This window comes from Uloborus diversus, chromosome 8 (genome assembly GCF_026930045.1).
Source record: "Uloborus diversus isolate 005 chromosome 8, Udiv.v.3.1, whole genome shotgun sequence".
Taxonomy (NCBI): domain Eukaryota; kingdom Metazoa; phylum Arthropoda; class Arachnida; order Araneae; family Uloboridae; genus Uloborus; species Uloborus diversus.
In genome coordinates this window covers 99,618,913-99,740,808 of record NC_072738.1, presented here as the reverse complement: position 1 = coordinate 99,740,808, position 121,896 = coordinate 99,618,913, and the positions used below count along the sequence as shown (strand labels likewise).

The window sequence follows — 121,896 nt, the reverse complement described above, 5'->3', positions numbered from 1 at the left end:
ATTTTGCCTTATTTAATTGTTTCAATTTTTTCCTAATCTTGTTCGTTCTCCCAGTAAAAATATGCATATTTCTGCCTGGAAAATGTCAAAATAAATGTAGAAATATGCTGAAAAAATTAAAAGACATAGTTTCTTTTATTTATTTATTTATTTATTTATTTTTGAACAGTGTAAATGCTTTAAAGTGTAATGTAATTATTAAGGAAGGATTTTCAGTATTGATCGTGAAGTTTAGTTTTTGATTTCGACAATAGATGGCGCCGCCTATTCAAGCCTTTAACATCATGGATGTAGTTTACATACAGCTAATTCCCACTCGACGCTAAGCTTGTCATTTTGTGTTGTCTGTTTGTATCTGCTGCTTTTCTCTTGTGCCGGTGTTTTGTTTTAGCACTTGTGAATGCGCGTAAAAATGAACATTGAAGCTGTTTTGAAACAATTATCATTGATATAACACAATTCCCAGTTGGAAGAGGAACAACAAGTAAAGGTGAGAGAAAATAATATAAAATATCTCCATTATTTATCAGCAGGTAATTTGTTTGCTTACTTCGTACTTGATTTCTAACGTAATTTTCTCTTTCAAAAGCCGAATGTTTTTTTAATGATATTTAATTTTACGTATGTCTTTTAGTGTATATGATTGCACTGAAATTTTTAGTTGTGTTTGATCTGAGTGTAGATGATTCAATAAATATTATGAATTGCAATTTGTACTTAATTCGTACAGATTGCTTATAATTTGCTGACAGTAATATTTACCTGCGTCTTCATTGTTACCTGCCTTCATTCAGGTTTAATTTTAAAGCAGTGGAATTCCTTCAGACACTTGATTTAAAAAGAAAAAAAAATACATCGGTCTTCTCCACATGCAGTTTCAAAGAATAGGCCCATCAGAAGAAAATTTCCAGTTAAGTTCGAGTTTTAGGAAAAGTTTTCTTCATGATAAGACTATAAAGCAAAGCTGTTCAGGGTGTATGGAGAACCTTCTGGTTTCTTTTGAAAAAAAAAAAGCATATATCCTTTGCTTTTTAATGAATTTCATGTTTTATATTTATTCTAATCAGTTGAGTCATTTCAATTTTTTAGGGAGGTTAAGGGGTAGGATGCATTCAATAAATGTTTTTTGAAGAACAACAGAAACCAGGCCTACAAATATGCATATATTCATTAGGTTTCAAAGTTAGGGGGGGGGGGTAATTGCCCCTCCTGACACCTCTAATTGATGGGCCTGATTCGAATGAATTTAAAAAATAACATTGTAAAAAAGTTACCCAATAATATCTGATAGTTATAATATTTTTGCGTAGGTTCTCACTATTTATTTTTCAAAAAAATTATTTTAGAAGTTTGTCATAGTTTCTAGCAGAGCTGTGGAGTCGGAGGAAAAATGACCGACTCCAGGAATTTAGAGCCTTTGACTCTGACTCCTTTGCCCCAAAATTAGTCTGACTCTGATTTCAACTCCACAAGTACTGGCCGAGTTGCAAACTTTGATCGAAAATGACTCTGACTCTTGAAATTTTAAACTTTTGACTCTGACTCCTTTACCCTTAAAATCAGTTTGACTCTGACTCAACAACCCTGGTTTATAGATGTGTGATACACCTGACCTTGCTATATGAGTAAAGTGACCAGGCATCCCAATTTTGGCGGGACTCTCTCTGGTTGAATGCCCTGCTAAAGTGGCCCATTCCCCCCTTTAACTCCCACTTTTCTGTCTAAGCTTCACTGAACAGGAGAAAATATAAGTAAACTAGAATTTACAGCACTTTTGTACGCATTCATTGTTAAATTTAAAATATCTTCTTTTATTCAAAGTAAACTTTTCGTTTTAAATCGAGGAATTTTTATGTTTGGGACAGGCAATGAAAATTCTTCCAACCCTATATATGACTAACGCCTTTGTAGGTATAAATTAGCTGTAAGCTTCTGTTATTGCCACCATATTGAGTTACTTTTAAACTTGAGTTCTTTATTTGGTATATTTGAATTGTATCTCATTTATTAGTTGTGTTCTTGTTTCAAAATTTAAGAATAATTGTCATGATTTCATAAAATCTGTATATAGCAAAGAAGAGGGGGAGGGGTAATTGAAGATTATTTTCTTAGGAGATCTGAATATCTTCAATTGGATTATTATTGAGTATTTAGGAAAAAAGACATTGCCTCTCTCCCCCTTGTCAGTGATATGTCCTGAATTTTAGTTTTAAAATTCTGGAAACATTAAATATGGGATGTATTTTCAGAAGAATAAAATATTCCAGTTTAGCCCAATATCCAAATTTTAAATTCTAAGTTACCCTGTGTACAGTTTCAGCATATATACCCTCTTATTTTTAAATTTATATATGTTATATGTTCTGTTATATTTACGACTTACAAAAGTGCTTTGAAGCAGATGACGAACATTTTATATATTTTCTCAAGAACAAACAGTGTTAAGTATTTAAAAACCTTCTTTTTTCCTGAACTCAAATTTAACTTTAAACATTTTCTTCTAAATGAGTTATTTCTTTTGTTTCTAAAGGGAGGAGAAGAGTCAAAATATGTGAGACTTGCTCAAAAACAATGCTTTTCCTTATAATAATACACAGGGATTCCCACCCCCAGGAGCAAGGGCGCCCCCCCCCCAAAAAAAAGAAAAAAAAACCTCACTAAACAGTACCCCCTAAAAAATTTAATGCCACAGGCTGCATCATGACCCCCCCCCTCCCCCCATAGTAGGAACCCTTGTTATACTTATTACATGTTCAGATCTACTCAAAGTACTTCAATAGTTCTTAGGGAGACGAACAAATGTTTCCTAAAACTCTTGGGTAATCAACAGTGCTGGTTTTAAACATGGAGAAAACCCAAGATGCATTTTTCTTTGTTAAAAAGTTAGAAACCCGAAACACTTGTCTGCAATATGGTTTATGAGATCCCTTATAGTCTCAAGCCTATTAATAGGTAAAATTTTAGAAATGTTTCGTAATGGGGCCTATGTTGTTTTTGCCTGGGGGCCTAAAAAAAAAAAATAACAATTCATGCGTCTCAAAATATTTGATGTTTTTTTTTTTTCACAAACTAGATAGTTTCAGCTAAATGCATATTCAAATTTGTATTTTTTTCATTTCTTCGTATTGTGGCACCCTTTTTCCAAATGAGCAATATTTATAATGTAAGTGATTGTGTGCAAATAATGATACTTGAATCAATGGTTCCTATCCTCCAACAGCAACGGCACATGTGCCCCTTAATGCAACAAAAAACAAACAAAAAAGAGAAATATACAATTAAAAACATTCCCCCACCCTAAAAATTTCAATACCTCATCATTTCCGTGACCTCTCCCCCTGTTTGAGGAGTCGGGGGAGGGGCTTGAACAAGACATAATTATAATTTATTGTTCAAGCAGGGTGAATTGTGTGTGTTGTATTTTTATCAGTATATTCAAGTCATGAATCTAGTATTGGTGAATACTTCGAAATCTATTTTTCCAAGAAGAATTAACCACTCACCCAACATGACTTATCCAAGCATTACCGCTCAATTTTTCAATGATTGTCCTTCAAATGACAGTTACATTGTCCGAATTTCCTGTTTTATTATGCAACTGTTGCAAATGCATCCAAATGCTTTCAACATTAATCTTTTGTATGAATTACACAAGAATTTTGCATCTTGTCGTATATTATTTTGAATTTTATTGTGGTAAAGAATCTAATTTTTTATTGTTATTAATTTGTTAATATTATTTTCAGATTTTAATTGTTTTTATTTAACCTGCATCTAAAACTCACATTAGTTTACTGAATAGTGATGTGTTAAAACTTACCAAAGTTTTGAAAATAAAGAATTATAGTTAATGTATAAACTTTTCATGCTGTGTATAATTATTAAGGCGTATATAATTACTTTCGTTTTCCCTTCTTCTATAACGTTTTGTTGAGATTTATGTGTAATATCTTTTTCTAAACATACTTTAAATAGAGAAGTGAGAACTTTTTTAATTTGGTTATGTTTTTACTATTATTATTATTATTTTCATGTAGTGATTAATTTGTTGAACTTTTATAATATCGTAGTTTATATTTAAATTTAGAGTTTGTTAGGGAAGTTACTTTTAGGAAGGATAGTCTACATTAAAGTACTGAATGCATGTATTTTAATCTCAAGAATGGAGAACTTTTCTTTTTCTTGTAACTCACTTCATTTTCATTATAAAATGAAAAAACATCGTTCTTTCTAGGAGCCATTTTTCCCCCTCTGCAAATTTACAGGGAATAAGCTTATGCTGCATGTATCCGAAAATAGAAAAGTATGTAACCCCCTCCCCCCGCCCCTTTCCCGAAAGACATCCCAACGTGTGGGAGGAGGAGGAGGAAAATCTCAAGTAACCGAGAATGAAAGTCCAACAATTTCTGAATGGTAAAATATGAGTATGCACACATACCTACATCTGATAAGAGGAATTAAGAATTTAAAACGAAGATTTCGATTGCATTATTATAGCCGTAATTTCTGAATCGTCGGACACAATTTGACCCAAATGAGTTTTTTTCTTTTTTTTTTTGGGGGGGGGGGTAGGTCACAGTGACCTCTCCCATTGATGCACCCCTAATCCAACATGCCGGCCAAAATCTTGAAAATAGAATTCAGAAATTTTGATTTTAAAATTCAGAAGAAAACAGAAAAACTCGAAAAATGGTGAGTCAGTGAGTTACAAATGATAAAGTAATTATCCTAAATAATCCTTCACAGATAATTGATTTTAGACCTCTTTGGTCATTTGTAATCAAATTTATCTTTTTCCGGGACGTGAATTAAACCGGCCGAGACACCGGGAATTTGTCTGAAAACCGGGACGTCTGGCAAGCCTAGATAAAAGTAGCACAACTTTATGCAACAAAATAAAAATTTCGGTTTTTTAAAAACTCTCCCTTTATACTTCACAAGAATTCTATTATTAATTATTGCAATGCAGAAAGAGCACTTTCAACAACTTCACAAAAAGGTAGCTTTGAGCTTCTTCAGAATTATTGAATGATGCAATAAGTTGTGTGCAATATTACCTTGTGTGTGTGTGTATAGAATGAAGAGTAGAAACTTATTTTATAACCCAGGAGGTTCTGAAACTCGATGCTGCAGTAGGAAGTGAGGGATGCAGGATGCAGAGTAGTTGTTAATAAAATAAGCAAATTTATTTCCAGGCTGAAATGAAGCAAGCAGGGATTTGGGGATTTTGGCCTTTTCAAAATTTTTAAAGAATATAGGTTTTCGAGAGTTTCCCTGTTTAAGTCATCAGTTTAAAGGCTGTTTTCATTTTATACCTGTTCCCCCTGTGACATAATATAATAGATGGATTTACCAAACAATTCTGAAGTCAGACGTCAGAGCGACAGCTGAGAGACTATTTACGAAGGTTCGCTGCTCCTCCTAATTTGACTCTTTTCTTATCACATATCTTCCGTCAAGAAATTCCATCTTTTAGCCATTGCGTGTATGGAATTGCAACCCCCTATAAACTTTCTTTTCTTTTAAGTTTGTTATTTCATGCCGATTTGTCGTGTGGTTTAGTGAACCCAAAAAAACTGGTTTCGCCACTTCGAGCTGCGCAATATTTTCTGTGTTCGAGACGCCGCCGTCCCATCTCGTTTTTGGAATTCGAAGGCGACGCTGTTGTGTCTTCGTTAATTTGCGTCGTACGAGAAGCCAGGTGCTCCAGACCATGCTGGAAATTAAGTTCATCAGCCGAGCCTCGGCCGAGCTGAGTTGTTATTATTTTTCCATGCTCATTACGAAGTTCTTTTTCTCGAAGGAAAACACACGCAATTATTCAAATGCAAAGGATAAGTACAAGAAGTTTTTAAGTGGTGTAACAATAGTGAGGTATCGTAAAGCAGGTATTTCAAAGTTTCTGGGGGGGGGGGGGGAGAGTAATACTCAATGCGTTTTACTAGAAAAAATTGTTTTAAAAACCTTGAAAATTAATTAAACATTTTATTTGTTTACAAACAGAAGATGGCAACACATATACATTTTAAATCATTGATGATCACTTTCCAACAATTAAATTCACAAGAATTGCGCATGGCGACAATCTATTATGATTCAACTTTCTTATTGTTGCATACTAGTTATAGTTATTTTTATTCGCACAAAAAATGGTAAAAATCAGTCCCCTTTGGAGCGATTGACGCCAAAATTAAATTCGCGCCTGTTTCCATGTAGATTCACATTTATTCCAAATTTCATCTGAAACAGGGGTTTCCAACATGTGGGTCGCGACCCCCAAGGCGGTGGCGAAGCATTTCTTAGGAGGTTGCGACATTATCCCTACATTTAAAAGCATATCAGTTCAGAATTTAAAAATTGAAATACATAGTGGAAAAAATAAGGTAGCATCAATACTTGATTGCAATGGCAAACCCAAGAGTTGCGCTATAGGGCTGCAGCGCCTCCCCCCCTCTCATAATAGAGTACCTGATCCCCCAATGCCCTCTTATATTATCTTAAACTTTGCTTTTAGGAGTTCAATCCCTACATCTTTTCGTGAAAGAGTCCCGAATTTACCTCCCTACAAAATCGTGCAAAATTTTGTCCTGTTTTTAGGACGTAATTTTTTAAATGTTTCGGGGGGAAACCCCATCTTATCTCCAAACTTAATCAAACATAGGCCAAGAAATTGGTTTTTAGGATTTTAATTTCGAAAAAAAATCCAAGGGAGTGTCTGCTATCCCCCTTCACATACTCGTAGTTAAAGATAGCATAAAATTTCGTTTTTAGGACTTAAAATTAAAAAAAATCCGGTTGAGGATCCCCAATTATTTCTTCTTGTCATTAAAGATAACTTCTGTTCTGCTTTTTGGACTTAATTTTCGAAAAGATTGATTGAGAGTACGCCCAATCCTCTCCCCTCCTCCCCCATTTTGTCTCAAATTTTGTTTTTGGAACTTCAATTCCGAAAAAGTTCCGAGGCAGAGACTTCAAATCCAAAACTCTTTCCTAACGTTTGCATAGATGGCCTATAACTGCGTTTTTAGAATCTAAAACTAAAAAAAATTCCCATGAAAAGTCGCCCGAAAACCCCTCTCTTCCCTTAACTCCAAAGATGGTCTGCAATTGATTTTATTTAGAACATAATTTTCATTTTCTAAAAACTAAAGGGCATTCCCGATTCTCCTCCCTCCTCCCCTATCGTTGAAACCGTCTAGAACTTCATTTTTAAGACTTCAATTTCTAAGGCGAAGTCTCGTAGCTTGAATCATTCATAAAAGTCCCTGAACATCTCCTCCTCTGAACACCACCAGAGATCATGTACACTAAAATTTTAGAACTACAATTTCGAACATTTTCTGGGGAAGGACCTTCGCGAATGTCATACTTACGTCTGTCGATTCATACTGTTAATTCTGTTTCTCTCGTTAAGCTTCAATGAAAGTTGGAGACCCTAATACTATGTATGCAATTCTAAAATAATTTTATCAAAAATATTTATTTTACAAGCCGTTTTTATACATTTGATGTTTTCACTTTGAGGATTGCAATCTCTTTGCATCCGCCAAGGACGATACAAGGGAGGAGCGATGGGGGCCATCGCCCCCATGAGCCGCCTCGCCTTGAGCTGAGAAACAGGAAATTTCTTCCTGCATATTTTCAATGCTGAAGTTTCAAAACCGTAATTTTACATAATATTCGATGGTGTTAGAAGAAAGGGAGCTCTTTCCAGGAATTCTTCCGGAATTGAAGTCTTTAAAACGCAATCGTAGCACATCTCTTATTACTCTGGGGATAGGGACAGGAACTTTCTACAGGAATATTTTCGAAATTGAAGTTCCCAAATCTCAATTTTAGACGATAGATGATATTATGAATAGGTAAACGAGGGGTTCAATGCACTCCTTCGAAAATTTTTAGAAATTGAAGTTCTAAAGAGTAAAGACTGAAAAACAATCGCCCCCTCCTTGAACATTTTCTGGATCCGCTATGGGAATCCGATTTTTCGAATTTTCGATGTTTAGTATGCTTTGTTAAGAGGTAAATAAAATATTTTTTATTTTTGTAAAAATCACGGACATTATAAGTTTTAAACGGAATTCTATGATCTTTAACAATGTCTTGGTTCAAAGAGTTAAATGCTGAACCCCTGCCTGAATTTCTTTGTTACAATTATTTTAAATACTATACATATAACATTTCTAGTATAATTTAACATAATGTAGAATGGTAAATAAATATTGATACTTGAGGGGTGCCCATCTCCCAGAAAGCGATGCCGCCCTCCCATACCCCAATACTCAAAAAACACTCAAGAATGATATTCTCAACAGAAAAGAAGGAAAACACTCAATTTTAAGTGTCATTGATGCAAGTTTGCACCCATCTCAAAAATCAAAAATTTTGCTTTTACATTTTTTTTTTTTTTTTTGCAAAATTTTATATTTTACAAAGTTAATTGATTTTTCACAAAAAAAAAAAAAAAACCGGACCCTGTAAAAAATCCTGGACAGTCCCCTGACTTCTGATCAGAACTTTTCATATATATTTCGAGTGCATCGTTATATTTGAGTTAAGTGATAATCAAAAACTTATTTTATCGAATTCAGAAATTTTATTCTGCACTCTCTTGCTTACGTTATGAGAACAGCCAAAAATAGGCAACCTGTGTCATTGATATGTTAATATTGTTTAGTCCAGTCAATGAGTGCTCAAAACAGGGGTGTAGCGTGCATGGAATATGCGATAATTTTTGACTTCAGAATATTGTTAGGGATAGTTAGTAAGTAAACATACTAAAAGTCCCCGACCCTGGGGGGGGGGGAGCTAAAGGTGGGAGGGAGGGGCAAGAAAATTTTGGGTTTTTCGAGAAATGTCCAAAACGGTGGAAAAAATGCGTTTAAAATAAAAATTCAAGCTAAATAAACTTACTATGAAACTGTTTCTACACATATTTGTCAAATTTCCAATAATTTTCCGGGTATATGTTATGAAAAATCGATGATTTTCGGAAAAATTCTCTCTTTTTGTCAAACATTTGCTCCTAATGCCTCCCAGGATCAATATTCATGAAAATTATTAATGACAAGGTTGTAGAGCTTTAAATTTCCTTCAATTTAATATGCTACTTTGTTATATTTTATTCAACCAATCAAAAGTTACAGAATTTCAAACACGCACTTTCATGGCAAAAAATGGAACACTTGCCATTCAAAAATTTCAAACTGACTCGAAAAGATCACGCACTTCCTCTTTCTTCAATGAATTCGACAATCCTGATGGACAATAAAGAAGTATTTGTGGATTACTACAACACAAATGATGTTTAAGGATTGGGGGGGGGGGTCGTAAAATTGTGACTTTGTGACAAGGGGAGGGAAAGAGTAAGAAGTGTGACATCAAGCATTTTTAAATACGAATATTATAAAAATTAATTTATGAAAAGTACTTTGTGACAATTGGGGAGGGGGTAAAAATGTTGAGAAAAAGTGTAACATCATTTATAGACAGCCCCTTACCAAGATTTGCAGAACTACGTATATGCAGTATGAATTAGCTCCATAACCCATTGACCCTGGGGGGAGGGGAGTTAAAGGTGGGAAGGGGAACCCAAATTTTGTGATTTTCGATTATATCTCTTAAAAGGCAGGAAAAATGTGTTCCGAATAAAAGTAAAAGTTAACTAAATTTATTGTGAAATTGTTTTTATACATATATGTCACATTTCCAGTGGTACGCGTGTAGGTACGCGTTCTTGAAAACCAATACTTTTCGGAAAAAAAAAATCTGCTTTTTGTCGCTGAGCGTCTGTGCCAAGCAGGCGCTCCAGGGATCTTGTGCAGCAATCATGTGACATTTACTCTGACAGTTTTATGTGTCTTGAAAATCCACCGGCTGAACACTTAAGCTGCAGATTCAAACCTGATACCAAAGAAATACGAAGCCTATTCCCAATCACAGCGACACCCAGCTGACAAGCAATCAAAAACTATGAAGTTCTAGCATGTACTCAATTCGTTACTCTTATTGAAATCAATATGTGACGCTATAGCTGGATAATGAAAAATTTTAATAGAAATAAGGTAAATGTAGCTGACCAGCAGCACCTTTTTGTAATTATAGTTTTTAATACATTATTACTAATCATATTTTGAAAGTGTTTATATGGAATATGGACTGACAGTAATTAGAAAATGAAAATATCATTAAGGTGACATCTTGATTCTATTCTGAGGCGGAAGGGTCATATCACCAGCAGTGGAAAAGTTGTTCTTAGAAATTAGTAATGTATTGATGTCATCGTCGTCCCCTTCGTCCTGGATAAATATATTGATTCCGTTGTTGCAACTGCCCTTGCAGAGCAAGCTTGCGACAGAGTAGTCTAATGATGATTTTCTACAAGTGATCTACTGGTCACTTGAAGAAAAGCAATCTGTCAAAATCATCTTCAAGATTCCGTCAGGAGCAACATCCGATTCCGAGAGTTTCAGCACGAGTTGGTCATTCCTCCTTTCCTAAACCCCCAATCCAGTACTTCACCATTATGTTCCTAGCTTCAGGTTAACTTAGTGATACGGCAGAGTTAGAGATCAGTCTTTACGTTAGCAGCTACTTTGATAAATGATCTGTAACGGAACTCATTGAGGGACTTTTCTGTCGCTGGAGCACCGTACCTTGAGAGATACATATGACCCCAGCTGCCTCAATGGATTCAGGGGAAGAAGAACCGTTGATATATACCTTAGATACATGTTGTATGATTTTAGATTTCTGGCAGAATGTTGTGATCAGTTGGGGATTTGGCTAACAAGAGGACAACCAGGAGTACTTCCTCTCAAATGATAGTTACCGAAGAATTTTGCCATCTGATCCGTCTTCGCAATATCAACGTCAACATCACCTAAAGCTCGGAGCGTATTTGTCTCATTTTTCAACAGCTTCGTCATTAGCGGATTTGTCAGCTGACTGATATTATGAAAGTTTAATAGAAACCTTCTTGTGTAACCGTCGTTTCAATTTTCTAACTGACGTTGATGTACATACGGTTTATACGGTCGTCTCTTTTTGCCTAACAGTTTTGTAGACTATAGGTATCCTCAGTAACAACAAAATTCAAATTTAATTAAATCAATGTCGTTATTAATTTCCATAAACAGTGTATAGTACTGACTTTCTGCACGTCTTCAGTTCACCTATTCATACTGCATACAAGTAATTTTGCAAATCTTCGCCCGATTTCTTGGTAAAGGGCTGTCAATAAATAATATCACACTTTTTTTCGACATTTTCAACCCTCTACCTCCCCCCTCCCTTCCTTTTGTCACAAAATTCGTTTTACAAGCTACTTTTCAAAAATATATTCGTATTAAAAAATGCTTGATGTCACACTTCTTATTTTTTTCCTTCCCCCTTGTCACAAAGTCGCAATTTCACCCCCCCCCCCCCATACCTTAAACATCATTTGTATTGTAGTAATCCACAAAAACTTCTTTATTGTCCATATGGATTGTCGAATTCATTGAAGAAAGAGGAAGTGCGCGATTCTTTCGAGTCAGTTTGAAATTTGTGAATGGCAAGTGTTCCATTTTTTTGCCATGAAAGTGCGTGTTTGAAATTCTGTACCTTTTGATTGGTGGAATAAAATATAACAAAATAGCATATCAATTTGAAGGAAATTTAAAGCTCTACAACTTTGTCAATGACAATTTTCATGAATACTGATCCTGAGAGGCACTAGGAGCAAATGTTTGACAAAAAGAGAGAATTTTTCCGAAAATCATCGATTTTTCATTACATATGCTAGGAAAATTACTGGAAATTTGACAAATATGTGTGGAAATAATTTCATAGTAAGTTTATTTAGCTTGATTTTGTATTTTAAACGCGTTTTTTCCACCGTTTTCGACATTTTCTCAAAAAACCCAAAATTTTCTTCCCCCTCCCTCCCACCTTTAGCTCACCCCCAGGGTCAGGGACTTTTAGTATGTTTACTTACTAACTACCCCTAACCACGTTCCGAAGTCAAAAATTATCGCATATTCCATGCACGCTACAATGTGTTCATTGACTGGACTATGTTACCAGATCTGCGGAGTAGCAGTCGGATTGATTTTGGGGTATAGGAGTCAGGGGCTGGAGTCGAATGTAATGGTAATTGATACGTAATTGGGGGATCTCAAATTGCAGAAGTCGGTCGTTTTTCCTCCCACTCTGCAGCCCTGATTGTAACCATGTTATTTCGTTTCAAATAAACTCCTTGAATAAACGCAGGGGTTCCCACGAGGGGAAGGGGGAGGGGGGCATGGCGCAGACTGCGCCATTGAAATATTCAGGGGGTACTTTCAGACAGTTTTTGATCTGATTTGGAGGAGGGGTACGCTATTGGCCTGGGGGGGAGGCAGGGGCGCCCTTAATGTTTAAACGAAATATGAAGGACTTAGCCCAGGACTTCCTAAAGTGGTTGCCGCGAGACCCTGGGGTGCCACAAAGAGAGGTTGGGGTGCCGTGAGAAAATTTTAGTTCTTCAAAGGGTGCCTCAACCAGAAAAGTATAGGAATCCCTGAGCCTACATTTGTCAAAATATTTATGTTGCCTCAAAAGAAAGAAAAAAAGCGACACACACAGGTGACTGAGATAAAATAAAAAATCTCAGAATATCAAATGACAGGTATCGTAGAAAAGACTAGTTCATGAAAAACAAATGCACAGATAATACTAGTAGAAATGTAACAAGACATCACTTATTAAAAGAATGGATATAAATTTGGATGGGGCGTGTCCCCGTCAATTCCTGTAATGATGGTTTGAGTTGAATAATGAATTTCGCAGCTCGAATTCCCACTGCGTTGTGTTCGTCTTATTGGTGCGTTATATATGTTTCGATCACTGAAAACTTTGGAAAAATGGAAATATATATTTTAATGGGGGATTAAATATGTATAAACTTTTCAAGATCATTGCGATGCTCTTTGCACTTAGTAGTGTATGTGCATTGAGTTTCAGTTTCTCTAAGTTATTTTATTGGACTTCAATAACTTCCTTTCGGAATGCATCGTTTATTATTATTACAGCGGCTAAAATTTTCGACAATGTGCAATAGCAATTCATCCTATTTCAAGTTTTTTCCCCCCTCCATGCTTACGTTTACCGTTCAGTCGTCAACGTATAATTTTTGCATTGATTTTAGAGCGAATTTTTACGGTAACTCTTTTTGTGATAAATACCGTTTTACGGAGAGATTTTTTTGGAATCGCTTCGTTTTTCTTTCCGCTCTCTCCGTTTGTTCTTTTTTAATGTGGATGCAAGTATTTTTTTTAGCATCTCTCATTTGAGTGTGCTTGCCTCTACCGAACACTAGACTATTTTCGGATATTACCTCATATATATAGTGAGATGCCCCCCCCCCCCTCCCGTCCTATCCTACTGCATAAGAAAGAATTGCATCAGCTCACTTTCTTCGAAAGCAAACAAAAAGATTGTAAAAGATACTTTTTTTCCAAATTTGTTGGCAAGGAAAGTTAAATGGAATTCTAATAAATGGCTCACCATTGAGCGGGAAAAGAAAATAGAAATAAGAACTTTATAACACGCAAATTATAACTCTGCGGTAGAGAATTCATAGTTTTATATCTATATATGCATAAAAAAAAGTCAAACGAATTGGGAAATTCTGTCTGTGGCGGGGCTGTGTCCAAGAGATCCCATAGCACCTACAGCATTGAAATTTCGTGAAAAATTTCTTCAGGCCCCTGGAGTTTGCACTTTTTTTTAAAATTTCGACTTAATTTTTTAAGCTAATATTTCGTATAAATTGCCTATTGAAAGTATGAAATATTTTCACCCCTTTTAACACCCTATATCATTCAAAAGAACTTTCTTTTCTGCATCAGATTGTGCTTGTTTCTGTTTTCTCAATAACTTTGGACAACAGATATAAATGTTTCTAATTTAGCTAAAGTCATGGTCATGAGCTCAAAGTCCAAGCTCGGAGCTAAAAAGCAAAATATAACTAGAGACCACGAATTTGAACGCGACTTTTGAAACATACAAAAGAAAAAAAAAACGTACGTTTTTCTATGTTTATTAGGTCCTTAAGCTGTGAAATTTGGTACAAGTTAATTTGGGCCCTTGGGGGTGCTCTTTAACGCGTGTTTTTTTTTTTTTTTTTTTTTTTTTTAATAATTTTGTTATACATACTTTTATTAAGTTCTTTTTCTCTGGGTTGGAGTGGAATTTTAATATTTTTCTAAATTTAATGAGATTTTTATTGAAACTATTTTCTACGGGAAGCGAAGCACGATTTTTATTTTGTTCTAATTGTAACATATATTTTAATGTAATTCTGCTTAATAGGCGCTTTAAATCTTCTCAAACCAAATAAGATTGCAAAACAATCTTCGGGGGTAGATGAGCGGCAACGAGCGGAGGGAAGAGCCTTTCATAAAACTTCTTTACCTAAAACATAATGTTTACAAGGAACAATTTTTGTGCAAGATGAAATCCTCCCATAGACATAAAATTATTGAGGTGCCGACGCCGCGTTTTATCATCAGAAAATCTCTCGAATAAACCTTGTAATTTTACCAGATGAGTTTCTAGATGTGATTTCTTTGATATCACTTAGGTGCTACCCTACAATTTAAATGTATAAGAAAATGAAACCACGTGATGTGCTGCAGAAAGGAGGTGGAAAATCACGTTTCGTAAATTATATGATTCTTCAATAAAGTAATACTCCGTTGCTGGTATTGTTTGCAATATCCGAGTCCGTACTTTAAGGATTAGATTGCAGATCTGTATGAGTTTCCTACAAATTCAGCATCGGGAGATAAAAACTGAACCACTATTTACTCGCGAGACGGTTTCTAAAATTATTGTTATTAAACAGGCGTCCAACCACTTTGGCTTGCATCTGTGGTTATTTTAACTTTATGAGCTTCAATTTTAGCAGGTCTGTGGCTCTCTCGATTTGCAATCTTGAAAACTTACAAAGGATTCGGGTCGCAAAAAAGTTGAGAGGCAGTATCTTCGAGTGTTGTTGAACTACCAGTTTTAGCATCATTACCATGGGCTGATCCAGGGAGGGGGCCATATGGGCTATGGTCCTCTCCGAGGAAATTTCAAGAATAGTTAAAATCCCCCTTTTTTTTTTGAGCAAAAATGCAAAAAATTTCCCTAAACAATGAGATGGGGCCATGGCCACCCTGAGAAAGTTTCAAAAATAGTTGAAAACTTTTTTTAGAGCTAAATATTTAAAAAAAAATCCTTATTATTCCTCGAAGTCTAACAAAAATATAAAAACAAAGCCGGGGAGCCATAAAACCACACTGAGGAAGTTACAGGTATAGGTTTTTAAACACTCTTTCCTAGCTTAAATTGAAAAAAAAAAAAAAAAAAAAAAAACTTCATTGTAATTCATGTGAAGTCTAACAAGAATGGAAACAATGTCAGAGGGAGGGCATGGCCACCCCACGAAAATTTCAAAAATATCACGTGTATACCAAATATTTGGATTCCTTTAGCATAATGGGCTCGTCTTGTTAGATGTGTTTACTTCCGCCATGGGGGAAAGAAAAGGAATATATGTTAATAAGTGTCCGATAAAAAGTTATACATTTAATGATTGCGCATTAAGTTAAAGTTAGATTTAAGTTTTAACCTGACTTTATTTCAGTGCTATGTAATTATTCTTCATACCCTTTTTAATATGGGACCCTCCAAACCACTCCTTACCAAAGATCGTCTACAAACTCCATTTTAAAAAATAACGTGTTAAAGTTTCCAGTGAAAGGTCCGCCACCTCTCATTTTCGCCTACATCGTTCAAGAACGGCTTAAATTTGTTTTAAGTGCTTGAGTTTCTAAATGTTTCCGGGGTAGAACTCCTCCCTCCCTAACATCATTGAAAGTCTTCAAGAATTACGTTTCTGGAGCTTCCAATTTCGAAAAATTGCTGGTCCTCTAAAAGTTACTCACGAATCATGGTTTGTCTACATTTGCAATTTAAAGAGTTCAATTTTGAAAAAGTTTAGGAGTGAACCTCAGAATCTCTTCAACCCCTAACCAAAGATAGTATAGAATGCGTTTTTAAATCTATAAATTAGTAAAATTTCCTGGGGTGGGCCTTTTAATCTCTCCTCCCCTTAACATCACCAAAAAAAAAACCGTCTAAAACAGCCTTAAAGCTATAATTTCCGGTGGGGGGGGGGAGCGCTCCAAACCTCTTCCTCCCTACCATTACCAAAGATAATTAGAATGCATCTTTAAGACTGCAAATTAGAAGAATTTCTTGGTGAGGGCCCTCTAATTTCTCTTCCACATATCATTACGAAAAGATCGTATTAAACTGCGTTTTTGGCTCTACAATGGCAAAAAAAAAAAAAAAAAAAACGCCGGAAAAACCCCGAAACTCCCTCTCTTTAACATTGTTGGAGATAATGTTTGCATTTTTAAGATTTCAATTTCGTAAAAAGGGGCCGGGGGGGGGGAGGGTCGCAACTGAGCCATTAATATTACGAAAGACAGTTAAAATGCATGTCTAAGATTACAAATCAGAAAAATTTTCTTAGATGGACCCTCAAATCTCTCATTCCTCTAACATCATCAAAAATCGTCTAAAACTGCATTCTTACAGCTACTATTTCTAAAAATAGACAGGGGAGCGCCACCGAACCTCTTCTCCCCTAACATTACCAAAGATCGTCTAAAATGCGTTTTTAAGACTACAAATTCTAAAATTTTCGGTTTGGGGGGGGGGATGACCGTCGGACCTCCTTTACTTCGGAGTTCATAATATACTTACGGTTGGTTCATATCGGCTTCCTTTTAAATCAGAAGTTCTATACAGTCGCCTCAGATCACATTAGTGATTACAGGAATATCACTTTGAGGCGACGATATATGCACACGTTTGTTAAGAAAAGATGAAAATTGTTGGGAAGGTTACAGCCTTTATGTTAAACTTGCGTCGCCTAGTGAAAATTCCTTAAAAAATGCTCTAGTTAAAGGTGGGTTATATTAATATTTTTAAAATTAAATTTTTTTCCAAAACATCGTATTTTTCTAAATGGCCCCCTCCGAGAATTCTGTCTGGATCCGCCCCAGATCATTTCATTGTTGAAGAGAGAGCCTCAACGCGGGTTATTATACCGGAAAATGTTACCGAGCCCTGGTATTAGATCTCATTATCTGAAACTAGTTTTGGATATCTCCCTGGATTGTTTGCTTTCTTGTTATTAGAGTGAAACTGATATGGACTACTCGGCTATAGGATGTGGGGTTAAGCCCCGTAGAACTCTTGGTATGAAACCTTATTGCCAATCCTAGTGTGAATATAGTATGTATATTTATCTGGTACTCCCCCCACCCCTCGTGCAACCAGATTAACTCAAATAGATTAAGCTATTTATTGCACCAAAAAGCGCAGCAGAAATTTTTAGAACACAATTGGTCTGGTCACTTCTTTTGCACGCGTAAGTAGTGTAGTTCGAAAAATCAGAAATTTTAGTAACGTTGATCTAATACAATAAGTAGTGTTGACCTGAAAACTAGGGTTTCATCTAGTAGTATTGATCTAAAAATCAGTTAAGTAGCGCAAATCTAAAACTAAGGAGTGTAGGTATAAAATAATAGTTTAAAAAACTAAAAAAACACGCTTAAGTAGCAAAATGAACTAAAAAGGTAAAAATAATCTTTGGATGACAAGTTTATAAAATAAGTGACCAAACACTTAATTTTACTGTAATAGAAAAAAAAGCGTGGGGGGCTGCCTATTTACATTTTTGCATGGATAACAAGTGGAAGAAATTTAGGACAACTGATAAGAAGCCCCCCCCCCCCCACGCTTTTTTTCTATTAAATTAAAATTAAGTGTTTGGTCACTTACTTTATATACTTGTCATCCAAAGATTGTTTTTTATTTTTTAGTTCATTTTGCTACTAAAGCGTGTTTTTTAGTTTTTTAAACTATTATTTTATTTTTTTTACTTTTTAGTTCAGATAATTTGATTGTAGAATATTGCATTATCATCGTGTCTGAGGTTGCATTCCAAATTTTAAAAGAATCCGATAACAAAAAGTGGACGAAAATTGAATTGCAAGATTATAAATTTAATTTCGTTGTAGACGGGATTTAGAACGCACGTCCAATGATTCCCGGAGGTGAACGTCAGGGAAGCCCCGCGCCTTAGACCGCTCTCTACGAACGCTCATAAAGTGGTGGAATGTACTAACAGTAATAAGCCACTAGCTTTTAATCCAAAAGAGAGTCACTCACAAACATACAAGTGAAGCTAATAAAAGCGTGTTAAAAATTAGGTTTCAACTAGTCAGCTTTCGGTGACCTTGGAAGGTTCAATGTTATTGGAAGGGAGAGGCGATGAAAGAAACAATATTGTCCACAAAAACAGATTTTGGAATTAAAAACGTTTGCATTTATCTACCTTCAGTTAATCATTACCGAAAATAATTGTCTTTTGATAGTGTGAAAGTCGGCGGATTATCTCTAGTTTACTGCATCCTCTTTATATATAATAGCCGATGATCAAGTAACCCGCGTGTTTCAACAATGAAACTCGCGCCACGGCGTGACAATTTGATAATATGTTTTGGTAATGTTTAACATGCAGGGAAAGGCTTTATCGTGACAAGGCTGAACTCGATCTGGTAACTTAACTGTTTTACTGGTACGACTGTCATTTCACGGGGATGAAGAAACGAAAAAAGGATCAACAGTAATCGCTACCTACTGGAGTTTAGGGTAAATTCACTGGAGTTAGGATTACAATTTCAACTATCAAAATATCACCGAACAGGCAATGGCTTCGTTCAAATGTAGAAGCAATTTTCACCCGTCATATCTTGCCGGGCGACTTTTTAATTACGTAATATTCAGTTAATTTACAATTATCAATAATATTTAATTAATTATAGTATAGATTCAGGAGGAATGGAATGGTGGTAGGAATGGGACAGCTGCTTTTATGTGCCGAAAATAAAATGAAAGATTATTTCTAGCTTGTCCAGTAGATGCTTTTAGACCCTTGGTTTTTAACTTGTTACATCTGCTGGGGGGACGAGCTAGAAATAATTTTTCATTTTATTTCGGCATAAATGTAGCTGTCACATTCCTCCTGACTCCCTCCTTACTTAAAATTAGAGAGAACGTTCATCCGATTTGTTAAATAGTGTAAATGTATTATACCATTGTAATATGAAACGGATGTAGTCTGTGATTTCTTCTGCCTCTGGTTCAATAATAATATACTTTTCTATCTGTTTTTCTTTTCCTCTCTACGGTTTGTGAGACACAGTACCTTGTTGAGCTCATTATAACGGAGAAAAAAAAAACACTCCCAATTTGTAAAAAAAAATTTTTGCAAAATAAATTTATTCAAAATTACTATTATGTATCGTATTATGTTTTTCGTCCGCAACTCTAGACTTTTCAAGCGAGGTTTCGGGGGTTTCTCGGCCCCCCAGCCTCAAGTTGGCAGTGCCCCAACTCGAGCCCCCGAACCTGTTTCAGATCCGGTTCGGTACCGTTTTACATCACGAAGGTTAAACTTGCGCACCCACTGTCACAATTTTAGCATAACTTCATCGAATGCCGCTTGTGTTAATGCAAGGAATTACATATTTTATACTCAATCGAATTCAAATTCGTTCGTGTTATTCATTGAAATTTCTTTCGCTATGTATGAAAAATGGAAAAGATTTTTAAATCAGGCTGTAAATTTTAAGAAAAATGAACTTCTGCCGTATTGTTTAGCAATGTATCAGTAGGTACCTACCTCTTCTAAGCGGATCGTCACTAGTCTTATTTTGCACTCTTTGAAATGCAAATAATATACAGTAGAACCTCTCAAAAGGGACTGGACCTTTAGTCTCTTAAATAGAGATGTCTCTTGTTCGGAGGTATATGAATTGATGAATGTTGGTGTATTTAGTAAAATATTGTAACGCACATAAGCAATAAACCTTTGAGATTAAGTATTAAGAATGCTTTCTAAGTAAAACTTAAGAGTTATTCAAACTGAAAAAAATAATTATTTTAAAAATTAAAATTCGATCAAAAATTTAGCAGAATTAAAGTTACTAATTTATATAAAATAATTTTGAAGTAATTTGTTTCATGCAGTTGCTTTATGTCATATAATTTACAATGGAGTGCAATGTGCTCTAAATAATATAGTGTGATCACATTTTAATTTTTCTGTCAAAAGCTTTTGGACCGTCTATTATCGGTCGGAGCTGAACCTATATGAAATTCAATTCATATGCATTTATATATTAATTACTGCATTTTTCTCTGCAACTATCCCTTAGTTAGAGTGTCCTTTAATCAGAGGACGTAACTTAACGGACCCTTAAAGGACTACTGTAATACTATGACTATTTTTCTGTTCTTTAAATTATTTACGTCTATATAAACTTATCGATGAAATATAAAAAATGTTTTTTGAATCTAATCATCACAACACTCAAAAATTGTATTTAGGTGAAATCTAAAACACCCAATAAAATTTAAATTAGGAGCTAAGAGAAGAAGAAATATAGGCGGAAAAGTTAAAGCAATTCATTCAAAGCTGTATATCTCCGATTTCTTCTTCCAAATTTTTAATGAAAATTTTATTGTCTGTTTTAGAACTAGCAATTTAAACAAAGACAAATTTGTACTAATATGGAAAAAAAACTATTATAGAAAATGAATTTTTTTGCGTATTAAGCTTGTAGGATAATAGTTGTTGTTTAATAACTTACTTTGATACAAAAAGATAAATAAATAAAAATAACTTACTTTGAATATCTTTTTTCTTTCTTTCAAAGGCATAAAGTATTTCAAGAAATGCCGAAAATATATCAAATTAAATTCGTTATCCATCTCATAGAGCACAAAATAAGCAGAATAGGTCCGTTAAGAACTTAATCGAATGAGAAAATGTATGTTTGAACTTTTGTCATTTGTTCTTTTTCAGATACAGGGTGCATGTTGCACAATCGGGGTTGATCAAAGATTCTTTTTTTTTTTTCATTATACTTCTTTTGAATGATGTCTTGCCGTTCTGTCTCGTTAAAAATATCTTGATTGTGAAAGAGCAATGAATAGTACCGATTGCGTAATTTAGAAGTTCACAATCGAAAAATTAATCTAGTGTGTGGAAATAAACACTTCTTGGAAATTCCAGAATTGTTTTCTGAAATCGGGCTTTTTGAATAGATATTAAATGAAGTAACCTCCGAACGTTTACATATGGTACAAAAAAAATATATTAAATGCAAATATTGAAAAGAATGAGTAAAAAAGCTTGTTTGATGCATGAATAAGTGAGAGTAAATTTCATGAAAGGTGAGGATTTTTGACTTCAGTGCCATTACAATGGCGGGGGAGGAGGGAGGGTAGCTCAGAGAAAAAATGCTAGGGGTTTTCTGTCGTAGCAGATATGTAACCAGGATATCATCTTTATATAAGAAATAGATTTTTCTTGTTGTATCCTCTCTCACTTGCTGTGGGGGGTGGTCGGCACACCCAGCAAATATTTTAGGGGTACTCAAGCACCGCATTCCCGGAGTCGGTGCCCCTTGCTAACTGCACTTCACTGCCACAGGTTGCAAACATATGCATTTACGGGATCATTAACCATCGAGTTCACTTAGCGGAGGGTATACTGTAAATGTGACCGCGATCGGTCGAAAATTGAACCACCAAAACTATTTCGAAAGTGTAACTTACACAAATCAATCTTCAAAATATCCTTCTGTAGGTTACAATAGCTTCAGTCTCCACCCTCGTCTTTTTTTTTTTTTTTTTTTTATTATTTTAGTTTTTTACATTCTCTTTATTATTAAGTGATTGCTTTAAGCCTTATTCTTATTTGGATTTTATGTAAAGTCCACATAGGTTTGGGAAACTTTTGAAGAAAAAACATTGCTCAAAATTTATGGCTTCCACCTTGATGTAAGTTATCCTCTTCAATTTTGAACACAAATACGACTATCTATTGAATTCAATATTAATTATTTTATGATTGAATATGCAAATGAATAAATTTGTAAAGCATAATAATTTTCTTTGAACCTCGAAGAAAAGCTTTCAAAAGTATCCGGACTCCGGACCCCATTTAAAATTACTTGTCGTCCCCTGGTATTGTGCAAATCAGATTTCATCGCTTTGTATAGTGAGTATCATAACTGAAACTTGTCATCAGAAAAGTTTCTAGACATTAAGCGTCTATTTGCAATACTACCCTGTCCTTTCCTGCAGCAATACATTGTTGATTTTACAATGTTAATTACATGTAAGAATTAAGTTGAATGAATTCGACTGAATTTTCGAGATATCTTTCATCGATAACTGAAGATGGTAATTACTCGTTACTTAAGATGGGGAAAAGTTTGTAGATTTATTACAAATTTATCTTTCTTTAAAAATTAATTAGTAAATTGCATCTGCATAAACGTTTAGTGCTAAGACTTAGTGCTTTTAATTTTTTATGAAATTAACATCTATGGTATGGTCGATGGATCATTTGGACTTTTTTTCTTTTCTTGTTCCTTCTTTTTTTTTTTTTTTTTTATTTATTTAAATTTATTTATTTATTTTTACCACTGGAATTGACTTCTGAAGATTTTAGGCTGATATATATTTAATTTTAATTCATATATAGATGACACTTAGTATGACATTAATACATTTAAATGCCTTCAAGTTTTGAATTCCCTTGAAATTTAGTAAAAAATCAAGAAAACATTGCTTTTGACTTTTACAAGACAACATGACGTCTTGGAAGGACAGAAAAGCATTGAAATGTGACATTGTTTTTCAGTTGCGCAGCCTTTAAAAACTTGGCTTGAGTAAATGGTTAAAACTTTTCAAAGTCAAAATAAGTGATATCAGAATGTTTTTCTAAGTCGTAAAAAAATCAAAATAAATTATTACCTCGCATTTCATGTGCGAATTTCTTTTCATTATTTTTAATTCGTTGTTGTGAGCGTTTTTTACGGTTGACGCGAACAACGCTACAGGTGCATCACTCAATTTTGTGAGCCAATGGGTTAATGATGTTTCATCTTCAGAGGTGCTGCGAAGTGACATACCTTCCAGCATGTGGGAGGCTACAAGCTGATGTGATATAAACAATGACCTTCGTTTTCATGTCCTCCCCCCCCCCACGGAAAAGTCACATTAGTTTTCCTGTTATGTATTCATGGCCTAAATTATTTAACAATCTTCATTATTTTCTCTTTTTTTTTCATATTAATCTTACGTTTCATGTTTCATGAGGGTAGTTGTAAGAAACTCTTTTTGAAGAATATAAGAATATCCAAGAGCAGTGACCGTGGAACCTGTAGTACGCGGACCACTTGTGATCTACAGGTTGAGAATCACTGCATTTGGATTTTTAGTTCTTCAAAATGGATTTCTCTTTTTTTTTGCAATTTTCGTGTGGTCCGTGAACAGCTAGTGAAAATTCATCATCCGACTCCCAGTAACAAACACCGACAATTCTGATGATACCCAGTAATAGATTTGAGGAAAGAATAAGTAATGGACGGAATTCCCTTTTTCTCTTCAAAATGAGCAAAAGTTCTTTAGTCTAAAACCTTCTTAAATTCAAATGAAGATGAAACGCCGGCATACCTCATGGTGGCTTGTTTCATAACCTTCCTCTACTGCCTTGTAAATACCAATTGGCTCATAAAATTCACTCTGATAACAATAGATGGTTGCACCGTATTCATGGTTCGCAGCAACATCAGTTTTACCCGCCTAAAATTCTTATTATTAAAATCCAAACTTACGACTGTCTGTTACTGGACCCTTGTCTGCTATTGGTGCCGTTATCTTAATTTTTGTGAAAATATTATTTCTGTTATGTCCGCTTAGTATTCCGAAGGGTACCAAGATGTCTTCACTAGTGAAAAGGTTGATAACCTCTGCCTAAGTAGACGATCTGGAAGTATTTTAATGAATACTAATTAGTAACTAATGTTTCGAAAATAAAACTATACACGAAACTGAGAATATTTTAGATTTAATGAAAAATCTCTTTGGTTCATCTTTCAAAAATTAAAAATTCTCAGAAAGAAAAAGACATGAACAGTATTAGTCCCGTTGAATGAGGAAAAATAAATATCCTGATTTGAAAGAAAGGATTTTTTTTTTCATTTGCTGGTACAGTAAAACCTGTAAAATTGACCACTTTTGTAAGTTGACCACCTGTCTATGTTGACCGCTTTTGTCAGGAACGGAATTTATCCTATCTTATATAATGAAGGAAAACCTCTGTAACTTGACCACCTCTCTATCTTGACCACTAATGTACACCAAATTTGATTTGAAGTATTGTAAAAAGCCTTTTGTAAGTTGACCACTTGGTTTATTTTTTAAAACTTAATGTAGCAAATTGTTTTATTATTATTTATTTTGCAGCTTTCCAAGAATATTTTCGATGCCAGACTAGCATTTTACCAACTAACTAAAACAGCAGCATAACTAAACCTCCTTGTAAGTTTAACCCACATGGGAAAACTACTAAGAACTCTTTTATTCTCCAAACTTGTTTTTCTTTTCTTCTTTTTGAGATTGCTTTTTGTACTCTCTGTTCAATGTGTCAGTAGAAAAGTACAAAGTATTTTTTTCCAGTTGCAATATTTTGTGGTAACACTGGAATTGTGCTAAAGAGTAAAGTTACTTGCATTGCAGTATTTCTGGTGCAAGGGATTAAGTGATAGGACATTTTTATTTTCAACTTCCTTTTTAACTATGTGTGTCCGTCTTGTTCTTTGTGTTATAGTAAAACTATAACACAAAGAACAACAAGCTGGACTTCAAAATGGATGGAATGAAAAAAAAAGTTAGTTGAACTTGAGAATGATAAAAAGTATAAAATGTTAAAATTAATTGAAATGGGAGAAATCCAGAGAAAATTAGCTGACACATATGGAAATTCTAAAACTAGTGTCTAATAAGTCGCCAAACTTCAATAAGGAGTTATTTTGTTGAACAATAGATCATCATGGTTAAAATGTATATGAGAGAAAAATAAAGCGAAAAATTTGTTATTTTTGATTAGTTATGAATTTTTGGGAATTATTAATATCAAATAAGTAACTTTTCATAAAAAATAAGGGGTTTTTTTGATCAATTTGAATGAAATTTTAAATTTGCATGACACATTATACGTCATTCTGGGAAAATAATCTATAAAAATATTTGAATAACATTTTAAATTTTTGTTTCAAAGTAATGTTAAACAATGAAACTGAGTTGAGCAGAAAGAGTAAGTATCAATTAGTCAAAAAATGAATGCATGGTGCAAGAAATGACAAAAAAAAAAAAAAAAAAACCTTTATAAGTTGACCACCTGTCTAAGTTGACCACCAAAGTACTGCACCGCAAGTGATCAACTCACACAGGTTTCACTGTATCTCTCTTGGTGCCCCTCCCCTGTCAGCGCATTAAATTCCCATAAACCATTACAAATTTTCAGCAGTCAGCTAGCTATGTGAAACAGTGTCTCGCTTCCTGACAAAAGGTCCCTTGGGAAAGTTCCGACTTTTATTGACAAGTGGCAGTGCCCCCAAAAATCATTTGCCACTGCCAGAGTGATATGTATGTATGTGTGTGTGGGGAGGGTGGACCGTTCGATCGCTTAGTGTCGTCTGCTTCACTTATTACTCATCCCTCTAATGCTTACTTCTGACTCACATGAAGTCGTTGTTCGTTCTTTCTCGTTACTATGTTGTCACTACTGATGATGATCGCAATTAAGTTACTTTAATGCTAGAACCCCTTGAAAGGACAGGCCGACTTATCCGACATTTTGGTTCCAAGACAGCTTTGGATCCAACCTTGTTTCTAGTATTTATAACTACAGTATTATATATGCTGGTTGCTGTTACGTGAAACAATTGATGATAAATTAAAGTTGAGTAAAATGCCACTTAAGGTAAATGTAGAAAGGTAACTTAGTTCGTAAATTCAACAAAAATGTATCGGAAAATATTTACTGCAATAAACCTCATTTTCACACCTTGTTTATTTTGAATTATGTATTATTTTAATCTTCTTCATTTACAGAATAAAATAAGCAAACATCAATCAGGCAACACATCCAAAACTTGGGCACCAATTTTCTGCAACGAGGCTTTTATATAAATACTAACTTTTTGCCAACCGACAATTTTGGAACCAAAATGGCGGATAAGTCAGCTCCCCTTATATAGCGGCCTTACTTTGGGTAGTTCGAGGCTATATGTACGTATAAAGAAAGAAAAAGACTTGTCAATATTAGTGCATACAGCAATTTTGGCCTTTATGTTATTTAAAAAAGATTAATGGCTTCGCGTCTGATTGCTTTCCCTCACTCACCAACTCGCGTTTGATTCATTTCGAGAACTATTGATTGTATTGACAGAGTATTCGGTACTTGATGGTGCTTGTTTACATTTTTGCTCGCTAATTAGTCAATTTTTTTTTTTTTTTTTTTTTTTTTTTTTTGATGCCTGTTGTTGCGTTATATGGTTACTTGAAATTCAATCGATACAAATTAAGCTTCTTCCCAAAAAGAGAAATACAAGGATAAAATCAAGAGCTATAAAAGCACTCAGAAGTAAACTTCTAAGGAATATTTTTAGAGAAATTATGGGGCTTGTCTCAAATGCATTTTTCAGCGCCTAACTCGTATCTTTTAGTTTGTCAATTTTCTAAAATTTAGTGCCTTTTTCAAGCTCCTAGCTGCAGATATTAGTTTTCACCATGCTCCCCCCCTCCCCGCATCGCATTAGGTAGGCAGAATAAGTGCACACGAGTTCATCGAAGCTTAACCACAGACCATCCCTTCCAGGGAGCTTTTCGAACATGCTTTTTCCCCATAAAAAAAGTCAGAATTTAGAATAGAGATATTTCTTTAAAGTAGTATTTTTCTTTAAAATACTACACGAAAATTTAGGAATGTCAACAGAACTTTCGGAATATTTTACCCGAGCCTTTTATTTGTATTGTTTAATTTTATTTTACGTATTTATTTATTTATTGATTTTTATTATTATTATTATTTATTTATTTTTGTGGATTTTAGTTTGTAGGAGTAGTAAGAATACATTTTATTAGTTATCAGGGAATTTTCAGTCGTTTAGTAAGCTGTCGTATTTCTCGTAAATTTAAAGCGTACGGATATCATTTAAATGCGCAGTGATGTGCTTCATTCCAACTGATTATCAAATGTGAGAGTCAATTAGGCTTCCTGTTCAACAGAGCGTTCATGTGTAACCTTTTTAGCAACTTCTCAGCCACCGCTCCTGTATGATTTATGTGTTGAAAGCCCTTTTATTGCATTCTAGTCTTTTGTTAGAATGCTTCACAAACGTATAAGCTCGGAATTACTTCTCTGCCTGGTCTTTTTAATATCGTCATGTACATTTGGGAACATTTAATGAAATAGTATGATAAAAAAGGAACTCCAGTTTTTTTTTTTTTTTTTTTTTTTTCTCTCCGTCGTCATTCATGATTAATGCCAGTGGTTTTAGGCAGACAAAAACTTCGAACGATTTTTTGCAATTTTTTGGCTTGTTGCCATCCGGATAAGTTGAAAATGTGAATTTGATGACATTCGATTTTGACACCAGCACGCAAGGGGAAAATATTGCTCTGGTATGAATTAGATTTAAGTTTATCTTTTAAGCTTCATAAGTCACAATTTTTGGAAGGAAAAAAAATGTAAAAAATACTTCTTACTTGATAAATTGTCGCTTCATTATTGATTTAGTTGTAATTAAGAGAAAAGAGTTTTGGGTTTATTTGCGCCTATTTAGAGATGAAAAATACTATCATCTTCAGTGATAGTTCCTTCAGTCAAACTCGCTAATAGCGAGTGTGAAGGGACTGCGATATTTGCTCGTTCCAACCGAGTGCTCGTAAAAAGCAAGTTCGCGAAAAAACAATCATAAAAAGTCATTATAGTTGCTTTTTCTTCTTCATTTTAATTACTGTATAGTACCAAATAAATCGGTTATACTTTGCTTTGAATTGTCGGAATGTCTATTTCTTATGTCATTGTTTTTGAGGTATATACATATACACACATGTAATATTTTTTAATGTTTCTTTAATCCTTAAATTTAAAAAAAAAAATTGTTGTCATCGCTTGTTTTCAGAATTTATGACTTATCACTTACTTTTTGGTTGACTTTGGAATGTTAAAGTAAATTTACCAAAAAAAAAAAAGATAAGCTGAGCTGGAAAGTCAATAGAAATTTTACAAATCACAAAAACATTGCTCGCTTTAAGCGGGTTTTGCTCGTTAAAAGCAAGTTATGTTCCCATAGACTTAATATTGTAATAACCAAGTGTTTCTGATTTCCTCGCAAAATCCGAGTTCTCGTTAAATCATGGCTTCTTATAAGCGAGTTCGACTGTATCGTATATTTAACAAAATTAAAATCGTACATAAATTACAGAAAGAAGAAAAAAAAGATTAATGCTGGATTGCCTAATGTCGCGAGTAATATTTCATCGTGTCAGCTAATGTTGTTGCGTTAGGCCCTCATGATTACCTATTCTCCTCACGTCATATCTGTCTCTTGGTTTTACTCTATAACTGTTTTGTACTATCCTACAAATCTTCGCCTTAATTTTAAGAGGGTGCGGGATACATTTTGAAAAAAAAAAAAAAATTAAACATTTTAGAGTTTTGAAATTTTTTGCTCTGGTTCTCCATCTATTAAATAAGCAAAATCAAACCATAAATATTAAAAATATATATATATATTTAAATTTAATTATTGTTATTTTTTTTAATGGGGTCGCTTTAAATCGCTAAAACTCAAAATATTCTTGGTCAATTTTGAAATTTTTTTCGTAAATCTAAACACAAATACTTAAGATCTAATTTTTTTTTTCGGCAATTAAAAAAATATGAATTCAATAAAAAATAAATATTTGAATGAAAATTTTGAAAAATTCTAAGATATTTTTTTGTCAAAAAATCACATCTTTTTAATTTTTTTTTTTTTTTTTTTTTTTTTTTTTTTTCACATTTCTCCGAATAAAATTCAAGTAAACTGTTTAAATGGCATATGCTCCATATTTCATTACTTTATCTTTATCAGTTCTTGACTTATACGAGTTAGAAGGTAAAGAATCGGGAAACATTGCATCATGGGGAAAAACGCTTTTAAAGTTAAGAATAATATTAATTAAATGCAAGCAACAAAAATAATTATATCTTTCGCTCTAATTAAGATAAAAACATTCAAACGGCATTTTAAGCAAAAAAAAAAAAAAAGACTGAATTTTTTTAAAAAATGATTTTATAAAAATGCAAAATGTGAGGATTTTTGTGTCCCTAGCACCCTTAAACCAACTCCGGATTGTGATCGTTGGAAAGCTACTAGATATCTGCCTCTTGGCATGCCGATAGTGGGGAAAAACGTGGCTAAAACCGTCCTGGCAAAATACATTTTTGGCAGTAGTATTTGCCTAAGTGCTAGAAATAATAGTTACGGAGTTCAGATGAAGCTAGTTTAATTTTTAGTAATTTTAACTCTAATCTAATTATTTTAAACATTTTAATCTTAAAATATTCAATACCTCGCTTAAACGGTAATCTAAATGTTTATTTTTTGCTGTTTTAGTAAAATGCTATTAATTAATGCCATGAATGCTGAACATAAGAAAGAAGAGAGCAATTAACAATAAAATAACTCACTGACTTTTGATTTAAACTATTAAACAACAGTCATAACTGTTAAATGAGCAATTCTTAAGTTAATTTGTAACAGAGAAGTTATACCAATTTGGCTATGTTTTCAGAGAAATAGAAATTTTTAGAGTAAAACTCTGATTAATTTGCAATATAAATGTGAAAAAAAAAAGTAAAACTCATATTAACTAGATTTTTTGTATAAATTGGCATGCAAAATAGTTCGATCTCATTCAAATTCAATTAAATTCTCTATATCAGAACTTTTTTTTTTTTTTTTTTTTTTGAATTTTGCGTTACAAAGTTAGAATTTGCGTTTGAAGCATTTCCAACCATTTGGCTAGCCCCCAAAAAAAATTACTGCTCAGAATACCATTTTAGTGCACTCGTGAGCCTATAGCGGTGAACTAGCGGAGTGAGCTCGGATCACAAAGAGCTATAGCGAACAGAGAGCAGCAGCCCCCTAGTATAATTTGAATGATAGTTGTCTGTTGTACTCCCCCCCCCCCCAACTCTAATTTTTTTTATGATTGATTTATGTTGTTTTATTAAAGAATACTCAGTGGAATACAATGGGTTTTTTAAATTCCGAATCCAATAAAGAGTCGCTACCATTCCATTTAAATAATTAATCCTCAAGTGATTTCCCTATCGTATCGTTAAACGATAAAATTATAACTAGAAAAAAAAATAAACTAACGATTTTTTTTTACTTGAATTTTAGGATGTGAAAGCTCTTAGGAATGAATTAATTTATTGACTTTTGTGTGAAATAGAAACATGTAACATAATTGAAAAATTATCTTTTGTTTGATTAGTTATTTTCTGCTGGCACATTTTTGTTTGATGTCCACTTAAATTTGATTGATTATAGTTCTAAACGATTTAACTCAATGCTATGATTACTGAGAAAATCATCAAACTTGATAAATTATCCAATTGAATTGTGACATTAATGAAGACAAAATGAGGAATTGTTAGAACATGCTTGAGTTTCTATGACATTGATTGCAGAGTTCACTAAGTTAATTTTCCTCTCTCCGTAATTCTTCATTTCTTTATAAATTATTCCAATTTATTCTGCTCTGTATCATTGTGAGATTCAATCACTAAAAGAATTGTGTTTTAATTCGCCCAAAAATTTGCAGAAAAGTTTCTTGAAGTGTAGTACAAAAAAAAAAAAAAAAAAAAATATGTTGGGGGGAAAATACTCTTGTACCTCCTTTGAGAGATATTTTTTCTGTTCCCAATTTCTTTGATTAGAATAATGTATTGATTTCTAAAAGAAAAAGGGACATTCAGAGAGAAAAATTGGCTATGAACGGATAAGTATTGAATGTAGTGGTGTTTTATATTCAGTTTTTATCGAAATATTAACTGGTGAAAAGTGGCATTAGAAGCGTATGCAGAAGAAGAATGATCAAAAAATAAAAACAAAGTTGAATAGTAAAAATTAAAAAATATCGTCGTATAATTGCACAAAGTTGCAGATTACTGCAGACACGTGTTTCAGGGTTGCAAGGAACCCCTTTTTCAAAAAAAAAAAAACACCAGAAAATGAAACAAAACTGAAAAATTTCGGTAAAAAGAAAAATAAAGATAAATTGAAGAAAGGGGGAAATGTCAACCGCATTACAAAAACGAAAACAAGTTGAAATAAACTAAGCAAGATAGATAAAATTGAATCTAAAAAATAATTTTAAAAAATGAAAAAATATGCAAAATAAATGAAAATGGATGGGGAAAAGAACAAAATTATAAAAAAAGAAGTCAGACAGTAGAAAAATACGGAATAGCTTTAAGATCGTTCTGATGGATGGCATTTTTGAATAATTTGATGAAAATTAGAATCAAGTGTGATTCTAATCCAACGATGTTGGGCAATACTAGGCTTATTTAATTGGTGCTTTTTCACATAACTTTGATGCTCTTTCAAGCGAAATTTTAAAGCACGCCTAGTGCGTCCAATATAGCAAGATTGCAACTGCAATTAATTCTAGTAACTCCTCAACAATTAAGAGAATGAATGGAATCTTTAAGAGAAAAAAACGAAAGTTTATTAATAGGAGAGAACAACCCCTGGAATTAGAAACGTTTTAGTATCTTTAACAACCTGGTAGCTTACAGATGGAAAGAATAACAAAACAACCAAATTCTTCCCGATGAAAATTCGGTTAAGAACATTAGTTTAGGATTTATTAGAAGGTTTTCTGAAAATGGAATCAATCAAATTGAGCGGATAGTCTCTATCACAGTTTTAAGATTGTTAAATTCCGCTTTAATAGGCTCCGGTGAAGAACAAATATTGATAGCACCATAAACATGAGTATTAAAAGCAGAATATTTTTGACTGGTAGGATGAGATGATAGTCTATGAGGAGCCTAAAAAAACAGCAAAAGGTTTTGCGTTAAACATTAGTTTCAAAACCAAAGTCAGTACGAGATACGAGAATATCAAGAAAGACAAAGCAATTATCCTGTTATTTCTCACCAGAAGATTGAATATGAGGATCAATGGAGTTTAAATAGATAAAACATAATCTTCTGAAATGCTTGCCGAAAACTACTGATGACCGTTTTACCTCCGACATTCCACTGCTGACACCGACAGGTATTGCACGGCCCTTGAGACCGACAGCTAGTGTACGGCCCTTGAGAAATTTTCTATACAAAACTTTAAAAATTACACGCATTGTAAAGCACACACCATCCGATGGAGAACTTCAAAAAATAAAAAAAACCTCAAGTTACTAAACTTTGCATTGCCTTTTTTTTTTTACATTTCAATAGGGGAAAAAAATTAAATTTCTACAATTTATCATATTTGGTATCTATACATAAAGCATTCTCAGTATAGACCTTTAAAAGTTTATGTATGTTAATTTTTTAGCTAAATGTATACACTGTACATGCTTGCATCAACTTATTTACGTCTAAGGAAGTGAGAACTCTGTATAAAGGTAAAAATTTCCAGTTCCTTGAGTGTCCCTCAATTAGAGACACTTCTGTACTAGTTTTTCAAGATTAATAATTTTACAACTTATGCAAATTTTCACGAACTGAAAAAATATGTACGTATTATAATGCATTTTGCTTTTTTATCAAAATGAGAAAAAAAAACAAATATTTTTGTCAACACAATTTTTTTCCTCCATAATAATTTTAAACCGAACTTGATTTCTTAGTTTTGTAAGAAACCTTCTGGTTGAAAAGTACTCGACTTTTAATATGTGTGCTTCCTTTTCTTGAGGAAGAGAGATCAAATACCGGGACTATTGATGTAAAATACCCGGATATTTATTTTTAGGGGTAAATACCCAGGGTATATACCCGGGTAAATACCCAAAATGGGTATTTATTTCAAAAAATTATATTCAATTAAAATACTTTTCTGCATGTATTCCACTATGTATATATATATATATAACCAATCATATACAAAATAATAAATTTTTGCCCAAAAATTGTATTTTGATCACATATTTAAAGAATTATTGTGTGAAGCAACTTAGTAATCTAATATGATATTACATTAAATGTGTTGGTCACACAAAACGTTGATAGCCAAATTTCAGATATAAAAAGCCATTCTACGAAAAGTAAAAAGCTTAACTGGTTACAAAAAAAAAAAAAAAAACATCAATTTTTTAATATCTTAGTCTTTTATAACTTTTATAATCCAGTAATATGTCCCTTCGTGACATCAAAATGTAATGAAAAAATGTTGCTCAATTTATTATTACTATTTATTTACCTATATCTTTTTCAGAAATTTCCCCCAAACCTAGTTCAAGTGTTCAGGCGTATTCAGCATGTCTGTATATATATATATATATATATATATATATATATATACACACACACACTAAGAAACATTAACATAATCTGCATTTTAAACCTGGACAATTCAAACAATTCAAGTTAAATTGAATCAAGCTTCACTACTCAGTTCAACAGGCGCCACAGGCAGCACTTTGATACTGGTAGACAATAAATTTAATAGCAAAAAAAATTTGATAGCAATATAAAATTAAAAAAAAAAAAAAAACGTAAAATTGAATAAAAATCCCAAAACACCCTGGCGCCTCATCAGGGGGCTACTCCTTTAGGGTAGGGAAAAACCATGAGATGTTTCGTGAGTGCTGCATGCGAAATGCTAAAAAAAAGCACTAGTACCCCGACATCTCACAAGTCAAGCAAAGGGGATACCGGAAGTCAAAAATATAAGCATGACAGAAATTAAATATTTAAAACATTTCCAAACAAAAAATAAAAGCATCACAGTTATTAATTAGAACTCATTCAAACAACAAGAAAAGACAAATGAACTCAATTTGCAAGAGGAAAAACCTGGGAAGAACATAAACATGAAGAACACAATAAAGAACATAAAGAACACAACTTTTATAAGCTTGTAAATGAGATTTTCGTCGAGATGAACTGGATATTTACATATCCAGTTCATCTGTTAAAAAAAATTATAATACATAAATTTTTATATTTTTAATCTTTCATTTTACGGTTTATATTTAAAAAAAAAAAAATCATCACCTTTTGGTACCACCTATTTTTTTTTGCAAAATGCGCTATCACTAGGGGGATTTACCCTGCCTTCGGTTAAATACCCAAAAAAAAATTACCTTCCCACCCTACATCACTAATTGCGTGTATTAAAAATAGTTTTAATAAATTTTTATCACAAATTACCGGGGAGCAAATGCAAATAAGCAAGGCAACAGAAAACAATATTTTGATTTTTTTTTTTTTTTTTGCTTATTAGTGTGAAAACTGTTTCTATATTTGCCACATTATCACTTAAACACAGGGGTGATTGTGTTCCGGTATTTTACCGGATTTCCGGTTTTTTCATCTTGATTTCCGGTATCTTCCTCTTCGAAAATACCAGAACTCCTATATTTTCAGAAAAACCCACTTTTGTAAAATTTAGGTTGATGTTTAATGAAAAGCCGAAAGTCCAAATTGAAGACGTTTGGTTTGGTATAAAGCTTAAGATACCGTCATATTTTGCAATCTCTATGGTAATTGTTGAAGAACAGCTGGTTTGGGAGATGGAATAAAGGCTAGATAAGAAGAGGAAGGAGGGTTACTTGATATTTTCCCCCTTAATATTTTCTTTTCAAGATGTCTAATAGCGTTTCTCTGTTGCATATCTTAATATGCAGATGATGTAACTAGGAGTGCCCATTCCCTCCGACTGCGATGGCACCCCACAATTTTACCAAGCCCCTTTTTTCCTCAAAAGGATTCAGATACAGTGGAGGAAAGATAACCTTCTTTGAAAAATTTTAAGAAATGAGAAAAATTAAAAGAATTTAATACCCTCCATGCACATGGACGTATTAAGTCCAATTAAAACTTCGAGTTTTAGCCCCAGCAAATAATAATGTATATAAATAATGTGTACATACACGTAATGTGTATATCAAAACACTTTTTCTTCTTGGAAAAAAAGTTCAGGTATTTTTTCATGGAGTCACAATCACCCGTGTAAACAGCAATAAAATAAATAAATAAGATCATTATCTTAATAACTTTTCAGTTTATTTTTCCAAATATCCCTCATGCTTCTTTTTTTTCCCCCCCATTTTGGATGTGACTAACCTAGATTGTGATTCTTAAATCCTCAAGAGTTCATCATTGAATTGCTTATACTTCTCCAATTATGACATTGAAAAGAAAGATTCTTTGGTTAACGATATGTTTCTTTCATAATTTCATCAAGTCTGTCAATAAAAATATTATAAACTGTGTAATACATATGTATCAGTTTTACCAATTATTTCATACTTAGATTTTTTTTTTTTTTTTTTTCATTTTTAATTTCCCGTTCACTTTCTGCATTTTTTTTTTTTTTTTTTTTTTTTTTGTAAAATACCCAGTTTTTGGGTATTTACCCAGGCCTTGGGTAAATACCCAAAAAATATTTACCTACCCGCTGGGTATTTACCCGATCCACATTACTAACCGGGACAGATATTTTGAACTGGTTATCTAGAAAAGTTGAGTATAACTTTCTCTGTTACTAGCTATCGAATAAAATCAGAACTAGTCCATGGGAACAATAATGTTGCAAAAATGAAGTGTAAAAAATAGTATAAAAACACTTTTTTGGGCCATATTACAGCATTTATTCGTCGTGAAAATTTTTGCTGCCTCGTTTAACAGCTTTCTTTCTTTCCACCGCCCCCTTCCTCCTCATAAAACGAAAAATTACAAAAGATCAAATTTTACCCATTTTTTAAATGATGTAAAAATTTGTTTGTTAGATGTAGATCTACAGATACATAGAAATCATGATGAATGATTTGTCGATATAATTTCGGGTAAACATAGGTAAATAGGAGTTATACAATTTTGAAGCAAGTTGGGGAGCGAAATTCAATTTTTTAAATATCATTGCTTGCAAAAGGTGTGCTCTAACTAAAAGTGAAATAATATCTTGATGATTCAAGTCGTTTCATAGTTAAAATATTAACTCTTAGGAGTTATAGAGAGGGTGTATTATCTTTGACATATGGTATTTATTTTAAAGGGTGTTTTTTTTTAGAGGTATATAACTTTAGGTTCAAATAAAACACCGTTGAATGATATAAATCACCATGAATTTGGCTTTATTCGAAAGATGATTCTTTGCCATTTTTATTTATATGTGATTTCTGATATATGGCCACTTCGGCTGCCTTGGAGAACGTCTAATCAGGAAGTCCAATTTTCTATCACTTTTTGCAGCAAGGGGGGCCACATATCACTCACATACGTGAGTGATATGTGGCGAATGTTCTTGTCCAAGGCGTCAATCGTCTGTGGCTTATCGGTGTAGACCTGAGACTTCATACAGCCCCACAAAAAATATTCCAGCGTAGTTAAATCGCATGATCTCGCAGGTCAATTCACGGGTCCATTAAGCGAAATTATTCGTTCACCAAAAGTTTCTTTCAATAAATCAATTGTGACACGCGCTGTGTGGCGTGTTGCACCGTCCTGTTGTCTATTTATGATGAAATGGCAAACCAAACTAAACACAAAACAAGTGACAACTATCAAAATGGCCCACAGATCAAACAGTGTTCCCGACTTAAAGTTCTTTACCTCTAAAAAAACACCCTTTATAAATTTTTGATGACATTTTATTTTTTTGTAATTCATCACTGCATTAAGCTGTAAATTACCGCCCATAAGCTAGGGCTTGGGGAGAACTACATGCAATATACCTACAGCCGGTTTTCACATCCAGTTACGAGTTTCTTCCTTATTATGGACACATCAGTCTGGAATAGTGAATAACTGCGACATTGGTTATGAAAAGGCCCTTTTTGTGTCGCTTTAATTTTTTTTTAGTGTCGCTTCAAATAGCTCGGTAGATGTCGGGAACTAAACTTCATACACATCTTTCTTAAACTCAAATTGTGTGAAAATGCAGCCTTAGGTTTCTTTGAAGATAAGTATTTCCGCTTGAACTAGCCTACTAAGTTTCCGTTCGGTGTCTCGAACCTATACCTTTCGAATTCAATCTGTTTTAAGTAATTTGTGGATCTCGAAACTGATGCACGAGAGCGTGACTGGAGCGGAAGTGGCTAAAGTCACGGAAGCTGTGAAATTTGACCCCGGCAGGTGGCTTTCTAACCTATCGTGGTGTTCTTGTTTTCAGGTACTCATATACACTCACAACAGGCGGCATCGTGTTCTTTAACTTGGATATCGTAGCCAAGCATGTACTCAATGCATAAATACTCCATTACCTTGTAGCAGTGACATTAAGGGAAGAAGAAAGAAATTGGATTTTTTGACATGTTGAATTCAAATAATGTTTTTCGCATTCAAGATGATGTGTGTGTGTATGTATGTCGACGCGTGTGTGTATATGTGCAGACGTGAGGGGGGGGGGGTGAGCATGTGTTTGTATGTGATAGGTGTATATGTATGTGTGTAGACGTGTGTGTGTGTAGACAGGCGTGTGCACAGAAATTTTGGGGCAATTCACAAATGATTTTTACGCCCTCCCCCCCCCATATTGTTTACCCTTTACGTCCCTACATATATTTCACCCCTCATTTTCAAAATCTCAGGCCTTGTTCAGATTCAGGCTCGGGTCAACAGGTATCCCTTCTCCCCCCTCCCCCGCCGTGCACGCCCCTCTGTGTGTGTATGTGTATGTGGACGCATGTATGAACATACAGGCTTGTGTGAACATACACTGCAGGAGTGGTCCTGCTCGTGGAGGCCGGTGGACTACAGTTCGCAGAGTTAAATTTTATGTTTAAGTTAAGCCTTGAAAAAACGCAAACGATTCGTAATCGTGGCGACGAAAAGGTGTTCTCTTAATAAATGTTAAAATAACGAGCTGAACTTACTCTCGTTGTCATGGTAATCTGAAAAATCAGAGCAACATCAACGTTGGTTAAGTGAGGATAATAAGCAATTCGTGATTGCTCAATAATGTAGTTTCAGTTTAGTCAAGTCTGCAAGTGCAGTTGAAAATAAGAAACGTTTCTGCTGACGGGGAAAAAGTAAGTATTTGTCCCAGATGGGGAGTTGTATAGGAGTATAATAGGGGTTCGTTGGCTCTTGGCGATTTGCTTGCTTTCTACATTGGCAAAAGCGGGAAAATATCGTTTACTTTGCCACCATGTTTGCTCCTCATTTTCCATTTTACTAGAACTTTTAATAACTTGATGTCTTTGTTTAGCAGATTATTTTACATTTTTAATGGAGCTTTCAATATTATTTAACTTTGTTGGAGTACGGATTATTTGGGTTTTAATGGAACATTTACTTCTATTTAGCAGCGTGTTTTCTTTATTTAGCTGGTTATTTTGCTCTTTAATGGGGCATTTATGTAACTGAGTGACCTAGTTTATTAAGCCCTTTTTTTTTTAAAGGGAACTTTTAAACTTGTTTAATGTAAAAGTGATTTAAAATGACAAAACAATGTGTTAAATCTTCAAATAAGTAGTTTCCATCTAATTATGACCAAAAACGGTGGCAGTTGTAGTATGCCTCCAACTAGGCTATGTTCATTTTTCAACAACGGTAATTTCAGCTTTTCGCCAGTATACTCCAAATTCTACCATACATTTAAGTCGCAGATGCAGCCTCTGTAATAAGCTAAGTCTGTACCCATTCACTCTCCATTTTGGTCTTCAATATGACGAAAGGGGAGATGAACGAAAGGCATGCGCTGCTGCATGTAGGCGCGGGCCTAACGAGAGGCCATGTCAGCCTAGTCGGAAACGAGAAGCCCGGGCCTAAAGGGGGGGGGGCACACTGACGCAAAAAAAAGAAGAAAAAAAGGAGGGGGGTTGGCTCCCCGAATAAGAGAAAACGTAAAGTTAAATAAAATTTTACTATTTTGGTATTAATTGTTGTAGCGCTAAAAATAGAGAAAATTGTTTTCTAGGAAGCAGTTTTGATTTTTTTTTCTTTTCCCCCTTTTTTCTTCTTACTCGCTTTTCTTTTCTTTTTCTTTTTTTGGGGGGGACGGGAGGAGGCCCGGCGACATAACTGACAAGGGGGCTCTCTGCGGCTCTTTTTTTACATGAATTTTGATGACGTCACTATTTTGTCATGTTAAAGACAAGGGGAAAGTGAACATGCATGAGTTTAGACTTAGCAATAAAATGAAAGGATGCTTTTTAGGCACTGCCCGCTGGATCACTATGAAAAGTTGGTATCCTTATATGTAAAGCATTAGAATAAAATTGCCTTATGTTCGAGATCTGCATGTTTAAGCAAGCAGTTGTTACCAACTGAAGCATACAAGCATTGACTAGACCTTTCAGATGCACTTAAGATAGATATTATCAAAAGAAAATTTTATTATTTTGGTTTAAATGAGCTGAAACAGCATTACAACTCTGCCCAAAAGTATTTTTTGCAAAATCTTTAAAACTCCAGAATGCGGAAAGACGAACGGTATGAGTTTAAGACATGCGAGTTTGCGTTGTTGAAGAGGACCATTGCATATTTTGGCAACTGAATCATTTATTTCCCCAGCTATTGTTTTTGCTCCCAGTTTAAAGAATAATTAGTTAAAAAATTTTTCTTCACAGGTTTCAAAACATGATAGTTACAAAAAAAAAAAAAAAAATTGAAAAGGAAGGGAAGAATCAGTTATCAATATAATTAAAATCTATGCGCGCCTGTCTATGTCTAACCCTATCTCCTCCGGACTGCCGACGCTTTCCAGGTCAATACTGGTACCGGTACCGATTGGATAACAGGATATCCGAAGGAAGCTATTCCGCTCAGTCTCACTCCTCTATACTTTAACCGGCCGGAGATATAAATTGAAAACTATACCATTAAAATCCTTCAATGTATATACCGGTGATGTCAAATTTTGTGATACATTGCCAAGTTACAGGCAGCAGGGAACGGAGCTCCCGAGGTACAACGCCGAATGCAGGATTTAGCCCAGGCACCGCAGACAGTGAGGAGGAGGCGAAGCCCCCGAACTACACCACCTTTGGCGACGTACACCATCCCGCCGGTGATCGAGACGCCGTAGGCGATGAGGTAGAAGGCGCAGGAGAGGGGAGGCGTTCTCGAGCGAAGCGAGGAGGGTGCGGGGCCCCAAGTCTTAATATTATTTTGTGTTCCTGATCTCTCCTAATTTTGGTGCATGTGACACTTTTATTGGGACTTTTCTTGTAATCCCTACAAGCACTAACGATTAACGCAGCCCGAATTCACCTTCTGGGGGGAGGAGGTTTCGTAACAGTCTTTACATTAGCATGTGTTAATTACTGTAATAGAATTGGCAGTAGTGTTAAAATCAAGTGTTCTAGGCGGGTTTGACCCCTAAACCTTCCCCATGCTGCGTCCTTGCTTGGAAGAAAAAGGAATGAATTTCACGTAATATTATGTTATGTTTTAAGTCCTGATTAATAGCATAAAACACACCTCTCTTTAGTGTTTCTAAATATTTTCGATCGGTAATAACCACGCCTATCTTACTCGCAGGGTAACTATACCTTCCTTTACTATCCTAATACTCCCGTGTCTTTATCTAGTCATCAACTCGCCAATAAAAAGGGGAGCATATTCAATCCTAGAGAGTATCAATCCACCAGGGCGCCTATCTTTTAAGGGAGGTCACTTCCCATAGCAACCGCCTGGCTCGCCGCCAGTCCCTGTTCTGGAGAAGTGCATCAGATACGGTTAACTTTTGCGACGGATCACCGAGGATATCAGTCCGCCACTCAATTAGCAGCGATTGGAAGAGGACTTATTTAACGTGGACGGACAATAGAGTGATTTAGAACGCCAACGCGACGGGTAATTTAGACAAATGAGATGACAAAGGAAGCGCCCTTTCGGTTCAAAACAAGGCTGGGCCTTGGAGGTGTTCAATTCGACTTAATTCATGTCATGGTTTTGAGCGTCAACTTTTAAATTGTGTGACTTTTTACTGTTATGTTTATCGAAACAAGGGAAACATTACGAATACAAGAGCATGAATTAAATTGGTCTTGTAGCAAGATTATTTTTAGAAGCTTTTATTATATGTACTCTGATCTGGTGTCAGTGTGTTTGGGATAAGGTTTTTAATCGTAAGCTAAAAACAAAAATTGAATAAAGTTGATGCGTAAAATCTAGTAATCATTAATTATGTTACAATATATATATATATATATATATATATATATATATATATATATATATATATATATATATATATATATATATATATATATATATATACTAGCTGACCCAGCCACGCGTTGCTGTGGCAAAGAAGTTGGATTAAAATAAACTTGAACTCATTATTTTGATAGAATCAAATAAATATTTTTAATAGAGCTTAAAATAGTATAGCCGATTTTATAACATATGAGATTGATAATGGGCGTTATTCAATGTAAAAACGATTCCTAAATGTTCCTGGAAAATTATGGGCAGCTGATGTGGCCAATTTCTGCCAGTATCATGTCAAGCCAAAACCCGGAAAGTTTTCCGATAAAAGTTAATAACCTTCCTAAAATCATCTCGGAAGCCTCTTGAAAAATTCGAAGATCTTCCCGTTTGAAGTTAGTCGTGTTTCTGGATCTTTAGTGTAAACTTAGGAAGGGATACAAAAAAAAAAAGCTTAGCACCTTTCTGATTTATTAAGGAACTTCTATAAACAATAATGCAAACATAGCCAAAGCTTAGCCAGAACTGCAAGCAGTTATCGAAAATTTTTACTCAGTAACGTTTCGGATTTTTTTTTTTTTTTTTTTTTTTTTTTTTAACCGTGCAGGCTGAAGAAAGTACTTATTGAATGCAATAAGTACTAACTAAATTTTCTATGGAAAAAGCACTATACTTACGCTTAGTAAATTTTGTAAGTATAACTTCCGCAAAAAAAAAAAAAAAAAAAAAAAAAAAAAAAAACTTGAAAGTGATAGTAAATATCGAAACTGATTGTAAAATAACCGAATGTAGAAACTAAGCGTAAACCACCATACACTTTTAGATTCTACACTACATTTTATTCACATTAGCTTTCTCTATAGTTTGTAATCAATAACTTCTTTACAAAATACACTAACTAAATTAAAAACGTATAAAAATTAACTTTTTTCAATGAAGTAGTTAACATTGACTTCGAACTATTGTTTCTATTATTTGAAAACTGAAAACTGTCTAAGCACTAAGTTGTGCACAATGTTCTTGATCAACCAGTCTTTTGCTAATACGAAAAGTATGATAACTTTCCACGTGTGAGTAGGCAATATTTCGTTGCCCATAAGAGAAATATTTATGTTTCAAGTACAAACCGAAAGAAGACATTTTTCGTTCTTTAAATCTATTTATGGTCTTTGCAAAAGCTAAACGAATCAAAAATTGAAGCCTTTCAAATGTGTTTGAAAATTATGACGCTAATAATGGATTACGTGGCAACACAAACATTTCTCCTTTAAACTCTTCCGACAAATATTGTTGACTTTTAATGTAGAAACGTGTACCGTTGCGTAATTTAGGTGGGTTTAAATCGCGAAAAAGAATAAATTGTTGAGCCAATTTTCAACCGGAAATCGTGCAGACGCATTCCTGGTGTATCCAGGGAATTTAAAAATTCACTTGGAGTGTTTACTGCTTTGTTTTCATCGGCAACTGTATAGGCTTGTTCAGCATCAATGGGGAGCTTTTTTTTAAAGCCGTCAGTAATGGCTCATTATTCGCAATAATTGTAGCTAAAACAGAGTCATTGCTCTTTTGTTATACGTTGCAAATCAGTGTTAACTAAGCCGGTGGCCCAACTATCAAGTGACGGCATATCATAATAACCAAGTGGCAAATTTGAAATTGAAACGCAAAAACCTTCAGTTAAAACTAAAGCTTCATATTCATCTCTGGTGTAAAATCTGGATTTGGACATTTGTGTGTTTATTAAACTTTATGAAATACGTCTTCAAACGTGAAAGTAATATAGTTTCTCCTTAAAAAATAATGATTGTGTTGGATAGTATGTCGTCAAAATTATTTTAAACAGTTGACGAATACTGTTTCTCCTTATGTCAAACCTGCATTAGAAAGTGTCAACTCCCAATGACTTTGTGCGACCAATAAATACAATTTGCGACATGCATCAGGATATGTATTTGACAGTCGACAATTGACGATCCACAAATATTCGTGTCTGTTCGGGAATGTTTACCGAAAATAAAACTGCTACAAAACCAGCGCGATTACAGAGGCAATTATGATTTTTAAAAAATTAAATTTATCTGGAAATAGACTCTCAATTAGTTCACTTTTCGTCTCAACGGCAGTGCAGAAATTGTCTGGCTATTTGTTGTACTGTATATTTTGATACAGTTCAATTTCACCGCTTCCAATACTCAGCAATTGCATAGAAAATACTTGTGCGATTGGATTATTTTGCGTTTATACTCGCATGTTCATGGCCAATCGCATTATCTCGTCATTACGCTATAAAAAACGTTTTTTTTAAACTTGCGTTGATTTCATCGGAATAACTGGTAATGTCTGCCAAAAGTCCCCAGACAGTATTCAGACAATTTCGCCTAAAAGTTTATCGTTGCCATTCAAATCTTGCATAATCCTATGATGTGCTTCGAATGAATGCTTTTACTCATGAGCCATAGTACACATATCCCAAATTATAATTTCACTATCTTGCAACACTACAGACATACCACGTCTTTTTTTTCTTTATTGTACACATTGCGTTTTGTTTGTTATGAATATCTAATAGGTAACTTTAAAGCTGAATGTGCTGTTCGTGTACCATCTAAAAAAAGTAGCAGTAATGCCTGACACTGCAATTGTCACTGCAATTTTCTGTTGCGAATGTATCTTTGCAAGAATTAATGATATTAAAAATTTCCTGGGGAACAAAATAAAGAAAATAATTGTTTTCCGCTAAAATTCATTAACTTTCCTGAAATAAACCTGGAATTTTTTTGAAGAATTCAGTAGTCTTCTTGGTTAAAAAGGCAGTTATGATTCTGGCACCTGCAGAGAAGCCTAACGCAGGATTAATATAATAGCCTGGAACCTTCCTGCTTTTCTAAGAAAGCTCTCAAAGCATTAATACACGCATTGCCAACGCGAAGACAGACTCTCAAGTAATTAACTCGAATGTAGTCCCTCTGCAACTCTTGCAAAGCTTTGTGATCCAGATAACTTTTCGCACTCATTGGGTGTTGAGTCAAGCCGGACAAACCGCAATCACTCCGAAACCGATATACCAATTAAATACGTTTAGTTAATCTTGATACTGGTGGAGAAAAATACTTTTCACAACGGTGTGAAATCTGCAATTTGTAGCAATTCAAGGAAACGTTTTGAAAAATATAGTTGATTTTCTCAGGAAGTAAATAATAACCTGTAATATCCCGAAACGTTATATGGAAATTCTAAGCAACATCTCTGAGTTTTTTTATCATGGTGTTTTTAGCAGTAAGTCATACGATGTTAGAGTTATATCGATTAATTAACTTACACCGCCATCTATTAAGAATTTTTAGAACTAAACAATTAATTCACACTATTATTGCATAATTAATATGAAATTTGCAGTAAAAAATTATAAAAACTATCCTATCTTTTAAGTTGGACCAAATGACACATAGATATGAAATTTGAGAAAAATCGGTTGAGTAGTTTCGGAGTTTACCCCGAACAAACATCGTGACACGAGATTTATATATATATATATATATATATATATATATATATATATATATATATATATATATATATATATATATATATATATATATATATATATATATATATATACCATTTATGTTGATAATTAATAAAAGTTTTGAAAGATTTCTCTTTAGCGAACATGATATTCAACGTCTTTTAGCTCTAAAGATCCATCTAGATTACATTTGTTGAAATTATGACATACTTTTTTTTTCTTAATTATTATACTGAAGGGGGGGGGCGATGGCGTACAAACAATACGTTTATTGGAGAGAATCTGTGTGGAAGGCTTCAGTGTGCTTTGAGACACTAAACATTCAAACAAGCAAAATACCATTTTTTTTTTTGTATGATTTTATGATAAATGAAAATTAAATTTATTTCCTGAAAATAAAATCAAACTTATTTCGCATTAAATTTTTTTAATGAGAGGGAAAAAGTGGAGGCGCCGGGTATCGATCCCGGTACCTCTCGCATGCTAAGCGAGCGCTCTACCATCTGAGCTACGCCCCCTGTATACCTTGCTGTATACCAAACATTTAAATAGAACATCAGAGAGTGAGAAAATAAGGTCATCCCTTATGCCTCGGGAGCAGGTGTGTCCATATCATTGTTGGCTCTTGATCTTGATCCTCCAAGTCGTAAATAAAGTAATGAAGTGTTTCACCTCGGAAATCTACCACAAGAAAAATTGAGCGGTACATTAAAAAAATGCTGTAAATTCTTCTGTTCCATCCCTAATGTTTTTATAATTTCCGATCTTTGAACCAGCATTTTAGTCTCTCAGCAGAGCTAAAGTAGACGAGCATGATAGTTGCTGGCCTGATTTTGGCATTACGTATTTCGAGTAACTGCTCAAGTTTTTGTTACGGACTGGTCCATAATCATGTCACACTTTTTGATCCCCTCCCCCTTTGACATTAAGTATCACACTTCACCATACCCTCTCCCTCCCCCTTTTTTTTGTCACATGTTACGCTATTTTTTATGACCTATTCTTTAAAAAAAATGCGTGACTGTCACATTCCTTGCTGCTCCCTTTCTGTCTCTCACCTTGTCACAATTTCACAAACCGCCTCCCCCCTAAAAACGTGACATCATTTATGAAAATCCCCTTAAGTTTTTTTTCCTCATTTATTTATTTATTTTTATTTTGTTTATTTATTTATTTTATTTATTTATTTATTTACTTTTTGACAAAGAGGAAGAGAACAAAGTGATCTTCGGGGGGAGGGGGGTCATGGCGCGTGACGCAGACTGCGCCATTAAAATTTTCAGAGAGCTCAATCCAATTGCTTGGATGTGCGTGTGTGTCTTTGCGTGTATGTTTGCACTTGAGTCCCGAAGTTTTAAACATTGTCTCTGTTTTTACGGTGAAATCTCGTTACAACGAAATATCCGTTTCAACGAAATAAATGTTGAGTCCCGTTTCAATCGCTGTTATATATATTGTTTGAATTCCATTGCAACGAAAATCCCGTAACAACAACTAAAATTTTCGACCCCTTGAAGTTCGATGTAACGAGGTTTCACTGACATATGAGTATTAAGGCCCATTAGGTATCACATACTGTCTAGTATCAACTTTATTAGTTGCGTCCTTTTTAGCCAATCTCAGAAGATGAAAATGCTCTCTAAAACATAAAAATCAAATGCTTGAAACCAAATTGGATGACATTAAAACCACTTCATTTTATTGCCATGATATCCAATACAATGCAGCTGTAAATCTTAGTACGTTGTGGTGTAAAGGTACGGCACAGTTCAAGAAGTTTGCATTATCCTCGAAAATATGGCGAAGATAATGGCGTTTGTGAAAAGAGTAGTAGATATATTTTATTTTTCCTCGCATGCATTTTCATTTCACTTTTTAAGTTCTTTCTTTTGTTCTTAAAGTTCTTTCTATCGGAATTAATTATGAAGAGTTCTTGTATCAGCTTTTTCTTATTTGTATGCACAGTGGCGGCGACCCCCCTCCCCCCCCCACTAATTATGGTTCATTTATTTATTTATTTATTTCTGATTAAGGAACCCTGACTAGAAATTATTTATTAAAAAAAAACACAGAAATTTCAAAATTTTCAGAACATAATTATCTGTTTTACTTTGTATATCTGTGTACGAAACATTATTTAGCATAAGAAGTAATTTTTAATTTATGTATTCATTGTTGAGGCATTAGTAAATCAATTGTTTTACTTAAAAACAAGCCATACTTGAAATATACCGCCAGCTCAGTCAATTTCAGCCGAGAACTGCAGTTTCGTGCTTATTAGCACTCATCAGCCCGGCACAGGAGTGACTGAGCTGGAGGTACTTTTGTTTGGCACTTTTGGCTTCCTTTAGAGGTTTTCCACCTCCAGCTGAATCTCTCCTATGCCGGGTTGATGAGTGCTAATAAGCAAGAAACTGCAGTCCTCGGCTGGAATTGACTGAGCTGGCGGTGTATTTCATGTACTATTTCTGCCTTAGGCTTTGGCTATAGGGCGGTAACTTACTGAATAAGCCATACTTGTTCAATGACATTATTCCAAGTGTTTGACATCTCAAAATACTTTAGGATAAATAATGTAAGTCTAATTCATAGCTAAGTGTTTCTTCGGGGAAATTTATTGTGTACAAAATGTATCAAAATCTTAATAAAAACGTGTGTTATAAGTTGCTAGATTTACATCAATTACCACTCATGTGCTCTCAAAACCAGCCCTGGCAAAATTTTGTACTTCTCTCCCTCTCTCTTTTTCACTTTTTTCTCCTTTTTTTTGGCGGGGGGGGGGGGGTGCCGCTAAAAGTCCTATGGCTTTTAGTTGTCGTTCTTTTTTTTTCTTTGCCCCTTCCGCCCCCCTTTTTCAGTTCCAGTCGCCGCCTATGTGTATGCAGACTGGTAGAACGGGAGTTGTATTTGTTTGTTGTGCAAGGAAGACCATCTCTTGCTCCAAGAGATGGTACTAGTCTCAGATGCGAGTTTCTTCTACTATTTGTACTAGTCATCTCTTAAGTTTTTAAATTTGGCAGCCTTAATTTATTTTTAATTTTGTTTTCTTACACCTCTTGGCTTCCACGTGCTTCCAATGATGATGCGTGATGACAACTAGATATGAGGCAGTGAGAAGCAAAGGGACATATAATCAGGACTTAATTTGCATGGGAGCTTACGGGAGCTCAGTTCTTGCAAGTTTTTTCAGTTTTAAGTATTTCTTTTATATTTTAGATGGAAATTAAGCTATTTACGCATAAAAAAATCTGAAGACGCTCCTACAGTTCTTCTGTTAGAAAATAAGCCCCTAATAATAAGAGCACGTTTTAAAATTTAGAGTAATATATTTATAGTTCAAAGCCTAGGTAGCATTTCATTGAAAAGTGTTTCGAAATCATGCTGTATAGCAGCACCAACCAGGACTATTAGTACCAGCCCATACCTTAAAACATAGAAGTTCTCCTACCATTTCAATTCAATTTATTTCAATCATGGTAATATTTTTTACAAAAATGCATTTCACAGATAAAATAAAAGAAAAGAAATTACAAAAAGAAGCATAGTTCACACTATCTATTTGAAAATCCCTGATTGAGTAGGTAGGAGTAAAGGCTATAACAATAGTCTGACTTGCTCCCGCCACTCATTTGTGTACTGGCTATCCCCAAATTTTTAATTTTAGCACTTACATTCCTTTGCTTCTCACTGCCTCATATTCATTCCACTTTTTTCTTTTCGTAAGAGAGTTTTAATATGAAAATAAATAGCCTGCTATCTACGCGTGATTAACGTAATTAAAACTTGTTTCGTACACGTTGAGTCAACCCAGCATCTATTGCAATTAAAAAGTAATTATAGCCACCCCTCTGTCGTCAATCCATCATAAAAATGATTCATCAAAAGCCTCTTTTTAAACTTTTTCTTCCTTTCTATTTACTACTAATTTTCTTTCTTGTAGTGCAGGAGATATTTCTCATTCTACGAGCTAATCTGTCCTGCTCTAAGAAGATCATGGTGGAATAAAAGCTTATGTGCATACAGTGAGCAATTTTTCTCTTTCACTCTCCAAATATTAGGATTTTTTTTAATCAAATTGTTCCAGATTATATACATATATATATATAAAAAAAACATGATAAATTTTATCTATAATTAACATTATCTTTCATTTTGCACCGCTTTAAAAGCAAACCTCTCACATGTGTGTACATGTGTAAATTTAACCCAAAATGAAATTTATATGTACAGTGCTGGTAAAAAAAAAAAAAAAAAAAAAAAATTGCATCACCTTCGCATTTTCACAATAATGGGATTATGTGAGAAGTTTTGTCGACCGATTAACGATGAATGTATGTGAAATTCTGCAAAACCTATGAAATAAACATTTAACAGCAGGAATCCGATAATTGTTTATGTAGATCGGGGCTGTTTCCGGGCCAAGGCAAACTGCTGACCCCATGCTCATTTTTGCATTTCTGAACCTATGTGTGAGTTTAGAGGAAAAAAAATACGTAACCCCATGTCAATTTAAGTCTAATAACAGGATAAAGGTTTTTAAATTGTTACTTACCAGTTTTGCCCTATGGCACGCAGCAGAATCATCCTGGAAAATGACGTTTGGAACTGAAGTAAAGTGATCCCGGGTAGTAGGAAGCAATTTCTCCTCCAAAATGCCAATATACACCTGAGCGTTTACTGTTCCTTGCACAAAGCGAAGCCCACCAACTCCTTGATCAGAAATACATCCCCAAATCATCTGGGATACGGGATGCTTGATTGTGTTGAATGCAGTCGGGATGATATTTCTCTCTTTTGCGGCGCAGATGATGCAATTTTTTTTTACCACCACTGTACTCATTATCGAATTTTCTTATTACACGAAGAGGAGAATCATGTAGAAAAAAAATGGACTCATCGGCATGCCAAGTTTCATAGATATGATGTGGCTGAATTTTTTCTGGGTACATATACATCTTGTAACATTGCGTACGGTTGTGTGTGTACTTATATAAAATGGCGATAAGATGTTCTGCTGAAGGAATTACGCATTGAAATGAATTTTAATTACTAATTAAAAATGAATGTTTTGTAGTTTAGTTCTTTGGCGAAAAAAGCGAACGAATTAGTTTCATTACTAAAGTGGAAGATAAAAGCTACTCGCGATTTCAATAAATTATAGGAGGCGCTGCAATCTCTGGCTAATGGCGGCTGAAAAGGGTAAAACAAACAAATACCGAATCTTATGACCTGTTTTTAAGCTTAATGAATGGCAGTTATTTTTCATCGTGTTGACGGGTTTTCTTTTCTATTCTTTTGAAATCACATTGCACCACAAACTGTCTGAAGCCTATGTTTTACCGCAAGGGAAAAACATGGAACGGAATGTTTTACCTCTTTCGGTTGTTTCTTAAATCCCTGCAAGGTAGCAAGTTTATTCAAACTCTAGAATTGCGAAGGGGGTAGTATTGATGTTACAAGCTATTTAAAATAATTTGAGTATCGTTAATTCAAGAAAAGTAGAAAAGGATCTTCCATATACATTGGATAGATACTCTTTATTCTGAATACTCATGGGACCGAACAAAAGTGTTCAGATTATGAGGGTGTTCATTATAGAGGGAAACTGGATCATCCATGTGAAAATACTTCCAGGTGATTCTCAGCCGCATTTTACTTGAATACTACACTTAATACAATGGTTGGATTCCTGAAATGAAGTTCAGTGGCAGAAATTTCAGGCTCATATTGCTCGGTTGAATGACTTTATGTAATTCAGTAATATCCGGAAAAATAATTTTTCTCTTCTTCCTGTCTCCATCTTCTCTTCCCCTTAATGCGCTTCAATCATTGTGATAAAATTGTAAATGTAGTTCAGGCTTTCCAATTTGATTCCAAGGAATTCCCGAGTGCCGATTATGAACACGTTTAGTATATAGATAGGTAATAATTGGAAAGGGTTAAAAATAGCGTTCATAATACTGGGGTGTTCATACTATAGGGTGTTTGGTGTTGAGTGGTCATGGTCATCCTATATTAAGTCGAAGGAGTTTCGCCGGGACCATCAAAATGTGTTCAGATTCAGAATATCGGGGTGTATTCAGACCGAGAGAGTGTTTAAACAACATTCATCTTTGTTTTTTGCCGTTTCTTTTAATTCGTTAAACCGACTTGTTTAATGTTAACGCATTTCGCTAAAGAACTAAATATTCCTTCCCCTGTAATTAGAAACCTATTACTGTCTGCAGTTTCTTTAGAGAGACACCTCAACTCAACTTCGCATGATATCTTATCACGTAGTCCAGTTAATGACCCGTATGAAGACAATAAAATTATTTCATTTTTGGTGTTCCTCTCTTCGGTGCATCTTTTTTTGTTATTTCGTTCCTGCGAGAGCTCTTCCGTTTACAAGAAATGCCTGGCTCGCGTGATGTAACGTCTCGCGTGTGCCTATTCCACCATTTATGTTAAATTGATGTCTTCAGCCCTGCAGGCGTTTTATAATGGGGCGTTGGCGTTCCGAAAGGATTTATCTTCTTCCTCGAAGAAGGCCTCTTTTCGTCAGGTGCATTTTTATGGTCTTCAATACCCCGGCAGGTGGACTGCGATACCTGTCAAGGAGTTATGATTGAAAGTATTTGTTGGTGTAGGTTGAACCGTGTGGAATAACTTGGGAATTTTATAACTCGTGTCTTAAAAAACCTCTTGGTCTCCTATACACTTGGTAATAAGAGACTTTGAGTCGATGAATTTTTATCTTTCAAGGTAAATCTAAGTACTTTTGATAGAGATACACAGAATAAGTATTTTCACTTATCTGGATTGATGACTTTCTAATGATCATGAATTGCTCTAAAAGCTGAAATTATATTTTTCAGCTAACTCTCGTTTGAGCGTGTCAGAATTTCGTGACTAATTTCGGAAATTCAACTTATGAGGGAATTATTTTGCCTTGATTAAGACGGCAATCAATGTTTTGTACAGAACATCTGTCTTTTAGGCGGAATTAATTTAGGTTTAATAGTTATAGGTGACCTTGCGCGTGAAATCGTTCTGAACATTTCAAGCATGATTTCAAAATGTTTCCTGCTGTAGTACAGTCTTGTTCTGAAAAGTTGGACTTCGACCAACTGAAGCATAAACAGATGCCATTTGTTAAAATTGGGATGAGAAAAGCCGGATTACTTTTCCAATAACGTATTGGCGTTGTACCACTCTAAAAATTTCTCCTCCTCCAACCCAAACATAATTGACATCGTCCAAGGTCATGCATCATTTTACCTGAGCTAAACTGCATTTTAGATGTATGGAATTAACCTTAAGGGCTGTCTATAAATGATGTCACACTTTGAGGGTGAGTCCTGAAATTGTGACAGTTGGTGACAAGGGTAACACCAAGGTAACAACAAGCGTGGCATCACGCACTTTTTGTGAATATGCGTATGTAAAACAGCGTGGCAAGGGGATGGGGTAAAGTAAAGTGTGACACTTTGTCATAAGGGGAGGGAAGGGTCAAAAACGGTGGGAAAAGTGTGATATTCATGGACAGACACTTAACAAAACTATCGAAAAATCTGAACCTGTGTGCTAAAAATGCAAAGGAAAAAAAAAGTGCCCAGTCTCAGAGACGGATGTTCCTCAATCGGCGGGGAGAGAGGGAGGGGGTAAACTGGCTGAATGGTGAACTGCATTTTAGGTCATCAGTTTCACTCTGGAAAAATAAGCAACATTTTTGAAATTTGTATATTCTTCATCATTGCTCTTATTTGATGTGTGCTAACAAGAAAAAAATTTAATTTGTTGTAATGTCAAAATGATAGACATACATTCTTTTCAACTTTTAACGCTTTATACTAAGTCTTTTAAAATTATTTTAATGAGTAATATATTATGCAGATTAAGTGCAAATTAGTAAAGACCAAATTTTATCCCAGCAATTGTGGATTCAACTTGGAACCATCAGGCCCGACGAGAGGCCATGATAGCCTAGTCGGAAACCTGGGCTGGCCCCTGAGGGGACCCAAATTGAAGTCTAAGTAGTATAAATTTTATAAGTTTTATGAGAGGTGGAAGACCCGGCAACTACAGTGATAAGGGGCCCGCTTTAGCTTTCTTTTCCCCGGAAACCAATAGGTCTAACGTTCTAATTCCGGTATTGCAATTGTAGAAGTATTTTTCTAGTTCCTACTACTGTAAAAATACTTATTTACGCGAGCCCGTAATCGCGAAAATTTAAGCCACGCAAAATATTTTAAGCGGAGACTTTTTCAACTTTCGGTCCTCTGCGTAAAAAATTCGCGCAATCTTCAGCTCCTGAAATCACCTATACCTTCATTTTCGAGAAAATTACAGCCCACGAAAATAAGTGCTTTTAGTTTTAAGTATGTAATTGCGACTCAACAGAATCCTCCAGGAAGGCAAAATGTCCCTAAGTTTTCAAAATCGAAACTGAAAAGTTCGGTTTGGCGCAGAATAACAAGTTGATGCTTTTGGGGAAACAGTTGTACGTACTCAGGGGCGCGCACAGAAATTTTAGGGCCCGTCACAAATGTATTTTACGGGCTCCTCTCCATATTGTTTACCTCTATATTTCACCCCACGTTAAAAAAAAATTGGGCCCCCTTGAGGTTCGGGGGCGGGTCAACAGGTGTTCCTTCTCCCCCCCCACCCTGTGCACGCCCCTGTATGTACAGGCCAGGGTTCGTACGGATCATGGAAATCCTGGAAAGTCATGGAAAAAAAATAAACGAATTTCAGACCTGGAAAAGTCATGGAAAATTAATACTTTCATTAAAAGTCATGGAAATTTATTTCAAGTCATGGAAAAATGTCTTGGGTAGTAAGAAAATAACAATAGCTAATGAAGCGCTAAAAATATTGAGTGATTTAGTAATATTGCATGTAAATTGAACGATCTCAAAAACAAATCCGATTTTTGGAATCCAATTTCATCTGCTTCTGTAACAGCCGCTCGCCTATTTTCATAATGTGATTTTACTACTGAGGCATCACTAATTTTGAATTCACCATCATTTTCAGCACTTCTTATATTTTATATTTTGTAGTAGTAGAAATGCACGTTCTTGATTTTGCCACGCTCCTTCAAAAAGTGCAATTAAATTGCATGCGAGTTCATTTCAACACCTTGTAAAAATTCATTAATAATTTCATCAGAGTTTATCTCAATATGTTGAAGGCTTTAGAAATTGAAGACTTTAGTCAGGCAATAGGACATGAAAATAGGGGAATTATAATATTCTAAAACAGTGATGCCCAATATACAGCTCGCAAAACTGATTATTGTGTGGCCAGCTGAAATATCTGGTTTAGAAAAATGAATTTACTGAAAAACGTGGCTTTATTTTAATGAACAAATATACGGTCAAGTTACATGGGTGAGTTGTGCACTATTAACACCAAAGGGCAATATTTTTATGAAGTGAATTTATTATTGGAAACTTAGTAATAATGACTCACTCAATTTTTCTTCCATTATTACTACTCTGCCTTGTTTATTAAATATGTTTTAGACACTTAAACAGTGTATATTACATTTCACTATATTTTTACTTTACTTGGATTTATATGCTAAATACAAACAAGAATAATTGATTAGTTTCTGCTATGTGCACTTATTTTTTTTTTCATTCACAAGTAAGTGCTCCAATGAGGTAGTGGCATTCACTAAAAAGTTTTTCTAAAGCCTATTTCCGAAAATAGGCAAGTTTGACATTAAATAGTACTATTCTCTTCGTGTAATAAGGTCATGAAAAATTTTTTGAAGTCATGAAAAAGTCTTGGAAAAGTCATGGAATTTTTTTATCCAAATTGAGTATGAACCCTGACAGGCGTACCTCGTATAACACGGTTAATTCGTTCCGTGTAGTATCGAAACCATGTTATATGAGAATTTTTCAAAAATAACTTTTGAACTTATTTTTACACTAATTAATCATGTACATAATAAACTTCATGTCAATATGTATCGTGTTGTATCTATACCATGTTTTGTGCTACATCGAAACCGTTTTATACGAGACGTCTTAGAAATAATGTAAATCAAGGGATGTGTACTGTGTACCGTGTTATACCGAAACCAAGTTTCACAAAAACAAAATAAAAATTTATTAACATTAACAAAATGTATTAAACAAAAATGAAATTCCCTCTTTTTTAAAGATAACATTCGTGTTATATCAAAACCATGAAGTATTAAATTCAAGTTTCATACCGTTTGATATCGAAACCGTGTTATAATAATCGCAAATTTGGTACCGTGCAATATCGAAATCGTGTTGTACAAGTATACCGTTTTATATGAGGGACGCCTGTACTGATTTCCGAATTATGTTTATTATTCTTTGGCAAAAGTTATATTCTAAGACATCGTCGTTTAACACGTGATTTACTTACTGGCAGTGCGATCGTACTCTGCTGCGGAATCCAAATTTTTACATTAGAAATTTTACTTAAATGAAAACAGTACAAGAATTAATAATTTAGTTAGCCATTCAAACTCACATGAAAAGCCTGCAGAATTTTTTATTTAGTTTGGATCAGATCCGTTGTCTTGACAAGGCATCTTTGGCATTCGTAACACCATTCCACCTTTTCTTCAAGTTTTAAACCCCTAAAATTCCGGGCTTGCCTTCACTGTAAAAACTCTTTCCCGTGGTTTTGTGTGTGTGGGGGGGAGGAGAGTAAACCGTGACAGGTCTTTTATGGTTTGTCATGGTTTGAATGTTCCATTGGATGAAGGTAAGTGGGAGGAAGGAAAACCAAAAAAACAAACCCAAAATAACACACAATTAACCAATGACAAATTTTTTTTCCTACAAAGGAAATAAATTTTGTCATTGTTAAATTGTGTGTTATTTTGGGTTGTCTTAATTATATATGTAACTGTTTTGTTTATCAGTGGCGTCACTCCGGGGGAGGGGGGCGGTCCGCCTCGGGTGTCACCCGTTTATTAGATGACACCCTAGGTGGAATTGCAAGTTTTGGAAAAAAAAATGAATCTAAAATGCATTTTTAAGACTAAAAATTTGAAAATTCTCCGCGGGTTAACCCCCCGACCCCCCCCCCCCTTTTTTTTTTTTTTTTTTAACATTAGTTCACGTAAAATTTCGGTATAACACAAATAAAGTTGTTACTAAAAATTGCATGAATTTCATGTTTACATATTTTTTTCCCTTTGTGTCTGTTAGGGGGGGGGGGGCGTGACACCACAAATTACCGCCCCGGGTGTCACCCATGCCAGGTACGCCACTGTGTTTATTCAATTGTTCTAAATAAAGACACATCTTTGGAGGAACCATTTCCCAGGTTTTTTTTATGAATAATTCAATCAGAAGAATTTGACATTGCTTTAATATGCTGATCACCTTATTCAGGGTGGCGACAGATCAGGGAGATCAGGGAAAAGTCAGGGAACTTTATTAATCAGGGAAAAGTCAGGGAAATATCAGGAAATTTTGAAAAAATAACAAAAAATCAGGAAAAATTGATTTTATGAAGAAATTTTTTTTTTTTTTTTTTTTGCTTTACAAAATTAAGTATTCTAATTCCTACGCATTTTCTGCCCATTACCTGTTCAAAAAAAAAAAAAGTAAAATTAATGAGGTGCGATTATACACTGCTGCATATTTGTGCATCTTTTTTCCTCAACGTCAAAGTATTGAATCTTACTTATTAACCACAGGATGAACTTCCTAAGATTGCTTCTGTGTCTGTTTGGTTGTTTATTTTACCTAGCTTGAAATTTCCTTTTACGCTTTCAATGCTACGTAAAATAAACAACCATACAGGCAAAGAGGAAGCCTTCATTAATGCCTTAGCTCCTTTGCCTTTATTCCATTGTCTCGAAGTAATTAGCGTACTGTAATCACGATTTCAAGAAGAAATCTTTGGTTTTTGAATTAATACTATTAAAACTTAAAAGTTATTACTTCTTTGCATTTTTAATTTAATTGCTAAAATTGAACTTTCAATTTAAAAAACTTTGTTTTTTGCCGTTATATATTGTTTGTTGTCACCACAGATTATAAAGGTTTTCTTTTCTTCAGACTTGAGTGATTCTTTAATTTTATAACCAAGTTGTATTCTTCTTTTATATATTTTGAAATTAACTAATTGCTTTTTTTTTTTTTTTTTTTGTTCTTTTTTTTTCTTGCATTTCAAAGCTGTTTGTTACAAAAGCAATCTAAGATTTTTTTTCATTGCATACTGAAATCATTTGAAATAGAGTTAACTTGTGTACTTAAGTAAATATCTTTAATTTTTTATTGTTAAAATGCTGCATTCATTCATTATAACCTATATTCTTGATTAGAGAAAAGCTCCTTATGAATGGATGTCAAATGGTTTCATCTGTTTTGCATAAATATGTCAATTAGTTATATAAGAATAACTACATTACTTCTAGTCTTTCACTATTACTTGTTATTCTTGCAACAATTATTGTACTGTTTGAAAACTTAGTTCAAAATAATTTTAATTACTTTTTAGCTCTAAGTTTCTTAAAATTCTTATGCTAAGTGGTTTCTGGAAGTAAAGTATTTTTTTCTTTTTTTTTAATTTCTATAATTTTTCCATGTAGAAAAATTTAATGTGCTGTTTTGTAGAAGGTTTTTTCCCTAAAAAAATCTATTTGATATATTTTTTTTTTTACCATTTTATTAAAAAAGTAGCATTTTTTTTAAATATATCTTTAGTTCAACAACTTTACATAACTTAAAACGTTTAAAATACTGCGTTTTATACAAACATACAAACAATGGATTTCAAGTAGAGCAAAGAAAGAAAACCATTATCATTGGTAACGTAAATCAGGGAAATTTGATGAACTTAATCAGGGAAATCAGGGAAAAGTCTGGGAACTTTTTTTCACAGTTCCTGTCGCCACCCTGTTATTAAATGAATTATGTTAGAACAAATGTGTGTTCAAAACTTTTTTTTTCCTTTTCTTTCTTTCTCTCTCCCCCCCCCCCCCCCCTTTTTTTATTGAATATAGAAAAATCATTCAAAGTTTAATTTAAAAAAAAAATAGTTTAATGGTAACTTAGGATAAACACTTTAAAGTAACATATTTTTGGTATGTTTCATTTGATTTGTCTTAATTTTAAAATTATGAAATCTTTAAATCTGGAAAAGATTCGTAATCCTGAAACAAAGGGATTCGCTGCAGACTGAATGTGAATTTTTTAAAAGTGGATAGGCAGCATTAGTAAAAGTTGGGGAATGTTGGTGCTGATTTTTTTTTTTTTTTTTTTTCGTTGTCACAGAACGAAAAGATATCCTGTAGCAATGCTTGTGTGTGTGCGCGCCTCAAAACAAAAACGGGAAGGAAAATTGAATTTTAATTTTTTTTTTTTTTTTCATTTTATTTTAGTTTACCATGACAGACATCCGCAATATTTCAATGGATACTTCCCTTCCAATAACAGAAAGCGGAGTGGTGATCAGTGATTTCGATTCTCATTACGGCACAGGGAAAAGAAGACCAAAAGAAATAAATCGTTCTAAAACAGTACCTTGTAGAGTTCGTATGTTGGATGGCACAGATTTTGAATGCGATATCAACGTAAGTAGCCGTATTTAAACTTATTTTTGCTAATGAAAATTAGTATTTCCTTAGTTATCTGCAAATTTGTTTTAAAATATATGTATTAATGTAATCCATCTTCTGTTAAGTGGGAAATATTTTTTATCTCTTTAAAGACCATAATGTTTGTAGTAGAGTGTGAGAATTTTTTATACAACTGTAATATTTAAATCCAACTTTATTTACCATGCGATGTTATTTACCAAACGATGTGTGTTTGTATGTACGTCATCCTAACTTCTCGTGAGCGCAAGAGAACTGACATCGAACCAGGTATTGATAAATTCGTGATTTTTCAAGACATCACGTTTGGCTCGGGTGCATAGTTCTACGTCTTTAATTGGCGGAGATATTAATTTAAAAACGTCTTTTTTCTCCCTCCCTAATTCGTTCGAAATCTCGAATTCTTGTTTTCTGGCAAGTGGCCAATAATTTCTCTAAGCGGAAGTGACTCATAAACGGGAAGATCACGCGGGGAAAACGAATGTTAGAGTGTCTTAAGTAAACCGCGTTTTTTTATTGGATAATTTAAGTCCCAAGAACGTCAATTAAAGTTATTTCGCTAACTTCAGCTGTTTCAGAGGGGCGAAGCCCTCACAGTATTCTTTCGGTAATACACTAGCAGCAAGAAGGGGGCGATGCAATCGAAATATTCCGCCGATGGCGATGTACATCGACCCGCCGTTGGCGGTGAGGTCGAGGGAGTCACCGAAGGCGGCTGTTAAAATATTAAATGGTGGTGAAAATAACAATTATGTCGAGTTCTGGAAAAATTGGTTTAGCAGATTTTGCCCATAAATGGGACAATATGTGCTTTTTGGTCCATTAGAGATGCAAAGCTACAATTATTTTCCATAATTTCATTATTCTATTATTCAACTCAAACATGCTTAGATAAATATTCAAATTACGTACACTTGATCTTCAATTAAAGAAGTGATACTGAGTATGAAGATGTATTGAAAATATTTGCTATGTTTTCAAAATGAAATTATAGTATATTTTTTAAGAAATAGTTTCATTTATTTATTTTTGCAGTTTTTAAGATTCTGATGAATATTTGCAATTTTTTCAAAATAAAGTTACAGTATAATTTTTTAAGATTTTTTTTTTTTTTTTGCTAATTTTAAAATTCTGATGACTCAAAAAAAAAAAAAATAAATAAATACTCGTATAATAAAATCTATGAATTGTTTGTATTTGATAAGTAACAAGATATGTTTTTAACGCAGAAGACATTATGTCCTGTGGTCTTTAAAAGATTAATGGAATCAGTGTGCAAGGTTCACAATAAACTTAGTGAGATGCAGTTAAATGGGGCAACTTAAAAAGTTCTATCATATATCGTGAATTATTTTCGAGGCAAATTTTATAATGGTTACAAGCTTTAAGATACCTACTTGTTGAAATCCACAAAATGGTGGTTTTAAAGACAGGCTCAGAGCCAGAAGACGAGGTCATAGGAGTCATCCCCCCCCCCTTAAGGCCACGGTCTGCCTTTTCAGAGTTTCATTTCGATCTGTATGAAGTAATAACACAAGAAAAATACGCACTTAGTAAGCCAATTCTCCTCTCATTTAAAATTTTAGAATCTGAATTGATCATTTTTCGATTGATCATTAATTTTGAACTTAGCAAAGTGGAGGAACAAGGCCCTTTTACCTTTAGAAGTGAGAGGGCAGTTGCTCGGAATTTACGCCCAAAAATTGTCCAAATTGAAGTATTAAAAGGTTTTGGACAAACTTTGGTGAATCTAGGAGATCAGATGAAGCTTGTACATAGGGAGGGGGGGGATTATAACCCAAAAATGGAGTAATTTTCAAAAAATGATATCGAAGATAGTAATTTTAGGCAAGTTTTAGTAACGTGAGAAGAAAGGGCGATTTCCTCTCGAAAGGTTTTGAAATTTTCAAAGTCAATCTTTGGCTACTTTGAGGACATTAGGGCTCAGAGGCTCCTCCCAGAATTTTCATGAAACTGAAGTTTCAAAAACACAGTTATAGGCTATCTTTAGTGAAGGTTTGGAGACTTTCTTCTTAAGTTTTTTGGCAGTGAAGTCTGAGAAATGGAACTATAGGCTATCTTATTGACATTTGTGGGATGATTTCTACTGACAAAACTATTTTCAGTGATAATCTTTATTCACCGAAAGAAATAAATAGATAAATGCATATATTATTCATACTTTTTTTGCACTCATTTTGGGTCCTCTTTTTCATTACCATTATGTAATGTACTTATTCAACTGACTGAAGTTCCTCTTTTGTCATATTGCATATTTATCATATCTAATAAATGGAATCGATATCGTTAATTCAATACAACTTAGTAGGAGATTCTCAGGAGTCGTTTTTCTTTTGAAAATTTTTTTATTAGATGGAACTATGTTGATAATTTTTTTCTTTTTAAATTTTACAAACTTTTAAGCATTTATTGTGTGATTTAGGTATTTTTAACTTGTCATTTTACAATTTTAAGTCTTTATGTTTTAATATTTTAAATGTATAATTTGTTTTAATTGCTATTTTTATATTATTGTTGCCACTGTAACTGGATTCTTTCTGTAGTGTGCAATACTTTCAATAAATAAATAAATAAATACCTTTTTTTTTTTTTTTTGCTTTCAGAGGCGAGCTAAAGGTGCTGATTTAGCAGAACTACTTGCAGACTCTCTTAACCTCTTGGAAAAAGATTATTTTGGTCTTACATTTTTAGATCAGGATGGGTCTAGGGTGAGTGTCTTTCTTATATTTTGAAATTAATTCGTAGAAAACAAGGTACAAATAATGTAAAAACTTTTATCAAGTTCAGTTCATGTGAATATTTACCTTAAATTTCAATCCTCATACATATAATAGCCAATGATCAAGTAATGCGCGTGTTTCAACAATGAAACTCGTGCCACGGCATGATAATTTGATAATATGTTTTGGTAATGTTTAACATGCAGGGAAAGGCTTTATCGTGACAAGGCTGAACTCGATCCGGTAACTTAACTGTTTTACTGGTAAGACTGTGTCATTTCAGGGGAACGAAGAAATGAATAAATGGTCAACAACGAATGCCACCTACTGGAGTTTAGGGTTAATCCACTGGAGTTAGGGTTACAACTATCAAATATCACAAAACAGGCAATGGCTTTGTTCAAATATAGAAGCAATTTTCATCCATCATACCTTGACAGTCGATTTTCTGGTTAGATAATATTTACCACAAATGAATTATAATATTCTTTTTTATTCATTAATGCTTTATGCATGTCTTTAAATCAGTAGCTTAAAACTTTTCATTAAAATGTTACCACCAAAATGTATGGAATCTAGAATTGAATGCCTAAAATATGTTGGTGGCATTCTATGGGATGCTTTTAAAAGCAGTGATGGTATTAAATGCCTGACCCAAGCATAGTACAAATACAAATACAAAAGTGACGACCAGCAACAGGCTCTGGGCCCAGCTAGACTGGTCCTAGTCAATTTACAATCCCCAGTGAAGATCAATGGCCCTCTTAAAACTGTCTACTCCTTTGCTCATTACCACCTCTTCCGGTAAGCTGTTCCAAGGTTCCACTACCCTGCTAAAATAATAATTTTTCCTAATATCCATGTTAGCCTGAGATTTAAATAGCTTAAAACAATGACCCCTTGTCCTGTTTTCAGTGCTAAACTTTAGCCCCATCTACTTAACATCTTTCGTTTTAATAAATTTAAACAGCTGAATCATGTCCCCTCGGTCTCTTCTTTGCTCAAGACTGTACATTTTTAGCCTTCTAAGCCTGGAATCATAATCTAAGTGGGAAAGTCCACTTATTAGCCTTGTAGCCCGCCTTTGAACCCTTTCCAATACATTAATGTCTTTCTTAAGATAAGGAGACCAAAACTGAACAGCAAACTCCAAATGAGGTCTTACCAAACTTCTATATAAGGGCAGAAGAACTTCTTTAGATTTATTTGAAATAGATCTATTGATAAACCCAAGCATCTTATTGGCTTTGTTGCTAGCAATGCTGCACTGTTGGCTAAACTTTAAATCCTGACTTATTAGGACCCCCAGATCAGTAACTTTGTCTGCCTGACTAATGACTGAACCTTGCAAATAATAACTTGTACACTTATTTCCATGCCCTAAATGTAGCACTTGACATTTCCCAACATTAACAGCCATACCCCATTTATCAGCCCACTCCGTAATATGATCTAGATCCTCTATCAAAACTAGATCGTACAAAATCTAGATCTGTATCTAGATCGTACAAAATGCTAAATTTCATATGTTGCTCATGACATATATTTTTTTTAGCTTTTGAATATAACTTAATATTAACAATATTATTTTGATATTTTTCAGTTATAGTTTCATTACTGTTGTACATGTTAGTTTTTTAGGCCATTTTTTCCATGATAAGTCGAAAGATAAAATAGTTGCATGGATTTATCTTAATTTTTTGGTAATAATGGTTATGTCTTTTACTCCCTTTGATTGTTTCATTACCTTTTTTTAAAAAAAAATTTTGTTTTAAACATTTTTAAGAGCGTACTTATTTTTTCGATCCAAATTCTTTTCTTTTATTAAAAAGGATTTAAATTAAAATACTTTTGCTGTTAAGAAAAAGTTTGCTTTTATTTTCTTAGTTTTTATGGAATTATGTTCAGTAAATTATCAAAATATTGCTGTTACAATGTTCTTTCAGTGTTTAATTTTGGAAAATTTTCTTTCTTTGTGTTTTAAGAGAGGAAGGAAAACTTCCTTCCTCTTTAAAAGTATTTCTAAAGCTTCTGCTAGTTTATGTTAAACTACATGCTAAGTTTTCAAATATTGCAAAAATATGAAGAGATATTGAAAAAAAAAACTTAGTGCATAATAAATGTTAACTGTAAATATATAGAGGCGAACCAAATGACCTTTTAATATTTTACTACGGGCAAACCAGTATGGGTACTGCTAGTTAATAAATAAATTTTGGTAACATTTTTGAACATTTACAAAATATATTTTTAGAATTTTTGCTGAAAGTTGAAGTGCACCAAATTAAATTATCTTTACCAAATATAAGGTTCACCAGTAGTTGAAATATTCTTGAGTAGTTGACACTTGTAAAGAAAAAATAAATTGACAAGATAACTGTAAAATTGTACAAAAGCTACAAAATTATAAAAAGGTGTTTAAATTTGCAATGTTTACCTTCCAGCTTATTCGTAGCAAAATTCTTGGCACCTGTGTCCCTCTTGTTAATTCATTTTTTTTTTCAAATAAGTGTCAACTACAAGTGCAGTATCAATTACTAGTGCAGGTGTCAACTACTGGTGGCTTTACCTTCTTATACCATTTTAAGAAAAATAACAAGCTGATGTGTGCATCACATGACTTCCTTTTACTCCAATTTAATGTCATTTCCCCATTAGTGGCAATTTTAATGGGATACAATAGTTTACTCTCTAAATATCACCACCAGCGGCCAAATTAAAATCAGATTTTTAAAAAAAAATTGCCAATTTTATCGCCAAGTTGAAACAAAACTTGACGACCAAAAGACTGGCAATATATCGCCAAGTGTTTGCCAAATTATAACATCACTTAAATTTACATCAAAATTAACAACAATTTAACCCCCCCCCCAAAAAAAACGGGGCAAAAGACCCCTTTAGAAACACCCGAATGCAACCAGAAGGGGAGGTGCACAACTAGACCCCACTAGGAGTCTACGTACCAAATTTCAACTTTCTAGGACATACTGTTCTTGGAAATGCGACATACATAGGCACATACATACGTACATACAGACATCACGAGAAAACTCGTTGTAATTAACTCAGGAATCATCAAAACGGATATTTTGCGTGTCTATACGTTCTTTGGCACTTATCCACGTGTGGTCGAGTCGAAAAAAGAAACTCAACGTTCATTCAGGGGTGATTAAAAAGGAAATTAAGGTCGATTTTTGAGTGAAAATTTTTTCGCAAATACAATACTTCTTTTTTTGAAAAAGGAAGTAAAAAAGGTGACAGAATAAACTTTTGAAAAAGTAGTCTACTTTACTCTGACTGAGTGAGTATTCTCTTCGAAAATGTAAGACATAAATGTTGGAAGTGTGTAGTTAGTTTTGATTGAAGCATCATTTTGAAAATCTAGTCTTCAGAGAGCATGCATCACCTAAGCATTGTTTTTAAATAATCTGCATTGCAAACTGGAAATTATGAGTTTTCTTTTGTTTTTAAGTTAGTAGTGCAGAATATAGTGCTTCCTAGCAGAGAAGTATTCCTAGTCTGTTGTAATTTTGAAATTTATCTTAGCCTTTTTGAAAACACTGTGCTTCCCTTTTGAAAATTATCTCACACATCATTATTAGGTGTGCTTGTTTATTCTTATATTGCATACACTACACATGATCGACTTTTTTTTTTTTTGGAGGAGGGGCATAGCAAAATGCTAAATTCATATTCAATTATATTTCTTTAAGCATAGTAAAATTGAACTCATTTCACTGCAACATATTCAAGACATGTTTAAAATTGTAGAAATGTTTAAATATTTGATAAATGTTAATATCTTATTTTGATTTTAACTTAAAAATTTTGTTTCGGTTTTTAAATGATAAAATTTTTTCCCCACATTTATCTAATTATTTATTTTTATAATATTTTTACAGAATTGGTTGAATTATGAAAAAAGAATATCGAAACAAAACAAAGGTGAGATCATTTAAGAAAAATTTGTTTGTTTTGTTTCTTTTCCTTGAAAAAATTTATCTTAATCGCTTAATAGTGACTTACATTCTTTAAAAATGTTTTAAATTTATACATTAGTTTAAAAAATAAAAAAAACTAGGAACAATTTGAAATGTTAATTTTCAACTCATGTAAAATGACCTGCATTACTATTTTCTGACAAGTGAAAAACTTCCATGGAAACTTTAAAATCTGACTTTTTCTTAAATTTGTTTAATTTTTAGTAGCGCTTTTTTTTTTTTGAAAAACTATGTGCTCAGGTTGAACTTATTGTGAGAAAATAAAAGTCAAAAACTTTATGAGCATCAAAAAGATTACTCTAGTTTAATGCTCTAAAAATTGTATTTTAGATTATAATGCTCTAGTGCAGTTTTTGAAGTAATTTATGTTGTTTCATTGAGTTCAAAAATAAAACTTGTTAAATATTTGGTTAAATTAGAAATCATCACAAAATAATTCGTAAATCATACATTAATGCGGATTGAGAATGCGGATGCAGAATCAGTCAATGAGACGTTGTATCCTAAATCCCAAAGTTTGGGACATTGTAGAAAAATAGCGTTTGCTCCCATGCAAGTGAAACTATTTTCTGTTCTGAGAAAGCTTTCTGTCGCAGAGACATAGGTTCAATACAATATTTCTCATTTGCACTGCTCAGAATGTGGAGAAATTTTTAAATGAAGAGTTTCGAAAATAAATTTTTGACACATTTTTAAAGAGGTTCCTAGTTATTAAATTTTATTATTATTTTAAAAATGCAGTTTGAAATTGGAGTTTGAGCAAGGATTGTTAAAAACAATGTATGATAAAATTGTTGCTTGCAGTTTTTTTAATTTATAAATATTTTACTCTTACATGCTAGCAACTAGGAACATCAAAGGTACATGTAGTTTATATTTTAAAATAAATTTTATTTCCTTGTTAATTTTTTTTTTTATTTTTATAACCCAGTACTGATACTTTTTTTTTGCAGGTGGGCCTTGGGAATTCGGCTTTGAGGTAAAATTTTATCCACCTGATCCTTCTCAACTACAGGAAGATATTACTAGGTTTGTAAGATGTATTGCATTTTATTGCTTTGAATGTTTCTGAGAAGCAAAGAGATTAAAAAGTATCATCATTCTGTTGTAGCAACTACAGTAGTTAAAAGACAAAGCATATTGGTTACAGTGTAGAAGTCATTAAAAGATAGAGGAATGCTTATAGGTGCGAAAAAATGAGTTGTTGCAAGTACACATCAGACTTAAAAAGTCTGAGGATGCTTCAGAGTTAAAATTAAGGGCGGGATTAATTATGGGAGGGATGTCATTCGCCTGTATCTTTCCTCTATTAGACCACTGGTTGATTGACCACAGTATTTCATCTATGATGAAAAGCTGAAACTTTATTGAGGGAACCACAAGTGAGGGATGGGGTCTTTGTCGGTTGCTTGTCCAGCCTTTTAAACTTGTAGTGATACACAGTTCCGGTTCTTTAATTTTTCCGAGCCAAGGCAAAAACTTGAAACTGCCGCCCTTCCCCATCTTCCCTTAAGTTTTTATATCAAGTTTCAACGAAAAAACAAACAGAAATAGGGTGAATTTGCTGCCCAGGGCAAGGACCTTAGTTTGCTCTACCTTATATCCTGCTCTGGTGATACAGAACAATCACCATAAGTCATAGGCACCCATATGCAAAGTTGTAAGGGGGGGGCTCAAATATTTTCCGCGTGGTTTACTGGATATTTTCCTCGTGAAAACTGATTTCAGGACATATTAGTCATTAAAATTTGACATTTTTAATAACTTCTTCATTAATGGCTGGAGAAGAAATGTTTTTAAATTTTTGCAGAGAAAAAAGTACTAAAAGCAAAGAAGTTCTAATTTCAAAGAAGGAGGGGGGCTTGAGCCCCCCTCCCTTGCCCCCTATATGGGCGCTCTTTCCATAAGTATTTTGTCTTGGGAAAAATTGGTCAGAATGTTGACCTCTGTTTATTGTCAGAACTCAGTTACATAGTACTGTACAAAGCAATTCTTGATTCAGAGGACTAACAATAAAAATTTGATATTCGACTGTTAAAGGCAAAATGTTTTTAGTGTGAATGAATTAAAACCTCAGAACCAAAAGATTGAAAACTATTGGATTAGTTTCTGATAATGGAAATATCATCCTTGCAATTTATTTTTTCGTGTTGTTTTATGCTTTTGAAAATTTAAATATTTTTGATGATAAAAATGCCCCTTAAAAAAACAACAAAGTTCACAGTGGAACCTTGTTTATCCTGCCTTTGCTTATCTGGCTTGGTTCTTTTCAAATTTATATTTAAAAATAATTCAACCATGACTAATATTTCAAAGTTAACGCATATGCTGTTCACTGTAAAAAGGAAAGACAAAAACTAAGAAAAAGAAAATAAATTTAGACAGCTGGAAAATTAAGAACTGATAAATTCATAACTCCTTAACTTGTAAAAATATGGTTTTGAACATTATTCAACATTGAGTAAGTTTATTTTAATTCTTGTTTGATATTCTATTGCTAATATCATTATACAGTAAAACTTTGATTTAACCAGGGTTCGAAAATATCCGCTATTTTGATATATATCCGATATTTTCAATCAGTGCAAACTTAAGTCATTAAATAGTAACTGCTTCTTTAAATTACTGTTGTTTATTTTATGTTATTATTATAATGCGCACATTTTTGTTTTCATTATTCATATTAATAAACATACATTTTGTATAAAAATTTACGTACTTTGAATGGCATTTAAGTATAAATGATATTTACAATTATTTGTAAAATGTGAAAATTTAATCTATTCGAAATCAATTATTGCATAACTGATGCATTTCTATTATATTATTTCAAATGATTAATCATTAGATGCTTTACTCATTTTTCTTTGGTTAACTGCTTTTACAAATTTTATACATTTCAGAAATAAAGAATATGCATTAGTCAGTACACATCCATAGGACATTTTTCTTTCTGACCAATTAAAATTGTTTCATTACAGATAATTTTATAAATAGAAAATGAATAAGGAATATTATATTAATGATACATAATATGTTATACGTATACATTACTTTCGATTGTTTTTAATAATAAAAGAATAATATTAATATGATTAATACATTTAATTGTTATATCACAAATGTCGTACTTCGAAAAAATAAATATCGAAAATATATAAATATACAAATAAATACAAATACAAATACAAATGTGACGACCAGCAACAGGCTCTGGGCCCAGCTAGGCTGGTCCTAGTCAATTAATTAGTCCCCAATGAAGATCAATGGCCCTCTTAAAGCTATCCACTCCCTTGCTCATTACCGCCTCTTCCGGTAAGCTATTCCAAGTGCCCACGACCCTGCTAAAGTAGTAGTTTTTCCTGATTTCCAAGTTAGCCTGAGGTTTAAATAGCTTAAAACAATGACCCCTCGTCCTGCTTTTCCAGCAAAAATTTAATCCATTTACATCTTTCATTTGGATAAATTTAAATAACTGAATCATGTCCCCTCTGACTCTCCTTTGCTCCAAGCTATACATGTTAAGCCTATTAAGTCTGGTATCATAATCTAAATCTGAGAGTCCCCTTACTAATTTAGTTAGCCTTCTTTGAACCCTTTCCAATACAAAAATATCTTTCTTCAGATAAGGCGACCAAAACTGAACAGCATACTCCAAATGAGGTCTTACTAAACTCCTATATAAAGGCAGAAGAACTTTCTTAGATTTGTTTGAAATAGATCTATTGATGAACCCAAGCATTTTGTTGGCTTTGTTACTAGCAATACTGCACTGTTGACTAAACTTGAAGTCCTGATTTATAAAGACACCCAGATCCATAACATTTTCTGCCTGATTTATGACTGAACCCTGTAAACGATATCTCATACGCTTATTTCCATGACCTAAGTGTAGCACTTGACATTTCCCTACATTAACTGCCATACCCCATTTATCTGCCCACTTAGTAATATGATCTAAATCCTCTTGCAGCTGTTTTACGAGTTCTTCATTTTCAACAATCCCCATAACTTTTACATCGTCAGCAAAACAATTCATGCTTCCAGAAATATTTTCATTGATGTCATTCATAAATATAATAAACAAAAGAGGCCCTAAAACTGATCCCTGAGGAACCCCACTTAAAACATCGCTCCAATTAGAATGATTTCCTCTCACAACTACTCTTTGCTTCCTACCAGTAAGCCAATTTCTAACCCAAAGTAAAGTTTTTCCTCCTATTCCAATGTCAGCTAACTTGCTGAGAAGAGCAACATGCGGTACCTTGTCAAAAGCTTTTTGAAAATCAATATAAACAACATCCACACATTTTTTGTTATCTAAAGCTGAGGTAACCTTGTCGTAGAAATGCAATAAATTAGTAGTACAGGATTTACCTTTCCTGAAACCATACTGCAAACTAGTCAACAGACTATTAGTCTCTAAGAACATCATGATCTTAATTTTGATCAAAGTTTCGAAAATCTTACAAATCACCGAAGTCAAACTTACAGGTCTATAATTCCCAGCAATACCTTTAGACCCCTTCTTGAAGAGTGGCGTTATGTTAGCCAGCTTCCAGTCCTCTGGCACCGTCCCCGAGTTATAAGAAGCATTGAAAATATTCAAAATAACATCCACTAATTCCTCTGCACATTCAACTAAAATTTTTGGATAAATATTATCTGGTCCCGGAGCTTTAGTTGCATTAATCTTTTTCAAATGAAATAAAACCTCTTCCCTGGAAAATACAAAATCCTCAAGCTGTATAATAGCTTGTGTCTTGTTAGTGTCAACTGTTGAGATACAGTTATCGTTAAACACACTGGAAAAAAAGTTATTCAGAACATTTGCAATATCCTTATCGTTTTGGATTAAATTTCCATACTCATCAACCAAAGGCCCAATTTGACTGTTTCGAGCTTTCCCAGAATTAGCGTAAGCAAAAAACCTCTTTGGGTTCCCATCAATGTCATCTGCCAGCCTTTGCTCCAATTCCCTTTTCTGAATCCGTACCAAATACTTAAAATTTCGCCTTGCCTTACCATACTGGAGCCTCTCCGCACTCTGACCAGTTTCTTTAAACTTACGAAAAGTGGCTTGCTTATAATTAAGAGCTTCTTTAGTCTCCCTGGAGAACCACATGGGCCAAATTTTGGTATTAACACCTTTTCTCCTAAATGGAACATAGTCCCCAACGGTTTTAGCAAGTTTATCCTTAAATTCCGTCCACTGCTGATCTACCTCGCTATTTTCCAACCCTGACGAAAAAACCTCTTTCAAGCTCTGCCTAAGTGCAACAAAATCGGTGTTTCTGAAATTGGGCACAAACCTAAAATTATCATCTTTGCACACTTCAAATTTAACCCGGAACCTAATGCTGTTATGATCACTATCTCCAATATGCTCCCCTACACTCAACCCCTGAACAAAACTACCTATGTCACAAAAAACAAGATCCAAAATGGCCTCCTCTCGAGTTCCCTGAGTTACAACTTGATCTAAGAAACAGTCACCAATTACTTTTAAAAATTCCTCTTCTTTGCCATTACCAGGATAAAAATTATTCCAATCAATACCCGGAAAATTGAAATCCCCCATTATGATAACGGATCCCTTACTGGACATGTCACTAATAATACGATACATCTGTTCATCTTGTCCCTGGTTTGAATTAGGTGGCCTATAAATGTTTCCAAAGCGTAGCTTTTTGCCCTTACTGCTCATCAACTCCAGCCAAACCATATCAATATCAGTAGGCTTATCATTTATGACCAATTCATTGCAAATAAAATTGTCTCTAACATAAAATAAAACCCCACCACCTCTTTTACCTACTCTATCCTGTCTGAACAAATTATACCCAGCAATATGTAATAACTCTGCATCAGATTCGGTAGCCCATGTCTCTGTAATTCCAATAACATCCAACTTCTCATCCATAACTATGCTTTTCAATTCATCCATCTTGTTCCTAATACTGCGAGCATTGGTATAGAAAACTTTAAGCATGCCTAAGTTGCTTTTATTTAACACCCTGAAATTTCCTAAATTACAATTGTTAACATTACTACTCTTGTTTGTCACTTTATTACCATTTCTAGCAATACCCAAAAACATTTCATTCTCTCGATACCTGGTGCTTGAACCATGCCCCCCATTCCAACTTAGTTTTTTGACTCCGAAGCCCTTAAAATTAATCCACTAACCATTTTGACCCCTGTAGAGCTCAGATGCAGGCCATCCCTAGCAATCCAATCCCGTTTACAGTGACTCCATACATCAATGAACCTGATACTGCGCTTTTCGCAAATTGACTTCAGTAGCAAGTTCATACACCTCGCACGTTGATTTAGCCAGCTCCTATGCACTCCATACCTGGGAAGCAAACCAACCACTTGGACATTCGTCGAAAATCTGGTTGCTTTATCCAACAGGGATTCCCATTCCCTAGAAAACTCCTCATTTTTACTGTGGCCTACATCATTTGTTCCCACCCACAAAGTAACCATGTCCTCCTTATTCAATACTCCCTTCTTTTCAGCAACCATATTAACGTCTTTTACCCGAGCCCCTGGTAAACAACACCTAGCCACCTTACGCTTTACTCTCCCAACTGTGTTACCCACCTCCCTTACCATAGAGTCCCCCAAAATTACACCCTTAGTTTCCCAATCTAACTCCTCATTTGAAACTTCCCCCTGAATCTCTGGAACATTTATACCCTCTACAACTGGCTTACACCCTAATGCTAACTGGGCTTCCAAAACTAGCATCTTAAGTCTTAAGTCTGAGAGTTCAGCACATTTAGTGCAAATATAATCCTCTTCAAAAACAGACTCATATTATTTTCAAAATAAATGTTGGATATATATCATGATATATATTAAGCAATATATATTGGCGAACCCTGGATTTAACGATACCTGATTTAACAATTACCTCAATTTAACCGATTCATTTGACTGGTCCGGATTTGACTGCTTTGAATGTCTATGCTTCTCAATTTAACGATATCCTTGATAACTTTTTCCAGTCCCTTGACAATCATTATATCAAGGTTATACTGTACTGTGATTATTTTTTTTTTTTTTCATCTTATTCTGGTTTTATTTTTTAAATTATGGTGTCTCATGGATGCCTTTTCATTTTTTTAGGTACCAGTTATGTTTACAAATTCGTAATGATGTTCTCTCAGGAAAGTGAGTTATTTATTTTATTTTTCCTTTAGGGGGTAGGGGATTCACATTTTTTTATTCTCAAGATTTTAATATTCAGACCGAATAATATCTGAAGTATGGAAGGTTATTGTGATGAGCAGGGAATTAAAAATTGTATTTACGTCCTAACAATATAAACTCTAATGTTAAAAAATTTAAAACTAATAATTAATCAAAACTAATAATTTATTAAATTTTTTAATAAAAATTTTCATTACCACAAATGGATGTGTTTGATGAAGTTCTTTTTGGTTCCAAAGTTTACTTTTTACAAAAGGATAGAAAGAAACTTTGGTTAGAAAAAAGCTCTTAATCTATTTAAAACAGTTAGTGTGTTTCTGCAAAAGCAGTACAGTAAACTCCCGGTTATCCACGGAATAGGGTGGCACGATAACCGCAGATTAGCAAAAACCACAGATAATCTACATAATAGGTAAAAAGGATACTTAGTGTATGCAATAGATAAAAAATATTAATAACATTCACACATTTATTTAAATTATAACTAAAAACATTGCTACATTGCATCTACTAACATTGAATGTAAAAAAATATATGTAAAATCTAAAAGCGAACAACACAATGATAAGTTTCAAAAAAAAAAATGTGAAAGGACTCGCGGATAATCCGACCGCTGATAATCGGGAGTTTACTAAATAATTTTATAAATCTATAAAAGATTTATAAAATTATTTAGTTTCATTATAAAATTATTTTAAATGATTATGATAATTAAGTCTTGTAACAGACAAATTTGAAAATATTCTTTTATTTCTTAAGTGTCATTTGTCATTCTTTTACTCATTACAAATACATTTTTATATTTGGTACTATTTTTCTAGTGTATTCTGGGTGGAAAATTTGTAAATTCAAAACAAACATTGAGTGTTACATGTAAATAAAATTAATAGTTCATTTCCATGGATACAATCATACTAGTTGTTGTATTGTCTTGTAATTTTTATTTGGATCTAGTTTTGAATTTTTTCATTACAAAAAATAAAACTACTAAATATAAAATACTTTTTTTTTTCTTTCCTCAATGATCAGTAATAACAGTTGTTTGCTCCTAAAAATTAATTTTAATAGAAAGTAAAACAATGAAACGTTTTTTACTGATTATGAAAGTTCTGTGGAATCTGGGCTTTAAAAACATTCTTATTTGCAGAATTATCAGTCTTTGATTGAACTTCACTTTAAATACATATTTTGTTAAAAGCTACATGCATTTGTTGCTGATAACTTTTTCTTTGCTTTTAGACTACCCTGTTCATTTGTGACTTATGCACTTTTAGGGTCATATCTCGTACAATCAGAGCTTGGAGACTATGACCCAGAAGAACATGCAAGCAATTATCTGTCAGATTTCAAATTCGCACCAAATCAAACTCCAGAATTGGAAGAAAAAGTAGCTGAATTACATCGTCAACATAAGTAATTTTTTGCAATTCAGTACTTTGTTTTTTCCCCTCTAAAGTTTTGTATATTTTTGAAGGATGAATAAAAAATAATTTTGGTAAAGCACCGTGTGTTGCTTTTCCAAGCAAACTGATTTGTATTTTAACTATAATTGGGGCCAACCTAACCTGGCAGCGTTATGGGAGCTAGGAAGATTCTTATCACACAATTTCCAATGTATCACTGCTCCGCTCCTTCTTTAATTACCATAATTAGTGATTATTCGCTTAACCACTGGAAAATTTGCATCACTTTTGGGACTATTATGCTGATTATTTTTTTATTAATGATTTTAGTGAAAAGCCTTCAGGGAAGATCAATATATCATTATTTTCCCCTAATATCAAAAGAAAAAGAAACTGGGAGTAAGATTGTGTTAAGTAGCAATTTAGTTGAAATTGATGAATAGAAAATCATTCAAATTTCATGGTGGACATTCTGAAGGAAAAATTACAGTGTGTATAACATAGCAAACACCACTTTCATCAAAAATGGTGTTTATTTCTTTTTTTTTTCTGCTGATGACGGGGTGGAAAAACATATTTTACAGGAAGAAATTTAAGTTAAAAACAAAGTTAGTTCGTAGCATAGGGGTGAGCACTTCAAAGTGATCTGTCAAAAATTCGATTTTGTTCTTTTTTTATTCCAATTTTAACAACATTTTACCGAGCTAATTATCATAACATAGACGAGTGAATTATCATAACATGTACGAGCAAATTACCATAACATAGGTGAGTAAATTGGGGAGAAATTCATCACCCATTTGTAAATATACAGGCGAACCAAATGACCTTTTAAATTTCTACTACAGGCAAAGCCGTGCGGGTACCGCTAGTAAATATGTAAAATTGTTGATGTTATAAACAAAATAGAATTCCAATTTATTAAATTGAAGAGTAGTTTAGCCCTGTGCTGTTGTTCCTTTTTATGGTTGGTTCATTTGAACAAAATTAAAAATGTTAAGAGAAAGGCAATGGCAAGAAGAAAAATTCTTGTTCTCTCTCTCTCTCTCTCTTCCATTATTCTCTCTCTCTCTCTCTCTTTCCAGCAGTGCCCTATTAAACTGGTTTCAGATCAAATTGACTTTAAAAGTTACTTGTAATAATTTGAAAAGAAAAGAAGACAACATTGTTGCAATTTGGTTAATACTCTTTAAATGATCTCTCTCTATTCTAGAGGACAAACTCCTGCAGAGGCTGAACTCCACTACTTAGAGAATGCCAAGAAATTAGCCATGTATGGAGTTGATCTCCATCAGGCTAAAGACTCTGAAGGTGTGGAAATCATGCTTGGAGTCTGTGCATCTGGTTTGCTAGTCTATCGAGACCGTTTACGGATCAATCGATTTGCTTGGCCCAAGATTTTAAAGATTTCATACAAGCGAAACAACTTTTATATCAAAATTAGACCAGGAGAGGTAATTTACTAGTTTTATTGTTTAAAATGCGCTGACTAAGCCAAGTTGAATGTATCCAAACATGTTTTAACTTACTAGCATTACTTCAATCATTTCTATTATACCTTTCTTCCATTGTATTTCCAAGTTTTAAAAGGCTGTTACTTTATAATTATATGAAAGCAAGCAATTCAAATATTATCTTTGGTTTTCCAATTTAAGGATTTGAAACTGATAATTTTATATAATTGCTTTAAAAAATAATTTTTCATAATTACTGACTTGCCTCATATTTTCTAAGAATATTGAGTATATATGCTATTGATGGAATTTCCTTGCTTGATTCGGTACAAAAGTGATCTGGGTGCTTTAAAATTTACTTAAAATAGATCTTTTGTTATTGTTTCAGTTTGAACAGTTTGAAAGCACAATTGGTTTCAAGCTGCCAAATCATCGAGCAGCTAAACGACTTTGGAAAGTTTGCGTTGAACACCACACATTTTTTCGGTAAGAGGAAAAAATACTGTTACTTAGTCTTGCTATTTAGAAGGTTTTTAAAACTACTTTCTTGATAGTGGCTACTGCATGGCATTGACTGTAATTTTAGCTGTGCCATATAGAATCTTATGCATCTGTAACCTCCCCCCCCCCCTTAAATGTAACCATGACTTTGAATTTTGATTATCCACTAACAGATTACAATTCCAACTTTGTAATAGATATGTTTGAAATTAAATTTGACTTAGTTTTATTTACGATTTATGCATTACTTCATTTGCAACCAATAACAACGCTCTTCTAAATTTTAAATAATAACAGAGCCCTCTTTGATGGGAAAAAAAACCTCTCCCTTGCTAAGCGAGAAATAAACTAATGAGATAGTAACAGAGCAGAGAGATGGCACTAATATTAGCTTCAATGTTAAAGGGAATTCTTCCCTGTGAAGATTTACTAAGCTACAATATATCATAAATTTTATAATGATAAAAATAATAACATTAAATTTTACTTATTAAAACATATAATAAATAATCATCTGTAAAAATACTTTTTATTACTGTTTCACTTTCTGGAAAACTAGAATCTTTAAGCAGGAATAAACGTATGTGAAAACTATTGAAATATCAAGAGTTTGAGTTATGTTCAATTATAAATATGGTTCAAGATCTACGTTTAATAAAATTAATGCTCCATACATTAACTTCAGTAATAATTTAATGATATTAGTTTTGCAGTTGTTCTGAAGTGTGTAAAGTTGTTTGCGCTATCTTTTAGGTTGATGATGCCAGAACCTCCGCCCAAGCCAAAACTTTTTCTACCTCGCTTCGGCTCCAAGTTTCGATATTCAGGTCGAACACAGTACCAAACAAGAATGGCGAGTGCGATGATTGACCGACCTCCTCCTCATTTTGAACGGACCATGAGTAACAAACGTTTCACATCCCGAAGCATGGATGGTGGAATGTCTGGTAAATTTTTATTACTGATTATTTTTTCCTTTTTGTCAATTCTGTTGTATTTCTGAAAATGTGATTTTGTATAGCATTTTCTTTGGATCTGACTTTTGATCTCTCATCTTTTTATAAATTCTTAAACAATCAAAACAATCTTTTACAATGTTTTTTTTTTTTGGTGAAACCTCTAAAACTACCTCTTGTTCTGTGAAAAAATTGTCATTAAAGTTTGTTAAGAAATAATCGATATTACCATTAAACATTTTTCAAAAATATGGATGGACGTTCACCTCAAAGATGCAACCTTTGTAACTAATTTTTAGTTTATTAAATGCATGTGAAGTAATTGTACTGTCAACTGCATAGTTTCAAGAACAGAAAAATGCTAAATGAAGTCAAATTTTCTCAGAAGTGTTGGGTAGAACTACTATTTCTCAAAAACAAAATTTTACTCTATCCCTCTCTTAACAAGAGGACAGTAATGGGTGGGTACTTTTTTTTTTTTTTTTGAAACAGTAAAATTTGGAAGCTAGAGGCTCCAGATCTTGAATGCTGTGCAGTAAACAAACCATAGTTGTAGCAATTAATTTGAGAGTAAAGTGCAGAAAATTTTTGCTGGAAGTATACGCAGTCATTCCAGTCTTTATCTCAAGATGATTGCTGTTTTTTTTTTTGTTTATCATTCAAATTATTTATCTTAATTACTGTGTAAATAAAGGATATGATTACAAAGCTTTAGAATTTTACCATTTCCTTAAAAGTAAAATTTTATATCAGTTTCCATTTGTTAGGTAGGGTGAGATTTTTATGCAGTGTGCTTCTTTGAAACTATACTTTGAGAAAGAAAAAAATAATAATACAAATATTTCTCAATTTTTCTGTAATAAAAATGGGTTATTTTTACTTTTTAGTGTAGAAAAGACATGGTACTACAAATTACTCACTAAACTGATTAATAATAATTTATTTTATGATCAGTTTTCTGGAATTTTCATTTTGAGTTTCTGTAAGCTTTGAGCAACTCATTGGCCCTAAGAATGAAGAAAAATATCATGGTCTCTGGTTAACTTTTACCAGTGGTGGCGATTCAGGGTGGGAGGGGCAAAGGGGGACCCCCCCCCTTCCCCCACTTTTTATGGTTCATTTATTTTAGTTTCCAATTTAGGATCCAAAACAAGAAATGATTACAAAAAAAGCAGAAGTGTCAAAATTTTTGGATCATAATTATTTGTTTTGCTTCGTATATCTGTTTACGAAACATTATTTAGCACAAGCAGTAACTTTTAGTTTATGTATTCATTGTTTAGATATTAGTAAATCAATTGTTTTACTTAAACAAGCCATACTTGTTCAATGAATCTATTACCAAGTGTTTGTGACATCTCAAAATACTTTGGGGTAAATAATGTAAGTTTAATTCATGTCTAAGTGTTTCTTCGAGGAAAGTTATTGTGTACACAATTCATCAAAATCTTTAAAAAACCGTGAGTTAAGCTGTTAGATTTGCATCAATTACCACTCATATGCTCTCAAAACCAGCCTTAGCAAAATTTTGTACTTTTTTTTTCTTCTTTCATTTTTTTGCTGCAGTAAAAATCCTACGACTTTTAGTTGTTGATTTTTTTCCCCTCTCACTGTTCAGTCCCAATCACCGCCTCTGATTTTTACACTTATTTAACATAATAAATATGGATATTTTTTACAAATACAAATACAAAAGTGACGACCAGCAACAGGCTCTGGGCCCAGCTAGACTGGTCCTAATCAATTTACAATCCCCAGTGAAGATCAATGGCCCTCTTAAAATTATCTACTCCCTTGCTCATTACCACCTCTTCCGGTAAACTGTTCCAAGGTTCCACTACCCTGCTAAAATAATAATTTTTCCTAACATCCATGTTTGCCTGAGATTTAAATAGCTTAAAACAATGACCCCTTGTCCTATTTTCAGTGCTAAACTTCAGCCTCATAACATCTTTCATTTTAATAAATTTAAACAACTGAATCATGTCCCTCGGTCTCTTCTTTGCTCAAGACTGTACATTTTTAGCCTTCTAAGCCTGGAATCATAGTCTAAGTGAGAAAGTCCCTTTATTAGCTTTGTAGCTCGCCTTTGAACCCTTTCCAATACATTAATGTCTTTCTTAAGATAAGGAGACCAAAACTGAACAGCAAACTCCAAATGAGGTCTTACCAAACTTCTATATAAGGGCAGAAGAACTTCTTTAGATTTGTTTGAAATAGACCTATTGATAAACCCAAGCATCTTATTGGCCATGTTACTAGCAATGCTGCACTGTTGGCTAAACTTTAAATCCTTACTTATTAAGACCCCCAGATCAGTAACTTTGTCTGCCTGACTAGTGACTGAACCTTCCAAATAATAACTTGTACACTTATTTCCATACCCTAAATGTAGCACTTGACATTTCCCTACATTAACAGCCATACCCCATTTATCAGCCCACTCCGTAATATGATCTAGATCCTCTTGCAGCTGTTTTGCTTGTTCTTCATTTTCTACAGTCCCCATAACTTTGACATCATCAGCAAAACAATTCATGTTCCCAGAAAAATTTTTTTGAATATCGTTCATAAAAACAATGAACAAAACAGGCCCTAACACTGATCCTTGAGGAACCCCTTTTAAAACCTCACTCCAATTAGAATAATTTCCCCTTACAACTACCCTTTGTTTCCTTCCAGTCAGCCAGTTTTTTACCCAAATGAAAGTTTTTCCTCCTATTCCTATATCAGCTAATTTGCTAAGTAGAACAACATGCGGGTACCTTATTGAAAGCTTTTTGAAAATCAATGTAAACAACATCTACAGGCTTCTTATTGTCCAAAGCCACATGGTAATTTTGTCATAGAAATGTAATAAATTAGTTGCACAAGATTTACCTTTCCTGAAACCGTACTGAAAACTAGTCAATAGATTATTAGTCTCTAGAAAATTTACTATCTTAATTTTTATCAATGTTTCAAAAATTTTGCAAACCACCGAAGTTAGACTCACAGGTCTATAATTTCCCGCACTCCCTTTAGACCCTTTCTTGAAGAGCGGTGTAATGTTAGCTAGCTTCCAGTCCTCTGGCACTGTCCCCGAGTTATAAGAAGCATTGAAAATATTTACGATTACATCTGCTAATTCCTCCACACATTCAACTAAAATTTTTGGATAAATATTATCATGTCCCGGAGCCTTAGTCTCTTTAATTTTTTTCAAATGAAGTAAAACGTCATCCCTGGAAAATACAAAGTCCTCAAGCTGTACTATAGCTTGTGTCTTGCTGGTGTCAACTGTTGAGATACAGTTATCGTTAAAAACACTCGGAAAAAAGTTTCAAAGGTGAAAAAAGTTTTCACCAGTTTCATGATAAATAATGTGTTTTAACATAGCAAAGGTAATAAAATCTTTTGAAATATTTTCAGCTCTGGGTTATAGAAATAGAACTTGTTCTGAATCACGAACAGAAAACAAACGTCATACTTTAGCTGGCCCTCCTTTTAGAAGTCCAATGGGTGATGATTTTAGAAAAAAGGATAAGCCACCCCCTTCGCCCACAAATTTTGCACAACCCTATGAAAAATCTGCAGAATTCTTCCAGCAGCAGGAAAATAAGGTATTTATAGAACTCATAATTTGAAATTGCTTGTAGAAAAAATTATTATGCTTCTGTACACCAGCTCTATGTAGTTCAGAAAAGAATAATATTCATGAAAAATGCAACTTACTGTTCAATTTATATCAACTTGCAAAATTTATTTCCTTTTTAAAAATTACGAAAATCGTTTCAAAACTGACTAACATAGAGTCACTTCTGCAGTTTTTAAATAAAAACCTTTTTATCATTTAATTTTTGAAATGTTGTCCTCTTTGTTCATACTAACGAAAAAAATGAGTCTAATCCCGCTCATGCTGTTTTTATATATACATTATAATATTTGTTATTTTAATATATAGTGAACTCCAGATTATCTGTGTAAATTATCCGGGAGCCTTAATTTTCTTTCTTTCCTTCTTTTTTTTTTTAAATTTCCCATCCTTTAGATGGAATTTATTTCTGCAATGTAAAATGAGTTTTGGCCTGTTTTTACTAAACATGAATTCCAGTTGAACCACGAAAAAAACTGAGAGATTCTGAAACAAAAGAAGAAGATTCCATTCATGGTTTAACAGATTTAGAAAAATTGCTGATCAAAAAATATCAATGAAGATAATATCATTGAGTGGATCAATTGAGACTAATGATCCAGGCTTGGAGCATGTAACTTTTGTACAGATGATAAAGAAAGTGTTACGAAAGAACTCAAAGAGAGTGATAAAAAGATATTTATGTACAAAGAAACTGAGAGACGATGTGGCTTTAACTTACATGAAAGGCCTTATTCAGCATTTGGACAAAGAGCATCCATTACTTTATGATACAAGAAGTTCTGTCTAGAACTAGACGAGCCTACTTTCCCGTATACCCATACTACTTTCTATTACCTGATCAATATTCTCAAAAATAGCTAAAATCGCAAATTTTTTTCAAATATATTTTTAAAATAATTTAAGCTGATTTCTAGGAATAAAATATTCCTCACTTATCTAAAACTAGTATGTTGTAGCCATCACGAAACTTTCTTCTATATTTTACTCTTTTTTTTCTGATCCCTCCCCATGCTTGACGAGGAAGCAATATTTTCAACAAAAACGAAATTACACATGCAAAAACTTGACGACCATCCCAATGTCTGAATTATTGCAAAAGCAAAGCAAAGAGCGAAAATTGAAAGTTATTTTAAAAGCCTTGCTTGAATTAATTACAAATATTTTATTTGTTAACAAATATAAGATGGCAACAGTTAAAAATTTTAAATCATTGAGATAATATTTCTGATCATTTCCATACAATTAAAATCACGAGAAATACGCAGACGACAATCTATTACGATTTATCTTTCTTATTGTTGCATTAATAAAACTATTTTTATTCGCTAAAAAATAATGATAATAAAAATAAATCAGCACCTCTTGGCGCGATTGGCGCCAAAGTTGAACCAAAGCCTGTTTACATATAGATTCACATATATTCCAAATTTCAACCAGAACGTAGCATTACTTCTTGAGATAGGGCACTCAAAATGTAAAAAAAGAACGGGTGATTGCGCTACCCCCTTTTTAACTGTTGACACAAAAATAAAATCAGTTCTTATACCCACTAAGGGCTACTTGCCGATAAATTTTTCTTTCATTCCGTTCATTATTTCTTGAGATACAGCAGTCACAATTGACGACAAAAAACGTTCTATAGCTCAACCCCCGTTTGAGTTATTGACACCAAAATTGAATCAGCACCTGTTCCTGTTAATACCAACATATGGATCAAATTTTGTTTGATTCCGCCAGTTACTTCCTGAGGAATAGCAAGCACGCGTAACTCGAAAAACGTCCCATTGCTCCACCCCCCTTGGAGGAATTCGCGCCAAAAACTAATGGGCACACGTTCACATAGGGGCACATATGTGTACCAAATTTCGTTCGATTTCATGCGGTAGTTTTTGTTGTAGAGCGGCCACAAAAAACTGGTCACACACAGACGTGACACACATACACACACACATACACACACACATACAGACAGACAGACATTTTCCAAAAATGATCGAAATGGACTCAGCACACCTCAAAACGTTCGAATCCGTCAAAATTCGAAATTCGAAAATTTGCACGAATCCAATACTTTCTTCTATATATTAGATATAGAAGAAAGTAAAAATTAGATGCGTAAAAAAAAATAAAAAATAAAAAAAAAGCAGCAACTTTTAAACAAAGCAGTTAATACACTTTTTTACATTAAAAAAATCTTTAACAGCTTTCAAAACGAAAAAATAATAATTAAAATTAATAAGCTCATTAAAATAAATTCATCATATCAAAAAAAAAAAAAAAAAATCGTTAATTTTCCCCTTGTTGCCAAAAACAATTTTTAAATGAATTAATACGCTTATCAAAATAAATAAAAACAATAAAATGTCAACTTAAAGAAATAATTTTTTATTGTCAAAAAAAAAAAAAAAATCGTCTGCGCATATCTTTATGTAGAAACATAAATGACTTCGAGTTTATTCACCGAAAACTGAATACCTAAATTAAAACTTTAGCGTAAAAATAAAAACAAGTCAGATCAACAATAATTATTTCACAGTCAAAACCATAGCTGTGGAGTCGGAGTCAATCTCATTTTGGGGTAAAGGAGTCGGAGTCGAATATCTAAGAATCGGAGTCGGTCATTTGTCCTCCGTGTATAAATTTTTGCAAAAGCTACGAAGTCGGAGGAGTCGGAGTCCGATTAATTGTCGGGCACAGGAGTCGGAGTCGGGGTCAAGTGCCCCTAAATTCTTGGAGTCGAAGTCTGGAGTTTGGCGTCAAGAGCTATTTCCAACAAAATTTGTTTGAAGTAAATCCGCCTTCAAGTACTGAATCTACATTGACTTTCAGTTTCCCCATAGGCGCTAATGTTAAGGGATTTGAACTGTTCAAAATTGAACGGAAAATTGTTCAAATCAGAAAGATATTTTATATACAAGTTTTTCATGAAACGCTTTTTCCTACAAAGTTTGTTTGAAGCAAATTCGCCTCACACTTCGGAATTGCCTTGAATTTCCTCGTAGGCGCTAATGTTAAGTTTTTTTGAACTATTCAAAATTGAACAAAAAATAGTTCAAATCAAAAAGTGAAGTATGGGAATGAGATGTCCTTGCCGAGATCTTTCGAACAAAAAAAAGTTCGTTCGAATCGGACTATTCATTCAAAAGTTATTAGGGGGGGACAGACAGACAGACCGACAGACAGACCGACAGACAGACAGACCGACAGACAGACAGACCGACAGACAGACAGACAGACCGACAGACATTTTTCCCCATCTCAATACCCTACTTTCCAATTTTTAATTTTTCAATATTTATTCAATTATTTTATTTATTTTTGACTTTTTTTTTTGTTTTTTGCGATATTTTCAAGATGCATTAAGCCTTCTTTCATGCTTTCTTCTTCTTTTTCTGTCTTTTACTGGGAAAGTAGGCTAAAAACAGTGCTAAAAAACTTCAAATTCCTAGTAATGAGGAAATGTCTCTATAAAAAAATGCAGAAACCTTTGACGGATTTTCTAATGAAATAAATATTTAAATTTGTAAGCAGTGGAATATCTCCCCTCCTCAAATAGTATAATTATGTTACCTACTTTATGTATAAATTATTTAAATAAATATTTACATTGATTTGTTTCCTATTTTTATACTTTGGTGTATTATCCGCTAAATCAGTTATGACAGCAATGCTTGTCTATATAGCAAATAATTAAGAGTTTACTTAAATTTAAAGATTTGAAATTTTATTGCTCTTTTACATCAGAAAAAAATGTTATCAGATTGTTCTCAAAATTTCTACATTAGAAGGAAAATGTTTTCTTTCTGATACTTGGATTCTAACAAAATTTCAAAATTTTAATCACTGGAAAATGTAAATCATAATAGATTACATTTGAAATGAATGCAAATTTTCTTCAAAACAATGCATTGAGATTGCATTTGAAAATTACCTTTTTAGTGGGGTTTCTGGTCATAACCACCCTGATATGTATATAAATTACTCTATTAATATTTGCGACATGTGTTTAAACCATGCACTCTGGGTGGAATTTTTTCTAAAACCTCTCTTCTGGCTGGGCCACTGCTCGGGTTACTGAAGCAGTGATCCAGCCAGAGGGACCGCTACAACTTTAGAGTGAAACACGTACATGTGTTTTGAAGTTTCAAGCAGGGCCGATCCTAGCAGGTGTGCAGGGTGTGCACCGCACAAGGGCGGCCAAAGCAAGGGGCGGCCATGGGCTGCATCATATTGTTCTTATAATCAAGCAAAATTCCTCAAGAATTTCTTACAAGATAACTAATAATAAGTCGAATAAATATGCTGAATTTTAAATGTTCAATTATCAAAGTACGTAACTGTCGATTTCCCGACAGCATTGCATAGTTTAAGAAAAATAGAATATTAGGGAACATTTTGTTGGTCTATTGTTCATTAATATCTACTCTTTACACACATGCTTCATTTGGTTGCAAAATTTGTGACAGAACCATTAATCAGGCATGGATACAGGGAAGGAGAAATGAGGGAAATGGCCCCCGACCTGAAGCATGAAAGGGTGCCTTCTAAAAGGAGCACCGAGACGGCCACTAATGTTTACCCCCCAAACTTTTATAGACCTAAACAATGAAGACATATTTTATTTATAAAAAAAAGAAGCTATACTGATTAGATCGTCTCGCAAGCATTTCAACAACAAATTCTGTGTTCAACAATCGTGGACGCGTGGAGAGAAAGTGGATAATTGCGATTCCCTTGGGAGTCAAACATATTTGAATGACGAACTAAAATTTTGTAATTTTTCCCCTTTACGGCAATTTTTTCTAATTAAAATCCCTAATGAACTGCCCGGTTTCTGATCAGGTATTAGGACTCTTTCACCGGGAAGCAAATTTAAATGTGCTCCAAAACAAAGATCCAAAAGGATGCCATGATCTCCTTGACGAGACTAAAGAAGGCTTAAAATTGAGTTTCTAGGACTTAAATTTCGGAAAATTTCGCTGGTTGAACCGCCGATCTTAAGGACCTAATTAAGTCTCTGATTCCCCCTTCCACCTTAACTTAATCAAACATAGTCTAAAAATGTAGGCTCTAAAATCCAAAATGTGTTTTCAGATGACAGCTTTTCCTAATGTCATCGAAAATTGCTTAATGACATTTTTCGGATTTCTTTTTCGAAATTTTTGCGATGGAGGGTCCCGATATTTATTGTCAAACATAATTACCAAAGACAGTCTCAATTAGCATCTTTAAAGAGGCCTCTAATCCCATCCCCTATCACTTGACGTATTGAAAAACAAACTAAAGCGTTTTTCAAACATCAGTTTCAAGAACTTTCGGAGAAGGATCCCAGATCCCCTTTTCTCCAACTCTATCACTATACACCTCAAAATTTCGTTTTTAGATGGTTCCATGGAGCCACAGAACCCTTCCTGCCTAAACTAGCCTGAAATTGACTTCAGTTTCAAAAAACAGTTCGTGAGGGCACACTGAACCCCCCGCCCGCTCTTAGTCTCATCGTTCTCAAACAATGCCTAAAATATGGTTTTGGGTCTTCAATTTCTAAGAAATTCCGGATTAGAACTGCCTGACTTACGTAACTTTTCACGGCGCTAGGGCATACCCATCAATGGTCGAGGTGAGGTGGACAAAAGTCAATAGTTGTATTTTTTAGATATCAATATCGAAAAATATCCGAAAGATCCACCAAAGCTTCCCAGTTTCGTTAACGTCACCAAAGATAATATATAATTGCTCTTTTAGAAATATCCGCTTGGGAGCCCCAAAACCCTTCCTTCTCAAAAATAGCCCTTATAATGGATTTTAGTTCCGAAAAATATTTCGTTTCAGAACATTTTCACGTTACCCGTAACGTTTTTAAATATAGCCAAAAATGGGTTTTTGAAACAATAGTGCCGAGAAACACCCGGAGGAAGGCCGCCAGATCCCCTAAACCGTAAGCAAAGACAGCCTAAGATTGCGTTTTAAACTTCAATTTCGAAAATTTTCGATGGGAGATGATTGAATCTCCCTCCCTCTAGCAACGTCAACAAAGGTGATCCAAAATTGCGTGTTTAAAACTTTAGTTTCGGAAAATTTTCGGGAATAGCGCGATCCTTCCTAAGCTACGATCACCAAAAATAGTTTCAAGTTGATTTCAATTTTGAAAGAATTTTAGGAAAGAGCTCCAACATTACTTTCCCCAAAAGTCTCGAAAAAGTTCCTAAAATTGCGATATTTGATGTCAATTTTGAAAATTTCTCCATGGAGAAATTTTTAATGAATATAACCAACTCTTTTGTCCTTGCAACCAAACACAACCAAAGATGAACTAAAACTATTTTTCATACGCCAATTTCGATAATCTTCTCGGAGCGATCCCCCCTCCTCCATCCTTCCTCTGATGTCACTGAAGACAGACTATAAAATGCGTTTTTACGACTAGTAAATTTTGGCATCTATTACTCTTAAGATATAAATTGCACCTAAGGAGTTTCCTACTATAAAACTTTTCTTCCTTCTTATAAGTTCATCATTCTTCTGTTTTCTTTCTTTCTTTTTTTTAAAATTAGAACTTGGTATAGAAATTTGAAGAAAGATTTATATGGACGTTAAAAATTAGTCAAAATATGCAAATTACTCTTAAGGGGCGGCACATTAGGTCTTTGCACACGGGCGGCCGACACCCTAGGATCGGCCCTGGTTTCAAGGAACTCTTTTTTTTTTAAGTAAAACTCATTGTTGAAAAAAGCGTTATCTCGCTGCAATGTACTAATTATTGTTGTATAACCAAGTTGTTATACAAGCGACAATTCATAAATTTTACTTAAAAAGAAGTAGACAGTGACACATGGCAAAAACGACTAGTTTGAACTATGTGTTGTTTTGTCGGATGGATGGCAAAAGTATTTTTCATTGAATATTCAGCAAATATCTTCAAGAGATCCACCAATAAATTTACCAAATGAACATTAATCTAATTCATGTATAAGACCAGTATTCATTGGGGAAAAAAATCTACCAAACACTTAATCTTAGTAAGCAAAATACACAGTTGCTCTCTGTTTAGCGACTTTCAAGGGACCACAAAAAATCGTCTTTAAGTAAAAAGCGTCCTTAAATAAAATGCTTTTAACACTGTAGTGGACCATCTGGGACCATGAAAAGCTGCTGTTAAATAGAGAAAGTCGTTAAATAGAGCGTCGTTAAAAAGAGAGCCAACTATAGTAATAAGTCAGTTATTGTTAATGACGTTTCATTGCAATTTTACTTGATTTTAATGTATGCAATAAAAGTAAAATAGATACCATATTTTTTAAAAAAACTGCTTAATTTTCATGCATATTTATTATTAGTTTTTTTTTTTTTTAAATCTTTATTTGTTGAGAAATTTTTATAGTAATTATTGATTTTGGAAGAAAAACTTACTTGCTAAAATATTTTCCTAAATTTTTAGAGACCTCCTGGTGGAATTGCAGTATTTCCAAATCTAGATCAGTACAGAGCTAATCAACCATCTCCAGACATTACACTTAATGGGCACTTCCAGCCAACATTAGATGAAAATGCTAGGAAAATAGCAGAGGTAGTTTTCCAATCTCATCATTAAAGTTTTGTTTATTGTAACTTTTTTTGACTCTTGATCGAAAAGTTTCAATTTGTGTATAATTGATGTATTATGAAATAGTTGTGAAGTTTCTATAAATAAGCTCACATAAATATTTTAAAGAAAAATAAATCTAAAAACTAATACCTTAAAACCTTGCTACAACGATATCCGATACAACGATAATCCCTCTACTATGATAATATTTTGTTGTCCCAGTGAACTCACATAGGAATTAATGTTATCCTCCTCTTAATATTGCGATCTTCTCTACAGCAATAAACATCTGTAAAGCGTTTTTTTATAAATTTTCAACCCCTGTTGATTACAATAATTTGGTTTTCAAGTACCATGAAATCCCGAAAGTACCTCCCCCCCCCCCCCTATTTTCAAAACGAAACTTATTACTTTCAATATTTTTCCTTTAAAAAGGGTTATTTCTAAGTTTCGCGGTCCTTTTTAAACAATGTGCTTGCTTCCCAAAATGGCGTGGTGTTGGAGATTGTTTATTTTCACACGTTAGAACAAAAATGCACCTTCCAAAATAAATAAAAAAGCAGTGTATAAATTTCTTTTGTAACACATATGAACAAAAAGAAAATGCGCGCCCTTGTATCAAAAGGTGTCGAGACATTTTGAAAGGAATAAAGAACTGAAACCTTCCCCCCCCCCCCCCCAAAGATTGTTCTTTTGTTTTGTTTTAGTCACAGTGTTTTTTTTTTTTTTTTGGAAAAGAAAACCTGCACATGGAGAGGGCAACTAAACATCTACCTAAAAATGCTTGCCAAGTAAAAAAACAGAAAATATTCATCTTTTTTTTTTTTGAGCGAGTGGCAAATGATGATGATGCGAAAAGGTGTAACATTTCCATCTGATTATGTCATCACTGTCACATGATCCGCAAAAACAAAAGATTTGATTTTGTTCAGTACTAGTGTATTTTTCCCTAAGATGGCATGGAGAAAGCAAATTTTATTTTAAGATAAACTCAACGTTATCAGCGATATTGATGATGGAATGAAGCAGGTTGATGCAGCTAAGAAATATGGATTATCTCCATCTACAGGTGCAAAGTTCCTCAAGAAGAGGAAACAGATTGAAGATGCTGTGAGCTCAAATTCAGTTAATCCAAAGCGAAAACGACTAAAAGTCGCGACTAATGAAAACATTGATGCTGCCATCCTAAAGTGGTTTCAAGAGATGAGGGCAACAAATATCCCAATAAATGGACCCTTGTTATGTGAACAAGCACGGAAATATGCTGCAATGCTAGGGAACGAAACTTATAAAGCTAGCAATGGTTGGCTAATGCGTTTTCGTAATTGCCACGGAATAACTTTCCAGGAAATTCACGGAGAGAAAAAATCTGCTCTGATGAATGAGGCAAATGCCTGGAGACAAAAGAAGATGAAGGATATTCTTCGAAGTATGCACTAGAAGACGTTTATAACACTGATGAAGCTGGGCTGTTTTTTCAGCTCCCACCTGATAGAACATTGACGTTTAAGAGTGAAAAGTGTCACGGCGGGAAGAAATCAAAACAAAGCTTGACTGTTCTTCTTTGTACTAATAGTACAGGAACACACAAAATTCTCTTGTTATCGGCAAATCACTGAAGCCAAGGTGCTTTACGAATGTGAGGAGTCTTCCTGTGAAATGTAAAGCCAATAAAAAGGCTTGGACGGCATCAAAAATTTTTTTATGAATGGTTGCTGAAGTTAGATAAGGAAATGAAGAAGAGGAAGAAAAAATAGCATTGTTGATTGATAATTGCTCCACTCACAACTCAATTCCAAAACTACTATACATCGAAATTGTTTTTCTTTCCCGACCAACTGCACTTCCATTTTGAAGCCACTTGATATGGACATAATTAAGTGTTTTAAAGGATACTATAGGAAACATTTGGTAGAATCAATACTTCTAGAGATTTAAAATAAAGTAGAAGACCCTTTTAAAGCTGTAAATGTTAAGGACGCATGAGACATTATTGCTGGAAGTTGGTGGGCAGTGACAGAGAAAAACATTCTGAATTGTTGGAAAAAACCAGTTTATGTGTCTTGGAAGATAAAATTGTATCTGATTGTGATGAAAACTCCACAGACAGTGATATTTCAGATGATCAGGAAATTGTTTTGAATCTCCAAACATCTGTGTCCCAACTCGAGGAAAAAATGAGCATGAAATATGGAGTGAACGAGGAGAATTATTTGACAGCGGATGACAATCTTACTGTTTTTGCAGGAGTTACAGATAAAGAAATTCTCTCTGAAATTACTGGCGAGATAGAACATAGTGGTGAAGAAGACGATAATGATGATAATATGAGTCCATCACAATCCCTTGTTGTCAACTAAGCAAGCACTTCAATCAGTCAAACCTCTGTGGACATTTTTTTCAAGTCTTCCATCTACGATGGGGCGGGGGATCTACGATTCCCGAAATGAAAATTGTTTTCGTGCTTTAGACTCAATGTATACCTTGTTGGTTAACAGTCAAAAAAGTGACCAAACAAACAAAATTATTGGGGTTTTTTCAATCAAAACGGATTTTAGGTAAGTTTACAAGCTTATTTTCGGAATTTATTTCAAATCATAGTAATAGTATTTAATCATAATTAACACTTTGCCAATAAATGTATTACATACTATATATAAAAACATTTATACCTAGGTAGTACATGTACTATAACACTTAAATTAAAAAAAAAAATATTGTATTACCAAAATATATAGGCCCTCGATATAACAATAAATCCCTCTACAACAATATATTTCTTTGCTCCTCAAAATATCGTTGTACTTATGTTTTACTGTATTATCATCAGTCTCCCTAATCCTTGAATAATTGCCAATTGTAAAAGGAATTAAACTTTTGAAAATATATTTTAAGATTTTAACTTTGCTGCATTTAACTTGGAACTATAACAGTCTTTAAAGTGAGGAAATACTTATTTACATCTAATTCTTTTTTGTGTTTATTCTTTGTATATTAATAAAGATAGTATTTTCTCTTTGGACAGGTGTTTTTGTAACTTCATCATAAATTTATAGCTGTTCATACAAATTTGCTACGTTTCAAATACGTAGGAAATTGAAAAGATATTTTGCTTCAAACAGCAAGGTCTTAAATGTAGTGCTTCATAGTAAAAATGACAGCAAAAATATTGTGCATGCAACAGGGTTTCAGTTCTATTGAATGAACTATGGTGCAAAGTGTCATAAAAAATGACACCAATACAAGGCTATTCTGTCATTTCGAATGTTTCTTGGGAGGGGGGGGGGGTCAAAGGGTTTGTGCTCAATGCAAATTATATTGAAAAACCATGAAAACTACGGCCACTTTATGAAAATACATTCATTTCTCCAAGTCAGTGGGCTAGTTGTTCCTCTTAAACCACTTAAATGATGGGTGTGATGCAGAGATAAATGCTCCCACCCGACTTCAGTTTCTAACTGTATCAGGATCTGTCCTTCTTCCCCTAGTTTCAAAAAATGTCTGAATTGAAAGGGAAAAATATTTTTATTATTTATTCTCATTATTTCATAATTTGTGCCTAAGGATAACAAAAAAAGCTTTCAATGCATGTAAACCGTAAAAAAATTATTCTTAAATTTGGCTTATGTGTAATTATTTAAAAGCTTATTGATTTACAGAGTAAAAAAGTTATTTAATTTTTTTCTTTCCTTGCTGACATTTTAAATGACTTAGTTTTTAATAACAATTTTAGTAAGCAAAACTATTCTTTAAAAAAAAGAGAAGTTTAGTTAGTAATGTTGGACGACCAGTTTTATAGGTGACATTACATGTGAAGCATTTCAAGTAGGTGTTCCTTTTTTTAAAATATGAAAACTTCCAATTTATATGTCTTACTGCTTGGATTTAGCTTCCTTTTGTGAATTTCTATTTCGTATGCTATTAGGAAACATACATATATACATAATGCATGCCTTATTTCATATTGTGTTGCATGGTATGCATGCTTTATTGTTACTTGTGCTGAATCTTTTGGAATAAGTTCAATTTTAAGCAACAGTTATGTTCTTTAAATTTTATTGATACTGAGGAAACAAATATTAATTTCCTAAGCCAGGGATACATCAATATGAAAATTTTTAAAACGAGGTGACTATCATACCCTGCTCGTAATCACTCACCAATCTCTGTGAGCTGCAAGCATTTCTATTTGAATCTCATTGCAATTTAAACTTACCATTATCGTTCACTACATACTAACTATATAGCAGATGTGGGTTCAAAAGTAAGCTCATAATAAGAATATATTCTGGACACTAAATGTTTTCCCCCTTGCCGGAATGAAACGATAATGGCCCAAAATTTGGTGATTGTGACTAAATCTCAAGTATCAAAATATTCCCCACCATTAAGTGCCTGCTTTAACTTCAAATGAATTAGTAGAATAAATGCAAAAATAGTATTCAAAAAATTTGTACTACAATGCTACTCCATCATTATTTTAATCTAATGCAAACTTTTGATCTTGCATATTTGATCTGTTTCAGCCTTCGCTTGAAATTTTGAATGTTGATTTAGATTATGAAGTTTAGCCGACATTTGTACCTCACAGCATTTCAACGTTTTCATCGACTGCTGCAATGCCATTATTAGATTTTTATAATATAGTAATATATATATATATATATATATAATGCATATAAGCAGTTACTATATGCGTGAGCTGCTGCATGGTATTAAAAAATATTGTGATTCTTTGTTGTAAAACGTGTTTTTATAGTGAAACTCATTTTCGATGTTTTTACCCCTTCCCCTTTCCTTTACTCCAACTACCACTAAAACTTAATTTTCTAAAACAAAATTCAGGTGGTGTTTTCTTTATGAAAATAAACTGCTGTTATTTTACTGTAATAAAAACATGCCGAATTACATTCTTTATAATGCACCATGTCAGTATTTCTTATTTTTGAAAAGTTTCTGAAAATTTACATTTTCTATATTTAATCTAAAAATTGCATAAAAAGATAAGAGCAGTTTATAACAGTCAAGATAAATAAAAGTTTATGAAGCTTGGCTTTCATTTACTGATTTCTACCGTACCAAATTTATAGAGGTTAATAGACTTAATTTATTGGTTGTGATCATGTAATATTTCAGAATAGTTTTTTGAATTTTTCTAATTTTTAAGAGATTACAAAACTTAAAAAAGAATATTAATTGATATCAATTATTTTTATCTAATTTTTAAATTAATGAAAAAGGTATGAAGCTTTAAGAAATCCCATAAGATAACATTAAAGGCTGTTTAGAATAGTTTTTGCCTTTTGCACTGAGCATAATTCAGAGTTCTATCCAGACAAATACTTAGACTGGCACACATTTGTTCACACCATGTGTGTATGCATTTGCGTATGTTACGCTTGATTGTGTTCATAAAAGAAAACACTATCTGTACGTCAAATTTTTAAAATTGTCTAATTTCCTTGTTTATTGTATCTGTCACCCTTACTTACCTCATGTATATGAATGTGTCTAATCTTTCTTTGTATTTATTTGCATGCTATGTTCCTCTGACACCATCTTTTGCCTGACTTTTGCATGTACTGCCTTGTGATTCTAACTTCCCATAAACTGTTTTCTGGTGCCATTTTTGCATAAAGGCTTCTCGAGATTTAGAAGCATATCAGAAATTTTGGCCACAGGATAGAATCCACAGGAAAAGTGTGGTTTCAGATACAATGGTTCAACCACGGCTCCATGGACACGACTCACCTCAACGCTGTTTGAATTTGAGAAATAAATCTTCCTCTGAGAAAGAAATCCAAGTGAATCTCTTGAATACAAATGGAATATCTTTGCGTAATACAAGAATGGCGCCATCAAAAGGGGAAAGAGTTGCACCAATTGCGAAAGATATTGTGGAAAATGGCAGCCTTAATGGATCTCTTTCTTCTGCTGCTAGTATGAATGAGTATGAGGTTGATAATAACGTCCAGAGACCTGTCGATAGCATTGCAACAAGTAATATTTCAAATGCATCATCAACTAAAAATTTGAGGAAAATTATCATAACGGCAAATTGTTCCGTTCTCGATGAACCACTTAAAGCAGACAAAAGTAAACTTGAGTCTCCACATCATTTGCAAGAGCATAAAAACAAGGATGGAAATTTCATTTCAGTTAAGATTTATGATTTTATTCAAAATAATAAATACTTTTTTCCCTTTTCAGGTTTAAATTTTTATTGAAACAAAATGGTTCAATGAAAATTTATAAAAATGTTCTTGAAAATTGAGTATTCAGATGTTACTAAAAATGGATGTTGTATGATTTGTGGAGGGAGAAATATATTTTACAAAAGTGGCATTACATTCTGAACTAGTTAATATTAAGATGAACTAGATTGCATAAAAATGATTTTTTAAATCAGGATAGTGAAAAAGTTATTGTACTTTCTGTACGAAATACATATTTTTAATGCTAGCGAAATTGATTTTCAGTTTGGCAAACAATATATTAATAATGCAACAAAACAATAATTTTGTAATTGCATTATTCAGCTATTTTATCAAATTAAACATTTTATTTGAAATAAAATTATATGACAAAAAAAAAGAAGAAAAGCTTGATCAATAAGTATTAGTTGTTGATCTTTGTTGAGAAATTGAATGTGGGTGAAGCAACATTGTGATACACAAAGTTGGCAAAATAATCTGCATATTAATGCAAATTATTATGCAATTTTTAGAACAATACAACTTTCCTTTTCTCATTCAATTTTATCAGTGTTGTATTTTAAGTAATGCCTCCTGTGGTTTAAAAAAAAGACTCATGTTAATCAGAAGTGATAAATACTAAAAATAAATATATAGTGATATATATATATATATGGGTAGTTCCACATGAAATGTTTTCTTACTTGTAGATACATTATCATGTGGTAATTTTTCTGATCAATGTTACTCTTATTTATCTTTTATTTTCAACTTCATCTGCACTTTGCAACTATTTTTTTTTTTTTTAAATTTGATGATATTTCAATTTTTCTGCTTAGTTAGATTAGCAATTTTCGTCTCTGATGCATTGCTTACTTTTTGCTTTTACGAGATAAAATTTGAATACAGTGAAACCTGTGTATAACAATACTGTCTATAATGATAACCTGCCTATAACAATATTTTTTTGGCCCCAGCAAAATGTCAGCATGAATAATCAAACTGTCTATAATGATAACCTGTCGACTACGATATTTTTTTAGGTCCCAACAGTATCGTTGTAGACAGGTTTTACTGTATAGAGCTTTACAGAAAATTTAAAAAACATACTGCTACTTTTTTACCATATTTACTATTAAGAAATATATTTTAATTTGACAATTTAATTATTATTATTAGTCAAACTCGCTTATAACGAGCCCTGATTTGACGAGAAGCGGGATTTAAGGAGGAAATCGGAAAGATTTGGTTGCTACAATGTTAAGTCCATGGGAGCATAACTCACTTTTAATGAGCAAACCCTGCTTAAAAGAAGCAATATTTTTGTGATTCATAGAATTTCCACTTATTTCTAGTTCAACTTGTCCTTGGAAAAATTCCTGTAACTTTCAGATTCAAATTAATGCAGATGAAAAAAATAATGAAGGCAACGACTATAATAACAAATGTGAAGAGTTGGAAGTTGAACTGCCCTCAATATGTTCAATGACTTTTTACGTGCTTAAAAACTTGAAACATTTTTGCAGGAGTATTTTTCAGGCGTTGAGTATATTCCTTGAAAATCAATGATACAAGAAAGATACAATGAGACATTTCAAAACAAATGAACGGAGTTCATCAGGAATTTACAGAAATAAAAAAGAGAAAACGAAAGTATGTATGTATATTTATGATTTTTTCACAAACCCACTTGTTATAAGCACTAGGTTATAACAAGCAAATAACAGCAAAGAGGGTGGTCCCTTCGCTCTCCTTATAAGCGAGTTCGACTGCTTTTTTTTTTTTACTCTCAAGTGCATGCAGTGTTGCCAGATGGTCAAATCCAGATTTCCCCAATTCCCTTCCAACTTTTTCCCAAAAAGCGATGTTTTCTACCAAAATTCCCCAAATTCAAAAATTATTTTTCTACTAATATTTTCAGAAAATGAATCAACTTCCTCTAATATTTTTGTCTCTTGAAAAAAATTTTTTCCCCCAAATAGCCAAATTTTCTTATAAAATTCCCCAACTTTTTTTTTCTTCCCATTTTCGCTTTTTTTTTTGTCTTTATCTTTCTTTATCTGCACTAATAATAAAGCTGAAAGTCTCTCTGTCTGGATATCTCTCTGTCTCAGGATCTCTGTGACGCGCATAGCGCCTAGACCAGTTGGTTGATTTTCATGAAATTTGGCAAAGAATTAGTTTGTAGCATAGGGGTATGCACCTTTTAGCGATTTTTCAAAAATTCGATTAAGTCCTTTTTTTATTCCAATTTTAAGAACATTTTTCCGAGCAAAATTATCATAAGATGGACGAGTAAATTAGCAAGCTATCATAACGTGGAACCGTAACGTGGGCAAGCCAATTGGCGAGAAATTCATCATGCATTATTTGTAAATATACAGGGGTACCAAAAGACCTTTTAATTTTCTACTACGGGCAAAGCCATGTGGGTGCCACTAGTCATAAATACAAGCGCCTGACCGAAAGATAAGAAATAGCCAAATGTTTTTTTTTCTACTTGCATTTACTACTGTGCTTCTGTATGTACATTTAAACTATGATTTTTATATATATTTATCTAAGAACATTCTTCATCACACTTATTTTTACCCGTTTTACGTATCAACTAGTTACTCACGCAGAACATTAATGCAAATTCCATAAAGTTGAGCAAAGCTAAACCAATGCTGTTTGATACAAACAATGTAACTACTACTTCTTGGCGCGAATCTAAATACGGAAAAAATTCTTTTTCCCTTGAGGTTTTTTCCCCCCCAGGTTTTCCCCAAGAAAAAAAAATTTCCCCAAAGAATTCCCCTCAAAACCCATTTCTCCAAAATTTCCCCAGAGCACCAGATTTCCCCAAAATGGGGAAATTTCTCCCAATCTGGCAACACTGAGTGCATGGTTAATAAGAATTACATATTATTTTAAGTGTTAATTTAAAATCATAATTATTTTGAACTGATTACATAATAAAATATACACATATAAGCACTATCTTTGAACTTTGTAGTATTAAAAATAGGCTGTTCTTGGTGCTACATTATACTGAACTTTGTAATTAAGAGGATATTCTGAAATTATTTCATGGAATACTTCTGCAGTTCTTTCCGTTTGAAGTCAAATTATTGTTTGTTGTGTCTTAGCTTCTTTTTTTTTGTGTGTGTTTGTAAAAGCTTCATTTTTCAGTTGTTAAATCTTTTGGAATTCTGCACTTAAATGTATCTTTTTAATATTATTTCTCAATAATATTCTTTGTCATGCAGCTTTTAAACAAAAGGGTTTTTATAATATTGTCGTGAGTCATGGGTGCCCATATGCAAAATTTTAAGGGGGGAGGGGGGTCAGACATTTTCCCCATGATTTAGTAGGATATTTTCCCCATAGAAATCGATTTCAGTACAGATTAGAATTAATAAAATTTGACATTTTTAATGACTTATTCATTAATGACTGGAGAAGAAATGTTCTTATATTTTTGCAAAGATAAAAGTACTAGAAGCAAGTAAGTTCTAGTTTCCAAGGTGGGGGCTTGAGCCCCCACTTGCCTCCCTATATGAGCGCCCTTATCGTGAGTTGTACTATGAAAACTGGTATAAGATTTTCAAAATCTTCCCAATTTTTTTCAAAAAAAAATGACCGATGATTCAATACACTCAAAAATATTGATGAATGGTTTTGGGGAGAGAGAAAAGGTTAAAGGCCTAATTAAGTTTCTTAGCTTTTTTCACAAAATTCATCAAAATGGTTGTGAATTAAGTAGTAATCGCAAGTGACAGTTGTATTTTTTTTTTTTTTAACTCTTTTCAGTTTAATATATTATGTCTTCCTCTCCCCCCCCTCCATTTTTTCTTTTCTTCTTTAACATTCATTAATCATTAGAGGAGGAAACTCTCACTGCTCCCTTCCCCTTATTATGTGCAGCTGTGTATTTTATCTTGCTGGTTTATCAATAGCAAAGAAAAGGGAGGGGGGAATAAAAATAAATTTTAGGAATAACTGAAATAAAGAAAGAATGTATGAAAATACAAATATAAAATAAAAGGATATATAAGGATATGTAAAGAAAATTAGACCCTTTTCTATAATAAATATTTATTGGTACACAGTCAGACCTTGATGTAAGGTCACTCGCTTATAAAATCACCCCACATATAAGGTGACTTTTCTAAATCATTCCCGGCTCATTGAATAGGAATTCTATGTTATGTCTTATCAAATATATGGTCAAGTCTTAATACATTAATTGCTTATAAGGTCACTTCTGTCTGATTTCTTTAAATGATTTCAGTGCTTAATAGAGTCACTTCCAAGAATTGTCCGCGATATACGATCTTTAAAAAGTGAAAAGCCGTATTCCTATTAATGTAGCATGTATTGCATCGAATGCATTAGAAAGTGAGTAATACGACCGTGACACTAAAGTATAAAGTAATAATGAGGGCACTCAGAGTGTACTATTTTACCAGTCATGAGAAGCCGAAGCTGCATATTTTCAGAGAATATTTAGAAAACCATTGTGCTAAAATTAAAGAAAAAAAATCTATCAGTTCAATATTAATGATAATTTTTAAGTTCGATAAGTTGCACATCAGTTCTCTGCTTAGGCATATTTGTTAGCAGTTTTACTCTACATGAAAGTTCTAAAAAATCATTTTTCAAAAGTTTTTTAATTGGTTCAAATCTATTAAACTATTATAACCTAATTACTGATAATTTTGAACGTTTTAAATTTTAAAAAGAATTAATGTATATGCATGTTTATTCCTTAAACACATGGTATAAAATCTATATTGTTCAGTTATAAGGTCACCCTGCTTATAAAGTTAGTTTCTTGAAGTTCTGAAGGGTGACCTTATATTGAGGTTCGACTGTACTCATAATTTCACACACATAAATAATTTTCTTCATTTTCATTAAAAATAATAAAGTGCTTTGGAAAATGTCCTAAACACACCTAATTTTTCTCCGCAAATGACTCCTCAATCATCAATTACAGTTTCACTTTTTTCACATCTTAGTAGAAAGGGCTACATGTCTTACGGAAGGACCAGTTTTTAGTGCAAAAGTATTATTACAAGTACTAAACAGCTTAGCATCCAGAGCCTGCGGTTTTACCTTATTTTAGGCTCATCAGTTTAGAGTAGCCTTAACAAAGCTCAAGGCAGTAAACCTCGTACAGAAGCTAATTCTGCCTTAGGTAAGGCATTGAGGTTGTTATTTGTAGCTTCAAAGGCTTTGAGTTTAACAATTTTGTTGAAGCTTCTGAAGTCAAAATGTGGATTTCAATGTAAGTAATAATTCTAGCAATAAATTTCAATAAAGGTTACATTTTCAATAGCTTTTAAATTAAGTTTCAGACATTATTTTTTTTCCTTTTCCTCCCTTTTTTTCTGGGTTAATTGAAACATTTAGCAGTGTATTAACTTATCCAATACATCACAAATGAGATAAGAAGAATGTTAGATCCCAGTTAGGTTCTCGAAAATGAAATGAAGATTTTAAAGCATATATTCTTGAAAATGAAATGAAAATTTTGAAGCATATATTCCTAAAAATTCATCATGTATGAATGAAAAATGACAGTGTTTTTTAAATAATTCACTTACGTTCACATCAGTCGAAATCATTGAAACATTGATGGATAGTTTTGATTTGTTTGTAATTATTTATCTGTTTTTCAGTCAATTGTAAATCAACCTGTGGTATCAGAATCTACTTACACTACAGTCACAACTACAGAAAGCACCCCAGATCCAACATCGCCTGAAAAGTGTTTTACAAAGAAAACGAGCACAACTAGTGAACAAAAGCAAGTGACTCAGCAAGTTTCAAAAAGCACTAAAATAATTACCTGTCCTGTGGATGAGCTACAGGTAATTTCTTCATTTTTCCCACTTTACCCTGTAAAAGAGTGAAGTGACAGGCACATATCTAGCTTTTAATTAATACAAAAACTGAACTCGGGGGAATGGGAATGAAATTTTGTGACTTAAAAAACAATTTTTTTTATGCCTAATATATGTACTTACAGTCATGTATATTTCAATTAAGAATTGAAATAATTCCAAAATAATTGGAGAATTCGGTTTTTAAATTAAGGAAACTTAACAATATTTGTTGCTAACTTTATATGCTCAGTTAGCTTGCAAAATAATTAGAAGAACAACTAAAAAGGTATGAAAAAATCTTCGGAATTTTTTTAAATGACAAGGGGGCTCTGCCCCTTGCTCGCTAACGCTCACCAACCCCCAAAGATTGTTTTGCAATCTTATTTGATTCGCAAAGATTAAAATCGTCAATTAGAAAGAAACATTTAAAATGCATAATGAGCTTCCTTTGGATCAAAAAGCACCCCTACCCCGGGTTTCAAAATAACTTGTACCAACTTGCAGAGCCGTAAGGGCTAAGGGGCTCTTGAGCATTGCATAGCTGCAGTTTTGTGCGTTTGAAAAGTCGCTTTCATATTCGTGGTCTCTAGTAATATATTTTGCTCTTTAGCTCGGGGCTTGAATTGAGTTGAGCCTAAGATTTTCCGTTTGAAACCTTTAAAGTTTGTGAATTAGAAAGAAGAAACATGCGAATCAAAAAAACGTAAATATGGCAACGCCAAATAAAACATCAATAATTTTAATGGAGATGAAATTATTCGAACTTGATGTTTAACGGCTTGTAACTTTTTTCTTTTGGAGATAGAAGCTAATTTTTTCGACCATAGGTCAAGTTAGATCTGGAGTAAAAAATGGGCGCTCTTTCCAGTGGTGTCAAAAAAGAAAACTGTGGGGCAATTCCTTCGCTTTTTACTGATAGATTTAATGAAGAAAGTAGTGCCTAAATTTTAGCTAAGTCTAAAAAAGTTCGAGCTAAAAACGCAAATAACCCCCGCCATACTTAAGTTAGAGCATTGAAATAAATTGGGTAGAACGTGGAAAATTCTAACCTTTCCAATGATATAAAATAATAATATGTGCAAGTATTTTTCACCCCTTTAATAAGCAATAGTAGACAATTTATGCAAAATTTGAGCTTAAAAAATTAATTGCAGAAAAACTAATTTGAATTAAAAAAAAACAGGTGCACACCCGCGGGGTCGGGGGGGGGGGGGGGGAGTGCGAAGTAACTTTGTACAAAATTTCAAGGCTGTAGGTGCTATGGAGTCTCCTGGATGCAGGTCCGCCACAGATTTGCTTCCAGAATTTGTTAGAAACCTTACTTTTATTTACAATAAAGAGATTATAAACGTATTTCAGAAATAAAAATCTGTACAAGATAAATTTATGCTGTGAGAATAATAGAATTTTTATTTTGTTCAGAATATTAATATAGTATAGGGGGGGACGACAGTATGGGGAAGACAATTTCGAGTTTTTCATTTATTTTGCTGCGAAACAGTAAACACTCAAGCCGACGGCAAGAAATGAACAGAAAATCAATTGGCAAAATGGCTTAGTTACTACAAGCCATGGAAGGTGATTCTGGCATGTAGTCCACAATATTTCCCCTGGGATTTTTTGTTTCCCCTGTAATATTTACTTTTTGGTAACTTACTGTCATCCTCATGTCAGCCCCTCAATAACCATGCCTATGTGCAATATTTATGACAAAAATTAACTAATTTGTTCTACAGCTGTCTTTTATGTAGCTTTAACCCTTTCAGAGCCATAAGCTCTAAAGTACTTTTTTGACATTTACAGTGTTTATTTATTTATTTTTTTAATGACACTAGGATTTCTTTGAACAAAAAAAATTTCTTTTGTTAATATTAAGATTATGATATCTAGGATAAAATGTAAAAAACAAATAAATTTATAAATTATTCATATTCAATAACTTATGAAATAAACTTGAATTTAGGAGATAACAGATGAAGTTGTCCCTTAATGATGAATTAGGGGACAACAGATGAAATAAACTTGAACAAATCGATAACCTCCACTTTTTGTAAAAAATCCTTATTTATGCTTTAATAGGGCTTAATCAATGCTTAGAATATGAATTTATATTGAACTTTTGGTTCAGTACATTTCTGATCTTGCGATGGCAGAAAACGTAACATGAGGGCCCATTCACTCCTATGGAAAACACTATCTTCTTCATCACTTTTCTCGACTTTTTGTTTTATGGAGTTAATCGATTTGGCAAGTGAGGCATCCATATGTCCTATAATAGACCACAATGGATTTATTGAGATCATGTTCTCATAATATCACATCTCGACTAATATCAAGACTCAAATCTATGTGATCTATCTCTACTCTGTGTTTAGAAGAAAATAGTTTAGCATTAAGGAACTCTAGAATTCATTGCTCCTGTTTGCCTAAAAATTCACTGAAAAACCATCTTTAATACTCTAAGCAGTCTTTCATGAGAAACCGGAGGTAAAGATAAAATTAGAATGAGACAACAAATTTTATTAACAGTTGACAAAAATGTTTCTCAACTTAAATACCACTTTTGAAGTTTCTTCAAAAGTTAAGCAGCTTTCCTTTGCATTCAAAAGAATTTACGATCCCACACAGACGCAATCCATTTCCTTAGTGAAAAATCTGCATGTGACTCTAAAACAGATTTTACTCTTTCAATAAAAACTATTTCTGCGTGTTGGCTAGATGTTTTTTGAAATGGCTCAAATTTTAAAAATATTTTAGTTTTTTCAACTTATTTGTGTGCATGCTTAAAGCAGAAGAATAAATTAACTATTTTGTGTTGCCTACGTGTGACACTACATAATTGATTATTTTGTGTGCAAATAGCACATAAGCAATTTACTAAGAAAAGTTGTTAGCTATATTTTTACAATATAATCTCACTTAATGTTTCATTCCATTTGATTTATATTTGCAGTCTGCTATTGTTAAAACAGAATCTGTGATGTACAATCCAAATAGTAAGCCTTGCAGTCCTCAAAGTACCACCTACGTCCCAGTTGTAGAAACCGAAACATGTAAAGTGTTTTATACGACTGAGCTCCCACAGTCACCTGGATTGAACTCATTCAGTCGATCAGCTGCATCATCACCATCACCTTTGCCCCTCGACACTTCCCTTCTTGGAGAAGACATTTTAAACACATCATCTGTATCAAGCAAGACACGCACAGTTGAAACAATTACAGTAAGTTTCAGTCTATTTTTGATTCTATTTCAATCGGTAAAATAGCCAGGTTGAAATCAACTTTAAACCGAATGAGCCCTCAAATAAAGATGATTATATAGTTAATTGAATTATTCATATTATATATAGTAAAACCTTGATGTCTTGAACCTCTTTATCTTGAAACCCTTGATATATATATAGTAGAATGCTTTCATAACGCCAACCTATATAATGCAATGCTCTATAAAGCGCACAACTTTTAAGGCATAAACAATAAGTTTTGCAGTGTAAAATTCCACTTTGCAATCATAAACATTCTTAGGCAAATTAAATTTTGAAACAGATTTTTATTTTTCCATCTTAATTCAAAGCTTTTAAAGAAAAAGCAGTGTTCACAGAAAGAAAAATACTAGATTGCTCTAGAACATTTATCTGCTATGCAAATTATGAAGCTAGTATAGCTACAGGTTAATTCATAAAACTTATTCTGAAGTGGAAATATATTCTGAATATATTTGTTTTAAAAGTTGCAAAATGATCTATATATCGCAAAAACCTGTACAATGCAAAAGCTCAGCTCCTGAGGTGTGCGTTATAATGGTCTTCTACTGTGTGTGTGTGTATATATATATATATATATATATATATATATATATATATATATATATATACCTTTCATTTTCCATAAAAATTCCTTGCATTACCCATTAGTTATTTCATAATTTATTTTTATCAAATTATGTCAAAATTTTCAGAGAAACAAAGTTTTACTTGCCTTTTTACCTTGGCAATTTTTGTAGTAGAACCAGTTCCGTAGACATTTGCTTGTAGTTTTTATTCCTTTGTTTATCAAAAAAGAAAGTTGAGATTGCTGTTCATTTCAAAAATCTTTCCAGTAAACTTTTCACAATAATAAAAAAACATCTATTGGGAAAAACTATGATGAAAGAAATCATTTTAAAATGAAAAAAAAAAGGAGTCTACTCAGTCTGAAGCAGCTAACAACCCCGTTTAACAATTTCTAGTAATCAGTCAAAAAATTGAATATTAGATTTTGTTACATCAAAACAGGACTGGAAATAAATTTCAAACCTAGTAAAATGTTGAAGACAAGGGCGTATATAAGGGAGGGGCTGAGGGGGGCCCGGGCCCCCTTTAAAATGTGGAAAAATTTTTAAATAAAGTTTAGTTATTTTTACTTTTAGTTGCTCACAAGCAATTTCCAAACTACAAAAAATAATAATAATTAATAAATATGATAGTGTCCATGGTAACATAATGATATATAATATACAGTATAAAGCTAGACTAGGATGCCGTGAGAAAATTCTAATTCTTCAAAGGGTGCTGCAAATCGTTATTTGAAGTTTGGGAATTCTCCATTAGAGGGCACCAGGCAATGGTGTACAGAAGGGGTCAGGGGAAACGTATCCTTTACTTAAGAAAAGAACGTGTCTTGGGAAAGCAAAGTTATTTTAACAAAAAAAAAGAAAATAACGTTGGGAAAAAAATCTCAATTCTTTCAAAAAAAAAAAAATCTTTAAATTAAATTTTTTTTTAAACAGATGCAGCTAATTGCTTAGCAAATTGAGTTCCCCTCTCTTTCTTTTACACCCCTCCCCGTTTTTTTTTTTCTTCCTAGTCAGTCTGAAAAGAAAGGTCTTCTAAATGTTTCTCTCCTTAACTCTCGTCCCCTGCAAGAAATTTAAAATTGTTCGGTTGGAGCAATAATGAAATTGATGTCCTAAGAACGCGTTTATTTAGGTGTTTTTCGGACATCAATTTCAAAACATTTCTGGAGGAGGGTCCCCAAACCAACACCCTTTCACTGAGGTTACTACCAAAAACGGTCTGAAAATAAATTAAAATTACAAATAAATTAAAATTACAAAAAAAGTGAGGGGGGTTATCTTGGTTATATGGGCCCCCTCCAAAAGAAAAACATATATACGCCACTGGTTGAAGAATAACCTGTTAATCATTGTGCAAAGAGGTCGCATAGTACATACATTTATGTGTTTTGTGAGAGTTTGTAATGTTTTTACTTTCTTCTATATCTCTAATGTATAGAAGAAAGTATTGGATTCGTGCAAATTTTCAAATTTCGATGGATTCAAACGTTTTGAGGTGTGCTGAGTTCATTTCAACCATTTTTGGAAAATGTCTGTTTGTCTGTCTGCGTGTCACATATGTGTGTGGCCGGTTTTTTGTGGCCATTCTACAGCAAAAACAACCTCATGAAATTGAGTGAAATTTGGTACACATATGTGTCCCTATGTGAACTTGTGCCCATTGGTTTTTGGCACGAATTCCTCCAAAGGAGGTGGAGCTATGGGACGTTTCTTGAGTTATGAGTGCCTGCCATTTCCCAGGAAGTAACTGGCAGAATCAAACAAAATTTGGTCCATGTGTTGCCTTTAACATGTACAGGTGCTGTTCAATTTTGGTGTCAATAGCTCAAAAAGGGGCTGAGATATAGAACGTTTTTTGTTGTCACTTGTTTAGTAGAATATTAAATAAATAGATCAGGGATTACCAACTACAGCTGCAAACTTGAGCATTTCAATAAAGAATCAACAAAAAAACATTTCAGTTAACTCATTTTATTCAACTTGTTTTTTTTTTTTTTTTCCTTTAAAACCTTGATATCTCAAAATTTCTCTTCCTGAGAGATTCAAGATATCAGTTGTACTGTTAGGTTTTCGGATTGTTAAGTTATTAAGGTAGTTATATTTGATGAGGCTTTGTTTAATTCAGCCAGGCCTAGCCCTGAAACAGATGAGTTTCTCCTACTATTTGCACTAGTTATCTCTAAGTGTTTAATTTTGGCAATTACATCCTTTTGGTTTCAAGTGCTTTGAATCACCATTGCTTTATGTGATCATATCCAAAAATGCCCAAACCAATCTACTTCCAAGTGCTTCACTCAGATCTACAAAAATACTAATGTTTATCGTTAAGATTGAGAACTTTGATACACTAACCGGTACAGATGTGATATACCCCCCCCCCCCCCCTTGGCGACACCGAATGTTTTGCACAAAATTGAAATACTTTTCTCACCAATGAGGCTATTTTTTTTTAAGCATGGCATCTTTGGCGAAACTAACCCGTGTTTGGCAACCCGAAGGCAATCTTAGATCTGTTCAAACTTGACATTAGACTCTTGCTTTTTTCGTGCAATATAACTTATAGGAAACCTTATTTTGTGTTGGTTTAAATTTAGTAGTTGTGTTTTGATGAATAAATATTAGAAAATGCCAGTTTCTTTAAACTTGACCATTAATTAAGAGTAAAATCGAATTTGGGGTGTGTCTCAGTAAGGCACTGTTTCAGACTGAGTGTGAGGATTTATACAATAAAAACGTAAGATTTTTTTTTTAGAATTAAAAAAAACTCTCACTTCTGAAATTCTTTATGTTTTTACAAAATCTTAAAAGTTTCTTGTAGTTTTTAACTTTATTTTTACTGCATTTAAATTTATTTCACAAAAATAGTACGGTAGTTTGCTCTTTTTTAGTAGAGTATGAGAAAAGTTTTTGTTCGATGAAATGCATGTTTGAAAATAGCTTTTATTTCTATTGGTACATATTTCTTTAGTAAGCTGTGATGGTAATTTGTTATTTTAAGCATTTTAAATACCTTCTAGTAATTTTTCTTTGTGTACAAAAACTTTTTAGTTTCTGGTATTTTTGAAGCAAATGTTCGCGTTGTTTTTTGCTGTGGTTTTATGTTGTTTTTATATATATATTGTGTTCTGAAGTGCTTTGATTATGTTTTTTTATCTGAATTTTTCCTGTTGGCACTAAAAAAGCATCTCTAAGAACGATGTATGACATATGACGCCATACATCGTTTTCTTGGCGATGCTTTCTTGGAGCCAACAGGAATAAGTCACCAAGGGTGGGGTATATGACATTAGTTCCCACTAACCTATAACTAAAACAAATCAATTGTTGCTCATTTTAGTATAAAACAGAGAAAGATGGAGTCATTGAAACCCGAGTGGAAAAGAAGATTACCATTCATAGTGATGGAGACCCCATTGACCATGACCAAGCTCTGGCCGAAGCCATTCATGAAGCCACACTTATGAACCCAAACTTGACTGTAGAGAAAATTGAAATACAACAACAACCTCCGAAAGCTTAATGAGTATGTTTAACTGTAGACGAAGTAGTCATTTCTAACCCTGGGAATTATTTTCGAGCTTTCATCTCAATTGTAATTTTTGACCTAAGGTGCTCATCTTCCCATCAGTTGAATCTCTTTTAAAGCTTCTTTTGATCAATCGCAGAAGAAATGTTACAAAATTTTCTATCTAGGCATTTCTTGATTTTACAATTTAATTGACTGTTAGGATTTAATGATAAAGTGGCAATTCAGGTAGATAACTTTAAGTACAGTATACACACAACTTCTGATGCATTTGCTAATGTACAAAGTTTCCTTTTAAATGTGATTTCACCCTATCTTTTTACTATTTTGTATTGTATATATTGTTAGAAGCCCAAAACGCTTTTTACTGCCATGATATCTAATAGAATTATCATGTTAAATTATTTGATATTGTCATCCAAAAATTTTTTAACAATGTTCCATATATGTAGCAAAGAAAAAAAAAGGCAGAAGTGTAATATTCATAGTATCATATAATTTTGACAAGCCATTGTGTTTCTTTCTCTATAAAATATGTTGATTTAAAAAATATTTCCAAAACAACAAATTTTCCCTTATAACTGAAATACAAAACTTTAAATTATTTTAAGCTGAAATAGTATTGATTTAAAAAGCCATAGAACTGTTTTGAATGATTGGAGAGTTTTAGCTTGGAAAACGTGTTATACTGACAACTACAGAAATGAACTTGTATTGAAACATCAGGGAATTAGCATAATCATGTTTATACAAGCACACCCAGGGCTTTAGTTTAGGGAAAACATGGGGGAGGTGGCCCCCCGAAATATTTGGGTTACTATTGTAAAAAAAAAAAAAAAAAAACTTTTGAAGTAAATTAATGTCTACCTTTTGAATTATAGGTGGTATAAGTAATCTAAACTAAGCTTTCTTGGCCTAACAAAAAGTCATCAATGGTGGCATCTACCCAATATGTTTACTGAACACACCCGTAATATTTAAAGGAAAAAATATCTTTTTTGAGTGATTTGATAAAAAGAGAAATTATTATGCATTTGTTTTTCATATTTTTTTACTGTGCACCACTTTCCCAAAGTCAATTAAGGATGTCATATGCATTTATTTTTTATTTAAGAACTATATTTTCATATTGAAAAAAAAAAACTCATTCAAAATGAACCACAAATATGACCCAAATTATTATTTGGATAAACTGCATATGGGAAATGATTCAAAGTGAAGCTTTATATACAATATTCAATGCATATTTAGGAACATAAATGATGTTGGTATGGCCCATGAATACGGTGCAGACATCTAGTGTTATCAGAGGGAATTTTATGAGCCAGTTGGCATTTACAAGGCAGTGGTGGAAGGCTATGAACAACCACCATGAGGTCAGCTGGTGTTTCATGTTCATTTGAATTTAATAAGGCTTTAATTCTAAAAATAAAAAACCTTTGCATATTTTTGAAGAGAAAAAGGGAATTTTGTCTATCATTCATCCTTTCCTCATCTTGTCTGTTACTGGATATCAGTAGATTTGTTGTTATCTCTTACTGGAGGATTGGACTTTTTTTTTCAAAATTGAGCGAATAAAAATAGAATTAAGTAACTCAGAAGATCCAGAAGCAGCCAAACGTTAGATGAGATGTAGTTGCATGAGAAAAAAATAGTCTAAATAGTCTAAATACATTAAAAGACTCAGAAAATTGAGTTAACCTGAGAGCGATGCCTTAAGCATATCTGTGACTGTTGCCGTTACCCTACTTTTATAATATTGATAATCAGTTGCTTTTGTGCCATAACTCTTTTAACTTTTTGAATTTGCATGATTATATTAGAAGTTCCAGTTCATATGTTAATTTTAAATGTGAATGTACGGAAAATCTATTTCAATCTCCTTTGTTATGTAAACTATCAAATATTGCATCCATTAATAGTGTAATTATGTAACTTAGCATTAGGGCCTGAACACTGTGCCTATGAAATAAAACTACCTTCATGGAATTTGGTATCCTTCCCTCACTCCCGTGCCCTCTCCATTCTCTAAAAGGCTTCCAAAGACTGTGATATTTAATAGAGTGAATTTTTTTATTTCAATGATAGGAATTTGAATTAGAAGAAATTCACAAACATCAACTACTAAACTTTATTAAAAAATATTATTATTTGTGTTTGTATATTTTATAACATTATTTAGTTATTATTATTTTATAAAGGAGGATTGAATCTATCAAATTCAAAAATGGATTTGAAATTATGTGATTTTAAGTGCATCCTGTGATTTTATTTGTATTAAAAATTAAACTAGGAAAAATGTATTGTGGCTGTTTTTGTATTTTTATGCATCACCAATCATTTTACAAAATTTTCAACTTTTTATGAAATTTTTATGTTAAATATTTAATGAATAAATGTATTGAGGCATGCAAGTTTTGAAGAGTAATACTTTCAGAATTATTTTGTTATTTCATACAATGCATTTTTATACCTTTTTTTTTTTTTTTTGAATTGTTCATGAAAATTAATACATTTTTGTAAAAAAAGGAAAAGAAAGTGAAACATTAAAACTATTGCACATTTGTGCAGTTTACTTTCAAAACAGATTATATCCAGTTATATATGTTTTTGGCAAAACAAAAAAAAAAAAAACGTTTTACACAAAAATGCTAATTGTTAGAATTTTGAATTTTTCAGTGTTTTGGTAGAATAACAAGTGACTATTGACGAAAGTCTAGGAATTTTTTCTTAATTTTGTCAGACCTAAATTGCCAATTTTATTTTGGATATAGTCCCTTATGGTGTAAAACGGTGGATATCATCCCTTTTGAAAAAAAAAAACCACGCATTTGCTAGTTTACTTTCAAAACGGACTGTATCCAATTTATATTTTTTTGGCGAAACGAGAAAAAAAAAGGTTTAACGCACAAACAGAAAAAGGTTAGAATTACGAAATTTTCACAATTTTTTGGTAGAATAATAAGTAACTATTCTTAAGTCTAGAAATTTTTCCTCAATTTATCAGACCTAAATTGCCACTTAATTTTGGATATATTCCCTTTTGGTGTAAAACAGTGGATATCATCCTTTTTGCAAAAAAAAAAAAAAACAGGCATTTTCTTCAGAAAAAACTTTAAAAATGAAACAAAATTATATTCAACATTTATTAATATATATTTTACTGTACTTTATTCCTTTCCACTTACTTTATTCTTTTCATTGAACATTTAAAAAAATAAAAAAGGACATTCGATCCAATTAAATATGAACAATGAAACCACCCAAGCCGATTCAAACAACAACGTTGCATATATATATATGTAGGTATTAATAGATCACAATTTAATCATTAACTAATCATAATTTAATAATAATAGCAATTATTTAATATTAATTTAGGAATCACAATTTGAGGTTGCCCTTGCCTAACTGATAACAGACTTGCACAAGGTGCTATGATCTCTTAATACGGACGGGTGTCATGCTTGATTGGAAATGCTCAGAAAGTGCCTCGCTCCGCTATTTTATTTGTGAACTACTTTTGAATTAGAAGTCGTAAATTCAAATTTGGATATGTGCCCTTTTGATATGAAAGTGAATGAGTGGATACTGACAAATAAGGGATAAGTTCCACTTTGCTGTAAAAGACCCGGCGAGAAATAAGGGGATGGATACACACAGTTCAGGTGGTAAAACAAATGTTTACGCATTTTTTAACAGTAGATATAAACCATTTTGAGAAGAAAGAAATTCATGGGTCGATAGGGCTTATATTAAGGATTCTGAAAACTAAAAAAAAAAAAAAGTTTTTTTTTCAAAAAGTGGGTATAGTCCATTTTGAAAGTGAACTCCTCATTTGTTGAACTACAATCTCTTGATATGATCAAGTTTGTTTGAATTTTTTGCTCATTAAAAGTTTATGATTTTTATTTTACAATGTTTTCTGGTGTGAATAAAAAGAAGGAAGACATATTTTTAGAGCGATTTCAGAGCAATTTTTTCCATGTTTAAAATGTAAACATTATTTTTTCAAATGCTTAATCTGATAACCTTGTTTCTGATCTATAAGTCTACATCACACATTGCATAATAGCAGGGCTTTTCATAACATTTCTAGAAGCGTCACTTGCTTATCTTGTTCTACAACCTACCCAAGTTCATTAATGGTAGTGGGTTTGTATTTCAAGAGAGCTCTTTTTAGCAGAGCAAAGTCACAATAGTCCCTAGAAGATACACCAGGGAACTTACCAGAAATAAGTTAAAAGGGTATATATGCAATACTGTATCAACTTTCATTTTTTCGAGGAATGCAGTTTTAATTTTCAATGTATGACTGATGGCTCTGTCTTGGTGCAGTGCCACACTTTGAAAATCGTTGGAATAGAGAAATATAAGTTGTAAATTTTGATTTATTATTTTATTTACTGTTGCTACAGAAGGGTTTAAAGAGATTTATTAGGTTTAAAAAATATTTTTTTTTTTAAGATTTCTGTATCAGTAGGTTTTCACTTGTTGCCAGCGCTCTCACTTTAAAAATATTGGAAACCTTCCAATACCTTAACCTATTGGAAACCTTATACCTTCTTCGGATATTCATTTGGAGTCTTTGTCCATGTAAAAGTGCTGATTTACAGGATTTTCCCTTTGGATTAATGATGTTGCTTGTTTTCCACTACTTAGAAATGTTTATACCATGCGTTTCACACTGTATTTTAATTGTGGAATAAAAAGACTTCTCCTCAGAAAGCATTCTTCTATTTGATGCTTGTTTACATGCAACATTTGAGAGATGAAAAACTTAAATGTAGCAGACAATAGTTAATATTTCCATTTATGAACTATTTCTAGCTCCCCCCCCCCCCTTGAAAATATTTTCTTTTTGTAAATCCGTTATCGAATTGTTCTAAAAATGTGTAAACACCCTCTGTATAAGTAGAGGGAAAAAATGTAAAAATGCTAAATCAGCATGAATTTGTTCCAATATGTAACTGTATCAAGAAGAATGAATGTTTTTCGTTCTCTTGCTTAACATGAAAAAACTAATGTTTCACAATAAAGACCCAATTATCTGTGGTCAAAAATCTATCCAGAATTTAGCAATCAAAAAATGAAATCTAGGTATTGTGTATTGTAAATTATAACAGTAGTTAGAATGTATAACATTTCCCCCCTTAAATATTTTCATTGTTTTTGTTAAAAAAATCAGGTTAAAAAAATGTGGTTCCTTATTAATGTCTATGTTTTGTAGTATTTATAATGACATTCTGCATAGTTAATGATATTATACAAGAAAACTAAATAAATAAAAATGTTTTAAGTACTAGTTTATTGCTTAGTTTAAGTGAAAGAAAGACACATCTATATATGATATAAAATAGACAATTTTATCAAAAACCTAATTAGCTATGTATGAGCATTTAAAATCGAAACCGAATCAATTGAGTGCTATTTCAAACATTTTCACCTTTAAGTACCAACAATGCAAAATAAACAGCCTTGTCAAAGGTCAACATTTTAAAATGTTAGTCAAAAGCTATGAGTTTAACAAATTCTACATATATTCCAACAAAAAAATTTCTAGATAAGTGCATTGCATCCATGTATATAAGGGAGATCGCAAAAAGGCTTTATATCTGGGGGATGGTAGATAAAGTATTTTTTATTTTTACAATATTTTAAAAGTTGTATTTAATTGTGTTGAGAAGTTACATCACAGACTGAATGAAATGAGATAGTGGACCATGTATTTATTACTCACTTGTGCTTTAGAAGAAAAGTGTGTTGTCTACTTATGTAACATGTATACATATTTTTAAAAAAGGAAATTTAAAATTGATATGTTTATGATATCTTAATAATCTTCATCAATGAGACATTTTAAAATTTAGAAAAAAAATCATGTATATAAAGCATTTTAAATACTATATTTTGACAAAATAGAGTTGTAAGGTTTTGCATGTCTAATGATAAAAAAAAATAAAATAAATCCTTGAAGTATTGGCATTTATGTGTATGTATATTGAATCTCTTAGTTCCTGTAATGCAATGTGAAATGTATTGAGCAATGATCCTTCATTGGCATTTTGGCAATAGGGGTTCCCACGTGAAAGAATGGATGCTATATTGGGGTATAGCACTAGGTCTGCAAACTGTTGGATCCATTAATGCACAGCCTCATTGGGGAAAAAAATTGATCCTTGATGCAAGATTTATAATTACAATCAATTTTGTGTGAGCAAATACGTATTCAATCTCAAACAAACTAGAGAGTGTGTATTACAATCAGAGCTTACATGTAAAGCTCAGCACCTGTATTTTTTATTTTTAGATAAATTTTTACTCATTAGGCATAAATTCAAGCCATTTACATATAAAAATAAGTTTTGAAAACTGTAGAGCTCCTGAACTTCTTTTGTTAGAAATTAAACCCTAATTATGAGTGAGAGATTGCAAATACTTGATACTAAAAGATTTTTTTAAATAAATATTTATTTATTTATTTTTATTTTTTTCTTGTTAAGGAAAATTTGGGAAATACTATAAGTAACAATACTTTCTATCTGACCCTTTGAGGCACAGGTGCTTCGCTTGAGATCACCTTTTTTTTCCAACCAACTAAAGTCAGTGTGTCAGTTGGCTGGAAAGAAAAAATGACTTAAAGGTATAAAAAAAAAATACTTTTGTGCAGAAAAGTGAAAAGAATTATTGCAACATTAACTCACACAAATTTGCAGAGAAACTGCCCATGTCAGAATATGTATAGTTCTCTGAAAAATTTGTGATTTAACATTATAATATTTCCTTTCAAGCTTCAAAGGGTAAATGAAACAAAAAGTTCCCAAGTCAGTTTTAGTCGGTTATTTTATAAAGTATTATTTTTAGAATTGATAATTGAATGAATTAAAAAATTCTAAGGAATAGTTTAATATAAATTGTTGTGATTTGCATTATAGTTTAACGTCGTAATAATGCAAAATAACAATGTAATCTGAATTTGATTTTTACATTGTTTTGTTATGTGGTATTTTTCTCTGTGACTGTTTTTATTTTACTTTGTTATTTTAGGTATTTTACTGAATTTAACATATATTATTAAATGATGGTCATTAAATTATTTTTGTGTAATATAATTGTCTCTACTTAAATCTTTTTACCCCATTTCCTTTGCTGACAAATATGCTATGTGACTTCTAAGGTGAAATGAATTTTAAACTTTTTTTTCCTCATCCATATTATTCATTGATAAGCATTTTGAATTTGCCTTCTTATTAGCATTTATAGAACATTCCTTGTTTCTTAATTTAAACTTCGAAATATTACATAAAAACAAAACAAATGGTTTTACCAAAAAATTTTCAACTTATTATTTTAGCATTTATTTTATTACCAAAAATACCCTTTATATTCTAAATGACTGTTCTTTAATGACTTTGTTTCTTAAGGTAACTTAATTTGAATAAAATTTTAAATTCTAAATGTTTTAAGTTACAGGAGACTAGATAGAATTGTATTTAGCAAGGTAATATTGTATTTGACACCTTTTATTATGCATATTACTAAATAATTTTTACATGTTATCATGTGGTCAAAAAATAGATTAAAGCATTCATCTTTATTCTCAGCTTTTTAACTTCAAAGTATTTCTTTGAAGTTGAAACTGTGTTATATACTATGAACTATTTATTTTATTTCAGATAAAAGTTCTAACACTTTAACACTATGTTTCTTTTAACTATTGTAACATGAATATTAAAAGTATTTCATAGGTGAAATAAAAATTTATGAATTTCATGATACAGTTTTTGAAAGAAATATTTTGTGTAAAAATATTCCAGGGTAGCGTGAAATGTAATTGAAATTATAGGTTGTGATCATTGATCAAGTTTTATGAAATACAGGATTAAGAAGAAAAGAATTTTGAATGAAGAAACAGTTTATGCAATGAATCAAAAACCTAAATAAATTGATTTAATAAGGAAAAAAGGTCAATCTCATACTCAAGTCTTTTCAGAACTATAGATTTTGCAACAGTTAGCCTTAAAAGCAGCATTAAGCTTGCCAATTTCATGTGCATTATTGTTTTGTGTTTCATTTTATGCCTTAGTAGAGAGGGCTGCAATCATTAACTTCACTTGATTTTTTTCCCTTACAATTTTCACGCACAATTTTATATAATTTATGATCAAACTTATCTAGTTACGTTACCCACAAAATCAATTTATTTAAAAAACATTACTTTTGTTATCATAGTTTAAACTAAAATGTTTCAAATGGAAACTATTTCCACTGTTGAATGTGCCATTATTTTTGTAAGAATATTATTATTTAATGTACATTTTTTCTATACTGGCCTAATATAGAGAGAAAACATAAAATATTGTATTGCATTCCATTGCTTTTTTGAAAAATTATGCATTAATTTTTACATAATAAAATTTTTTAAATGAAATGTGTGATTTATTGCGTTAGTTATACAGAAATACCATCTGAGGCTTACTCTAAGAGAACATTACATTCATATGTTAGAATTTCATCTAGTGGTATAGTCAAAGGTTCTATTTCAAGCAAATAAGCTTCATATGTTCAATAACAGAAATGAAATTTATACAATTTTTATTTAAAAAAATAATGATTGTTTTTTCTTCTGATTAAATACATTAAAAATTAAGTCTTGCAAAAAATCACAGGGATTTAATTTTTAAAACAAAAAATGTTACTTTAGTAATTTCTTGGCATATATATTTTTTTCCTTGAGAAAGCTATAATTTTTAAACATAATGAAAATACAATAAATCGCATCAGATTTTGAATGAACTGAAACAAAAATAGGTTCCTCCTTTGATTGTTTGTCTTGTTTAAAATGAAATAGAAGTACCAGATAAAGATATAGATGTTTCTGATCGACACTCTTTTGCCATCATATCCTAGCAGTGGCAGATCCAGACGATCCTGTTGGGAGGGGCGATTGAGTAATGCATTAAGGGGGTGAGAAGGGGACAAATGAAAATAAAATTTAAAAAGTTTAAGAGCTGAAGCAATTTTTTTTTTCGAATAATGTATATAAAATTTGAAGATAGTTATGGATTTGTTTGTTGTGATTGAATTATTTAATACTCGCGCATAAGTAGGAGGTTAGGAACGCATTTTAGACTATTTGGTGGTTAATAAGAGGAAGGAAGGTTTGGAGGTTCCTTTCCGGAATTTTTTTTTTTTTAAATTAAAGGGTATATTTTCGAAAACACAACTGTTTGCTGTCTTTGTGATCTTGAAGGAAAAGGATGAGATTCAGGAATTCTCCCCAGTCATTTTATGATATTAGAGCTTCAAACGCAATTTTTATATCTTTGGTAATGCTAAAAACCAGGGGCTTTTGAAATTGTAGCAAAAACACACTTGTTGGCCATCTTTAATGACGTAGCAAAAGACAAGGCCATGGGGGCTCCTCTCTGGAAATTTTTCAAAATTGAAGTCTCAAAAATGCAGCTGTAATCCATCTTTAATGACGTAGGGGGCAGGAACGAGGTTTGGAACTTTCCATCGGGAATTGTTCAAAACTGGAGCTTTGAAATGTGATGGTTGGCCATCCAAGAGAAGGGATGGAGAAAATAGTTATCCCTCAACTTTAACACTGCTATTTTCAAGTTGCTTCAAAAAAAAGTATATTATAGTAAAAATGGATGAGCATTATCATTTAATACATAACCTTAAAACCTAATACATCATCCAGCATATTCACACAAAATAAAGAAATTAAATTCCACCAAAAAAACCTTTCTTAGCCAGCGCATATGATAAAACAAACTATTTACCTTCCTGTTGCAAAACTTTCCTAAGATATTTTAATGAAGCATTAACACAAGGCAACATATTTTACTCACTTTTTGTATGTTTTGAGCTTAGTTAACCTACTAAAGCATAATACTAACTCACTAATAAGGAATCCAGGGGAAAATATTGCTCCTGTTATTTTTCAAAATTAATTACTGTTCTATAAACTAGGTTTCAGATGAAGGGAAAAAGAGAGATTTGTAGGCTCTCTCCGGAATTTTTTTTAGAAATCGAAGTTTCAAAAACACTATTGTAGGCCATGTTTGGGAACAAAAATAATAAATTATGTGTTACATTACTTTACATTACCGGTTTTTTTTTTTTTTTTTTGAATCAAAAGAGTAATAAGTTTCCCCAGGATAATGGATTTTATCTTTAAATTCCAACTTTTGTGGGGGTGGTCCGTTTCTCAATCATTGAGGGGGTCCGGACCCCCCACCCAGCCGCAACGCCCATGAAAACTTATGCCAATCAGATTCGTAAGACTTGAAAAATATAAGTTGACCTCCCACATATTATCTAGACACCATACGTTCTACCTCTTTGACGCCATTAGTTTATTTGGCATTGCAATTTTCACATTTCCTCAATATTTGCCTTGAATAGAAAATGGCTTAGAATAAAAATAAGCGATAACTGCCAATGTAATACATTTTCTGTAATGCATTTTCTGGCAGCAAAGAATGTCCCGTGGATGAACATTTTAGATGTCAATGATATTATTGTGATAAAATATCCACTTAATATGGAAGCTACTGTAAATGTTACGGAAGAGGATAATACTGAAATGCCTTGGCTGCCTAACGAAAAGTATTAAACTGTTACAGAAATGTATGATAACGGACATTTTTCTGTTTCATGCAAACTTGCCCGTTAAGCAAAAAGCTTTTGGTGTAAATGCCATCCGCATAATACAGTCAAATCTCAACTTACGCGAGGGATGCGTTCCAAGACTTCTCGCGTAGGTTAAATTTCTTGTTGTGGAAAAGTGTTTCTATGCCATTTTTTCTGAATTATTAATTATTTTAGACATTTGAAAACATCCCTCAAACTTTTTTAACCCATGAATAAAAATACTGTTAGGATGCACAAAATCAATGGGAGAGAGTGGCATATAATGAAACAGTATGGTATGCCTAGTATGTAGCAATAATAATTTGCAGCACTACAATAGTACTGTACAGTAGATACAGAATTATATTCAACGCACTTTTTAGTTGTTCAAGCATATCGAAAATCTTTACAGTTGTTAGGGAATTTCTATTTTTCCCTCCGTTTTCAAACTTAAGATAAACAGACCACTTATGTGAAATTATGTTTCATCAACTTCATATTTAGAATGAAAAAGATGCAGAGTGGCAATTTGTAAATTAACAAAGTAAAATTTCGACTAGTATGGTGTGGGGAACCTCTTCTTTCAGTGACGATGAAGGGAAAGTTCATTCATGAAACTACTGTTTAGTACACAAATAAAGAAGGTGATACTTAAGCCCCGCGGTTCCCTTTCAAAAATGTTCGTGTTGCGGGGTGAGGAATTCACGTTAGCTCCAAAATTCGTTACTCGAGAAAAGCTCGCTATGTAGCCATTTCTCGTAAAATAAGTATTCTTAGTTATTTTCAGTAAGTTACCGCCCTAAGCCAGGGCTGAGGCAGAAATACATGAAATACACCGCCAGCTCAGTCATTCCAAAAAGAATGACTGAGCTGGCAATGTATTCTTAGTTATGTTTCATATTTCGGATATTTATTAATATTTGATTTTAATACTCTAGTACCGTTTGAGATATTTTTCTATTTTTTTTCCTTTTTCACTGATTGAGCGTTGATATATTAACATAATAAAAGTCAATTATTAATTATTGCAATTTTTTGAGGTTATTTGGAAAAATTGAAAAATGATTTTGTTTCATTTTATCAGTGGCATAAGAAAGGAGATGGTGTTCAATTCCGGACTCATAGCTTGAAGCTCAAAATCAACTAATTAGTTCCTACAAAATATAAGTTCCCGTAAAGTCAATTCCTGTAATGAAATTTATGATTTTTCTCTTTCGTTTAAAAGATGTTTTTCATCATCTAAATCAATTTTATGTATATGTATGTCTATATAAAAGTTAAATCAAATTATGACTTCGTCTATACATTTTCAAGAAGCGAAATATTCATTGTCAGGAAAGGATTAAAAATTTTAAGGTGGAATTCCTCAACTTTTAAATCCTTTCTTGCAGCAAATATTCGTTAAAATCGTAAAAAAAGTTTGGAATGACAAATTGACTCAGTAAAGGAAAGGAAGAATAAATAATTCTTAGTAGTATTCCATGTTCAAATGAGATAATTTATTAATCTAAAACACTTTAGGAATTTTTTTGTTCAATCCTCAAACAGTGTGTATGTGTATATTTTTATTTATTTATCGTTTAAAAAGTAGCGAAGTAGCGACAACTTTTCAAAAGTAGTTTGTAGTTCAGTTGCTACATTTAAAAAAAGTAGTTGTAGTTAACTACATTTGTAATAAAGTAGTTGTAGTTCGCTACAAAAAAATTTAATTTTTTCGACCACTGGTCTTAAAACATTATAAATCTTTCTTAGCAGTTCTGCATTCTCAGACATTATGTAACTAATACAATTGGCTCTCTGTTTAACGATGCTCTATGAATTGACTTTTTCTATTTAACGACGGCTTTTTGCTGTCCCAGATGGTCCACTACAGTGTTAAAGCATTCTATTTAAGAACGCTTTCTATTTAAGGACGATTTTTTGTGGTCCCTTGAAAGTCGTTAAACAGAGAGCCAACTGTATTTGCTTTAAAGTAGCAGTATTTTGTACCTCTTTATTGAATATTGCAGCTGCTGAAGGATTGATTTCTATTTCCAAAATTTATTTTACAGCAAAAACCTTAATTGTAATGAGAGATTTTTTTCTTTATTTTATATGATATTGACTATACCGTATGACCTTAATTTAAAGATTGACAAGGGGGACTGGAAAAAATTTATCGTTAAATCAAAGATATCATTAAATCGAGGAGCATATACAGTGAAACCTGTGTAAGTTGACCACTCGCGGTGCAGTACTTTGGCGGTCAACTTATAAAGGGAGGTAATAATTTTTTTTTGTCATTTCTTGCACCATGTATTCATTTTTTGAGGAATTCACCCTTACTCTTGCTGTTCAACTCACTTTCATTGTTTAACATTACTGAAAGTGAAACAATAATTAAAAATACTATTCAAATAATTTTGTAAGTTTTTCCTTGCTTTTAACTATATTAGACACTTTAGTTTTAGAAATTCCATATATGCCAGCTAATATTCTCTGGCTTTTTCCATTTTCAGTTAATTTTAATATTTCATACTTTTTATTAATCTCAAGTTCAGCTAACTTTCTTTTTGAAACCTTTTTATGTAAAACTTATAGCACAAAGAGCAACAAGCTCGACTCTCCCAGTTCATAGAGGCAAAATCAAAATGTCCTATCTCTTAATCCCTTGCACCAGAAACATGTAACTTTACTCATTAGCAAGCCCGGATCTGCGGACCCGCAGTGCGATAGGCCTGCGTCCTTAAAGGGGCTAACGGCCCTAGAAATTGAAGAAAAAATAGAAAAAAAATCTAGCATTAAGGCTTATTCACTTTACTAATAGACACTGCTGGCCACTAGGGAGGAGCCCTACATATTTTGTTGCAGGAGAATCAAAATGTATAGATCAGGCCTGCTCTTTTTAGCACAATTCCTGTGTCACAACATATTGCAACGGAAAGGAAAGACTTTGAACTTTTCTACTGACATCTATTTTCATTGAACAGAGTACAAAAAGCTATATCTCAAATAGAACAACAAATGAAAAACAAGTTTGGAGAATAAAGAGCAGCATTAAGCTTTATGCTGCTGTTTAGTTAGTAAAATGCTGTTCTGTCATCAAAGCATTAAAAACATTCTTGGAAAGCTATGAAAAAAAATAATAATAATTTTAAAAAATAACTAATAAAATAAATAATTTGCTGAAGAAAGTTAAAAAAAATAAACCAAGTGGTCAACTTACAAAGGGTTTTTTACAATACTCCAAACCAAATTTCGCGAACATTAGTGGTCAAGATAGAGAGGTGGTCAACTTACAGAGGTTTTCCTTCATTATATGAGATAGGACTAATTCCGTTCCCGACAAATGCGGTCAACATAGACAGGTGGTCAACTTACAAGGGTGGTCAACTTTACAGGTTTTACTGTACATTCAATGCAGTTAAAACCAAACCAGCAAAATATATCATTAAATTGGGGAAATCGTTAAATCAGGTATCGTCAATTTGAAGTTATACTGTATATTAATGTTCAATATTTAAATTTAGCTATTCAAAATGTGCAAGGAAAATATTCTCAGAAATTTGTTCAAATTTCCTAATTTAAAAAAAAGTCATTAAGTTTAACATCATTGACCATCCTATTTAAATAACGTAAATAATACTAAAGACTTCCAAACAAAAAGTTCATCTCTTAAAAAAACACCATGGTACAGTTGACAAATTACTTTTGGACACATAAAACTCAAATACTTTTAAAACAATGATAACTATAAAGAATCATTTTACACAGATTTAAGAAAAACCATACTTGCAATTTAAAATGCTTTATAAAAAATGTCTACATATATTTACATCTCATACCAGTTCCACACACCAACATGAAAACAATTCACACATAATATTCATGGGAT

General features: G+C 33.0%; 2 protein-coding genes and 1 non-coding gene across 3 annotated transcripts in view; 1 reads left to right on the top strand and 2 right to left on the bottom strand.

Annotated features, from left to right (window-relative positions):
- Positions 1-376: 376 nt before the first annotated feature.
- On the top strand, positions 377-109,541 carry LOC129228508 (protein 4.1-like). Its single transcript, XM_054863188.1, has 15 exons — positions 377-490; positions 58,234-58,425; positions 61,074-61,178; positions 65,093-65,135; positions 66,145-66,220; positions 72,329-72,373; positions 73,652-73,825; positions 75,029-75,269; positions 75,658-75,755; positions 76,524-76,705; positions 80,138-80,328; positions 87,799-87,927; positions 99,809-100,000; positions 102,969-103,238; positions 107,190-109,541. Exons 2-15 carry the CDS (start codon positions 58,240-58,242, stop codon positions 107,370-107,372), a joined length of 2,115 nt encoding a protein of 704 aa, XP_054719163.1. The 5' UTR covers positions 377-490; positions 58,234-58,239; the 3' UTR covers positions 107,373-109,541.
- On the bottom strand, positions 45,310-45,382 carry Trnaa-agc (transfer RNA alanine (anticodon AGC)). Its single transcript has one exon. It is a non-coding gene; the product is annotated as a tRNA-Ala (tRNA).
- A 12,258-nt stretch (positions 109,542-121,799) lies between the features above and the next one.
- LOC129227999 (gamma-secretase subunit PEN-2-like) overlaps positions 121,800-121,896 on the bottom strand; it is a 7,895-nt gene continuing 7,798 nt past the window's right edge. The window contains exon 3 of the mRNA XM_054862628.1: positions 121,800-121,896. This exon is cut by the window's right edge and continues 131 nt beyond it. Coding sequence (XP_054718603.1) covers positions 121,888-121,896 — 9 coding nt within the window. The 3' untranslated portion in view covers positions 121,800-121,887.

What these genes read in the sequence shown, in the direction of transcription:
- LOC129228508 (XM_054863188.1), top strand. Translation starts at nt 58,240, where the DNA reads ATGACAGACATCCGCAATATTTCAATGGATACTTCCCTTCCAATAACA. An exon ending in TAGATCAGGATGGGTCTAGG is followed by an intron (nt 61,179 to 65,092) that starts GTGAGTGTCTTT and finishes ATATTTTTACAG; the next exon opens with AATTGGTTGAATTATGAAAA. An exon ending in GAACACCACACATTTTTTCG is followed by an intron (nt 75,756 to 76,523) that starts GTAAGAGGAAAA and finishes GCTATCTTTTAG; the next exon opens with GTTGATGATGCCAGAACCTC.